Raw genomic sequence first — 144,179 nt, 5'->3', positions numbered from 1 at the left:
TGTTTGACAGTGGGGATGGTGTGTTCAGCTGTGTTGCTTTTACGCCAAACATAACGTTTTGCATTGTTGCCAAAAAGTTCCATTTTGGTTTCATCTGACCAGAGCACCTTCTTCCACATGTTTGGTGTGTCTCCCAGGTGGCTTGTGGCAAACTTTAAACAACACTTTTTATGGATATCTTTAAGAAATGGCTTTCTTCTTGCCACTCTTCCATAAAGGCCAGATTTGTGCAATATACGACTGATTGTTGTCCTATGGACAGAGTCTCCCACCTCAGCTGTAGATCTCTGCAGTTCATCCAGAGTGATCATGGGCCTCTTGGCTGCATCTCTGATCAGTCTTCTCCTTGTATGAGCTGAAAGTTTAGAGGGACGGCCAGGTCTTGGTAGATTTGCAGTGGTCTGATACTCCTTCCATTTCAATATTATCGCTTGCACAGTGCTCCTTGGGATGTTTAAAGCTTGGGAAATCTTTTTGTATCCAAATCCGGCTTTAAACTTCTTCACAGCAGTATCTCGGACCTGCCTGGTGTGTTCCTTGTTCTTCATGATGCTCTCTGCGTTTTTGACGGACCTCTGAGACTATCACAGTGCAGGTGCATTTATACGGAGACTTGATTACACACAGGTGGATTGTATTTATCATCATTAGTCATTTAGGTCAACATTGGATCATTCAGAGATCCTCACTGAACTTCTGGAGAGAGTTTGCTGCACTGAAAGTAAAGGGGGCTGAATAATTTTGCACGCCCAATTTTTCAGTTTTTAATTTGTTAAAAAAGTTTGAAATATCCAATAAATGTCGTTCCACTTCATGATTGTGTCCCACTTGTTGTTGATTCTTCACAAAAAAATACAGTTTTATATCTTTATGTTTGAAGCCTGAAATGTGGCAAAAGGTCGCAAAGTTCAAGGGGGCCGAATACTTTCGCAAGGCACTGTACATACATGCAGACACCTTGTTACGACTTTTATTTCCTCTAGATAGTCAAGTTTGATCGTCTTCTTCAAATAATGGAGTTTGATATGACTGAAAAAGAATGTCTCAGAGATTCATACCTGAACCACACCTTCATTTGCCAAGGAAGAGTACATGATCAGTGAATATATTCAATGTAAAGGCTACAATGTGGGAATCTCATGTGTGGTAATAACTACAGTAGATGTGTATATTGGACTTGCATCCTTGGCACAATAAACTTATTATAATCTACTCTATCCATATGTAACAGTATAGCTTCCGTCCCTCTCCTCGGACCTACCTGGGCTCGAACCAGGGACTCTCTGCGCACATAGACAACAGCCACCCTCGAAGCATCGTTACCCATCGCTCCACAAAAGCCACAGCCCTTGCAGAGCAAGGGGAACAACTGCTTCAAGGTCTCAGAGCGAGTGACGTCACTGATTGAAACGCTATTAGCTCGCACCCAAATCAAATCAAATGTATTTATATAGCCCTTCGTACATCAGCTGATATCTCAAAGTGCTGTACAGAAACCCAGCCTAAAACCCCAAACAGCAAGCAATGCAGGTGTAGAAGCACAGTGGCTAGAAAAAACTCCCTAGAAAGGCCAAAACCTAGGAAGAAACCTAGAGAGGAACCAGGCTATGAGGGGTGGCCAGTCCTCTTCTGGCTGTACCGGGTGGAGATTATAACAGAACATGGCCAAGATGTTCAAAAGTTCATAAATGACCAGCATGGTCAAATAATAATAATCACAGGCAGAACAGTTGAAACTGGAGCAGCAGCACGGCCAGGTGGACTGGGGACAGCAAGGAGTCATCATGCCAGGTAATCCTGAGGCATGGTCCTAGGGCTTAGGTCCTCCGAGAGAGAGAAAGAAAGAGAGAAAGAGAGAATTAGAGAGAGCATACTTAAATTCACACAGGACACCGGATAAGACAGGAGAAGTACTCCAGATATAACACCCCACTAACTATCTAGCTATTTCACATTGACCCCCCTTTTGACCTCCTCCTTTTCCGCAGCAACCAGTGATTCGGGTCAACAGCATCAATGTAACAGTTTCACTTCCGTCCCTCTCCTCGCCCCTATCTGGGCTCAAACAGGGACCCTCTGCACACATCAACAACAGCCAACCTCGAAGCATCATTACCCATCGCTCCACTAAAGCCGTGACATTTGCAGAGCAAGGGGAACAACTACTTCAAGGTCTCAGAGCGAGTGACATCACCGATTGAAACGCTACTAGCACGCACCCCACTAACTAGCTATCCATGTCACACATAGGCTTCATTAATGCCATTCAGACTTGAAGTTGATACAACAACTATGATAGCTGAGGTTCATAAATAGGTTCTGAACTAATATTCATACCAGACGTTTTAGGGTCCATACACAGATCGGCTACATACTGTTGCTAGCTACACATCCATAGGCATACAGTTATTTCTATCCTCCACTACACAATAAGCAAGTAAATAGTTAGGTATGTTACTTCAGCTGCATTGCAAGGCAAGCTTACACAGTTGTACGTTCAATTTGTGGTAAATGCTTTAGCTAGCTAGATTCTTTACATCCACTGTTTCACTAGACGACAGCCTGGTTTGCTGGTTTTCTCAGGAGTCCCCAAAACATTAAACCACACAAATTACAAATTCATTCTCTTAACACTAGCTAGCTGGCTAATGCTAGCTAGTCAAATAACTTGATAGATAGTGATTTTCGTAAATGAACTTTATGACAAAAAAATATGCACAAACGTTTGTCTCTACAATAACTAACATATTCCAGTCAATTGTAATTTTTTTACTTAACATGTTATAACAACTTACATTTGGTTCCACCGTAATGTGTTGTCAGCCATCTTCACCCAGGGATGGGTGGCTCGCGTCAAAATTCATCATTGGAACCACTCGATATGATTGGTCATATAAAAACCTTGGAACCCAAATTTATAATGTGCTCTAACTTCCCCTTGTGGTGGTCTGGAGCAATGAAGCCGTGACGCTGGGTACCTCTAAGTCCCGCGGTGGAAGCTCGCAACTTTTAAAGGAGGATCCACTGAAGACCTATCATTTTCTATACTAGGAATTGCAGGCTATAAATGGGAAAATAATGTGTAGATATTTGTTGATTCCTTAATATGTTGGCTATATTTTCCACACGTATGAAGTAATATTGTGTGCAAGTAATTACTTTATTTAAATGGATGTTGATTGAGCCTGCACAATGCTGGTTGATTGTACTTTTATTTCACCTTTATTTAACCAGGTAGGCTAGTTGAGAACAAGTTCTCATTTACAACAGCGACCTGGCCAAGATAAAGCAAGAGTTGTAATCGATAACACACCTCGTTTATTCTCCTCAGGACACACTGAGGCCCAAGCTTCCGGCAGGGCAAGAGGAGGGGCAGGTTTCGGGTCGAGAGCCAGACCCTGTCCCCCGGTACAAACACGGGGGCCTCACTGCGGTGGCGGTCAGCACTCCTTTTCTGCCGTCCACTAGCTTGTTGGAGGGATTCCTGGACGGCCCTCCAGATCTCTTTGGAGCGCTGCACCCATTCATCCACCGCAGGAGCCTCGGTCTGGCTCGGATGCCATGGTGTCAGGACCGGCTGGTACCCCAACACACACTGAAAGGGGGACACATTAGTAGAGGAGTGGCGTAGTGAGTCCTGGGTCATTTCAGCCCAGGGGATGTATCTCGCCCACTCCCCTGGCCGGTCCTGGCAATACGACCGCAGAAACCTACCCACTTCCTGGTTTACTCTCTCCACCTGCCCATTGCTCTCGGGCTGATAACCGGAGGTCAGGCTGACCAGACCCCCAGACGCTCCATGAACGCCCTCCATACTCGGGACGTGAACTGGGGGCCCCGATCAGAAACGATGTCCTCCGGCACCCCATAGTGCCGAAAGACATGGGTGAATAATGCCTCCGCAGTCTTTAGGGCTGTAGGGATACCGGGCAACGGGAGGAGACGGCAGGACTTAGAGAACCTCACTAATTATAACCAACTCAAAACAGGTGTACTCAATAAACACATAAGGAGGGGGAGAAAACGAGAAGGGGAGCCACCTTCGGTCAGAGTCGTGACAAGTACTCCATAGTAACATTGACAAAAATATCTAAATACACTGAAGCAGCAAACTTTGTGGAAAAAATATTTGTGTCATTCTCAAGACATTTGGCCACGACTGTATACAGGCAACAGCTCCTTCAACGCCAGCTGATGTTCACTGTATGCAGACTCTAATCAGCCTGCTGGACCATGTGCTGGAAAGAAAACACAAGTGACACTCCTGCAATGTCACCACCAGCAGCACTAACTCCTCAGTACTATACAGAACAACTGGAACAGAAAAGCGTGTGAAGTCTGTGGAGCTCCAGACCACTCTACACTGATGCACTGCAGAATAGAGAACCTCTGCCTGTCATGTTTTACTCCAGGCCATTAGAAGAGAGACTGTCAGGGATGCAGACCCAGACAGGTCAGACAGGTCGACAACGTCTAGGGGGTGCCGTCGGGAAATGAGGACACCCACACTTTGAGAGGGGCAGTGTGGAAGTAGGGCCACAATCCCTCAAGGAAGAAGACTTGGAGCTTCTATACATAAACACATATTCAGTAATGCCAGCAGACTGTTGTGTATTTGTTCAGGGGTCAGCAGAGTTGCAAGCTTTTAGTGAGTTGCTTTATGCACAGGTTTTAGTTAGTGACCAAGTTGAACTGAAGGGCATGCTCGATTTAGGCTTGTCTTGCACTCTTAGTGAAAAAGCAGAACAAAAGTTGAGAAGCAGGTGTCCTACCAGAAGAAAAGCAGACCAGATATAGTTGTAGTTGCCTGTGGGGAGAAACAGACCCATCCAAAATGCATGTACGAGCTGAAGCTACAGCTATATGGAGTTAGGTGGGTTGTCCCTACTCTAGTAGTACCAGGTCAGCTTAACCAACTCATCATACTGCAGGTTCCAATGTCCTAAAAAATAGAATGCACCAAATTAAGGAAAATAACCAATTCTGGAGACACATTTCCAAGGAGGAACATCATCCATCCCCTAAACATGAGCAGTTTCTCGACATGATGACTTGCACGACCCGATGGAGGGGGAGAAACACGAACACAAGAGACATCCTCATGGGGAGGATCATCACACCGATGTTGTTACATCTGCCCCTGCCACTCCCTCTACTTCTCATCACGTCTCCCTAACCTGCCTCTCTCTCTCTCTCTGTGGGTGTATCTGATTGTGTGAGTGGAGACAAGTGTGCTGGAGTCAGACCAGATCCCCACCAGCTGCAACCTGTTCCATAATCAAGATCTCTACAAATACTCAGACCTGCCACTTCCATGCTGCCAGATCGTAGACTCTGGTCAGTCAGTCTGCAGTCCCAAGCCATTTGTTCCTTTATAGATCTTGTTATCCTGTGTTGCCTGTTTTTCCTAGCCTGGCATTTTCTCTCCGCTACAATTCAGTCCGCTCTGACTCTGGTCCCTGTCTCCAGTCCCTCGTCTTGTCAGCCCTGCTTCCCAGCCCTGGACCCCCGCTCTACTGTTACCTTGGATTCCGCTCCGGACCTGCTTTCCCTGCCCCAAGTCCCCTTTCCATGGCCGAAGCCTCAGTTTCTGGTTCCCTGCTACCCGTTTGAGCTCCCCCTGGCCTGCACCCCATCTCCCCCCGCTTTTCAATAAATACCTTGGTTACCTTATCCCTGTCTCCTCGTATGAGTCTGTACTTGGGTTCACCTGCTCCACCCCACGTAACAGATGTGGGGAGACAGGTGGATCCGCGTGAAGACTACCAACCCTCTGTCAAAGCCAATCATCCGGAAACGGAACAGCAAATAAGCAGACATGTCTTGCTGTAGAAGACTTCGAAGTTCTTCATGCCAACTTTTCAAATGCAGATGCCAGTCCGCAGCAGCCTCCTCTGATCAACATGACTATCGGAAGAATCCCGGAACATGTTCCAGTCTATGATAGCAAAACAGTCCTGTAGTTTAGCATCTGCTTCATCTGACCATTTTTTAATAGACCGAGTCACCGTTGCTTCCTGCTTTAATTTTTCACCACTGGTCATGGTGTGGAAGAAGGATGGAGGCCTGCAGGTAAGCACGGATTTCAGATGACTGAATGCAGTGAAACTGTAATGACGCCCACCCGCTACCTCATCAGGCCAACTGTCCGCCAGCTCTAGAGGGCAATGCATTCCTCAAAACCATGGACCTCCCTTGTGGGTTTTACAACATTCTCATGTGTGAAAATGACAAGAAGTTCACTGCATTCACAACCCATATGGGACTCTACGAGTACAACAGGATGCCACAGAACTCTGCAATAGGGCTATGGCAGTCATTGGATTTTGTCAGACGGTTATTGTCATGCAAAAGACCGCTGGTCTCACGGTAATTTACTGTTAATGACCATAAACATGTTTAGCATCTCCAGGCCTCCATGCATACAAGCTGTATACAAGCCACATACAAGCAGCTGATGCATTCCATTGTAACATCTACATTTTTAAAAAGTCTAAATCAATTTAATATACACAATCACAATAAATCCATTATTTATTTTAGTCAGGTTTAAAGAAACCTTAGCTGAGAAGATATGCTTATACAGGGCTTGTGAAATTATTCACTCCCCTTGGCATTTTTACTATTTTGTTGTCTTACAACCTACAATTAAAATAGATATTTGGGGGGTTTGTATCATTTGATTTACACAACATGCCTACCACTTTGAAAATGCTAAATATTGTTTATGAAACAAACAAGAAATATGACAAAAAACTTGAGCGTGCATAACTATTCACCCCCCAAAGTCAATACTTTGTAAAGCCACCTTTTGCAGCAATAACAGCTGCAAGTCTCTTGGGGTATGTCTCTATAAGCTTGGCACATCTAGCCACTGGGATTTTTGCCCATTCTTCAATGCAAATCTGCTTCAGCTCCTTCAAGTTGGATGGGTTCCGCTGGTGTACAGCAATCTTTAAGTCACACCACAGATTCGAACACCAAACATGTTTGCTTATTTTTTTCTTTAAGCAATGACTTTTTTTATGGACACTCTTCCATAAAACCCAGCTCTGTGGAGTGTACAGCTTAAAGGCACCGTCAACTTAGTGAATGTAAACTTCTGATCCACTGGATTTGTGATACAGTGACAAGTTAAATAATCTTTCTGTAAACAATTGTTATAAAATATACTTGTGTCATGCACAAAGTAGATGTCCTAACCGACTTGCCAAAACTAGAGTTTGTTGACAAGACATCTGGGGGGGGGGGGGGGGGGTTACTGGAACTGTCTGCTAAGTGGTAAGAAACTGTGGTGAGACTTCAGGAGTTAATCCATGTATGTGCGCTAGTGAGTTGGAAGGAACTTTTGAAGCTGCTTTGTCCTGGTCGGAAAGGAGGAGGGACATTTTAAAACCTATGACGTTATATGTGATATATAAACTGTTGTACATGGTACTATGACCAGAGCTCTTGAAAATAAACCCTACTGATTAATTTTGAGACTGGTCTCTGTCCATTTTATGCAAATAAGTATCTTACAAATTCTTAGAAACGGACAGAGTGTTCTAATTGAATCGGTTAATAACATATAGGAAATAAATTCCTCTAACAAGTGGCCTGATAGGGAGATGACAAATGCATTATGTACCTTTCATCACCAAAGCCATGTTAAACTGTACTGCTGAACTATTCAACCCTTTTGTTAGTGTCAATTCACATACAATATTCAATTCATAAGCATTGACTAATGTCTCTAGGACAAGGGTAGTGAACCCTGGTCCTGGAGTGCCGCAATTAGTAGTTGGTTAGGCCTTCATTCAGTACATAAAAACGTAAAAAAATGTTAAATTGAACAGAAGTGGCGCAGTAGTGAACGACCAGTTGAAAAACTGGGAAGGGTTGGGTTGTGAGTTCAAAATGCACTGCTGCCCTTTAAATACGTCACTCGTTGCTTCAAGCCACACCCCAGCACATCCACTGAATTGAGCAAACGTATCTCAAAGTCTGTTCAAGAACATACAAGAATGTTTTGTTCAGTACAAACTGTTCCACAACGTAGCCGTTCAAGGAAACTGAAGGCACCCCTAGTTCAGAGCCTAGTTGGAACAAAAACAAGGGTGTAATCATTAGTCCAACAGTTGCAAACAAGAGTATCTATTGGACAAATTCAGGTATGTTTGTGTTATTTTAATTTAATTTTGCCAATGTGCTTTCATCAATTGAAAGCCCTTAATCTATTTTATGAGAATTTGTAAGATTTCTTGTTTGCATAAAATAGACGCAGACCAGTCTTTCAATAATAGGTAATATAATTTATTCTCGGAGCGCGCTACCACTTAATCACGTGCAGCAGTTTATATACAGATCATGACGTCATTTCACTGCTTTAACAGAATCCCCTCCTCTCGACCGGGACAAAGTAAGGTGAAAAGTTAATTCTAACTTACTAACACACTCCCAGATAACTTTTGACCCCTCAACATTATCGATCACCACTGAACTGACAGTTTTAATTAACAGAAAACCTAGGAATGCACTCACTGCCTTATCTAAAAAACCCAGAGCTAAGTTTCAGTAGGGTCAACCATAGGCTAACGACCTCATGTGTTTACACAGTCCCCAACCCATTTGTTTCTGCCTAGTTGGAATGGTGTTCATTAACTTTTTATTACTCCTTGTCCGTGTCACACAATCCCTTCTTATGAACTCATATTGTCGATCACTTATAAAACAAAGTATAAGTTTACCTAGTTACAATTCTATTTAAAATGGGGATATTGTTTATTCATTTATCCATAATAAATTCAACAGTTTGTCCCCGTTTTGTTTTTCCACAGATCTTCACAATGAATACACCCCTGATCACACGCAAACACAGTTCACTTTCATACTAGACACATACAAACAGCTTGTTGTATATACAGTGGGGCAAAAAAGTATTTAGTCATCCACCAATTGTGCAAGTTCTCCCACTACAAAAGATTAGAGGCCTGTAATTTTCATCATAGGTACACTTCAACTATGACAGACAAAATGAAGAAAATCACATTGTTTATGAATTTATTTGAATTTATTTGCATATTAAGGTGGAAAATAAGTATCAGCATATGTGGGACCTCCTTCAAGACTGTTGGAAAAGCATTACTCATGAATATGGTTGAGAGAATGCCAAGAGTGTGCAAAGCTGTCATCAATGCAAAGGCTGGCTACTTTGAAGAATCTCAAATAAAAAAATATGTTTTTATTTGTTTAACACTTTTATGGTTACTACATGATTCCAGATGTGTCATCTAGTAGTTTTAATGTCTTCACTATTATTCTAAAATGTATAAAAATTGAATACAAGCGGCGCTGTAGTGAACGACCAGTTGAAAAACGGGGAAGGGTTGGGTTGTCAGTTCAAAATGCATTGCTGCCCTTTAAATACGTCACTCGTTGCTTTAAGCCACAACCCACTGAATGGAGCAAACTTATCTCAAAGTCTGTTCAAGAACATACAAGAATGTTTTAAGAAAACGTGTCGTTCAGTACAAACTGTTCCACAACGTAGTCGATCAAGCAAACTGAAGGCACCCCTGGTTAAGAGCCTAGTTGGAACAAAATCCCAATGTACCTGCGGCACTCAATACTCCTACTCTGAGATTCTCTGAATATCATCAATGCAAAGGATGGCTATTTTGAAGAATCTCAAATAAAAATGTTTTTGGATTTGTTTATCACTTTTATGGTTACTACATTATTCCATATGTGTCATCTAGTAGTTTTAATGTCTTCACTATTATTCTACAATGTAATACAATTGAACAGAAGCGGCGCTGTAGTGAACGGCCAGTTGAAAAACGGGGAAGTCAAATTATAAAGACAAACGGTCACGTTCTGACCTTAGTTCTTTTGTTATGTCTTTGTTTTAGTATGGTCAGGGCATGAGTTGGGTGGGTTGTCTATGTTCCTTTTTCTATGTGGTGTTTTTGTGTTTGGCCTGGAATGGTTCTCAATCAGAGCAGGTGTCGTTAATCGTCTCTGATAGAGAATCATACTTAGGCAGCCTTTTCCCACCTGTGTGGTGTGGGTGATTGTTTTCTGTATTCACCGTACAGGACTGTTTCTTTTCGTTCGTGCTCATTATTTTGTTTTTGTGTTCATGATAATAAATTATCCATATGGACACTTACCACTCTCTGCGCATTGGTCCTCCTCTTCTTCCATCACAGATGAGCGTTACAAAAACACTTGAATGAGTATGTGTCCAAACTTTTGACTGGTACTGTAATTCCTTCTCGCATCTATCTACATGCTCCCCTCCTCTCACCTTTTCCCTTCACTTGTGAACTTCAGTGCACAACACATCAGCTGTCTGTGAGCAGGTGAAAAAACCTTTCCAAGTCAAATCTTCATATCATGACCGCTAACCGCTACAGACAGCCTACATTGTTGTCACCATATTAGCTAATGTCATAGTCAACATAGCTAATAGAACTAACGAGGTAGTAAACTCACTACAATCATGCAGTATAGTGTACAGCAAGCAGTTTAGCAGTTACACCGGCAGACACCGGTGGCAATAAATGTGTAAAACTAAAAGCTTACATTGACTTGGAAAAGTTTCAGTGTTGAATAGCCATAGCCAGCTAGCTAACATAGCATCCCTGTCTGTTTGTGCCAGGTGTTTTAGTAGGCTTAACTAGCTAGCTGCATTTGACACTAGCTAACTAAGTAAAAGTGAAAAAATATATACTACGAAATACAGTTAGCTTTCCCTCTTGCTTCTCCTTAATGTTGGAAGAAATTAATTTGTTGAAAAACCTTTTCAACTATCGTCTTTCTGACTCTGAGTCAACTCCTCACCACATTTGATGCACTGCAATGCTAGCTGTAGCTTATGCTTTTGGTACTAGATTCATTATCTGATCCTTTGATTGGGTGGACTACATGTCAGTTCATGCTGCAAGGGTTCTGATAGGTTGGAGGATGTCCTCCGAAAGTTGTCATAATTACTGTGCAAATTGATGGAACCATAAGCCTCCTAGGTTTTGTATAGAACTCAATGTACCCAGAAGAGGACAGAAGCTAGCTGTCCCCCGGCTACACCAGGCTGCTCGTTATGGCGCACACCTGTCACCAGCGTTACGCACACCTGCGTGTCATCAGACTCACCTGGACTTCATCACTGATTACTACCGTCCCTATATTTGTCACTCCCTTAGGGTCCTTCCCCATACGTAATTATTTCTGCTCCTGTGTCATGTCTGTGCGTTGTTCTTGTTTCTTATTTTGTATTATATTGTGTTTATTTATTAAAACACTCACTCCCTGAACTTGCTTCCGATTCTCAGCGCACATCGTTACACACTGTTTTTATTTTCATGAAATTCACAGAGGAGGATGGTTCTCCCCTTCCCCCTCAGAGGAGCCACCACTGGTTAAAACAGTAACAAAGTTTAATGGCTGTGATAGAAGAAAACTGAGGATGGATCAACAACATTGTAGTTACTCCACAATAATAACCTAATTGACAGAGTGAAAATAAAAACCTGTACAGAATACAAATATTTCAAAACTTGAATCCTTTTTGCAACCAGGCACTAAGGTAATACTGCTACAAATGTGGCAAAGCAATTTACTTTTTGTCCTGATTAAAAAGTCTTATGTTTGGGGCAAATCCAATACAACACATTACTGTGTACTACTCTCCATATTTTCAAGAATAATGGTGGCTGGGTATGATTGTAATTGTTAAGGACTGGGGAGTTTTTTAGGATAAAAAAAAACACAGAGTGGAGCTAAGCACAGGCTAAATCCTAGAGAAAAACCTTGTTCAGTCTTTTTTTCCACCAGACACTGGAAGATTAATTCACCTTTCAGCAGGACAATAACCTTAGAAACCAGGCCAAATCTACACTGGAGTGGCATACCAAGAATACAGTGACTGTTCCAAGTTACAGTTTTTAGTTAAATCTGCTTGAAAATATATGGCAAGACCTGAAAATGGTTGTGTAGCAATGATCGACAACCAATTTGATAGAGCTTGAAGAATTCTGACAAGATAATGGGCAAATGTTGTACAATCCAGGTGAGCAAAGCTCTTATTAATTTACCCAGAAAGACTCATAGCTGTAACCGCTGCCCACAGTGATTTTAACATGAATCACCTCAGGGGAGTGAATACTTATGTAAATTAGATATTGCTGTATTCACATAATTAGCAAAAATTTCTACAAACATGTTTTCACTTTGTCATAGAGTAATTGAAAAAATACATATTTAATCCATTTTGAATTGAGGCTGTAACACAACAAAATGTGGAATAAGTCAAGGGGTATACATTTGGTCCTCCATAGAACCCCCATTCCCCCCCGAGAGAAAGAGTTGAAATAAATATATTATATTATATATTCTCTATATGTAACACCACCATCATAAGAAATTAGGTTGTTTAAGTTTTAACCAGTAAACCAGCAACGAATTGCTAGACAGCGGTGGTAGGCCTGATCACCGACAACAATGAGACAGCCTATAGGGAGGAGGTCAGAGACCTGGTAGTGTGGTGCCAGGACAACAACCTCTCCCTCAACGTGAGCAAGTAAAGGAGATGATCATGGATTACAGGAAAAGGAGGGCCGAACACGCCCCCATTCACAACGATGTGGTTGTAGTGGAGCTGGACGAGAGTTTCAAGTTCCTTGGTGTCCACATCACCAACAAACTATTACGGTCCAAACACATCAAGAAGGTCGTGAAGAGGGAACAACACCTTTTCCCCTAAGGAGACTGAAAAGATTTGGCATGGGTCCCCAGAAAAAAAGTTCTACAGCTGCACCATCGAGAGCATCCTGACCGGTTGCATCCCCGCCTGGTATGGCAACTGCTCGGCATCTGACCGTAAGGCGCTACAGAGGGTAGTGCGTACAGCCCAGAATATCACTGGTACCAAGCTTCCTGCCATCCAGGACCTATATACTAGGCTTTGTTCTTGGAAGGCCCAAAAATTGTCAAAGACTCCAGTCCATAGACTGTTCTCTCTGCTACGGCAAGGCAAGCGGTACCGGAGTGCCAAGTCTAGGTCCAAAAGGCTCCTTTAACAGCTTCTACCCCCAAGCCATAAGACTGCTGAACAATTAATAAAATGGCCACACAGATTATTTACATTGACATACTAGAGATTAGTGGCTAATATGTGTATCTTAAGTAAATAATGAAGTATCACCAGTATATTAATAAGAAAAATGTATCACAAATACAAGACCTGGTGTTTTAGTAAGTGTTTTATAACTTGGTGAGAGGAGGATGTTACAGCACATTAAGGTGTGTGACTGTGAGAGTCTGGTGTCAATTACCTTTCTATTGTCCTGTTAGAAATAAAGAAAAATAAAATATTTTAAACTACTCACCAACTCTGCTCAAATTACTGTCTCCAAAGTTCGTTCGTGCAAGATAAATACACTTGAATTTACTTTTTTTCCACAAAATGCACTAGCTTTTACTTTGTTTTGATTAAATATAATTACCTGTACTTTGCGCCTTTATGTGATCCAACATTAGAATTAAGACATTTTAATCAAAGTTATTTTCTTTTAATCATTAAGAATTAAGGGCTTGATCTAATCCGTAGCACTGAAGAGCTGCGCCACAGCGCAGTAGAAATTTTAAAGGCAATATCCCTGCATTCCTGCATATAGACTGCATTCACGGTTAAACGTTGCATATGTCAGTTCAATCGGAAATTACCTTTACATTTCAATCGCGCTATATTGCTTAACTTCAGCAATACAGATTGAATTGAAAACATTTTGTAACTTCAGGCTGGATGCTCCTAATCCACATTAAATTACATGACAACATAACCCGTTTGTGGAGTTGTTGTGCAGGCTTTGTGTGTCAGCATAAACCAAATACTTCACTTTGTGTCACCTACACAGCACATTATGTCATACATATTTTCAGAGTTTACCTATCTCAAATTCTCAAATAGTACTGGTTGGGCGTGTAGACACTTCTCTATTGTTCCTCTTTAAAATGGAATTCTGGAACAACAACAACAAAGGGACCAATGGCACCCAACATTCCCTCCCAGAATGGTTAGAGCAGGTATCTTGTGACCTGTGGTAAGACATTGAAACAAAGCAGCAATAGGAGGAGGATGTGTGAACCACCTCCAAACACTCCTTCTATAGTGTTCTAGAACGTTTTAACGCTTCCTTTGGTGCGATGCCTTTGTCCCTGCTAGACATTGGAGAGTCTTTAAGCCCAAGGTAGTTAGTTATTCAAGACCAGTTAGGCCAGTACACTAGTACAATCTTACATAAAAAAGGTGTAAGTAAAACCATATACAGTAGGGTTCTTCGGTTTGTCCCCATATTTGATGCTATATTTATAATTATATAAAATATATGCAACAAATTTTCTACCCACAGGTTTCTGTGCCAACGCACCACAACAAATAAGCAAAGAATACTGACTTCGGGTGCTTCCACATTATCTTTGGTTGCTGGAATTATATTTTGGACGAACGTGAGCAGGTAGCCTACAAAATACTTTTGAAGTAACCTAAACAGATAAAAAAAATTGTGGCTGGTTGTGTTTATGCCACACGTAAAAGGTAATAAATAAATAAAAATGTATGACAAATATTTAGCCTATAGGCTATTAATTGGAGAGGAGGCAGAGCTCGCTTTAAGCGTCCCGATTGTGTTGTGTGACAAAACTGCACATTTTAGAGTGGCCTTTTGTTGTCCCCAGTACAAGGTGCACCTGTGTAATGATAATGCTGTTTAATCAGCTTCTTGATATGCCATCTATCAGGTGGATGGATTATCTTGACAAAGGAGTACTTCTCACTAACAGGGATTAAACTAATTTGTGCACAAAATCTGAGAGAAATAACGTTTTTGTGTGTATAGAAAATGTCTGGGATCTTTTAATTCAGCTCATGAAACATGGGACCAATACTTTACATAATGCCTTTACATTTTGGTTCAGTATAGTTTAAGTATTCTCCTTAATCAATTTCCGTTCTGAATGCGGGTTGCGCATGAATAAAAATTCCAACTGTTGGATATCCTAACTCTGTCTGGATTCCAATAGGAATTACACATAACTTTGCAAACCATAATAATGTGACTTGCGGGGCCTGATATGGCCTGTAAACCAGGAGTTTCCTAACACCACTGAGTTAGGTTAAAACTAGGCCAGCAAAATAAGGTCTTATGATATATGTAATGTATTTTGTCAGATCGTTTTAATGATAATATTAGCCTTGGTGAAAGCCACAGGCCTTTTAAAGGAAAGAATTCAACAAGCATGTCTGTGTCACTAACAAATACAGTTGTGGGTGGTAACTCTACAATTCCCTCAAAAAGAAAAGCTACCCTGGGAAACATGAAAATTATACTTTACACCATACACCATTTCATTACATTTCACTCTCATAGAGTGGGTAAAAATAAGAAACACGCAAACTGCTCTTTCTAGTATCACTGCTCTTTATTAAGCTTTACGTATCAACCTCAAGGCCTTTGTCAGAGCTTTTGATCAATGTGTGGATTTCTTATTTTTCCTCATCTTACTCAACTGTTAACATGCACCTGCAACAAAGATAGCTCAGCTGTGCGAGCGCATTTTGATTTTTACTCCACTGTAGAGTGAAATTGTGTGATTTTCACCACAGTAGAGTGAGTGCATTTTATATTTTCTCCAGAATAGAGTGAAATGCCTATTAGTTCACTCCAGTGTATTGTGAATTTCACACAGGCAGTGTTTTTTTCCCTTACTCTGTATGGGTTACAGAAACACTGAAATGTTAACATTTTAACCTTTTGAAAGTGTGAAATTCACTCTATTGATGCATATACACACTGCAAAAGTGTTACAATTAACACTACAACAAGTTATTTTAACACTTCCAATTTTAGTTGTAGTCTAAAGACAAGATTCAATTGACAATAGTCTGATGGGTGACAATATTGTCCATTTCCTGAATGAAGATACTGCAGCGCAGCGTAGTGTGGGTAAATGACAAAGAAGGGCACAGAGCAACCTTTTCAAATTATCCTTCATATAAGTAAGATGTTTTGATTTCATAACCCATTGTTAAGAGCAGGTTCTACGGTTTCTAAAACACATACATTTGCCAAATAACTTAAGTGGGCTCCATTTTCAAAATATCACTGCTGTAAATGTACAGTGATGAGGTAATGTTTTACAGTAAGAAAAACAGAACTGTGAAATATTACAGCATCTCTGCTGTAAAGGAATATTACAGAATTAAGCTGGCAACTCTGGTGCCAGGATAATGCTGTAAATGTACAGTGAAATTCCCACTGAAATCTAAATGTAAGAAAAACAATATATTTGTACATAAAATACATTTATTCAAATTGGTAACAACATTAACAAATTAACAACATAATTGACAATAGAAGTAACAGTTAACACATATGTAACGAAATAAGAGCGTCATTACGACCCAAATGTAAAAACTATATTGTGTGCCTGTGTGTGGGGTGTGTGGGGGAGAGAGTGACAAAGAGAGAAGGGGAGATGGAGTTAAAATTGATATTGTGTACAATCCTAGATCAATGTTTAGGGTTAAATAATTGGGTAAGGGGGTTCAGAGGTGAAAAAACACAACGGAACAGTTGGGCAGGAGAGCATCCAGGAGAGAGAAGTGAGCACAGCATCAGGTGTTCCTCATGGGGCTCCGTAACAATCCTCCTCAGTTCCGATTTTGTTATCTCTACTCACCCCAATAATAGAAAAAGAAAGAATAGAATGAGAGACAGAGACCACCAGCACTGTTACTCTGAGTAAAAAGACAGGTGAAAAGGGACATATCAAGCTCGTGTCCTGTGTGTGTATGTGTGTCTGTGTGTACTTAGTGAAACTCAGTGAGCTCTTGGAAGAATGGGGCATTGTAGGGGTTGAGAACAGCTGGCTCCCTCTGGGCCACTTTGTCATGCACTTTGTCCCATCTTCAGGGTTCATCATCTTGGGTTGATTCAAACCTATAGCATATATCCAATATAGTTTATGAAATCAATTGAAGCATTGAACAAATACAAGTAAGACAGCAAGATAGCTAGGGTTTGAAGTAGTTCTATCTAACTAATAAAACATTGCTATCGCCTACACAATACCACAGTTTCTTTTTACCAGACTCATATTTTCTTTCTGTGACACCAAAGGTTTGCATACTACTGTTAAAAAATTATCAAAGACTCCAAACACCCAAGTCATAGGTCATGTCTACAGTTGACACTTACATGTGACTTCTGCTATCAGAATACGAAGATTGCATTGAAAATCAGGTTTAGATGCACAAAGGTGGTCTGATTGTGTTCAGATCTAGTTGACCACTTCAGGCCTTTGATAAAGTAAGACTGGGTTTTATTTGAGTCTCTTATAAAATGGGTAATAGTAATGTATAGCAACCCAAGGTGTAAATAATAAATAGCGGTTACATCTCAGAGAGTTTTGAATTGTCAAGAGGAGTTAAACAAGGGGGTCATCACTATTCGTTATGGCAATTGAAATGCTAGCTATTAAAATCAGATCAAATAACAACATTAGAGGATTAGAAATCCAAGACTGAAAACTTCTTCAAACCGCCAGAGCAATGGACAACCACGGAGGTCCAGGAGCGGCTAGACGGGTGCCAGAAAGAGCAGAGTACAAACACGGGTCAGACTTTCAGACCCAGTGAAGCACGCAATCAGCCAAGCACAGACTGCAATGTCAGAGGAAGTGGACACAGCAAACGCATCACAGGTGGGTTCCACTCAGTATACAATCGTGGCCAAAAGTTTTGAGAATGACACAAATATTAATTTTCAAAAAGTCTACTGCCTCAGTTTGTATGATGGCAATTTGCATATACTCCAGAATGTTATGAAGAGTGATCAGATGAATTGCAATTCATTGCAACGTCCCTCTTTGCCATGCAAATTAACTGAATCCCCAAAGAACATATCCACTGCATTTCAGCAATGCCACAAAAGGAGCAGCTGACTTCATGTCAGTGATTCTCTTGTTAACACAGGTGTGAGTGTTGATGAGGACAAGGCTGGAGATCACTCTGTCATGCTGATTGAGTTCAAATAACAGACTGGAAGCTTCAAAAGGAGGGTGGTGCTTGGAATCATTGTACTTCCTCTGTCAACCATGGTAACCTCCAAGGAAACACGTGCCATCATCATTGCTTTGCACAAAAAGGGCTTCACAGGCAAGGATATTGCTGCCAGTAAGATTGCACCTAAATCAACCATTTATCGGATCTTAAAGAACTTCAAGTAGAGCGGTTCAATTGTAATGAAGAAGGCTTCAGGGCGCCCAAGAAAGTCCAGCAAGCGCCAGGACCTTCTCCTAAAGTTGATTCAGCTGTGGGATCGGGGCACCACCAGTACAGAGCTTGTTCAGGAATGGCAGCAGGCAGGTGTGAGTGCATCTGCACGCACAGTGAGGCGAAGACTTTTGGAGGATGGCCTGGTGTCAAGAAGGACAGCAAAGAAGCCACTTCCCTCCAGGAAAAACATCAGGGACAGACTGATATTCTGCAAAAGGTACTGCTGAGGACTGGGGTAAAGTAATTTTCTCTGATGAATCCCCTTTCCGATTGTTTGGGGCATCCGGAAAAAAGCTTGTCCGGAGAAGACAAGGTGAGCGCTACCATCAGTCCTGTGTCATGCCAACAGAAAAGCATCCTGAGACCATTCATGTGTGGGGTTTGTTCTCAACCAAGGGAGTAGGCTCACTCACAATTTTGCCTAAGAACACAGCCATGAATAAAGAATGGTACCAACACATCCCCCGAGAGCAACTTACCCCAACCACCCAGGAACAGTTTGGTGGCAATCAATGCCTTTTCCAGCATGATGGAGCACCTTGCCATAAGGCAAAAGTGATAACTAAGTGGCTCGGGGAACAAAACATCAATATTTTGGGTCCATGGCCAGGAAACTCCCCAGACCTTAATGCTATTGAGAACTTGTGGTCAATCCTCAAGAGGCTGGTGGACAAACAAAACACCACAAATTCTGACAAACTCCAAGCATTGATTATGCAAGAATGGGCTGCCATCAGTTAGGATGTGGCGCAGAAGTTAATTGACAGCATGCCAGGGCGGATTGCAGAGGTCTTGAAAAAGAAGGGTCAACACTGCAAATATTGACTCTTTGCATCAACTTCATGTAATTGTCAATAAAAGCCTTTGACACTTATGAAATGCTTGTAATTATACTTCAGTACTCCATAGTAACATTGACAAAAATATCTAAATACACTGAACATTTGTGTCATTCTCAAAACATTTGGCCACGACTGTATACAGGCAACAGCTCCTTCAACGCCAGCTGATGTTCACTGTATGCAGACTCTAATCAGCCTGCTGGACGATGTGCTGGACAGAAGACACAAGTGACACTCCTGCAATGTCACCACCAGCAGCACTAACTCCTCAGTACTATACAGAACAACTGGAACAGAAAAGCGTGTGAAGTCTGTGGAGCTCCAGACCACTCTACACTGATGCACTGCAGGATAGAGAGCCTCTGCCTGTCATGTTTTACTCCAGGCCATTAGAAGAGAGACTGTCAGGGATGCAGACCCAGACAGGTCGACAACGTCTAGGGGGTGCCGTCGGGAAATGAGGACACCCACACTTTGAGAGGGGCAGTGTGGAAGGAGGGCCACAATCCCTCAAGGAAGAAGACTTGGAGCTTCTGTACATAAACACATATTTAGTAATGCCAGCAGACTGTTGTGTATTTGTTCAGGGGTCAGCAGAGTTGCAAGCTTTTAGTGAGTTGCTTTATGCACAGGTTTTAGTTAGTGACCAAGTTGAACTGAAGGGCATGCTCGATTTAGGCTTGTCTTGCACTCTTAGTGAAAAAGCAGAACAAAAGTTGAGAAGCAGGTGTCCTACCAGAAGAAAAGCAGACCAGATATAGTTGTAGTTGACTGTGGGAAGAAACAGACCCATCCAAAATGCATGTACGAGCTGAAGCTACAGCTATATGGAGTTAGGTGGGTTGTCCCTACTCTAGTAGTACCAGGTCAGCTTAACCAACTCATCATACTGTAGGTTCCAATGTCCTAAAAAATAGAATGCACCAGATTAAGGAAAACAACCAATTCTGGAGACGCATTTCCAAGGAGGAACATCATCCATCCCCTAAACATGAGCAGTTTCTCGACATGATGACTTGCATGATGGAGGGGGAGCAAAATGCCAAGCAAGGTGGTCACAGTCAAGCTGACACAGGCAGTCACCCTACTCCCGAAACACGGACACCTGCTGTGGGGAAGGCTAGCTAGCAATGTTCCCATCTCTATAGGCAGCACAGTCATTGTCAAACCATGTTAATTTCAAGCTACGCCAAGAGACATCCTCATGGGGAGGATCATCACACCGACATCTGCCCCTGCCACTCCCTCTACTTCTCATCACATGTCTCCCTAACCTGCCACCACTCCCCCAGTGCTCTCTCCCTCTCTCTCTCTCTCTCTCTGTGTGGGTGTATCTGATTGTGTGAGTGGAGACAAGTGTGCTGGAGTCAGACCAGATCCCCACCAGCTCTGCAAATACTCAGACCTGCCACTTCCATGCTGCCAGATCGTAGACTCTGGTCAGTCAGTCTGCAGTTCAGCCATTTGTTCCTTTATAGATCTTGTTATTCTGTGTTGTCTGTTTTTCCTAGCCTGGCGTTTTCTCTCCGCTACAGTTCCGTCCGCTCTGACTCTGGTCCCTGTCTCCAGTCCCTCGTCTTGTCAGTCCTGCTTCCCAGCCCTGGACCCCGCTCTACTGTTTCCTTGGATTCCGCTCCGGACCAGCTTACCCTGCCCGTACTCCCCTTTCCCTGGCCGAAGCCTCAGTTTCTAGTTCCCTGCTACCTGTCTGAGCTCCCCCTGGCCTGCACCCCATCTCCCCCCGCTTTTCAATAAATACCTTGGTTACCTTATCCCTGTCTCCTCGTCTGAGTCTGTACTTGGGTTCACCTGCTCCACCCCACGTAACAGATGTGGGGAGACAGGTGGATACGCATGAAAACTACCAACCCCCTGTCAAAGCCGATCATCTGGAAACGGAACTGCAAATAAGCAGACATGTCTTGCTGTAGAAGACTTCGATGTCCTTCATGCCAACTTTTCGAATGCAGATGCCAGTCCGCAGCAGCCTCCTCAACATGACTATCGGAAGAATCCCGGAACATGTTCCAGTCTATGATAGCAAAACAGTCCTGTAGTTTAGCATCTGCTTCATCTGACCACTTTTTAATAGACCGAGTCACCGTTGCTTCCTGCTTTAATTTTTCACCACTGGTCATGGTGTGGAAGAAGGATGGAGGCCTGCAGGTAAGCACGGATTTCAGATGACTGAATGCAGTGAAACTGTAATGACGCCCACCCGCTACCTCATCAGGCCAACTGTCCGCCAGCTCTAGAGGGCAATGCATTCCTCAAAACCATGGACCTCCCTTGTGGGTTTTACAACATTCTCATGTGTGAAAATGACAAGAAGTTCACTGCATTCACGACCCATATGGGACTCTACGAGTACAACAGGATGCCACAGAACTCTGCAATAGGGCTATGGCAGTCATTGGATTTTGTCCGACGGTTATTGTCATGCAAAAGACCGCTGGTCTCACGGTAATTTACTGTTAATGACCATAAACATGTTTAGCATCTCCAGGCCTCCATGCATACAAGCTGTATACAAGCCACATACAAGCGGCTGATGCATTCCATTGTAACATCTACATTTTTAAAAAGTCTAAATCAATTTAATATACACAATCACAATAAATCCATTATTTATTTTAGTCAGGTTTAAAGAAACCTTAGCTGAGAAGATATGCTTATACAGGGCTTGTGAAATTATTCACTCCCCTTGGCATTTTTACTATTTTGTTGTCTTACAACCTACAATTAAAATAGATATTTGGGGGGTTTGTATCATTTGATTTACACAACATGCCTACCACTTTGAAAATGCTAAATATTGTTTGTGAAACAAACAAGAAATATGACAAAAAACTTGAGCGTGCATAACTATTCACCCCCCAAAGTCAATACTTTGTAAAGCCACCTTTTGCAGCAATTACAGCTGCAAGTCTCTTCAGGTATGTCTCTATAAGCTTGGCACATCTAGCCACTGGGATTTTTGCCCATTTTTTTATTTATTTTTATTTTTTAACCTTTATTTAACTAGGCAAGTCAGTTAAAAACAAATTCTTATTTTCAATGACCCCCTGTTCGGGGGCAGAACGACAGATGTAACCTTCCGGTTACTAGTCCAACGCTCTAACCACTAGGCCACTCTAACCACTCTAACCCTGCCTCATCCTTCAAGTTGGATGGGTTCCGCTGGTGTACAGCAATCTTTAAGTCATACCACAGATTCGAACACCATGTTTGCTTATTTTTTTTCTTTAAGCAACAATTTTTTTTTATGGCCACTCTTCCATAAAACCCAGCTCTGTGGAGTGTACAGCTTAAAGGCACAGTCAACTTAGTGAATGTCAGCTCGGGGGTTTGAACTTGCAACCTTCCGGTTACTAGTCCAACACTCTAACCACTGGGCTACCCTGCCGCCCTGCCGCATTCTTCAATACAAAACTGCTTCAGCTCCTTCAAGTTGGATGGGTTCCGCTGGTGTACAGCAATCTTTAAGTCATACCACAGATTCGAACACCAAACATGTTTGCTTATTTTTTTTCTTTAAGCAATGACTTTTTTTTATGGCCACTCTTCCATAAAACCCAGCTCTGTGGAGTGTACAGCTTAAAGGCACAGTCAACTTAGTGAATGTAAACTTCTGATCCACTGGAATTGTGATACAGTGACAAGTTAAAAATCTTTCTGTAAACAATTGTTATAAAATATACTTGTGTCATGCACAAAGTAGATGTCCTAACCGACTTGCCAAAACTATAGTTTGTTGACAAGAAATCTGGGGGGGGGGGGTACTGGAACTGTCTGCTAAGTGGTAATAAACTGTGGTGAGACTTCAGGAGTTAATTCATGTATGTGCGCTAGTGAGTTGGAAGGAACTTTTGAAGCTGCTTTGTCCTGGTCGGAAAGGAGGAGGGACATTTTAAAACCTATGACGTCATATGTGATATATAAACTGTTGTACATGGTACTATGACCAGAGCTCTTGAAAATAAACCCTACTGATTAATTTTGAGACTGGTCTCTGTCCATTTTATGCAAATAAGTATCTTACAAATTCTTAGAAACGGACAGAGTGTTCTAATTGAATCGGTTAATAACATATAGGAAATAAATTCCTCTAACAAGTGGCCTGATAGGGAGATGACAAATGCATTATGTACCTTTCATCACCAAAGCCATGTTAAACTGTACTGCTGTATTCAACCCTTTTGTTAGTGTCAATTCACATACAATATTCAGTTCATAAGCATTGACGAATATCTCTAGGACAAGGGTAGTGAACCCTGGTCCTGGAGTGCCGCAATTAGTAGTTGGTTAGGCCTGCATTCAGTACATAAAAACTTAATAAAATGTTAAATTGAACAGAAGTGGCGCAGTAGTGAACGACCAGTTGGAAAACTGGGAAGGGTTGGGTTGTGAGTTCACTGCTGCCCTTTAAATACGTCACTCATTGCTTCAAGCCACACCCCAGCAAACGTATCTCAAAGTCTGTTCAAGAACATACAAGAATGTTTTGTTCAGTACAAACTGTTCCACAACGTAGCCGTTCAAGCAAACTGAAGGCACCCCTAGTTCAGAGCCTAGTTGGAACAAAAACCTGAAGGCCCTGGCCTGTCAGCAATGCCACTCCACCTGAAAAGCAACAAAAACATGAATAAGGATGACCTTTGTCTGTAATGTAATCAAGGTGACAGACAGTGACACATTCAATACAGCCTTGCACACTATTGCCTGCATCTAGCTAATCTAGGGTGTAATCATTAGTTCAACAGTTGCAAACAAGAGTATCAATTGGACAAATTCAGGTATGTTTGTCCCCGTTTCGTTTTTCCACAGAATCTGCACAATGAATACACCCCTGATCACACGCAAACACAGTTCACTTTCATACTAGACACATACAAACAGCTCGTTGTTTATACAGTGGGGCAAAAAAGTATTTAGTCATCCACCAATTGTGCAAGTTCTCCCACTTAAAAAGATGAGAGGCCTGTAATTTTCATCATAGGTACACTTCAACTATGTTGACTAAAAAAATCCAGAAAATCACATTATTGGATTTTTTATGAATTTATTTGCATATTATGGCAATAAATGTGTAAAACTAAAAGCTTACATTGACTTGGAAAAGTTTCAGTGTTGAATAGCCATAGCCAGCTAGCTAACATAGCATCCCTGTCTGTTTGTGCCGGGTTTTTGAGTAGGCTTAACTAGCTAGCTGCATTTGACACTAGCTAACTAGGTAAAAGTGAAAAAATATATACTACAAAATACAGTTAGCTTTCCCTCTCCCTCTTGCTTCTCCTTAATGTTGGAAGAAATTAATTTGTTGAAAAACCTTTTCAACTATCATCTTTCTGACTCTGAGTCAACTCCTCACCACATTTGATGCACTGCAATGCTAGCTGTAGCTTATGCTTTTGGTACTAGATTCATTATCTGATCCTTTGATTGGGTGGACTACATGTCATTTCATGCTGCAAGGGCTCTGATAGGTTGGAGGATGTCCTCCGAAAGTTGTCATAATTACTGTGCAAATTGATGGAACCATAAGCCTCCTAGGTTTTGTATTGAACTCAATGTACCCAGAAGAGGACAGAAAGCTACCCTACAAAGTGCTGTTGTATTGTAGACCATTGCAAAACAGCGTGTTTTAATAAATTATTTGGTCAAGTGAATATATTTATGGCGCGTCATCAGACTCGTCATCTCATGCCTCAGCGGGATCACTAGGCTCCCCTGCCTCAGCCGGTCTGTCAGATTCCCGCGCCCCAGCTGGCGACAGGTTCCTGCGCATCAGCAGGTGTTACCGGTCCGCTCCTGATCCCCGGGATCGTCCCATTGGTTGGCGTCTTGCGGCTGAAGCTGAATAAGCCGGGGAGTGGGTACCGTCACGTATGCTCCCTCTCCAGCACTCTAGGTTGCCATGCTCCCGCGTCTCAGCCGGACTGACAGGTTTCCTGCGCCTCAGTAGAGGTGACTGGCTCCTGATCCCCGGGATCGTCATTTTGGTTGGCGTCCTGCGGCCGGAGCCGCACCTCGTTGAGGGGGTACTGTCACGTGTGCTCCCTCTCCAGCACTCTAGGTTGCCATGCTCCCGCGTCTCAGCCGGACTGACAGGTTTCCTGCGCCTCAGTAGAGGTGACTGGCTCCTGATCCCCGGGATCGTCATTTTGGTCGGCGTCCTGCGGCTGGAGCCGCACCTCGGGGAGGGGGTACTGTCACGTGTGCTCCCTCTCCGGCCTCTAGGTCACCAGGCTGCTCGTTATGGCGCACACCTGTCACCAGCGTTACGCACACCTGCGTGTCATCAGACTCACCTGGACTTCATCACTGATTACTACCGTCCCTATATTTGTCACTTCCTTAGGGTCCTTCCCCAGGCATAATTATTTCTGCTCCTGTGTCATGTCTGTGAATTGTTCTTGTTTCTTATTTTGTATTATGTTGTGTTTATTTATTAAAACACTCACTCCCTGAACTTGCTTCCGACTCTCAGCGCACATCGTTACACACTGTTTTTATTTTCATGAAATTCACTGAGGAGGATGGTTCTCCCCTTCCTCCTCAGAGGAGCCACCACTGGTTAAAACAGTAACAAAGTTTAATGGCAGTGATAGAAGAAAACTGAGGATGGATCAACAACATTGTAGTTACGCCACAATACTAACCTAATTGACAGAGTGAAAATAAGAAAACCTGTACAGAATACAAAACTTGAATCCTTTTTGCAACCAGGCACTAAGGTAATACTGCTAAAAATGTGGCAAAGCAATTTACTTTTTGTCCTGATTACAAAGTCTTATGTTTGGGGCAAATCCAATACAACACATTACTGTGTACTACTCTCCATATTTTCAAGCAGAGTGGGGGCTGGGTATGATTGTAATTGTTAAGGACTGGGGAGTTTTTAGGATAAAAAAAAACAGAGTGTAGCTAAGCACGGGCTAAATCCTAGAGAAAAACCTTGTTCAGTCTTTTTTTCCACCAGACACTGGAAGATTAATTCACCTTTCAGCAGGACAATAACCTTAGAAACCAGGCCAAATCTACACTGGAGTGGCATACCAAGAATACAGTGACTGTTCCAAGTTACAGTTTTTAGTTAAATCTGCTTGAAAATATATGGCAAGACCTGAAAACCAATTTGATAGAGCTTGAAGAATTCTGACAAAATAATGGGCAAATGTTGTACAATCCAGGTGAGCAAAGCTCTTAGGAATTTACCCAGAAAGACTCTGATAGCTGTAACCGCTGCCAACAGTGATTTTAACATGAATCACCCCAGGGGAGTGAATACTTATGTAAATTAGATATTGCTGTATTCACATAATTAGCAAAAATTTCTACAAACATGTTTTCACTTTGTCATAGAGTAATTGAAAAAATACATATTTAATCAATTTTGAATTGAGGCTGTAACACAACAAAATGTGGCATAAGTCAAGGGGTATACATTTGGTCCTCCATAGAACCCCCATTCCCCCCCGAGAGAAAGAGTTGAAATAAATATATTATATTATATATTCTATATACGTAACACCACCATCATAAGAAATTAGGTGGTTGAAGTTTTAACCAGTAAACCAGCAACTAATTGCTAGACAGCGGTGGAAGGCCTGATCACCGACAACAATGAGACAGCCTATAGGGAGGAGGTCAGAGACCTGGTAGTGTGGTGCCAGGACAACAACCTCTCCCTCAACGTGAGCAAGACAAAGGAGATGATCATGGACTACAGGAAAAGGAGGGCCGAACACGCCCCCATTCACATCGATGTGGTTGTAGTGGAGCTGTTGTAGTGGAGTTTCAAGTTTCTTAGTGTCCACATCACCAACAAACTATTACGGTCCAAACACACCAAGAAGGTCGTGAAGAGGGCACAACAACACCTTTTCCCCTCAGGACACTGAAAAGATATGGCATGGGTCCCCAGAAAAAAGTTCTACAGCTTCACCATCGTGAGCATCCTGACCGGTTGCATCCCCGCCTGGTATGGCATCCCCGCCTGGTAACTGCTCGGCATCTGACCGTAAGGCGCTACAGAGGGTAATGCGTACAGCCCAGTACATCACTGGGGCCAAGCGTCCTGCCATCCAGGACCTATATACTAGGCTTTGTTCTTGGAAGGCCCAAAAATTGTCAAAGACTCCAGTCCATAGACTGTTCTCTCTGCTACGGCAAGGCAAGCGGTACCGGAGTGCCAAGTCTAGGTCCAAAAGGCTCCTTTAACAGCTTCTACCCCCAAGCCATAAGACTGCTGAACAATTAATCAAATGGCCACACAGATTATTTACATTGACATACTAGAAATTAGTGGCTAATATGTGTATCTTAAAGTGGTCCTATGGACAGATACTCCAATCTCCGCTGTGGAGCTTTGCAGTTCCTTCAGGGTTATCTTTGGTCTCTTTGTTGCCTCTCTGATTAATTCCCTTTTTGCCTTGTCCATGAGTTTTGGTGAGCGGCCCTCTCTTGGCAGGTTTGTTGTGGTGCCATATTCTTTCCATTTTTTAATAATGGATTTAATGGTGCTCCGTGGGATGTTCAAATTTTCGGATATTTTTTATTACCCAACCCTGATCTGGACTTCTCCACAGCTTCGGCCCTGACCTGTTTTTGAGAGTTCCTTGGTCTTCATGGTGTCGCTTGCTTGGTGGTGTCCCTTGCTAAGTGGTGTTGCAGACTCTGGGGCCTTTCAGAACAGGTGTATGTATATATACTGAGATCATGTGACACTTAGATTGCACACAGGTGGACTTCATTACACTAATTATGTGACTTCTGAAGGTAATGTTTTTTGTTTTTTTGAAACAAGTAATTTTTAAAATTTCACTTCACCAATTTGGACTATTTTCTGCATGTCCATTACATGAAATCCAAATAAAAATCCATTGAAATTACAGATTGAAACACAACACAATAGGAAAAACACCAATGGGGATGAATACTTTTGCAAGGCACTGTAAGTCCCATGCCATTACTTTATATTACATGATTTTATAGTAAGAAGAATATAATTAAAGTTAGCTGAATAAAATAAAGAATATTTTTTCCCATTCTGGAGCGAGTGCGCAAATGAAGTGGCTATGTTGAAAGTGAAAGTGATCACTTGAAGCAGGTCATATATACTTGATTTACTGTAGAGCTACAGTGCATTCGGAAAGTATTCAGACCCCTTGACTTTTTCCACTTTTTGTTACGTTACAGCTTTATTCTAAAACGGATTAAATCATTGAAGCGATTTACAGCTGTAATCGCAGCAAAAGGTGGCGCTACAAAGTATTAGCTTAAGGGGGCTGAATAATTTTGCACGCCCAATTTTTCAGTTTTTGATTTGTTAAAATAGTTTGAAATATCCAATGAATGTCGTTCCACTTCATGATTGTGTCCCACTTGTTGTTGATTCTTCACAAAAAAATACAGTTTTATATCTTTATGTTTGAAGCCTGAAATGTGGCAAAAGGTCGCAAAGTTCAAGGGGGCCGAATACTTTCGCAAGGCACTGTAACCCTAATTGCTCCTGTACGTCCTTCTGGAAAAGATTGTCTGCTAAAATGTTTAGAAATTAAGCTGTTTTCGACTATTGAGATACACCCCAGAGTTCTGTTTTCTAGATTACTCTCCTCTTCGTGGGGGTCAAAGCTGAGCTCTTTGGGTCGTGCAAAAGTGCTGTCCTATCTGCTTTTATAGGTGGGGAATATGGTTTGATATGAATTGGAAAATGTTTGCCCAATGTGCATCCAATTTTTTAAATTTTAATTTCACTCTACATTATAAAATTAATATCATAATAAATGTGGATTACCTCCAGAGGTGGTAAGAAAGATCTGATCACAATGTGTCTTTAAATCATCTACACCTGTCTAAAAATGTGGGCACAATCAGAATGTGGACAAGATCAGGACAAAGAGTCCATGTTAGCACCAATTATAAACAGGGCTACTCCATTGCCCACTAGTGATTGGTAATGTCGACCCAGCAGTGCTCAGTGAACAAATTACATGCAAGTGCTATTTATTTAGTGTAAACGTGACAGCCAGGCTGTTATTGCGAAACAGCAAAGGCTTTAATTACGAAACAGAAATATATAATAGTCTACTACACGTGACGGATCTAGTCACAGCCTCTTTTTCAATAATCCTATACTTGCTTTTCAAAGACGCATCAAGATCAATCGTCTCACGTTATCTAACTTGGCACACATTTATTTATAAACCACCTTTTCTTCTCTTAAGCGCTTGAAGTCCATTGCACATTCTGTGGTGAAATGGGCGTGTTTTGGGGACTGATGCAAATAACACTCAGTTGGTATAAATAGTTTCTCTGCAAGCATTTCCCTCAGGCCAGTGAATACATCTGAACTAAGCTGATCGAAAAGACACACTCAGCACAATGTAAGTAGAAATGATAGGTCATCATTGCATTGATTAGGTTTGTTTGATTTGTTATGGTGTTAAGTAATTAAAGGAAGAGGGATTTGTATAGAAATAGAAATGTGTAATAACATAGTTTCTGTCTTTTAAGGTATTACAATATTGCAAGTTATGTCTGTATGATATATTTTTCATATGATGATGTCACTGCCTGTTTGTGTGTACTTTAGGTTTTTCATGTGACGACAGCACGTGACAAATACATTTGATTTGAAAACCTAAAGTACACAAAACAGTGGTTTTGTGTACTTTAGGTTTTCAAATCAAATGTATTTGTCACATGCGCTGAATACAACATATGTAGTAGACATTACAGTGAAATGCTTACTTCCGAGCCTTTCCCAACAATGCAGAGTCAAAATCTAAGAATAATTTGCAAAATAAAAATGTAAATAGTAACACTAAAATAACTATAACGAGGCTAAATACAAGGAGTACTAGTACAGAGTCATTGTGCAGGGGTAGAATGTTGTTGAGGTAATATGTATATGTAGGTAGGGGTAAAAGTGACTAGGCAATCGGGATAGATAATCAACAGAGTAGCAGCACCATGTGAAGAGTGTGAAAGAGTATGAAAGTGTGTCTATGTGACACTGACTGTTTGTGTGTACTTCAGGGTTTATTTGGCAGGGTTGGTTGGCTTGGTTCTCATCTTGACTGCTGAAGCCAGAGTTGGGTAAGGAAGTTCTAATACACCTCTGTTATTACTTTCCACACATCCTGAAACCACGTGTTTCAGAATAATACTGTTTGTATAATGAATGAACAGTATCCGGGCTAAATCGTATGCTATTGTTCTTTATTGATTTGTTTTCCACTGTTTCCTTTAAGTCTCACTTCTGCACAGAGTCAAAGGAATGTCTGCTCTATGATCTGGTGTGCAAGAATGACGATTATGAGGTCAGTCTTGTGCAGCACAAATTAATGGCACATTGGGGCTACAATATAGGAGTTTGTTTCACCACCTTTTTTGTGACCATTTTTTTAATGTTTAGTTGTTGGTCAGGGTAGCAGATACAAAACAATAGCATTTGCATTAAAATATATAAAATCAACAACATGATGATCATCATTATCATCCCCATTTTGGTTATCGTATTGGGTTTCGGTAATCTGAAAAATATTGTAGATCAGTTCTGCAGGGTTGTTGATCAGTTATGCACGTTTTGCGCAGTCTCATCCTAATCCCGTCCCCAACATCTGCAACTCAAATACACTCTACAGCAGAGGACTATTGAGTGAAGGTTTGTTCCTGTGTTACAGGTGCGCCACTATGACTCAGTGAAATGGGTGTCAACAGATGAGGAAGCATACTTCATGGACAAGGCCACCTACACTGCCTTCAGGAGACTCTTCAACTATATCACCGGATCCAACAAGGCTGGTGTGTGTGTGTGTGTGTGTGTGTATCAATCTATTTGTGTGTGTGTGGATGCACGTGCATGAATCTGTTTCCATGCGTGTGTATACCTGGTAACAAGTGCTTACACAGATCTTTCCTATAGGAGTCAACATTGACATGACAGCTCCGGTGACTGTCAAAATTGAAGAGAAGAAGTGGGGGTCGTCTGTCTTCACGCTCAGCTTCCTCCTGCCGTCTACCCATCAGATGACTCCTCCCCAACCCACTGATGACAAGGTAAAGCCAAATCCTAAATAGAACCTACGCCCTATGCACATGATCTGAGAGGATTTGATTGGTATAAGCAATATGGTGAATCTTCCACTTAGCCTATCAGAGGGCAAAGTGGAGCTATTACCATATTGCTGACACCTGTCAAAAACCTGTAAACCTGACACAATTACATCCACATCGGTAGCCAGGGGTCTGTAGTATTTGTGTGCTTTATTGAGTGGGTTTTTTCAAATACTTAAGCTGAGCTCAATTATGCTTGCCTGGCTCAATAGTGCCAATGGAATAGTCCCAAAAGTAAAAACCTCACCCACATGGCACTTTAGTAAAACTGAATCTAAGTTGAACATAATATGATTGTCTATCAGACCTGGGTTCAATAAGTATCTTTCAAATAGTTAGATATAGCTTTTATAGTGTCAGGTGGGCAGGGTTTGCACTTTTGGGACTGTTCCATGGTGCCATTGAGCCAGGCAAGCTCAATCGAGCGGAGCTTAAGTATTTGAAAAATAACAAATACCATTTGAACCCATGTCAAGTATGTCATGTTTTTTTTTAAAGACCGCTGGTTAACAATGTAGATGTCATTGTGATTTCCCCATACAGGTGTACTTTACTGAGATGCCAGACATGAAAGTGTACGTGAGGGGCTACGGTGGATGGATGATGTCTTTGACATCCAGTGTAAACTCCATGCTGCTGAAAAGGCAGCTAGACAAAGTTCAGGCCACCTACAACAAAGACTACCACTATGCTGTGGGATATGACAGGTGGGAGCACAGATACAAATCCTTCAATATACTCATATCCAACATCAAACCAAATTCCACCACAATACTTTTTTCAAATATACTTTAATATTTTGTGTGTGTCCTTCAGCCCAAAGAAGATTCTGAACAGGCACAACGAGGTGTGGTACATTGTTGAGGGAGAGCCTGTGTGCCCTACCTCCTCCTAAACATCCTCCTCTACTACTGCTGAGTCTGGCATTACTGCTTTGAGGAGGACCAATTGGAGGTGCATGGTAGACTGAGAACAACGATATGAACTAAGAGATGTGTCCTTGATCTAGTGGCACTGTAATCCAAAATCAATATGCCACATGCTATAGAGTGTATACACACTGCATGTCTTAAAATTTTCTCATACTTATTCAGGATTCAATTTGTTAGAGAGGTGACGAGCACCCCCTAGACCTGTGATTCAAACTCTGTACAATCAATGTTGACTAAGATTTGGAACTTTTTCTCAATAAAATATGAATTGTGTCTGTGTTGAGTTTGTTTGCTTAAATATATGCCAAACAAATCCTCTACAGCTCTTTGGTCATACTCAAGTGGTGGTGAATACAGTATGATTATAATGAACATAAAATCTTGGGTACTGGCGTCAGATACCATATTTGTTACATAGTCTGCCCAATGAGAGATTACAATGAACATTACAAATGAACATGTTACATTTTAGTCAGTTAGCAGACCTTCCTCTCTAGAGCGACTTTGTTTCAGTCACTCCTTTCACAAATACAGTGAAGTCGTGTACAGTGAATACTATACACCGTTCGCCATTCAGTGCCGCCGTTAATAATGAGGTCATGTTCATAGAAGAAAAATTCTCAAATAGTTCAGATAAGTAAGAAAACAGATCAAGTATACTCTCAGAAATAAGAGTTCCAAAAGGGTTCTTTGTAGAGGGATAAGGTTTTACCAAAAACTGTTTTGTTCAGAAGAACATTTTTTGGAAGACAAGGGTTCTTTGATGACTCTTTGGAAGGCAATAAGTGTTCTACATAGAATAATACAAAGTTGAAGTCAGAAGTTTACATACAATTAGGTTGGAGTCATTAAAACTCGTTTTTCAACCACTCCACACATTTCTTGTTAACAAACTATAGTTTTGGCAAATCGGTTAGGACATCTACTTTGTGCATGACACAAGTAATTTTTCCAACAATTGTTTACAGACATATTATTTCACTTATAATTCACTGTATCACAATTCCAGTGGGTCAGAAGATGACATACACTAAGTTCACTGTGCCTTTAAACAGCTTGGAAAATTCCAGAAAATGATGTCATGGCTTTAGAAGCTTCCGAAAGGCTAATTGACATCATTTGAGTCAATTGGAGGTGTACATGTGGATGTATTTCAAGGCCTACCTTCAAACTCAGTGCCTCTTTGCTTGACATCATGGGGAAATTGTAGACCTCCACAAGTCTGGTTCATCCTTGGGAGCAATTTCCAAACGCCTGAAGGTACCACATTCATCTGTACAAACAATAGTGCGCAAGTATAAACACCATGGGACCACGCAGACGTTGTACCGTTCAGGAAGGAGACGTGTTCTGTCTCCTAGAGATAAACGTACTTTGGTGCGAAAATTATAAATCAGTCCCAGAACAACAGCAAAGGACCTTGTAAAGATGCTGGAAGAAGCAGGTACAAAAGTATCTATATCCACAGTAAAACGAGTCCTATATCGACACAACCTGAAAGGCCGCTCAGCAAGGAAGAAGTCACTGCTCCAAAAAAGCCATAATAAAGCCAGACTATGGTTTGCAACTGCACATGGCGACAAAGATCATACTTTTTGGCGAAATGTCCTCTGGTCTGATGAAACAAAAATAGAACTGTTTGGCCATAATGCCCATCGTTATGTTTGCAGAAAAAGGGGGAGGCTTGGAAGCCAAAGAATACCATCCCAACCATGAAGCACGGGGGTGGCAGCATCATGTTGTGGGGGTGCTTTGCTGCAGGAGGGACTGGTGCACTTCACAAAATGGATGGATCAATAAGGGAGGAAAATTGTGTGAATATATTGAAGCAACATCTGAAGACTTGGTCGCAAATGAGTCTTCCAAATGGACAATGACCCCAAGCATACTTTCAACGTTGTGGCAAAATTGCTTAAGAACAACAAAATCAAGGTATTGGAGTGGCCATCACAAAGCCCTTACCTCAGTCCTATAGAAAATTTGTGGGCAGAACTGAAAAAGCATGTGCAAGCATGGCCTACAAACCTGACTCAGTTACACCAGCTCTGCCAGGAGGAATTGGCCAAAATTCACCCAACTTATTGTGGGAAACTTGTGGAAGGCTATCCGAAATTGTTGACCCAGGTTAAACATTTTAAAGGCAATACTACCAAATACTAATTGAGTGTATGTAAACTTCTGACCCACTGGGAATGTAATGAAAGAAATTAAAGCTGTAATAAATCATTCTCTCTATTATTATTCTGAGATTTCACATTCTTAAAATAAAGTGGTGATCCTAACTGACCTAAGACAGAGAATTTTTATTAGGATAAAATGTCAGGAATTGTGAAAAACTGAGTTTAAATGTATTTGGCTAAGGTGTATGTAAACTTCCGACTTCAACTGTATAATATTTTCCAGCATGAGCTATTGGAGATTTTCAGAATTATTTGTTTTACTGTTATATCTGGTTTTGCATGTCAATTGATTGGTTGATTAATGTTATGCTACACAAAGATAATGAACACAGTTTTTTTTTAAACGTATCCAATTTGTTTATGGATTTGGATTTATTTCACACATTACTGAGATGGTTGTTCCAGTTTAGATGATTGAGGTAGTATTAGTATTCAATCCTCCCTACCCTGGCAGTCATGGGTGATTAAGGTTACCCTCAGAAATCTTCAGTCTCTTGGCAATTTCTCACATGGAATAGCCTTCATTTCTCAGAACAAGAATAGATTGACGAGTATCAGAAGAATGTTTCTGGCCATTTTGAGCCTATAATCGAACCCACAAATGCTGATGTTCCAGATACTCAACTAGTCTAAAGAAGGCCAGTTTTATTTCTTCTTTAATAAGGACAACAGTTTTCAGCTGTGCTAACATAATGGCAAAAGGGGTTTCTAATGATCAATTAGCCTTTTAAAATGATCAACTTGAATTAGCTAACACAACGTGCCATTGGAACACAGGAGTGATGGTTGCTGATAATGGGCCTCTGTACGCCTATGTAGATATTCCATTAAAAATCAGACGTTTCCAGCTACAATAGTCATTTACATTAACAATGTCTACACTTTATTTCTGATCAATTTGATGTTATTTTAATGAACAAGAAATGTGCTTTTCTAACAGAAACAAGGACATTTCTATGTGACCGCAAACTTTTGAACTGTATAGCTGTGTAGCTGGTGAGATGAGTCAGGAGCAGGACAGCAGATATGAGTAATGAAAGCAATTTTACTCAACAATATAACAATACACATCTTATAAATACAAGGCCACAAATACGGACAGCAATACAATAAACAATTACTCACAAACAAACATGGGGGAACAGAGGGTTAAATAATGAACAAGAAATTGGGGAATAGAAACCAGGTGTGTAAGACAAAGACAAAACAAATGGAAAATGAAAAGTGGATTGGTGATGGCTAGAAGGCCGGTGACGTCGACCGCCGCCCAAACAAGGTTAGGGACCAACTTCGGCAGAAGTCGTGACATGAACGAGAGTATATCTATATATATTACTGTGAATATTTATCACATAGTTTGTGTATTATCTTATATTTTGATAAATTGAATGTTAATACTGTGGACCTATGTTATACATTTTATCCCCTGTTTCAGGAAGTGATGTCACTGAGTACTATATATGTAAGAACTTTCACCCCCCACCTGGGATAAAGGATGCCTGTTGAAGACCTAAGGGTTGAAACATTGTTACAATAAAATCACCTGGGAGCATGAGCAGCAGTGTGCAGAGTTTTCTTTTCTGTTTTCTATTTTTATCTCCAAGGTTTTGGCATCTTCCATAAATTGCAGCTACGAATCCGCCATATAAATAGTTTAGAAAGAATAAGATGAATCTTGGGTAAAACCGATAACTATTGAAAGATAGTTGACATGCGTTTCTTTACATTATAATGGACATTGTGCAGCTAAAAATGTCAACATCGGTATCGGCCCAATGTCTAGTTCAATGCAGATGTGCAAAACCGATGTGCATACCTATATAACGTAGGTACATTACGTAATGACGCCACGTAAAATGTTGCGCTACACGTGCAACACAACATTCCTAACCTAGCCCACAATGTCTGCTGTGTGGATCGAGCAGTAAACAAGTCGAGCAGTCATTTGAAAGAGTAAGAAAATTTCAGCGAGACAATGCAAATGCGTAATCCATTAACACCAAGATAATGGAATTCATTGCCCTTGACAATCAACCGTTCTCTGTCGTGGATGATGTTGGCATTCGCAACTGGTTGAGCACCTGGTTCACACGTTACCAAGTGCGCTATTGTTCAGATGTTGCCCTACCGGAGTTACACAGTAATATTAGCTTCACAACATACTATGGAACGCAGTTTGGGTCTTTCCATGTCAAAAAAGATACACGTCAAATAACACTATTTGACAATGACATTATTTGACACATTAAATAAGCTTTTAATTTGACACATCAAATAACACAGTTCTATTATAGAATGTTGTGTGTTCTGAATTTGCACGTGCAGGCCAAGCGCCACCACTACTAGCAGTAGCACTGTCAAAGCTGTACAAAAAAGTCTGCAAACAAGCAAACACTGGCCAAGAACCAATAAAGCATTATTTGTTTGACCGCCACTTCTGGGATATCGAGCTAGCGTTACAATCAGCACCAATACAATCAGCCTGAAAACAATAACCAGTAGAAACTACAGTCATTTTCACTATTCTTAGCAATGATTTAGGAATTCTTGTGAGTAAGTATTAGCTAGGTCGCCACTTGTTGTTTGCCTATTGAAATTGAACTTCAGTTCATGAAAATAAATAGCTAGCCAGCTACTTAACCTTGTTGTCCAAAGCTAACGTTATAAGCAGCCAGCTAGCTTCATCCGGCTCGTGAGGCTCGACCTGACCGGTTTATGTGTTGTGAAGCTAGCCACAATAAGGATTAGGCACAATTAAATGAAATGGGGTATCAGTCTACTCGGTGACACCCACAGAACACAACTGTGTTTAAGAGTTTAAGCAAATATTAGTGTTGTAGTTCTTATCGCGGGACCATTACTCTGTGAGATCACCTCCCCAGTCAGCCTATTGTGCGTATTGACATTCATATTACACTGTACAGGGATTCATGATAATCTTCTGCAGAAAAAAACAAGTGAAGGTGCAAAAACACAAGTTTGCACCCCCTATTTTTATTTTGCTCCATGGCTCAGGCGGCTAAATGGACTCAATGCTGTTTGGCTCATCTCTGTCACGAAGAGGAATAAATATACAGCTGTTTCTAATTAATAAACAACTGGTGGGTGGTAACATTCAAATAAAAGCCAAGCCCTGAAACGAAACGTAGGCTGAAAAGAATTGGTATGTCATATTGTAACGCAGGTCAACTAATGTTGAATACTAATCATTACTAGTGAAATTCCAGTAACCAATCATATTATACCATATTGCTATCACGTTGTACACCAGTCGGCGCCAACATGCAAAAAAATAACTAAAAAGGAACGCGAAGAGCTACCGCCATTCCATGGAAGGAAAATTAAGTTTCAAATCGTTGAGAAGTTGTATAAAACTGAACTAAAAAAGCGAGAACTGGATATTAACACTCAATTATCTATACAAACGTGCTGTGACTGGATTGAGGTAAAGATTGAAAACTCACCAAATCCTGGCGTCATAAGGAAAACGAGCTGCTAGCGAAGCTGTTTCTAGCATTTTGTGCGTGTTCATACTTAACCAAGCATACGCACAAGCCGTTAACAGTCAGGCTAGCTCAGTTATCGATCAATTAAAATAGCAAACGTTCGTGATCATGCTAATCATGCATGGCGAACTATTTGTTTTCATACTAGTATCAAATGTGATGAACTACTATCATAATCCATTTGGTACACTTACGGTTTAGATTACTTTATAAGAAATTGTGTGTAAGTGTAAGCACTAGTACTTTTCATTTGCCCAGGCTAGTCTATTGTTCAGTCCACGTGAACCTCGTGCTGTAGTTAAAGTGTAAAGCATTTTGACTAAGTTTTATTTTCTTATTTCTGTAAGAGATTACAGCTAAGCACGATATGAATGGTTATATGAAAAGGTACTCATGGTGTATATATTGTGTGATCCTGTTTGTAAAACAGATCAGTTTTTTTGAGTATGGCTTCAGTTCTACCACACCAAGCGAGCCATACTGAATTTGCGCTGTGGTGTGGTAGGATTTTTCTTGCAAGACATCAATTGTATCATTTTAAAAATATATATTTTACCTTTATTTAACAAGGCAAGTCAGTTAATACAATGGAATGGCCCACCCTGTTCTTCATTCACAAGGGGTGATTATGCATCGTTGCTTACCCTCGCTTATCAACTCACCCATTCTACCCCTTTCTCCCCATCGTACTTTACTTAATATTTTTCATCTGTTGTTATATGTGTGAAATTAGTTTAGGTTCAGATTCGAGGAAATTATTGGGGTGTTTATCTGCTGGGCACTACACTTTCAACTGGAAGAAGGAGCGGAGCAGGCCCTACTGTCAGGAGGAGATGGGGAAAAGCAATCAAAAAAGAACATGCCCTCCTAAAACTCCAGTTCTGTTTGTGATATTAAGATTCTAACGCGGAAAGAGTGTTATATAGACTTGTTTAGGAAAAGTCAAGGACTTTGGAGGGTGGAGGGTGGCATGACTTAAAGGGTGGGTGGCATGACTTAAAAAATTACAGAGTAAAAAATAAATATGCAGAATGACTGCTTTAGCAGTTCTAACGTTAAAGGTAGACTCAGCAATATTATGTAGATGCAGAAATAAAACAGCAGTGTGTCAATTTCCACAACAAATAAGAGTGTTGAAGTGCGAGGCTCAACTTCTCTTCTGTTTTGGTGCACATGCACAGAAAGTGTGTGTGACTGTGTGAGAGCGAAGTGTTGCAAATAGCACCATGTTAAAATCTTTGGTGTTGCTCGTGGTAAAGTCATTTCGCTGAGCCTATCTTTAAGAAAGGGCTTTTCATAGCACCATAAAAGTTCAATATAGAACCTTTTGAGCATGTTTTTTATTTGTTTTTATTTAACTAGGCAAGTCAGTGAAGAATAAATTCTTATTTACAATGACGGCATACCCCTGCCAAACCCTTACCCAAAAGACGCTGGTCCAATTGCCCAATGGGACTCCCAATCCCGGCCGGTTGTGATATAGCCTGGAATTGAACCAAGGTCTGTAATCTCTAGCCTTAGACCGCTGCGCCACTCGGTAGCCCTAAATGGTTCTTTATAGAACCTTTAAAAAGGGTTTCAATATAGCATCATTAAGGTTCCGCTATTGTTACTGGCTGAAGAACCCTTTTCTGGTACTACAGTTGAAGTCAGAAGTTTACATACACCTTAGCCAAACACATTTAAACTCAGTTTTTCACAATTCCTGACATTTAATCCTAGTACAAATTCCCTGTTTTACATCAGTTAGGATCACCACTTTATTTTAAGAATGTGAAATGTCAGAGTAATAGTAGAAAGAATGATTTATTTCAACTTTTATTTCTTTCATCACATTCCCAGTGGGTCAGAAGTTTACATGACCTCAATTAGTATTTGGTAGCATTGCCTTTAAATTGTTTAACTTTGGTCAATCGTTTCGGGTAGCCTTCCACAAGCTTCCCACAATACGTTGGGTGAATTTTGGCCCATTCCTCCTGACAGAGCTGGTGTAACCGAGTCAGGTTTGTAGGCCTCCTTGCTCGTACACGCTTTTTCAGTTCTGCCCACAAATTTTCTATGGGATTGAGGTCAGGGCTTTGTGATGGCCACTCCAATACCTTGACTTTTCTGTCCTTTAAGCCATTTTGCCACAACTTTGGAAGTATGCGACCAAGATTTAACTTCCTGACTGATGTCTTGAGATGTTGCTTCAATCTATCCACATAATTCCCCCCCCTCATGATGCCATCTATTTTGTGAAGTGCACCAGTCCCTCCTGCAGCAAAGTACCCCCACAACATGATGCTGCCACCCTCGTGCTTCATGGTTGGGATGGTGTTCTTCGGCTTGCAAGCAGCCCCCTTTTTCCTCCAAACATAACAATTGTCATTATGGCCAAACAGTTCTATTTTTGTTTCATCAGACCAGAATTCTTCTTCCACCAGACCACATTTCTACAAAAAGTACTATCTTCGTCCCCATGTGCAGTTGCAAACTGTAGTCTGGCCTATTTATTGCGGTTTTGGAGCAGTGGCTTCTTCCTTGCTGAGCAGCCTTTCTGTAAACGTTTTTCAAAATGTGATCAGTGTTATTTGCTGATAGTTGCTAGCTGAAAATACAATCTACACAGGACCTTCTAATCAGAAGGTTTTCCATGGGTTGAGTTTTGGCCTGCCTGGTGACATGACCAGGCAGTATAAATTAATAGACCAATATGAAACAGAGTTCCAAACATCTCTGCCAATAACAGCTAGTTTTCAGGTTAGATATCCCTTCAATTAGGTCCTTCACTCAGACCACTCCCAGACAATCCTAGCAAAAGTCATGCTTGAGAAAAGTTGTTTTTGCTAAAAATCAATTTTTGTTTCTTTTTGAATATTTTAATGGCACACATAAGTTACTTAATTGTTACATATAAATGATTTGATATTGAGATAAAAACAGCAGTATTAGGCCTTTTATGTAACGGTTGTCTTGGGTGGAAGAAGGAGAGGACCAAAGCGCAGCGTGGTTAGTGTTCATCTTATTTAATAATAATCAAAACTGAAAACTGAGTACCCCCCAAAGGTGCGGACTCCGGCCGCAAAACCTAAACCTATAGGGGAGGGTCTGGGTTTGTGTCTGTCCGCGGTGGCGGCTCAGGCGCGGGACTTGGACCCCACTCCACCATAGTCATTCTCCGCCTCTCTACCCGCCTCCGTGGCCTCATTAACGTGGCGACCCTCACCACCGACCTCAGACTGAGGACCCAAGCCACGGGTTCCGAATGGTCGGGAGACTCCGGCAGCTCCGGAGTGAAGGCCGATTCCGGCATCGTCGGCGTGAAAGGTGGCTCTGGCAGCTCCTGGCTGACTGGCGGCTCAGGACAGACGGGAGACTCTGGCGGCTCAGGACAGACGGGAGACTCTGGCGGCTCAGGACAGACGGGAGACTCTGGCGGCTCAGGACAGACGGGAGACTCTGGCGGCTCAGGACAGACGGGAGACTCTGGCGGCTCAGGACAGACGGGAGACTCTGGCGGCTCAGGACAGACGGGAGCACCTGTAGGGAGAAGACGGAGAGACAGCCTGGTGCAGGGGGCTGGTGCGTGGAGGTGGCACCGGATGGACAGGACCGTGCAGGCGCACTGTAGCTCTTGAGCACCGAGCCTGCCCAACCTTACCTGGTTGAATGCTCCCCGTAACCAGGCCAGTGCGGTGAGGTGGAATAGCCCGCACTGGGCTGTGCTGGCAAACCGGGAACACCATGCGTAAGGCTGGCGCCATGTACGCCGGCCCGAGGAGACGCACTGGAGACCAGATGCGTAGAGCCGCCTTCATGGCACCTGGCTCGATGCCCACTCTAGCCCGGCCGATACGAGGAGCTGGAATGTACTGCACCGGGCTATGCACACGCATAACACGGTACCTGCCCGGTCCCTCTCGCTCTCCGGTAAGCACGGGGAGTTGGCTCAGGTCCCCTACCTGACTTAGCCACACTCGGGGCTGCCTCTCGGGCTTCCAGCCGCGCTGCCGTGCTGCCTCCTCATACCGGCGCCTCTCCGCTTTCGCTGCCTCCAGCTCTGCTTTAGGGCGGCGATATTCCCCTGCTTGTGCCCAGGGTCCCTTGCCGTCCAAAATCTCCTCCCAAATCCAAGAGTCTTGTGTTTTCGGCCGCTGCTGCTGCTGCCCGTTACCACGCTGCTTGGTCCTCTTGTGGTGGGTGTTTCTGTAACAGATTTCCTCCTCTTCGTCTGAGGAGGAGTAAGGATCGGACCAAAGCGCAGCGTGGTTAGTGTTCATCTTATTTAATAATAATCAAAACTGAACACTGAATAACAAAAACAACAAAGAAACAACCGAAACAGTTCTGTCTGGTGCAGACACACAAAGACTGAAAATAACCACCCACAAAACACAAAGGAAAACAGGCTACCTAAATATGGTTCTCAATCAGTGACAACGATTGACAGCTGCCTCTGATTGAGAACCATATGAGGCCAAACACAGAAATAGAATATCATAGAAAAACAAACATAGACAACCCACCCAACTCACGCCCTGACCATACTAAAAGAAAAGACAAAACAAAAGAACTAAGGTCAGAACATGACATTTTAAGTGTGTAGGTGGCACCTGAGATTCTGATTCCTCTTTAATATCAGTTTCATCTAGTGTCTTTTCAAAATGCAGGCAATTTTTTGCCAGATTTGGCACAGATACACAAACACTTGGTTTACAAACAATGGAGTAAATCAACCACTAACACTTTATTTGGATAGTCCATCTGTAGATGCTCTACAGACTATTAGTAACATTTTAACTAACTAACTACCTACTAACCCTAAGCATTAACCCTTATTATAATCCTAAACTTAACCCTTGCCCTAACCCTTAATGCTTACCCTAATACATATTCTACGTACCCTAATCACAAATTTAGAAGGGGTTGTGTTAAATGCAGAAGACATATTTCAGTTGAATTCATTCAGTTGTACAACTGACTCGGTATCCCCCTTTCACTTTCCCTTTCCAGTTGCTTATGAAAAGATTTGTTGATAGTATTACCATCTGTATAGCATCTACAGATGCAATATCTGTACTATCCAAATAAAGTGTGACCAACTAACCATTATATTTTTGGTTATGATGGGGTTAGACAGTTGTATTAAGCTGATCAGGCATTTCATATTCTTCAAAAATCAATGTGTATATCATGAATTGAAATGACTGTACATTTCAGATTTCACATTACCTGGAGTCCTTTATGAATGCGTCCCATGCCAGCCCAGCTGTAGCGCTTTGCATACTCCTGCAGTGCTGCATACAGCTTCCTGCCACTCGCTGTGGCTTGGGCTGGGAACAGGGCATGGCTCAGCACAGGGGTCAGGTAGCCTATCCCCTGTTCCTCCTCCCCCGTCTCCATGGAGATGCAGGGAGGCCCCGATCTCCAGGGGCCATCTTTGATGTGGCACTGCACTCTGTTCCCGCACAGCTGCCGGCACGGGACAACACAGAGCGCCTGGAGCCGGATTTGTGCTTTCCTGGGATGGCTCGGCCTGGGGCTGGCGGGTCGGAGCCCAACCTGTAACAATACCATAGGAATAGGAGCAGCAGGGTCCACAGGAGCCCACTCAGAGGACGGACCCCTAGCTCAGCACAGGGGGACAATGGGAGCAGAACCATGGGCCAGCACACCCTACAGTGATAAACTGAAATAACAGAGGGGAACTAAAAGAGAAAGAGCAGCAGATAAGTAAGCTATAGAAGGAGGAAGCGAGAGAGATATCAATAGATGCCGGTTTCCCAGACACAAATAAAGCCCTGGACTATAAGGCATGGTCAATGGAAATTGGATTGAAATCACTTTTTAGTCCAGGACCAGGCATAATGAAGAGATGCGCAGCACAACGGAGTAACAGGTAAGAGGTAAGAGAGAAGTAGTTGAGCTGTTTTTCTTGATTTCATCCAGAGAGACATTACTGTTTATGCACAGTGAAAATTCGACATGTATAGTGCATTCGGAAAGTATTCAGAAAGTATGACTTTCTTCACATTTTGAGACGTTACAGCCTTATTCTAAAATGTATGAAATTATTATTATCTACACACAATAGCCCATAATGACAAAGCAAAAACAGTTTTTTAGAAATGTTTGCAAATGTATTACAAATAAAAAACATACATACCTTATTTACATACAGTACCAGTCAAAAGTTTGGATGCCTACTCATTCCAGGGTTTTGCCTTATTTTGACGATTTTCTACATTGTAAAATAATAGTGATAACATCAAAACTATGAAATAACACATATGGAATCATGTAGTAACCAAAAAAATTGTTGAACAAAACTAAATATATTTTATAGCTGAGATTCGTCAAAGTAGCCAACCTTTGCCTTGATGACAGCTTTGCACACTCTTGGCATTCTCTCAACTACCTTCATGAGGAATGCTTTTCCAACAGACTTGGAGTTTCCACATATGCTGAGCACTTGTTGGCTGCTGTTCCTTCACTCTGCGGTCCAACTCATCCCAAACCATCTCAATTGGGTTGAGGCCGGGTGATTGTGGAGGCCAGGTCATCTGATGCAGCACTCCATCACTCTCCTTCTTGGTCAAATATCCCTTATACAGCCTGGAGGTGTGTTTTGGGACATCGTCCTGTTGAAAAACAAATGATTGTCCCACTAAGAGAAAACCAGATGGGGATGGCGTATCGCTGCCGAATGCTGTGGTAGCCATGCTGGTTAAGTGTGTCTTAAATTCTAAATAAATCACTGACAGTGTCACCAGCAAAGCACCATCACACCTCCTCCTCAATGCTTCATGGTGGGAACCAGAACCAGTGCACCTACACTGCGTCCCACAGATGGCGGTTGGAACCAAAAATCTCAAATTTTGACTCATCAGACCAAAGGACAAATGTCCACCGGTCTAATGTCCATTGCTCGTGTTTCTTGGCCCAAGCAAGTCTCTTATTGGTGTCCTTTAGTAGTGGTTTCTTTGCAGCAATCTGACCATGAAGGCCTGATTCACGCAGTCTCCTCTGTACAGTTGATGTTGAGATGGGTCTGTTACTTGAACTCTGTGAAGCACATATTAGGGCTGCAATCAACTCGAATGATCTTATCCTCTGCAGCAAAGGTAACTCTGGATCTTCCTTTCCTGTGGCGGTCCTCATGAGAGCCAGTTTCATCATAGAGCTTGATGGTTTTTGCAACTTGACAAAACTTTCAGGGTTCTTGAAATGTTCCTTATTGACGGACCTTCATGTCTTAAAGTAATGATGGACCGTCATTTCTCTTTGCTTATTTGTTCTTGCCATAATATGGACTTGGTCTTTTACCAAATAGGGCTATCTTCTGTATACCACCCCTACCTTATCACAATACAATTTATTGGTTCAAACGCATTAAAAAGGAAAGAAATTCCACTAATGAACTTTTCACAAGGCACAACTTTTAATTAAAATGTATTCCAGGTCTCATGAAGCTGGTTGAGAGAATGCCAAGAGTGTGCAAAGCGGAGTCGATACAGCCACCTAGATTCTTTGTATGCCACGCCAAAAGGAATAAACCTTTCTCTGGGAAGAGTGGAGGGGGTGTATGTTTAATGACTAACGACTTATAGTGCAATTGTAACAACATACAGGAACTTAAGTCCTTTTGTTCAACTGACCTAGAATTCCTCACAATCAAATGTATTATCTCACAAGAGAATTCTCCTCGGTTATTGTCACAGCCATGTATATATATCCCCCCTCAAGCCGATACCACGACGGCCCTCAAGGAACTTCACTAAACTTTATGAAAACTGGAAATCATATATCCTTAGGCTGCATTTATTGTAGCTGGTGATTTTAACAAAGCAAATTTGAGAACAAGGTTACCTAAATTCTATCAGCATATTTACTGAAGTACTCGCACTGGTAATATTCTGGTTCACTGCTACTCTAACTTCCGCGATGTATACAAGGCCCTTCACCACCCTCCTTTTGGCAAATCTGACCAACTCCATTTTTCTCCTCCCTTCCTAGATGCAGAAACTCAAACAGGATGTAACGGCAGATCTCCTCTTCGTCTGAAGAGGAGTAAGGATCGGAACAAGATGCAGCGTGGTAAGTGTTCATGACGATATTTTAATAAAGACAAAATGAACACTCGAACAAAAACAATAAACGATAACGTGAAATCTACAAAAAACGAAACAGTACCGTGTGGCGACAAACACACACACACGGAAACAAACACCCACAAACCAACAGTGAAACCCAGGCTACCTAAGTATGATTCTCAATCAGAGACAACTAACGACACCTGCCTCTGATTGAGAACCATACTAGGCCGAAACAGAAACAAAACATAAAAAAACAAACAGACTGCCCACCCCAACTCACGCCCTGACCATACTAAATAAAGATAAAAGAAAGGAAATAAAGGTCAGAATGTGACACAGGATGTATCAGTGTTAAGAACTATGCAACGCTGTTCTGACCAATCGGAATCCACGCTTGAAGATTGTTCTGACCACGCGGACTGGGACATGTTCCGGGTATCCTCAGAGATATATTTTGACGTATATGCTGATTCGGTGAGTGAGTTTATAAGGAAGTGCATAGGAGATGTTGTACCCACTGTGACTATTAAAACCTACCCTAACCAGAAACCGTGGATAGGTGGCATTCGCGCAAAACTCACAATTCAATGGCTCAGACACGAGACGTATGTGGCATGGTCTCCAAACAACCACAGACTACAAAAAGAAAACTAGCCATGTCACGGACACCTCCGTCTTGCTTCCAGACAAACTAAACAACTTATTTGCCTGCATTGAGGATAATACCGACGCGGCACGCTACCAAGGACTGTGGGCTCTCCTTCTCCGTTGCCGACGTGAGTAAGACATTTAAACGTGTTAACCCTCGCAAGGCTGCCGGCCCAGACGGATGTTGTCGAGGTGGGTCGCTAGCAGAACGCCTGCGCCAGAAAGGTTAAGCTAGAGCATGGTTTTCAGTCCATCCCTAATTTAACACACCTGATTCTACTAATTAGCTGCTCAACAAGACCTTAACTAGCTGAATCAGATATGCTAAATTAGGGTTGGACTGAAAACCTACAGAACAGTAGATCTCCAGGAAGAGGGTTGGGCAGCCCTGAGCTAGAGCCCCTGGGTCTCAACCCCACCCTGTGCAATTGGGTTCTGGACTTCCTGACGGGCCGCTCACCATGTGGGGAAGGTAGGAAACAACATCTCCACTTCGCTGATCCTCAACACTGGGGCCCCACAAGGGTGCGTACCCAGCCCCCTCCTGTACTCCCTGTTCACCCATGACTACGTGGACATGCACGCCTCCAACTCAATCATCAAGTTTGCAGACGACAAAACAGTAGTAGGCTTGATTACCAACAACGATGAGACAGCCTACAGGGAGGAGGTGAGTGCACTCGGAGTGTGGTGTCAGCAAAACAACCTCTGTGGGAGTGAGGCCTAAGAGGGTTTTATAAATAAGCATCAACCAGTGGGTATTGCGATGGGTATACAGAGATGACCAGTTTACAGAGGAGTATAGAGTGCAGTGATGTGTCCTATAAGGAGCATTGGTGGCAAATCTGATGGCCGAATAGTAAAGAACATCTAGCCGCTCCAGACCACCCTTACCTGCTGATCTATAAATGATGTCTCCGTAATCTAGCATGGGTAGGATGGTCATCTGAATCAGGGTTAGTTTGGCAGCTGGGGTGAAAGAGGAGTGACTAAGATAGAGGAAACCAAGTCTAGATTTAACTTTAGCCTGCAGCTTTGATATGTGCTGAGAGATGGACAGTGTACTGTCTAGCCATACTCCCAAGTACTTGTATGAGGTAAGTACCTCAAGCTCGAAACCCTCAGAGGTAGTAATCCCAGAGGGGCATTTTTCTTACCAAACTACGTGACCTTTGTTTTGAAGGTCTTCAGGACAAGGTTAAGGGCAGTGAAAGCTTGTTGGATACTAAGAAAGCAGAGCGTTTAACACAAAATCCGGGGAGGGGCCAGTTGAGTATAAGACTGTATCATCTGCATATGCATGTATGAGAGAGCTTCCTACTGCCTGAGCTGTGTTTTTGATGTAAATTGAGAAGAGCATGGGGCCTAGGATCGAGCCTTGGGGTACACCCTTGGTGATAGGCTGTGGCTGAGACAGCAGATTTTCTGACTTTTGACACTTTCAGAGAGGTTGTTAGCAAACCAGGCCAAAGACCCCTCAGAGACACGAATACTCCTTAGCCGGCCTACAAGAAGGGAGTGGTCTACCGTATCAAAAGCTTTGGCCATGTCAATAAAAATAGCAGCACAACATTGCTTAGAATCAACGCCAATGGTGACATCATTTAGGACCTTTAAGCTTGCAGTGACACATCCATAACCTGAGCGGAAACCAGATTGCATACCAGATAGAATTCTATAGACATCAAGAAAGCCAGTCATTTGATTATTGACAAGTTTTTCAAACTCTTTTCATAAGGGAAAAATAGACTTTAGCATCTTGCCTATGCCGCTCTGTCATTGCTCATCCTTATATGTATATATTTTTTATTCCATTCCTTTACTTAGATGTGTGTATTAGGTAGTTGTTGTGGAATTGTTAGATTACATGTTAGAAATTGCTGCACTGTCGGGAACTAGAAGCACAAGCATTTCGATACACTTGCAATAACATCTGCTAACCATGTGTATGTGACCAATACAATTTGATTTGAGCTGTCATCAAGGCAAAAGGTAGCTACTTTGAAGAATTGTGTTTTGTTTCACACTTTTTGGTTACTACACAATGTGTAATTTCATAGTTTTGATGTCTTTACTATTATTCTACCATGTAGAAAATAGTTAAATAAAGAAAAACCCTGGAATGAGTAGGTGTCCAAACTTTTAACTGGTACTGTAAAAAAATACATTTTTGCTGCAGCTCTCTGGCCCCCTGAATTGCTGAATCATTAACCCATATTTTTTACCTGACGATTATACTCTCCCCAAGGTTTGGAAGGGGGAGTACATGACCTAAATAATTATCAGCATATTTCTTAACCTTCTTGCCTGGCTAAACTATTAAAATCATTTAATTCTCAGCTAAGATGTTTCTTATCTTTGAAATGTTTTCTAAATGTACATCAGTCAGGTTTTAGACCAGGTCATAACACTATCTCTGCTGCATCCCTAGTTATAAATTATGTGGTTAACTGTATGGATGAAAAGCCACATTGTGCTGCCCTCTTCATTGACCTGTCAAAGGCTTTCAAAACTTTTGATCACTCACTGCTAATTCAGAGGTTTTCCTCAACTGGCCTAGACCAGGCTGCATGTAACTGGTTTGAAAATTACTTGACAGAACTCAATGTACTGATGGTGTAAAATCAGGTTTCCTGGATATTACGAAAGGTTTCCCCCAAGGGGTCGATTCTGGGTACTGTACTGTTTACATGAACAATGTTGATCTGCACTTGTAACCTGCACTTTTATGCCGGTGATACTGATGTGTATGCTATTGCCCCCACTGTTGACCAGACTCTCTTTGAACTATAGTCTGCCTTTATTGTACTACAGAAACGTTATTTACCTGGAATTAGTACTGAATGCAGGTAAAACAAAGTATATGTTCTCTAGAGTGCATAAAAATAAGTTTGATTTAAGCATATGTACTGGTGTCCAAATTGATTGTGTCCATGCTTACAAATATCTGGGCATCTGAATAGATGAAAATCTGTCATTTGAAAAGAATTTTGATGAGTTAAGATGCTGAGAATAAAAATGGGTTTCTTCAATAGAAATAGGTCCTGCCTCTCGCTAAATAGTAGAAAGCAGATTTTTCAGTCAATGTGTGTCGGTCCTCAACTATGGCGACGTCATCTATATGAACACAGCTGCCACTTCATTGAAGCTGGTAGATGCAGGTTATCATAGCGCACTGTGCTTTATTAGGGGCGACAATTTTAGTACTCATCACTGCATTCTCTACCAGAAAGCTGGTTGGCCCTCTTTGATGTCACGTAGGTTGATATATTGCTAGTTTTTCATTCATAAAGCCATTTTACAATAAGTCCCACTGTACCTAACATAATTACTAAACTTTAGACATGAGTTATCACAGGGCTGGTCCTTGCCGTTCTGGCTCCCTAGTCAAGACCAAAAATGTAGGTGAGGGTATTTGATTTGAGAAACCTGCATGATGTAGAAAGTATGTCTCATTACACTGATATTCATTTTATCTCCAGTCTGTAGGCTACAAAAAAGGCCACATACTCTTATCTATCTACCATATCCTATATCTGCTACATGATATATGTTAGGTTACTTTTGGGATGGAAATTTGGTGGAGTGCAGCAGTGATGCATCTCTCCAACAGCACCCTATGGAGACATGCTGGGAATAGACAAGTCAAATATGTTGCGCCCTTGAATTTGACAAGGTGAGCACTGTTTATCACACAGTGGCATTAGCACTCACATAAAAAGTCCATATGCCACTGGTTGAGAGACATTGTCATTGTTTTTGGGCAGAATTATGTGAGTTTTTATGTGTTGTTGGAGGTGCGTCTTGGTTAGTTTAGCTCAGAAAATGTCGCCATCGTCAATCTGCCGCCATAAGTGGGCTGGCCCTACCTGGTCTCAGGGTACTCTGGAAGTTCCTTTGGTCAAGACGGAGTTAGCTAAATCAGCTTTAAGTTTTATTGCACCTTATCTTTAAAATGTTCTTAAATTTGATATTCTGGTGCCTCTAGGGAAATTCAGAAAGCTGATTGAGGACCTTGCTAATGTGTTTGTTTTTTATGACCGTTTTTTTCTTTCTGCTTGCATTTTGTATTTATATTTTGATGTGTTTATTTTCTTGAATTTCTGTAATTCAGGGCTCATCTGTAAAAGAGACCTTGGTCTCCCTGATAAAATAAAGGAGAAAAAAAATAACAGTTGAGGAATCATATTTTAACTTGTCTGATTGAGCTTACCATCTTGCACACATCCAAATACATAGGCCTATTAGATTTACTGTATGAGCAAAGGTCTTTTTTGGTTTACACAAAAAAGCCCAACCTATCTGAAGATAGTCGACATTTAAATATATACGCTATACAAATAGGCTATATTGTGTAGGGTATTCAGTTCTAGACAACCATTAAAAAGGTATCTGGTATGCGTGCATGCATGGTTCCTAATACATTTTAATTGTAGCCTAATGACTCACCACTGTCCCTCTTTTTTTCTGTGCTTCACGGTCTATCTGTCTTGATGGGCTGAGCCGATGCAACTCTATAATATTTGTTCCGCATTTGACGTGTCCGCAAAGCGCCAGAGTATAATATCGTCCTTTACGGAAAATACCGAAGGGTGTGGTCAATTGAAGTGAAATAGATTTGTTGTCTTCTAATTAGATGTGTGTTGCTGTTCCAGCACTGTGTTGGTGTACAGCTCTTCGCCAAGAGAACCAAGTTCATGCAAATCAGCGAACATCCACCAGGGCGCATCTGTGAGCTATTACTCCCGATTTAAATTACCTCACACACACCAACGCTTCAACCATACGCGTAGAAACAGCTACCAGCGTTCTACCCACCCGCTCGCCTGCTTCGGGGCCAAGAAATAAGAGAGAGGCGGGATAGACATGCCATCAAGGACAAAGGGGGAGCGGATTCAATAGACAGCGGGATACCTTTCCACATATTTTGGAAAATCAATGGTAGTGATTACGATATTAGATTGGTGTAGTCACAAAACCCCCTGCATACTCACACAAAGAGCAGGGCCGGGTGGAAGTAAATTATAATTTAAACAAATTTAACGCGCAGCGTCAGCGCTGGTATTTTATATAAGGGACTCGAAGGAACGCAGTAAAAAAGGACATAGCTCAACCAACAATAGCCAGATTTTTTACTAAAACGCGAATACCAGTGTGTAAGAGAAACGGATAATAATAGTGGAGTAGTTCAGGAGGTGATTTTCCAGGTATGTATGTTTCCCTCGCTGTTAACTATTACGCATAGGCCTAATAATAAGCGCATGTCTCTTTTTCTTCTCCATCACCTTGCACAACAAACGCTACCTGCAATGAGATCTTAAACCAAACAAATATACTCTGGTTTTCTCTGACGCAAATACAAATTAGGCCTATTCATGTTTGAATAGTGGTTGTCGGGCAAATATAATGATTTTGTGGATATTTTGAAAACGAAGAGGGATGTAATAGCATTTTCCTCTTATTTTATGTTGTGAGATAGATTTACATGGTCAGATATTGATGGAAGGCAACACTAAAAACACAAATGATAAACAATTACTGCGCTGCTGATAATATCACGTTATGAGCAATTTCACCTAGGCACTTTTATTGTAGATTTAAATATACGAAATGGTATATAGGGATATGCTCAATTACATTGAAATGCTTGATATACCCATGTATATACTTTATACATCTCTTGAGTTTAGCACAACTGTCATAGCATGAGCTTACCCTACCCTATCATAACCTAAAATAATGTTTAATTACCCCATTGTTTACAAATAACAATAGTGTGAACAAATGTAAATACATGTTTTAAACTATCATGTGGATTACACTAATTTGTCTATGAATTTGAGAGGGGTTTGTTTATACATTGGGAATGGATGTGTTGGGGAAATGAACCCTCCCTCATACACATTTTGTAAATTTGAATTTGTTCTTAATTTACTTGCCTGGTTAAATAAAATAAACAACAAACAACAGTTTTAAACATTTTGAAGCTATACCTTGTTTGTTTATTGTTTGTAAAGAATGGAGCAGTACAACCTTGGCTTATGATAGAGTAAGACATTTGGGCTAAGCCCATGTGTATGTTATATTCTTTAGGAATCAAAAATGTAAATGACCATTGAACAGATTCCCAGGTCACAGACTGCACCTTTTAATATCTGTCTCTCTAAAGCAGGGGTGTCAAATGCATTTTGCCCTGGGGACCTCATTCGGTCTTCAATGAGGTCCGGAGGGCTGCACTGAAATTGGTTATATTTCTTGCCTGTTGAAAATAAAGGTTGATTTAAAATATAAAAATTTTTTACATTTGTATTTTTTTTAGTCCACCTCCACTGCGAGCCAGATTGTACCCCCTCCGTATGTTTGACACCCCTGCTCTAAAGCTTAAGCAAACTACATATTTACTGTAGGTTTTTAATGATCAGTGTAGTTGCTGGTGCTGTTGTTCTGATTAAAGTACAATACTGCAGTAAGGCATGCATTGAGAAATGTACTCAGATTTCGAAGCATTTTCCTTTTGCTCTCTTGCTTTACTTTCATACCATCATTTAGGCTGTATCTGTTCTCCCTTCCTTCCTCAAAATCTCTTTCTCTCCCCACTTCTGTTTTCCTCCACTCTCTGTCAGGCTGTTCTGATACTAAGCCATGGTGTCTACAGTTTTTGCTGTGACACTATCTGTCACCATCCTCCACCTAACTACAGGTAACACGTCTGTGTGTGTGTGTGTGTGTGTGTGTGTGTGTGTGTGTGTGTGTGTGTGTGTGTGTGTGTGTGTGTGTGTGTTGGTTAGTGCTGAGTGATGTTGGTTATTTTTTGTTTTTTAAATAACAAATTGACTGAGATCAATTACATTATTTGAATTTCATGTCATTCAGCTTTTTTTCTGTGAGCTCAATGCAATGTGCGCTGTAGTTTCTCTAGAGATAAGTCCGATCCTATGCCCGAACTGTGCTTAGTAGTAGGGAATTGTAGTTTATTACAACAGTCCAAATTTCTTTATACTGTAGTTATCCGCAGAAAATTTGATAATTAACTACAATGATCATAATCCATTGTGCATAGCCAGCAGCTCTATAGAGATGAGATGATGACTTGGAATTACATAAGTTGTCAAATAAAACAAATGTAATATACACAACAACTGAAATATTTTATTAAAGTAAAGTAATGTGAATAACTGATGGTTAATATATGATAAACAGTCATGGGCAGTCACTACTATCATGGGACTTTTATTAATGGATTTATCTGTGTTACAGCATTCAACCCACATATTTAAAACATTTAATGTTTTAAAAAATTATTGAAATTCAACATTTGATATTTTTTTTATAATCGAACCGACCTCAAATAGCTCTAACCGCTCAGCACTAGCGTGTGTGTGGGAGCGATAGAGAAAGAGGCAGCAATGTTTCTTGTGACAGGTGTTTCTTGATTTAGAAAAAATAACGAATTTGCCAATCATAGTTTAAATTCCTCCCTTTGAAGTTTGTTTTCACAAATCATTATATATATATATTTATATATAATCTCTTTCCACTTAGGTGTGAGCTTTGTGACACCTGACCATGACGCTACTCCCACAGCAAGTCCTGGTCCCCATCCATTGGGTGAGCTGATCCATGCAGCCCTTCTGAGTAAGGAGTACCTGGGCCATGCCCCAATCAATACAGGTAGTATAGCTCACCAATAGCAGTTTTACATTATTCTATCAATACTGATATTGATTAATATCAGTCAAATTTTATTAGTCACATGCGCCAAACACAACCTACAGTGAAATGCTTACTTACGAGCCCCTAAACAACAATGCAGTTTTAAAAAATACGGATAAGAATAAGAAATAAAAGTAACAAGTAATTAAAGAACAGCAGTAAAATAACAATAGCGAGACTATATACAGGGGGGTATCGGTACAGAGTCAATGTGTGGGGACACCGGTTAGTTGAGGTAATATGTACATGTAGGTAGAGTTATTAAAGTGACTATGCATAGATGATAACAACAGAGAGTAGGAGTGGTGTTAAAGAGGCGTGTGGGGGGGGGGGGGCATTTCATTAGATGTTCGGGAGTCTTATGGCTTAGGGGTAGAAGCTGTTTAGAAGCCACTTGGACCTAGACATGGCGCTCCGGTACCGCTTGCCGTGCGGTAGCAGAGAGAACAGTCTATGACTAGGGTGGCTGGAGTCTTTGACAACTGTTAGGGCCTTCCTCTGACACCGCCTGGTATAGCTGTCCTGGATTGCAGGAAGCTTGGCCCCAGTGATGTACTGGGCCGTTCGTACTACCCTCTGTAGTGCCTTGCAGTCGAAGGCTGAGTAGTTGCCATACCAGGCAGTGATGCAACCAGTCAGGATGCTGTCGATGGTGCAGCTCCTGAGGGGGAGTAGGTTTTGTTGTGCCCTCTTCACGACTGTCTTGGTGTGCTTGGACCATGTTAGTTTGTTGGTAATGTGGATGTGGACAATATGCTACTACTAATTAATAATAACAACATAAATACTTTTATTTGTAAAGCCCTTTACAAATGAACCAAAACCAACTGCATATATAGAAGGGTAGGCTGGGGCCAAGATGCGGACCAATCAACACACATGACAAAACTTGGCGTGTTTAAAACAGGGATGGGCAACTTTGATGGGGTTGGGGGCCACAATAAATCGTAACTTATCACAGGGGACTGTAGTGGCTTGTGGGTCTGCGTGCCCAAATCCATATCCACACATTCACTCCTTTTAGGGCCCTAAGCGAAATTAAGTTTTACACATAATTTCATGCAATTCTACTCATTTTGCCATAGGGTGTAGAGAAATGTTTGCATTTTTTAATATAATATCTGACAGAGTGACTTGTTATTCACGTGGGCCCCCCATTCGGTATTTCAACCATTATTACTACAAGTTTAGAAAGCTGGCCGCAAGGCTAACTTACAATCTAAAAAATGTTAGCTGACTTCAGCTAATTCAGTGACTTTCAGCAACTGACATCACAAGAGAACTGCTGATGAAAAACCATATTTCAAAATTGCACCTTGTGTATTCTACTATTGTGGGCTCTCCTTCTCCGTGGCCGACGTGAGTAAAACATTTAAACGTGTTAGCCCTCGCAAGACTGCCGGCCCAGACGGCATCCCTAGCCACGTCCTCAGATCATGCGCAAACCAGCTGGCTGGTGTGTTTACGGACATATTCAATTAATCTCTATCCCAGTCTGCCTTCCCCACATGCTTCAAGATGGCCACCATTGTTCCTGTTCCCAAGAAAGCTAAGGTAACTGAACTAAATGACTATCCCCCCATAGCACTCACTTCTATCATCATGAAGTGCTTTGAGAGATTAGTCAAAGATCATATCACCTCCACCCTACCTGGTACCCTAGACCCACTTCAACATGCTTACTGCCCCAATAGGTCCACAGACAATGCAATTGCCATCACACTGCACACTGCCCTATCCAATCTGGACAAGAGGAATACCTGTTCATTGACTACAGCTCAGCATTCAACACCATAGTACCCTTCAAACTCATCATTAAGCTTGAGACCCTGGGTCTCGACCCCACCATGTGCAACTGGGTCCTGGACTTCCTGACGGGCCGCACCCAGGTGGTGAAGGTAGGAAACAACATCTCCACTCCGCTGATCCTCAACACTGGGGCCCCACAAGGGTGCGTTCTCAGCCCTCTCCTGTACTCCCTGTTCACCCATGACTGCGTGGTCACTACAGTGGTAGGCTTGATTACCAACAATGACGAGACAGCCTACAGGGAGGTGGTGAGGGCCCTCGGGATGTGGTGTCAGGAAAATAACCTCTCACTCAACGTCAGCAAAACAATAGAGATGATCATGGACTTCAGGAAACAGCAGAGGGAGCACCCCCCTTATCCACATTGATGGGACAGCAGTGGAGAAGGTGGAAGGTTTTAAGTTCCTCGGTGTACGTATCACCAACAAACTGAAATGGTCCACGCACACAGTAGTGTGGTGAAGAAGGCGCAACAGTGGCTCTTCAACCTCAAGAGGCTGAAACAATTTGGCTTGTCACCGAAAACCCCCACTAACTTTTACAGGTGCACAATTGAGAGCATCTTGTCGGGCTATATCACCGCCTGGTACGGCAACTGCACCCCCCACAACCGCAGGGCTCTCCAGAGGGTGGTGCGGTCTGCATAATGCATCACCGGCGGAAAACTACCTGCCCTCCAAGACACCTACAACACCCGATGTCACTGGAAGGCCAAAAAGATCATCATGGACAATAACCACGCAAGCCACGACCTGTTCACCCCACTTACATCCAGAAGTTAAGTCCAATACAGGTGCATCAAAGCTGGGATAGAAAGATAGAAGCTATTTTTCAATCTCAAGGCCATCAGATTGTTAAACAGCCCCCACTAGCACAGAGAGGCGGCTGCCTACCTACAGACTTGATATCATTGGCAACTTTAATAAATGGAACACTAATCACTTTAATAATGTTTACATATCTCACATTACTATTCTCATATGTACAGTGCCTTGCGAAAGTATTCGGCCCTCTTGAACTTTGCGACCTTTTGCCACATTTCAGGCTTCAAACATAAAGATATAAAACTGTATTTTTTTGTGAAGAATCAACAACAAGTGGGACACAATCATGAAGTGGAACGACATTTATTGGATATTTCAAACTTTTTTAACAAATCAAAAACTGAAAAATTGGGCGTGCAAAATTATTCAGCCCCCTTAAGTTAATACTTTGTAGCGCCACCTTTTCCTGCGATTACAGCTGTAACTCGCTTGGGGTATGTCTCTATCAGTTTTGCACATCGAGAGACTGAAATTTTTTCCCATTCCTCCTTGCAAAACAGCTCCAGCTCAGTGAGGTTGGATGGAGAGCATTTGTGAACAGCAGTTTTCAGTTCTTTCCACAGATTCTCGATTGGATTCAGGTCTGGACTTTGACTTGGCCATTCTAACACCTGGATATGTTTATTTTTGAACCATTCCATTGTAGATTTTGCTTTATGTTTTGGATCATTGTCTTGTTGGAAGACAAATCTCCGTCCCAGTCTCAGGTCTTTTGCAGACTCCATCAGGTTTTCTTCCAGAATGGTCCTGTATTTGGCTCCATCCATCTTCCCATCAATTTTAACCATCTTCCCTGTCCCTGCTGAAGAAAAGCAGGCCCAAACCATGATGCTGCCACCACCATGTTTGACAGTGGGGATGGTGTGTTCAGCTGTGTTGCTTTTACGCCAAACATAACGTTTTGCATTGTTGCCAAAAAGTTCAATTTTGGTTTCATCTGACCAGAGCACCTTCTTCCACATGTTTGGTGTGTCTCCCAGGTGGCTTGTGGCAAACTTTAAACTACACTTTTTATGGATATCTTTAAGAAATGGCTTTCTTCTTGCCACTCTTCCATAAAGGCCAGATTTGTGCAATATACGACTGATTGTTGTCTTATGGACAGAGTCTCCCACCTCAGCTGTAGATCTCTGCAGTTCATCCAGAGTGATCATGGGCCTCTTGGCTGCATCTCTGATCAGTCTTCTCCTTGTATGAGCTGAAAGTTTAGAGGGACGGCCAGGTCTTGGTAGATTTGCAGTGGTCTGATACTCCTTCCATTTCAATATTATCGCTTGCACAGTGCTCCTTGGGATGTTTAAAGCTTGGGAAATCTTTTTGTATCCAAATCCGGCTTTAAACTTCTTCACAACAGTATCTCGGACCTGCCTGGTGTGTTCCTTGTTCTTCATGATGCTCTCTGCGCTTTTAACGGACCTCTGAGACTATCACAGTGCAGGTGCATTTATACGGAGACTTGATTACACACAGGTGGATTGTATTTATCATCATTAGTCATTTAGGTCAACATTGGATCATTCAGAGATCCTCACTGAACTTCTGGAGAGAGTTTGCTGCACTGAAAGTAAAGGGGCTGAATAATTTTGCACGCCCAATTTTTCAGTTTTTGATTTGTTAAAAAAGTTTGAAATATCCAATAAATGTCGTTCCACTTCATGATTGTGTCCCACTAGTTGTTGATTCTTCACAAAAAAATACAGTTTTATATCTTTATGTTTGAAGCCTGAAATGTGTCAAAAGGTCGCAAAGTTCAAGGGGGCCGAATACTTTCGCAAGGCACTGTATATACTGTATACTGTGTCCTTCACTGTCTATTCTTTACTATCTATTGCATCTTAGTCTCTCTGTCACTGCTCATCCGTATATTTTATACTTATGTATTCTCATCCCATTCCTTTACTAGATTGTGTGTATTCGTTTTTCTTGTGGAGTTTGTTAGATATTACCTGTTAGATACTGCGGCACTGTCGGATCTAGAAACATAAGCATTTCGCTACACTCGCGATAACATCTGCTAGCCATGTGTATGTGACCAATAAGATTTGATTTGATATTCTAACTCTCAATAGTAAGTTAAGCTGAAATGAAAAATCCCAGAAATGTTCCAAGCGTATTTCTCCCAAATTTTCTGCACAAATGTGTTTACTTCCCTGTTAGTGAGCATTTCTCCTTTGCCAAGATAATCCATTCACGTGATAGGTGTGGTATATCAAGAAGCTGATTAAAGGAGTTTATCACACAACACAATGCCACAGATGTCTCAAGTTTTGAGGGAGTGTGCAATTGGCATGCTGCTGCAGGAATGTCCGCCAGAGCTGTTGCCAGAGAATATAATGTTAATTTCTCTCATTTCTATGACCAACCTCATTTAGAGAATTTACATACATGTGGTCTGCGGACTCAGAACCGCAGACCACGTGCATGGCGTCGTGTGGGCGAGCGTTTTGCTGATGTCAACATTGTGAACAGAGTGCCCCATGGTGGGGTTTTGGTATGGGCAGGCATAAGCTATGGACAACGAACACAATTGCGTTTTATCGATTGGCAATTTAAATGCATAGAGATACTGTGACGAGATTCTGAGGCCTATTGTTGTGCCATTCATCTGCCGCCATCACCTCATGTTTCAGCATGATAATGCATGGCCCCATCTCGCAAGGATCTGTACATAATACCTGCAAGCTAAACATTTTCCAGTTCTTCCATGGCCTGCATACTCACTAGACATGTCACCCATTAAGCATGTTTGGTATACTATGGGTCGATGTGTACGACAGTGTTCCAGTTCCCGCCAATATCCAACAACTTCAAAAACAGCCATTGAAGATGAAGGGAAAAACATTCTACAGGCCTGACTCAACTATGCGAAGGAGATGTGTCGCACTGCATGAGGCAAATGGTGGTCACATCAAATACTAACTGGTTTTCTGATCTACTCCCCTACCTCCCTACCTTTTCCTCATCAAGCTACACACAATACCCCATAATGACAAAGCAAAAACAGGTTTCAATACATTGTTGCTAATTTATCCCCCCCAAAAAATCTAAAATTTCGCAATTACGTAAGTATTCAGACCCTTTACTCAGTACTTTGTTGAAGCACCGTTTTATTAGATGGTTTTTAGTTTCAGTCAGCCGTTACAACTTTGATTCTTGTGTATGACGCTACAAGCTTGGCACACCTGTATCTGGGGAGTTTCTCCCATTCTTCTCTGCAGATCCTCTCAAGCTCTGTCAGGTTGGATGGGGAGTATTGCTGCACAGCTATTTTTAGATCGGGTTCAAGTCTGGGGTCTGGATGGGTCACTCAAGGACATTGAGAGACTTGTCCCGAAGCCACTCCTGTGTTGTCTTGGCTGTATGCTTAGGGTTGTTGTCCTATTGGAAGGTGAACCTTCGCCCTAGTCTGAGCTCTCTGGAGCAAGTTTTCATCAAGGATCTCTCTGTACTTTGCTCCATTCATCTTTGCCTCTATCCCTACTAGTCTTCCAGTCCCTGCCGCAGAAAAACATCCCCACAGCATCCCCAGTACCCTTCCCCAGATCTGTGGTTCGATACAATTCTGTCCCCGCACTCTACGGACAATTTATTTTAGCCCATGGCTTGGTTTTTGCTTTGATATGCACTGTCAACTGTGGGACCTTATATAGACAGGTGTGTGCCTTTCCAAATAATGTCCAATCATTTGAATTGACCACAGGTGGACTCCAATCATGTTGTAGAAACTTCTCAAGGATGATCAATGGAAACAGGATGCACCTGAGCTCAATTTCGAGTCTCATGGCATACTTATGTAAATATGGTATTTCTAAAAACCTGTTTTTGCTTTGTCATTATGGGTTATTGTGTATAGATTGCTGAGGGGAAAAAAGTGTTTGTATTATTTTATTCAAGTTTTACAAAATGTACACCAATGTCAGTAGAACGATTTTACCATATCCCAACCACCCTTCCTCCCTCCACACAATACTTCCACCCCCCGTCCCTTCCTTACTTCTACGCCCTTCCTCAGTTCACCCACCTCAATTCCCTCACAACCACTCACCCCAACCCCCTCCCAACCACCCACCCCATATAGCCAACCCACCCCACACCCTCCCACAGTTCGGTGCTAGAAACATTCCACAGATATCACAACAAATAAACAAGAATAGAGGAAAAATTTCATTGTCTCACATACAAACAACTCAATACAGATTCAAAATACAAAAAGTGGAGCAACCAAAATAAATTATCAGTAAACAGACAAACTTGCTTGTACTGGATAGCATTATATTGATGACTGCACCTATAATGTAATCATGCATCTCATCATGCATCTCATCATACAGGAAACTCTGCAAGCCATTGAAGTATGATATAAATGGTTGCCATTTACTAACAGAGAATATACGTCGAGCCAATAAGGATGTAAAAGGAACAGTATCAGCATGTTTGGGGTCCAAGGAGAACAAGTCTTCCAGAATACCAAAAACAGCTACCAAAGGTCATGGCTGCAGGTTAATTTCAAGCACCTCAGATAATTTAAAAAATAATAGAATCCCAGTAATTTTGTAGTTTTGAACATTGAATGAACTAAGATCACATGTTGAGACATGACATCTATCACACTCATCATTTACATTTGCAGATATTTCAGACAATCTTGATTTAGAAAAATGCACTCTATATAAAAACCTTCAATTGTATGTGACCAAGACGAGCACAAGATGTAGTGGAGCATACTCTATCAATCGCCTCATCCCACCACTCCTGTGTAAATTCTACACCCATTTCCTGTTCCCATGCAGGGAGGCCAGAACATTGTGAGGAGACACAATGCCTAATTTGAAGGTAACTGAAAAAGTGAGATGGAGGCAAAGAGACCCAATTGAGAAAACTAGAAAAAATTAAATCTACATATAAGTCTTGGAAGGACTTAATACATGTACTAGTCTAGTAAGAGAAATCATTATCTATTAGGGAAGCGGAGAATAAGTGATTATTTCTTATCAATAGGATCCATAGTAGATGCAGAGGAGAAATTAAAATGCAGTCGAAACTGATACCAAATCTTAAGTGTGGAAAGCACTACAGGATTTACAGTATAGCGAGTGGGGGATGCTGGGAGAAAAGAGCAGAGTAAAGTAGGAAGAGAAGCAAAAATACAAGAATGTGCCTCTAGGTGGCACCATGGGGTATCTGGAGCATGTAACCAGAATGGTAATTTCTGAAAGTTGTCTGCCCAGTAATAGTATAAAAAGTTGGGTAGTGCAAGCCCTCCACTAAACTTGCATCTCTGAAGTAAAGATCTACTGACTCCGGGTACCTTTCCTCCCCAGATAAATGTGATAACAGCCCAAATGATTGACTTGGTAAAAACAATGGGAGAGATTGAAATAGATATTGGAATTTGGGTAAACTGTTCATTTTTACAGCATTAATCCTTCCTATAAGTGATATTGGTAAGTTACCCCATCTCTGAAAATCTGATTTCATTTGCGTAAGGAGGGGAGCAAAGTTTGCAGAAAGAAGAGAATGTAATTAACGAGTTACGTTCACTCCAAGATATTTGAAAGCAGAGCAGCTAAGCTGAAAGCCAAGTCTGTCTGCTGGAGTTGTAGCGCTGATTGGGAAGCACTCACTTTTCTGGAGATTCATCTTATAACCGGAGAAGGAGCCAAAGTTCTCCAGAATGTCAGCAGACGACTTGCCCTGTCTCCATGTTCATAGTAGGTACCACGTGAATGCAATAGTAACTGTTCTGCATCTGTAAAATCAGATCAAATTTGATTTATTTGTCACATACACATGGTTAGCAGATGTTAATGCGAGTGTAGCAAAATGCTTGTGCTTCTAGTTCTGACCATGCAGTAATATCTAACAAGTAATCTAACAATTTCACAACAACTACCAAGTGTAAGGGAATTAATACGAATATGTACATACAGATATATGAATGAGCGATGGCCAAATGGCAAAGGCAAGATGCAGTAGATGGTATTAGAGTACAGCAGATACATATGAGATGAGTAATGAAGGGTATGTAAACATTGTATAAAGTAGCATTGTTTAAAGTGGCTAGTGATACATTTATTACATACATTTTTTATTATTAAAGTGGCTAGAGATCAGTCAGTATGTTGGCAGCAGCCACTCAATGTTAGTGATGGCTGTTTAACAGTCTGATGGCCTTGAGATAAATTCTGTTTTTCAGTCTCTCAGTCCCCACTTTGATGCACCTGTACTGACCTCGCCTTCTGGATGATAGCGGGGTGAACAGGCAGTGGCTCAGGTGGTTGTTGTCCTTGATGATCTTTTTGGCCTTCCTGTGACATCGGGTGGTGTAGGTGTCCTAGAGGGCAGGTAGTTTGCCCCCGGTGATGCGTTGTGCAGACCTCACTACTCCCTCTGGAGAGCCTTACGGTTGTGGGCGGACCAGTTGCCATACCAGGCGGTGATACAGCCCGACAGGATGCTCTCGATTGTGCATCTGTAAAAGTTTTTGGTGACAAGCCGAATTTCTTCAGCCTCCTGAGGTTGAAGAGGAGCTGCTGCGCCTTCTTCACCACGCTGTCTGTGTGGGTGGACCATTTCAGTTTGTCCGTGATGTGTACGCCGAGGAACTTAAAAACTTTCCACCTCCTCCACTAATGTCCCGTTGATGTGGATAGGGGGCTGCTCCCTCTGCTGTTTCCTGAAGTCCACGATCATCTCCTTTGTTTTGTTGACGTTGAGTGTGAGGTTATTTTCCTGACACCACACTCAGAGGGCCCTCACCTCCTCTCTGTAGGCTCAGGTCCTCCGAGAGAGAGAAAGAGAGAAGGAGAGAATTAGAGAACGCACACTTAGATTCACACAGGACACCGAATAGGACAGGAGAAGTACTCCAGATATAACAAACTGACCCTAGCCCCCCGACACATAAACTACTGCAGCATAAATACTGGAGGCTGAGACAGGAGGGGCCAGGAGACACTGTGGCCCACTCCGAGGACACCCCCGGACAGGGCCAAACAGGAAGGATATAACCCCACCCACTTTGCCAAAGCACAGCCCCCACACCACTAGAGGGATATCTTCAACCACCAACTTACCATCCTGAGACAAGGCTGAGTATAGCCCACAAAGACCTCCGCCACGGCACAACCCAAGGGGGGGGGGGGGGCAACCCAGACAGGATGACCACATCAGTGACTCAACCCACTCAGGTGACGCACCCCCTCCAGGGACGGCATGAGAGAGCCCCAGTAAAGCCAGTGAGGCAGAGAATCCCAGTGGAAAGAGGGGAACCGGCCAGGCAGAGACAGCAAGGGCGGTTCGTTGCTCCAGAGCCTTTCCGTTCACCCTCCCACTCCTGGGCCAGACTACACTCAATCATATGACCCACTGAAGAGATGAGTCTTCAGTAGAGACTTAAAGGTTGAGACCGAGTTTGCGTCTCTGACATGGGTAGGCAGACCGTTCCATAAAAATGGAGCTCTATAGGAGAAAGCCCTGCCTCCAGCTGTTTAAAAATTCTAGGGACAGTTAGGAGGCCTGCGTCTTGTGACCGTAGCGTACGTGTAGGTATGTACGGCAGGACCAAATCAGAGAGATAGGTAGGAGCAAGCCCATGTCATGCTTTGTAGGTTAGCAGTAAAACCTTGAAATCAGCCCTTGCTTTGACAGGAAGCCAGTGTAGAGAGGCTAGCACTGGAGTAATATGATCAAATTTTTTGGTTCTAGTCAGGATTCTAGCAGCCGTATTTAGCACTAACTGAAGTTTATTTAGTGCTTTATCCGGGTAGCCGGAAAGTAGAGCATTGCAGTAGTCTAACCTGGAAGTGACAAAAGCATGGATAAATTTTTCTGCATCATTTTTGGACAGAAAGTTTCTGATTTTTGCAATGTTACGTAGATGGAAAAAAGCTGTCCTTGAAATGGTCTTGATATGTTCTTCTGACAATTAATCTTAATGGTTGTACAGTCGTCTCAAATAAAACTGTGAAGGACCTCGGCGTTACTCTGGACCCTGAGAGATCAGGGTCCAGAGTAACGCCGAGGTCCTTCACAGTTTTATTTGAGACGACTGTACAACCATTAAGATTAATTGTCAGATTCAACAGAAGATCTCTTTGTTTCTTGGGACCTAGAACAAGCATCTCTGTTTTGTCCGAGTTTAAAAGTAGAAAGTTTGCAGCCATCCACTTCCTTATGTCTGAAACAAATTCTTCTAGCAAGGGCAATTTTGGGGCTTCACCATGTTTAATTGAAATGTACAGCTGTGTGTCATCCGCATAGCAGTGAAAGTTAACATTATGTTTTCGAATAACATCCCCAAGAGGTAAAATATATAGTGAACACAAGTGTCACAGGACTCATCTGAAGTTAACCCGGTACCGGTTAAAACATTTTATGGATGTATGGAGGTAGTTTTGTGACAAAAAACGGGGGTTAAATATGAGTCCAAAAATTAAAATATTCCCTGAACTTTCTTATGTCCTATATATAGGACAGACATTTCAAAACCTTATTCCTTATGAAGTATTTTTTGACTCTCTGTTTTGCAATTTATGAATGTGTTATCCAATGTGTTCTTATGGGCTATAGTAGTAATGGCAAAATTCTATATTTTATCAAATACTAAAACAAATATTTTGATTTTTGTGTGACCATCTTAAAACAATTCCATATGTTAGCTTCCCTACTCCACATTGATATTATGGAGTATTGTGTATATCCCAGTGAAAATCTAAATGTATTCCTTTTTAAATTCATACTATAGCACAGCAAAATGTGGAAAAAGTCAAGGGGTGTGAATACTTTTTGGAAATTGATCCGACTGCAAAAGAGGGGGCCCATGGGCCACCAGTTGCCCATCCCTGGTTTAAACACTCTGCCTTGATTGCAGGCACAACAACCAAACCTATTCAGGCTGTACCACAGCTTGGGCAGACTGAGCCTGCAGCCACTGTAATGCTACCAGGGGTGCTAACCACAGCCCTGACCTCGTCGCCCCCAGCCAGCCAATCAGGAGCAGGAAAAACTGTAACATCACCCACAGAGGAGGAGACGACAACCACTTTGATCACCACCACAACCATCACCACAGTGCATATGCCAGGTAAATGAATGGTGGGATTGCATGCCTAACATTATGTAATGTTAGGATGAATGTAGTGTTTCATAGGCATTACTTCCATAGGGTTGAGATATTTGTGCATTTTCAGTCAAGTATCCTGACATTCTCTCTCCAGTGCAGTGCAACACCAGTCTCTCTGGGATGGAGGGCATTGTGGAGTCTCCAAATCCTCTCTCCTCATCCCCTTACTCTCCTCTGGAGTGCATCTACAGCATCACAGTGTATCCGGGTTATGGAGTGGAAATTCAGGTAAGGCACATCATCAAATAAAATAAAATGTTTCACATGCGCCGAATACAACAGGTGTAAACCTTACAGTCAAATGCTTACTTACAAGCCATTATCCAATAATGCTGTTTTAAGAAAAAAAAAGTGTCAAGTAAAAAAAAGATAAGTTAAAACATATATATTTTTAAGTAACAAGTAATTAAAGAGCAACAGTAAAATAACAATAGCGAGGCTATATACAGGTTAGTCGAGGTAATTGAGATAATATGTTGTTTTCATTTTTTTTTATTGAGACCAAAAGCTCAAGAGAAGTTTCAAGTGTTTATTACCAAGGAGGCTGTCAGCTGAGTGCATACATTTAGAAAGTTCATAACCAAAGGAGGGAAGAGTATAAAATGTGTTATCACCCTCTTGTAACTGTCACCTCCCCAGCTATACATTTTATGACTCCAATGAGTTTCCCTTATCTCCCCTGTGGAATGTCCATGGTCCTCTCTTTGTTCAGCTAGATGTCAGAATCACACCCGTCCATCTCAATTGTCCTGGGCCTGACCATGCTCTCTGATCCTGGGCAATTTCCTCTTATCTGATTAGGTCAACCTTTCCAAATTTGCATACACACAGTTTCATGGTCTAAACTCCATTTAATACTAACAGTAATTATTCACTAAACAGGATTACAAACAAACAAAATACATGTAAAATTTTAACAGAATCCATCAATGTACATGTAGGTAGAGTTAAAGTGACCGTTACTTATGTCACATCATACCACAATTATTTATGTTTTATTATTTGCACACAAGAAAAATACAAAGCAATGGGATGAGAGTTTAAGAAGCAAGTGAAAAGTGGGTCTGGAAAGGCTCCTTGATGTTGTAGGCACAAAGCATCAATAATGAAGGAGGCTGTGCTTTTATACTCATTGGCTCTCTTGTGTCTTTCTCACTCAAACACCCACATGGACAGACACACAAAGCCCCTGAATGCTTCCCCCTTTAATTACAAACGTTGGATGATCAAATCCTAATCTCGATCACCCAGAAGAAAAATTCTCTCACGAAAGTTTGTCATTTCCTGTTTTACTTCTGGGGGGGGATGCCTTTAACAATTGTAACAATAACCTTTAACAATTACCTTTGTACAAAGGAAGGAAGCGAAGTCTCCTCCCTTGAAATGGATACACTCGGCCAAACCCCTCCTTTCTCCTAATTTCACCCGTGTTTATCATGGCCAAAAATCACATTTTTGTTTTCATACATTTTTACGATATAGCCAATTTTGGCTTTGTGGCTGTGGAATCAATTGGAAACCGTTTATCATCCGCACACAGGCTTGAAAATCACTGCACCAATTTAAACGCCACCTTCTCCCAATTATGATTTGTCAAAATAATCCATGAAGAAAACCCAAAACCAGGAACTACTCCAGTGTTGCCAATTTAGCAACTTTGTCAGTTGCTAAAAAAAAAAGTTGGAGACCCCACCAGCAACTTTTATTGGTAAAAGATTCTAGCAACAAATTCAGCTACTTTTCAGGCTGCCTTTGGGGAGTTTTGATACTGAGGGTTTCTATAGTTTTGATAGTATTTAGCTAGTCTTGCTAACACCAGCCTCTCTGTGTCGGCAAGAAGCGACCCTAATGAAGGGACTGTGCCCTCAGACTTCAAAGCGGCATCCTACACTGGTTGGATATCCCAATGTTTTATTTAATCATGATCTATTGTTTTACATAGGATCGCTTCAGCCCTTCCGCTTCCAGGATGAGCAAACAAACACAGTAGCTAGCTAACAAAAACCTTCGGAAGTTCGGACATTGTTGGCCACTATTCTTTATTTATTCAGGGAAAACCCATTGAGACCGTCTCATTCACAAGGGGGCCCTGATAACAACAATATAACAACACAAAACAGCAATCAATACAAAACTCAACATTTATGAAACAGTCACAGTACTACGCTACAATTAACACCCTAAGCCGCAGAGTGACACCAGAACATCTAATTGTAATGAGTTCTCCAAATTGTTCCAGCAGTGAGGTGCATTAAAACTAAAAGCGGATTTACCTAATTCGGTGGAGACCCGAGGAGCCTCAAGTTAACCAACCCTGTGAACATGTTTGGTAACGCATGTTTTTTTTTTCAAAAGTTTTTGAGAGGAATGGAAGATTCGATATAGGCCGATAGTTTTTTATATTTTCTGGGTCAAGGTTCGGCTTTTTCAAGAGAGGCTTTATTACTGCCACTTTCTAGTCAGGACCGAGGGACAGATGAACAGAGCAAAGTACAAAGAGATCCTTGATGAAAACCTGCTCCAGAGCTCTCTGGGCCTCAGACTGGGGTGAAGGTTCACCTTCCAACAGGAAAATTACCCTAAACACACAGCTAAAACAACACAGGAGTGGCTACGGGAAAAGTCTCTGAATGTCCTTGAGTGGCCCAGCCAGAGCCCGGACTTGAACCCAATCAAACATCTCTGGAGAGAGCTGAAAAAAGCTGTGCGACGACGCTCCCCATCCAACCTGACAGAGCTTGAGAGGATCTGCAGAGAAAAATGGGAGAAACCAAGGGATTACAAAAAAAATGTAATTGTAATCCGTTAAATTACCAACAAAAATATTGTAATCTGATTACAGATACTGTTGAAAAACTAAATGATTACTCCTAGGATGACTTATAAATTCAGAGTGATGTTTCTCTGCTTTCTCAAGTACATTCAAATCAGCGTTTTAAAAAGGCACAAGTTTAAGTTTGTTCCACCTGAGCGAGTCTGACCACAAGTCAGAGACCACTATGATGACACACCAATGTGTTTGATGGATCGTGGGAAAAGAGCAGGATTAGGCTTTTTTAGGCTAAAGTCCTAGCTATGTCTTCCAATGGTGTGACTGTTATCCAAAGATTATCCAATTTGAATAAATGCTTGGAGGTAAGGATGATAGCAGTGATGTACTCTATGGCGATACAGATATCACTTATTATTGATATCTACTGTACATAGTTCATTGATGTGAATCACACTTCTGCTCTCTCATTTTTGCCTTACGGATTGTGGTTGTTGTGGATGGCTGTTCACAAATCTAAATGTGTATTTGAACCCAATGATGGTTGAATTCAACAAGTTTAAGCTGCCTATCAATCATTGTTTTTGAATCCAGTGGGCAGCCAGTGAAAAATGTGCTCTTGCAACAGCTGCATAGTGTGGATCCAAGCCTATCGAATAAAAGTGGGGCTTTTATTGCTCAATCTAATAATGGACACATGCTCGAACTTGCACACTTTTGATAGACTTAAAGGGGCAATCTGTAGTTGCAACATCCATTTTTTTATTTATAAATTATATATACAGTATATAAACACTACTGTTCAAAAGTTGAGTCACTTAAAAATGTCCTTGTTTTTGAAAGAAAAGCTAATTGTTTGTCCATTAAAATAACATGAAATGAATCAGGAATACAGTGTAGACATTGTTAATGTGGTAAATAACTATTGTACCTGGAAACGGCTGTTTTTTAATGGAATATCTACAGAGGCCCATTATCAGCAACCATCACTCCTGTGTACCAATGGCACGTTATGTTAGCTAATCCAAGTTGATCATTTTAAAGGACTAATTGATCATTAGAAAACCCTTTTGCAATTATGTTAGCACAGCTGAAAACTGTTGTTCTGCTTAAAGAAGCAATAAATCCGGCCATCTTTATACTAGTTGAGTATCTGGAGCATCAGCATTTGTGTGTTCGATTACAGGCTCAAAATGGCTAGAAACAAAGTACTTTCTTCTGAAACTCATCAGTCTATTTTTGTTCTGAGAAATGAAGGCTATTCCATGCGAGAAATTGCCAAGAAACTGAAGATCTGGTATAAGACTGTGTACTACTTCATTCACATGTCTACACTGTATTTCTGATCATTTGGATGTTATTGTAATGAACAAACATTTAGCTTTTCTTTAAAAAACAAGGACTTTCTAAGTGACCCGAAACTTTTCAACGGTAGTGTATACCCATTGATACTTGAGTAATATAACTTAGATATCACTCATGAGCTTAGTTCAACTGTCACACTGCTGAGAACCTAAAATATAAGCTTGTTTTATTCCAATGTTAGTAAACATTGTAAATGTAAACAAACACTGTATAGCCTCAAAACAAATACATGTGTATCATGGATGGTCAGTCCTTGCATCCATAGCTCTGTCTATTAATCCGAGAATGGTTACATTTCTCCAGGCCTATCCCTCAGCTTTTTTCTAAAACAGAGGCGGAGCTCCCGTTTTGCTATTGTTTCCTCTCTAGATTTGCCCTTTAAACAGCTGCATATTATCAAGATATCAACGTTTCACTAACAAAAAGGTAAACAATAGGCTTACAGCAAATACAGCATATGGCATTCATTTTTTACATGTAAATAGCACTTTCAGTAGTGCTCAAAGCATGCCATTCCATGAAAGCAGTATTTTTTTTCCAACTCGAATCAATAAGCCCAATCAGTCCTCCATGACAACAAAATCATAAACAACAGAGTAGGGCTGGCTAATAAGTCCTTCGTTTTTTTGGTCATGCTCAGGTAAAACAATTTGGCTAATCTATACTTCCATATGTGACCTGATTTAGGAAACTAGGTGTATGTCGCAAGTCACGACTTCACAGGAGAGCCGTTTAAATGTATAACTTTTTTTTTTTTTATCAAAATGCGTTTTTGGGCAGAAATGCCTTCTTGAGCATGTGCACTTTCATGTGCCTTAATAACAAACTTGTATGCCATCTGTAAATACGAATACAATTGTTAAATTACGAGCCTTGTTGGATAAGCCACAGAATAAGCTGGCAACCTTCCCACTAGCCATGATTGGCTGAGATAATGAGTGGGCTGAACATGCCGATAGAGGAGTTTGGATTGGTCTGCCAAAGAAGCTTGTCAGTCTGTGTTAGTAATCCTGTCGAAAGCGGCTTTTTGTATTGTGTAGTGGAGCTGCATAAGTGTGGCTCTCCACTTTTTGGAGGATCAAGTTTTGAAATCAGTGGAATTAGACTATGATGGCTAATGAAATGGATTACGTCTCCGGATTACATCTTCAAACTAAGGGCAACAGTGGCATGGCATTTCTGACACAATAATATATACAGGTAAGATAGCTAGCTACATTTTCAGATATTACACGTTTTCTAATTTTGGCAGAAATTGTTTTCATTTCAAGCTAAAGTGTACTGTTAGCTAGCTAACTAAGGTTAGCTGGCTGGCTCCCTAGCTGATGTTATCATTAATTTCCTAGAGCCATTTGCTGTTCTAGTTAGCTAACATTGAACATGGTTGGTTAGCTCCCAGCACTGTGCCATTGTTGGCACTGTTCATTGTTGTTTAACTAGCTAACATTAGCTGGCTGACTCATTAGCTAACATTATGTGATGTGTGTGAACTTACACTTTGTTTACCTAGCTAGATAACGTAAACTCACCCCATTCCATACAAATGCGCGCATCCGCAACATTCAAACGAGGATACGAAGAAAACTAATGGGACTGTAGCGACTGTGTTGACTTCAAAATCGGGGGGGGGGGGGGGGGGGGGGTGAACTAGGTTTCTATTCAAGTGTTGATCGGCATGGGAATGGCTCTACAGTATTGGGGAAAAGCTGAAAAAACGGACCCTCCGTTACATCGGGACGTGTCATGTCGTAACGTACAGCGCGCATAAAGCAACTATTTCTGTCTTACAATCTTTCTCCACCAGGTGTAGCACTACTCTCATCCTTTAAAAACAAGAAATGGACAGTGACGGGGGTAAGGGGGGGATACCTAGTCATTTTTTTGCGTCAACATTGCATGCGATCATCATTCTCAAAGCCGCTGTTTATTTCTAAGATCACTTTAGCACTGCCCTAAAAACCCGATTCAAATTCGACACAAACCTTCAAATAGGTATGTAATGACACATTATATAAACTCTTTATAGTGTTTTATTTATATTTTAGAGGCGATAAGGTGATCAGTTGGACAGATCGAGTGAAAAAAAGGCGTTTTCCCACACATCTCCTCTCCTTCTCACCATCACGCATTAATTTTGCTTCCCCACCCGCCATTTTTAAAAAAGACCCGACGGGGCTCATTGCCTGCTTGAATTATGCAGAAACGGGCATTGTTTAGGTCATGTAATTGATTTTGTTGGAAAGGGGAGAAATTGTGCTTTACAGTGGTATTGACATTACAGTTGATCTGGATGTATTACGTTTTGGGGCGCTAAAATAAGGGAAATTGTACGGACCAAGGCGATGTACGAGTTTACGTTACATTGTTTACCTAGCAAGCTATATGTCTAATGCTAAAGTGTACTGTTAGCTAGCTAATGTTAGCTGGCTGGCTCCCTAGCTGACGTTATTCATCTTTTCCCAGAGCCGTGTGCTGTTCTAGTTAGAGCCTAATGCTAGCTGGCTAACAATGAACATGGTTGGTTAGCTCCCAGCACTATGTTATTGTTGGCACTGTTCATTGTTTAACTATTTAATGTTGGCTGGCTGGCTCGTTAGCTAACGTTACGTGATGTGTGTACAACACCCGTTGAATATGGCCGGTGTCTGCAAGCGCAATGAAATTGTTGCCATTGGTTAGGGTGTTTTCATTCTATCCAGAGGTAAACAAATCATCGTCCAGAGCGTGCGCTTCGAGAGCGAAATTAGATGGGTGGGGCTAAAGCTTAGGGTGAGGGTGTGAACAATGCTGAATGGGTGTAGACAAAGAGCTCTTCACTAGCTAGTAAAACATTCAAAGGCGATTTTCTCAAAAGTGAGTTTACAAGTTGATCAACTATCAAAGCAGAATTACTTTCCTATTGTTCCTCAAATGCAGTGTATGATATACCATTTTGTAGCTCTGAGTCTCTACTTTTATCTAATGTAAAAAACATTATTTTGGCCTCCTGGGTGGAACAGTGGTCTAGGGCATCGCAGTGCTAGCTGTGCCACCAGAGACTCTGGTGACGCCTAGCGTCGTCCGGGTTAGTGAGGGTTTGGCCGGTAGGGATATCCTTGTCTCATCGTGCAATAGCGACTCCTGTGGCGGGCCGGGCGCAGTGCACGCTAACCAGGTTGCCAGGTGCACGGTGTTTCCTCCGACACATTGGTGCGGCTGGCTTCCGGGTTGGATGCACGCTGTGTTAAGAAGCAGTGCGGTTTGGTTGGGTTGTGTTTCGGAGGACGCATGGCTTTCGACCTTCGTCTCTCCCTAGCCCGTACGGGAGTTGTAGCGATGAGACAAGATAGTAACTACTAACAATTGGATACCGCGAAATTGGGGACAAAAGAGGGCAGAATAAATAAAAATGTAAATACATTTTAAAAATGTTGTTTCATAAGACCGAATCCAGGTGGTGTTTAACATATTTCCAAGTCCTATTCTTGAATATCAAGGGGTATAACATGAAAAAAAGTACTTCCCTGAAAACAGTTGGATGGACTCATTCGTGTAGAGTATCTTCTGTTTCCAGAAGGTGTCAAAGTTATCAATACAAGTGACTCAAGCAGAGCTACAGTAGTCTTTTAGCAAGATGTGAAATGCCATCAGTCTGCTAAATCTTTCACATCCACTTCCAACGATCGTACCGGGCCTGAAATTATTGGCTGTTTTTTGGAGTCTTTTAATGCTAAAATCCGTTCTTTAAAATCAATTTTCAAATGTTCCGAGCTAGCCCTCCTGATGTCGTTTGACCACACATGGACTACAACAGTGTCAGCTCCCGGCATCTGTGGTAGAATAGTCGGAAGCAGTCTTATTATATCCTGTACTTGTGCTCCTGGTAGCAGAGAGTTTTTGGCTCACAGTCTGTGAGTCTGTGGGTTTTTGGTTCACAGTCTGGTGAGACTGGGAGCTCCGAGGATCTGAACCTGAGGTAGAAGCCACCGGAGAGGGAGAGAGAGCCGAGGACAAAGACGCAGTTACCTCCGGATCCGATCTTGATTGTGTAACCACCACGGACGATGTCTCCAGAACCTCTGGATCCAGGGCATAAAAGCTGTTTCTGGTCTGTGTCAGTTCCAGGCTCAACATCTCCATGGAGACCTTTGTTGCCAGAGAATGCCTTCTTCGACTTCCACGGTGAGTGATGTACCTCCATGGCTGGTTGGTTGGGTTGAGATCAGCTTCGTTCTCCAGGGAAGGGGGAGACCCCTTCGGGGATGGAACCCTGCCTAGCGGCGAAACTTCCACCAGACCAGAGTGGCGTCCGGCTACTGGGATGGAAGAAAAATAAAAAGTAGGTGGGCGTGGGTTCCCCAGTAGCTTATGTAGGTTTGCTACTTGCTTGCTAGAAGTGGCTACTTTGCTCCTGTAGTCCTCCGTAAGCAAGCAGTTGCTACATTGACATTCAACACCGTCCACATTGTCCTGGATCAAAGCAAAGTAAACACAGCTCCTGCAACGTTGGAAACGTTCAATGGCGGCCTCCATTTGAGTCCACAGAGCCAGCTAGGCTAGCTAGGCTTTTGCATCTCTCCCCTATATGGAATCTTGCAGGATCCCGGGACAGATAGCAGCACTCACAGCAATTTAGCCCAACAGAGCCACAGGATTCAAAATAAAATAAAAAATATATGAAAACACTGTCAGCTTTTAAACCGAGGTGTTTAGTTCAGGTTTCAGCATTCGACAGGTTTCAGTTTTGGTCGTACGACCAACAATACAACTTTCCCGAATTGGATCCTTTGTTTGTACCCCCCAGGGCAATTTCCCTTATCCAGAGTCTGCTCCAAAACATCACAGAAGAGGTATTCGCAGTGGACTTCTAGTCCAATTTAAGGCGTGAACACCATCCACCGCTGAGTATATTATTCGGTAATGTTCAGAGATGCAACAGGTTTTAACCTACCAGTGAAAATAGAGGGCGCCAAATTCAAACCACAGAAATCTCATAATTACAATTCCTAAAACATACGTGTCTTACATCATTTTAAAGCTTTTCTTCGTTGTTAATCCCACCAAAGTGTCCGATTTCAAATATGCTTTTCAGCGAAAGCACTACAAACTATTATGTTAGGTCTCCACCAAACCACAATAAGCACAGCCATTTTCCAGCAAAATTTAGCCTTCACAAAAACCAGAAATAAACATAAAAATGAATCACTAACCTTGAATTATCTTCATCAGATGACACTCATAGGACTTCATGTTACACAATACATGCATGTTTTGTTTGATTAAGTTCATATTTATATTTTAAAAATCCGAGTTTACATTGGCGAGTTAGATTCACTAGTTCCAAAAACTTCAAGTGATTTTGCATAGCCCCATCATTCAACAGAAATACTCATCATAAATGTAGATGATAATACAAGTTATACACATGGAATTATAGATATACCTCTCCTTAATGCAACCGCTGTGTCAGATTTCAAAAAAACTTTACGGAAAAAGAAAAGCATGCAATAATCTGAGACGGCGCTCAAAGTAAAAATACCACAGCTGCAACGATTGCATCAACATAAACAAGAAATTACATGATAAATATTCCCTTACCTTTGATCATCTACATCAGAAAGCACTCCAGGAATCCCAGGTCCACAATAAATGTTTGTTTTGTTCGAAAATGTCCAAATACCTTCTTTTGTTAGGCGTTTGGTCTACTCATCCAAACGTTAATTCTGGTCAGCGTTATATCGGACGAACACTTCAAAAAGTGATATTACCGGTCGAAGAAACATTTCAAACTAAGTACAGAACCAATCATTAGGATGTTTTTAACATTTAGCTTCAATAAAGTTCCAACCGGAGTATTCCTTCTTGTCTACGTGAGCAATGGAACGCAACTGACTACCATGAGGGGAAAGTGCATCACAAAATGGCTGCTTGATGGACATCTGATATATTCTGCTCTCATTCACTCCCACAACAACATAGAAGCCTGATTATAATTTCTATTGATGGTTGACTTCTAGCAGAACTCCTAGGCAGTGCAACATCATTGGGGGATTTCATTGAGGGACTGAATACATACAAGCTCAGATTTCTGACTTCTTGTTTTGATTTCAACTCAGGATTTTGCGGTTACTAGTCCAACACTCTAACCACTAGGCTATCCTGCCACCCCAATGAGTTCTGTTATACTCACAGACATCATTCAAACAGTTTTAGAAACTTCAGAGTGTTTTCTACCCACTAATAATAATATGCAAATATTATTAATATTATATGCAACTATTGAGGAGCAGGCCGTTTGATATGGGCACCTTTCATCCAAGCTACTCAATACTGCTCCTGCAGCCATAAGAAGTTAACAATATGTTTATCTTTCATTTGCTGTATTGGACTTGTTAATGTGTGAAAGTTACATATTTCAAAAAAATATTTTGGAATTTTGCGCGCTGCCTTTTCAGTGGAATGTTCTCGAAGAAAGGTTAAAGCTGGGAGCAAGATTAAAAAACAGCTTCTATCTTAAGGCCATCAGACTGTTAAATAGCCATCACTCGTCGGCTTCCACCCGGTTAAGCAATCCTGCACCTTAGAGGTTGCTGCACTATATACATAGACTTGGAATCACTGGCCACTTTAATAATGCAACACTCGTCACTTTAATAATGTTTACATACTGCTTGACTCATGTCATATGTATATACTGTATTCTATTCTACTGTATTTTAGTCAATGCCACTCCAACATTGCATGATCTAATAGTTATATATTTCTTAATTAGATTATTTTACTTTTAGATGTGTGTTTTGTTGGACTCGTTTTTAGATACTACTGTACTGTTAGATACTACCAGACAAGAATTTTGCCACACCCGCAATAACATTTGCTAAATATGTGTATGTGACCAATACAATTGTATTTGATTTGATAGCAGTGGGTGTAAAGCCATTATACAAAGGTTTTTCCATGAACAGACTATGATCGATAATGTCAAAGCCGCATTGCAGTCTAACAAAACAGCTCCCACAATCTTTTTATAATCAATTTCTCTCAGCCTATTATCAGCCATTTGTGTAAGTGCTGTGCTTGTTGAATGTCCTTCCCTATGAGCGTGCTGAAAGTCTGTTGTCAAATTTTTTACAGTAAAATTGCATTGTATTTGGTCAAATATTTTTTTTCTCCAAACCTGTACTAATGGGTTACAGGCTGATTGGTCAGCTATTTGAGCCATTAAAGGGGTTTTTACTCTTCTTGGGTAGCGGAATTACTTCTGCTTCCCTCCAGGCCTGAGGGAACCCACTTTCTAGTAGGCTTAGATTGAAGATATGGCAAATACAAGTGGCAATATCGTCCGCTATTATCTTCAGTCATTTTCCAAGTTGTCTTACAAGTCTTACAAGCGTCTTACAAGACCCCAATAATTTTTCACCTCTTCCACACTAACTTAAGAGAATTCAAAATTACAAGGCTTGTCTTTTGTAATTTGATCAGTTATACTTGTCAGCATTTGTTGCTAGCATGCCATGCCTAAGTTTTAAAAAAAAATTATTGGAAAGATTAGTAAAGTAAATGGCAATATCAATGTCTGTTGTGATGAGTTTGCCTTTTTTCCCATAACGTCTTTATATAATTTATCTTTGTTTCATACTATAATTTCTTATTTTTATTCCGTTTAGTCACATGATTTCTCAATTTGCAGTATGTTTGCCAATCGGTTGTGCATCCAGACTTATTTTCTATACCTTTTGCCTCATCCCTCTCAACCATAACATTTTTAAATTCCTCATGAATCCACAGGAATTTAACAGTCATACAGTAATTTTCTTAATGGGTGCATGCTTATTAGTAACTGGAATAAGCTATTTCATAAATGTGTTAAGTGCAGCATCTGGTTGCTCCTCATTACACACCACATACCATAAAATATTCTTTACATCGTCAACATAGGAATCACTACAAAACTTCTTGTATGACCTCTTATAAGCTATATTAGGCCCAGCCTTTAAAACTTTGGTTTTCCTACTATATTGTGACCATTACATCCAATGTTGTTGGGTACTGCTTTAAATGTCTGCAGCATTAGTAAAGATGTGACCAACACATGTTTATGATTTCATTCCCATGCTGATTGTAACTACCCTGGTATGTTGACTGATAACCTGAAACAGGTTGCATGCACTGGTTACAGTTTGAAGCTTTTTCCTGAGTGGACAACTTGATAAAAGCCAGTTAATATTTAAATCACCCAAAAAATATAACTCTGTTGATATCACATACATTATCAAGCATTTCACACATATTATCCAGATACTGACTGTTAGCACTTGGTGGTCTATAGCAGCTTCCCATAAGAATGGGCTTTAGGTGAATCTGTCATGTATTGTCATATTATGTCTTCTTCCTGTTCTTTCTCTTCACTCCGTCTCCCTCTGCTGGTCGTATTAGGTTACCTTCTCTCCCTCTCCTTCCCCCAGCTGCTCCTCATCTTCTCTAACTACCTCGTTCACCCTTTTCCCACCTGTTCCCTTTTTTCCCTCTGATTAGGTCTCTATTTCTCTCTCTGTTCCTGCTTCTGTCTTTGTCAGATTCTCGTTTGAGTTTCTCATGCCAGAACCAAACTATCGTCTTGTTTGCTTCAACCTTGTCCTGTCCTGTCGGAATATGCCTGTTCATCTGAGGCTACGTGTGATCAGGTACCTCTGTCCTCTACAACCCAGCTATTCTCCTCTGCTGCTAGAAGGGGACTCTAACCCAGCTATTCTCCTCTGCTGCTAGAAGGGGAACTCGTCTGTGATATTCAGAAGGACTTTATGTTTCATTTGTCGCCCTCTCTGCGGGTTGTTTATTTTGCCATCGTAGTGGATTTGAAGAGGATCTATGTCTTACCTGTGTTTTGACATTAAAGGACTCTGTTTTTGGGTCCTCACTCACGTGCACAACAGAAGAATCTGACCAAGAATGGACCCAGCGACTTCGGATCCTCTCCACTCAGCCGTCGAGATCCAGGGAGCGATGCTAGGCAGACACGAGCAGGAATTGTCTGCTGCTCGACATGCCGTTGAGACCCTGGCCGCCCAAGTCTCCAACCTCACAGAACAGATTCACCATCTCCGCCTCGATCCACCGGCCACTTCCAGGGCTTTCGAATCTCCGGAGCCCAGAATCAATAACCCGCCGTGTTACTCTGGGGAGCCCACTGAATGCCGCTCGTTCCTCACCCAGTGTGATATTGTGTTTTCTCTCCAGCCCAACACTTACTCCAGGAGCACAGCTCGTATCGCCTACGTCATATCTCTCCTTACTGGACGGGCTCGTGAGTGGGGCACGGCAATCTGGGAGGCGAGGGCTGAGTGTACTAACCAGTATCAGGACTTTAAGGAGGAGATGATACGGGTTTTTGATCGTTCTGTTTTTGGAGAGGAAGCTTCCAGGGTCCTGTCTTCCCTATGTCAAGGTAATCGATCCATAACAGATTACTCTATTGAGTTTCGCACTCTTGCTGCCTCCAGTGACTGGAACGAGCCGGCTTTGCTCGCTCGTTTTCTGGAGGGTCTCCGCGCGGAGGTAAAGGATGAGATTCTCTCCCGGGAGGTTCCTTCCAGCGTGGATTCCTTGATTGAACTCGCTATTCGCATAGAGCGACGGGTTGATCTTCGTCACCGAGCTCGTGGAAAGGAGCTCGCGTTCTCCGTTGCCCCCCTCTCCGCATCACTACCATCTTCCTCCGCCGGCTCGGGTGCTGAGCCTATGCAGCTGGGGGGTATCCGCATCTCGACTAAGGAGAGGGAACGGAGAATCACCAACCGCCTCTGTCTCTATTGCTGTTCCGCTGGTCATTTTGTCACTTCATGTCCAGTAAAAGCCAGAGCTCATCAGTAAGCGGAGGGCTACTGGTGAGCGCTGCTACTCTGGTCTCTCCTTCAAGATCCTGCACTACCTTGTCGGTCCATCTACGCTGGACCGGTTCGTCAGCTTCCTGCAGTGCCTTGATAGACTCTGGGGCGGAGGGCTGTTTTATGGACGAGACCTGGGCTCGGGAACATGACATTCCTCTCAGACAGTTAAGGGAGCCCACGGCCTTGTTCGCTTTGGATGGTAGTCCTCTCCCCAGGATTCAGCGTGAGACGCTACCTTTAACCCTCACTGTCTCTGGTAATCATAGTGAAACCCTTTCTTTTTTAATTTTTCGTTCACCTTTTACACCTGTTGTTTTGGGCCATCCCTGGCTAGTTTGTCATAATCCTTCTATTAATTGGTCTAGTAATTCTATCCTCTCCTGGAACGTCTCTTGTCATGTGAAATGTTTAATGTCTGCTATCCCTCCTGTTTCCTCTGTCTCTTCTTCACAGGAGGAGCCTGGTGATTTGACAGGGGTGCCGGAGGAATATCACGATCTGCGCACGGTGTTCAGTCTGTCCAGGGCCACCTCTCTTCCTCCACACCGGTCATATGATTGTAGTATTGATCTCCTTCCGGGAACCACTCCCCCCCGGGGTAGACTATACTCTCTGTCGGCTCCCGAACGTATGGCTCTCGAAGATTATTTGTCTGTAGCTCTTGACGCCGGTACCATAGTCCCCTCCTCCTCTCCCGCCGGAGCAGGGTTTTTTTTTGTTAAGAAGAAGGACGGGTCCCTGCGCCCCTGCATAGATTATCGAGGGCTGAATGACATAACAGTGAAGAATCGTTATCCGCTTCCTCTTATGTCTTCAGCCTTCGAGATCCTGCAGGGAGCCAGGTTTTTCACTAAGTTGGACCTTCGTAACGCTTACCATCTCGTGCGCATCAGGGAGGGGGAGGAGTGGAAGACGGCGTTTAACACTCCGTTAGGGCACTTTGAATACCGGGTTCTTCCTTTCGGCCTCGTTAACGCTCCAGCTGTCTTTCAGGCATTAGTCAATGACGTCCTGAGAGACATGCTGAACATCTTTGTTTTCGTTTACCTTGAAGATATCCTGATTTTTTTCACCGTCACTCCAGATTCATGTTCAGCACGTTCGACGTGTCCTCCAGCGCCTTTTAGAGAATTGTCTTTTTGTGAAGGCTGAGAAGTGCACTTTTCATGCCTCCTCCGTCACATTTCTCGGTTCTGTTATTTCCGCTGAAGGCATTAAGATGGATCCCGCTAAGGTCCAAGCTGTCATTGATTGGCCCGTCCCTAAGTCACGCGTCGAGCTGCAGCGCTTTCTCGGCTTCGCGAATTTCGATCGTCGTTTCATCCGTAATTTCGGTCAGGTGGCAGCTCCTCTCACAGCCCTTACTTCTGTCAAGACGTGCTTTAAGTGGTCCGTTTCCGCCCAGGGAGCTTTTGATCTCCTCAAGAATCGTTTTACATCCGCACCTATCCTTGTTACACCTGACGTCTCTAGACAGTTCATTGTCGAGGTTGACGCGTCAGAGGTGGGCGTGGGAGCCATTCTTTCTCAGCGCTCCCTCTCTGACGACAAGGTTCACCCTTGCGCGTATTTTTCTCATCGCCTGTCGCCGTCGGAACGTAACTATGATGTGGGAAACCGCGAACTGCTCGCCATCCGCTTAGCCCTAGGCGAATGGCGACAGTGGTTGGAGGGGGCGACCGTTCCTTTTGTCGTTTGGACTGACCATAGGAACCTTGAGTACATCCGTTCTGCCAAACGACTTAATGCGCGTCAGGCTCGTTGGGCGCTGTTTTTCGCTCGTTTCGAGTTCGTGATTTCTTATCGTCCGGGCTCTAAGAACACCAAGCCTGATGCTTTATCTCGTCTCTTCAGTTCTTCAGTAGCCTCCACTGACCCCGAGGGGATTCTCCCTGAGGGGCGTGTTGTCGGGTTGACTGTCTGGGGAATTGAGAGGCAGGTAAAGCAAGCACTCACTCACACTCCGTCGCCGCGCGCTTGTCCTAGGAACCTTCTTTTCGTTCCCGTTCCTACTCGTCTGGCTGTTCTTCAGTGGGCTCACTCTGCCAAGTTAGCCGGCCACCCCGGCGTTCGGGGTACGCTTGCTTCCATTCGCCAGCGTTTTTGGTGGCCCACCCGGGAGCATGACACGCGTCGTTTCGTGGCTGCTTGTTCGGTCTGCGCGCAGATTAAGTCCGGTAACTCCCCTCCTGCCGGCCGTCTCAGACCGCTTCCCATTCCCTCTCGACCGTGGTCTCACATCGCCTTAGATTTTATCACCGGACTGCCTTCGTCAGCGGGGAAGACTGTTATTCTTACGGTTGTCGATAGGTTCTCTAAGGCGGCTCATTTTATTCCCTTTGCTAAGCTCCCTTCTGCTAAAGAAACGGCACAAATCATCATCGAGAATGTTTTCAGAATTCATGGCCTTCCGTCAGACGTCGTTTCGGACAGGGGTCCGCAATTCACGTCTCAATTTTGGAGGGAGTTTTGCCGTTTGATTGGGGCTTCCGTCAGTCTCTCTTCCGGCTTTCACCCCCAGTCTAACGGTCAAGCAGAACGGGCCAATCAGACTATTGGTCGCATCTTACGCAGTCTTTCTTTTCGTAACCCTGCGTCTTGGTCAGAACAGCTCCCCTGGGCAGAATACGCCCACAACTCGCTTCCTTCGTCTGCGACCGGGCTATCTCCTTTTCAGAGTAGCCTCGGGTACCAGCCTCCGCTGTTCTCGTCTCAGTTCGCCGAGTCCAGCGTCCCCTCCACTCAGGCTTTTGTCCAACGTTGCGAGCGCACCTGGAAGAGGGTCAGGTCTGCACTTTGCCGTTATAGGGCGCAGACTGTGAGAGCCGCTAATAAGCGTAGAACTAAGAGTCCTAGATATTGTCGCGGTCAGAGAGTTTGGCTCTCCACTCAGAACCTTCCCCTTAAGACAGCTTCTCGCAAGTTGACCCCGCGGTTCATTGGTCCGTTCCGTATTTCTCAGATCATTAATCCTGTCGCAGTGCGACTTCTTCTTCCGCGATATCTTCGTCGCGTCCACCCGGTCTTCCATGTCTCCTGTGTTAAGCCCGTTCTTCGCGCCCCCGCTCGTCTCCCCCCCCCCCCCCCCCCCCCATCCTTGTCGAGGGCGCACCTATCTACAGGGTCCGTAAGATTTTGGACATGCGTCCTCGGGGCCGTGGTCATCAGTACCTAGTGGATTGGGAGGGGTACGGTCCTGAGGAAAGGAGTTGGGTTCCCTCTCGGGACGTGCTGGACCGTTCGCTGATCGATGATTTCCTCCGTTGCCACCAGGTTTCCTCCTCGAGTGCGCCAGGAGGCGCTCGGTGAGTGGGGGGGTACTGTCATGTATTGTCATATTATGTCTTGTTCCTGTTCTTTCTCTTCACTCCGTCTCCCTCTGCTGGTCGTATTAGGTTACCTTCTCTCCCTCTCCTTCCCCCAGCTGCTCCTCATCTTCTCTAACTACCTCGTTCACCCTTTTCCCACCTGTTCCCTTTTTTCCCTCTGATTAGGTCTCTATTTCTCTCTCTGTTCCTGCTTCTGTCTTTGTCAGATTCTCGTTTGAGTTTCACATGCCAGAACCAAACTATCGTCTTGTTTGCTTCAACCTTGTCCTGTCCTGTCGGAATCTGCCTGTTCATCTGAGGCTACGTGTGATCAGGTACCTCTGTCCTCTACAACCCAGCTATTCTCCTCTGCTGCTAGAAGGGGACTCTAACCCAGCTATTCTCCTCTGCTGCTAGAAGGGGAACTCGTCTGTGATATTCAGAAGGACTTTGTTTCATTTGTCGCCCTCTCTGCGGGTTGTTTATTTTGCCATCGTAGTGGATTTGAAGAGGATCTATGTCTTACCTGTGTTTTGACATTAAAGGACTCTGTTTTTGTTAAACCGCTTTTGGGTCCTCACTCACGTGCACAACAGAATCAGATGAACCTGTAGCCATATTACTGCAACAGTGCTTAACATGAGATCCTCTCTAAGCTTTACAGGAATGTGATTCTGAATATAAACAGCAACACCTCCACCATTGGCATAAGTTTTTTTCTGTTCATTTTATAACCATGTATTGCTGCCACTGTATCAAAGGTATTATCTAGGTGAGTTTCAGAGAATATGAATATGAATGCCGTCTTATAAGCAAGTTAATGATTTCATGAACTTCTTAGGCTACATATGTTAATAAGGGCTATTTTTTCACATTTTTCTGGGGTTCGTGATTGTTTTCAATGCTTAGCAGAAATAGACATGCTCATGTTATTTATGTTTGAGCTGATAGTGCAGGGTGAGCTGCACACAATGGATTTCCTACTAGGGCAACTGTGTCAATGCTAACAGTTTAACTCTGGTTCATGTTACTGCATACAATAGCTGTAGGCTTAACAGAGGCATTCAGGGCCGTTAGAGGGACATAATTATGTTACTTACATTGTGTCTGCCAACGCCCCTGGGATAATGTACATTTGCTGCAGCTTTATGATAACTCAGAGACACAATGGTAGGGATTAACTGAGCTGGGCTTGGGTCACTGAGTCCAGGAGTAAATATGATTCAGATGGACTTCATCATTTCTACAGGAAATGTAGAAAGTTTCCAGAAGGTGTCAAAGTTATCTATAGAGCTACAGCACTATTTTAGCCAGGTGTGTAATGCCAGTATTCAGCTGAATCTTTCACACCCGCTACCCTATGATGGTACCGGACCTGAATAATTTGGCGCTTTTTCAGTTCGTTAAAATACATTTTGAGAATTTCCGAGCTAGCCCTCCTAATGTCATTTGACCCCACATGGAATACGACAGCGTCAGCTCCCGGCAACTGTTGTAGAAATGTCGAAAGCAGCCTTGTAATGTCCTGTACTCATAATCCAGGATAGCACAGAGTTTTTGCCCTGGGAACTATGATTTATTTTTACCATAAAACTGGCAATGACGACAGCTGGTGCAATAGCTGAGGAGGAACGTCTGTTCTTTCGCCTCAACTGATTTCGCAAACCCCTCGAGGACCGAAGGGCCCGATGGACCGGAGCCAGCTGTAGTATCCATTGTGGATGATGAATGGACTGGAGTCTCAGACAGCCTCACAGTGGATCTGAACCCGAGGTAGAAGCCACCGGAGAGGGAGACCAGACAGAGGCGCAGGTACCTCTGGATCCGATCTCGAATTGGAAGCCCCCAGGGAAGAAGGTGCCGAAACCTCTGGATGCAGGGCGGCGAAGCTGTTTCTAGTCTGTGTCCGGTCCAGGCTTAACATCTCCAAGAAGGCCCCCGTTGCCAGAGGACCCTGCTTTCGAGTTCCACTGCAAGTGTTATATCTCCATGGCTGGTTGGTAGGATTGAGAACAGGAAAATCCACCAAGTCATCCAGGAGCATCCCACCAACTCCATTCTCCAGGGAAGGGGGAGACCCTTTCTGAGAGGGATCGCTGCAGAGTACCAGCCATTCAGCTGTGGGGAGCAGACACTTCCACCAGGCTAGAGCGGTGTCCGGCTATTGGGGTAGAAGAGAAAGAAAAAGTAGGCAGGTGTGGATTCCCCAGCTACCTGTTTGCTAAGAGTACCTACTTCACCCCTGTAGTCCTCTGCAAGCAAACAGTTGCAGTTTACATCATGTGAAATCCATTTGACATTGTGTAGAACCAGTTTTGAATAATGTATACATGTTGGTTAGGCATTTTTACTCCTCAATGATTCCCAGTGAATCACTAGATGTCCACCATCTCCCCTCTCCCCAGGTGAAGAAAGTAAACCTATCCAAGGACGAGTCCCTGACTATCCTTGGCTATGGCGGGACGGGACCAGAACTCTTAGCCAATGAGACCCTGATGCGTGAGGGTCAGGTGATTCGAAGCTCAACCAATCAGGTGCAGATTTACTACCGCAGTCTCCGGCAGACTGATCATGGTGTGTTCAGCCTACACTATCAAGGTAAATTCAGAGTGGCGTCTTTTCTTTTTCCAAGAAAACATGTTTGAGTCAATACAATGGTTTTATAAGGGTGCTGTCCACAACAAGGAGGGGAAGCACACCAAACTTGAGGTGATTATTTTAGTTTAATAAAAATAAAAAAGTGAAACGACTACTCAAATTTCGCATGAATACATTATCAAGATGTATCACATCCGGCCGTGTTTTAGAGTCCCAGGTTTGGTCAGGGTAGGCCGTTATTGTAAATAAGGATTTGTTCTTAGCTGACTTGCCGAGTTAAAATAAAGGTTAAATATATATTTTGTAATAAAATAAGTTATTCCACCCCAGTGAGCGCTTTGAGTGTGATGGTTTGTTCACATGTCATCCTGCCTTGTTTTGTACAATTGATCTGTAGCACTCTCTCTTTCTTCTATCTTTCTCACTCCCTTAATCTGTCCTACATGCAACAGCCTTCCTCCTCTCCTGCATGTTCCCTCTTTCTCCTGATGGAGGGGGTGTGACAGTAACGGACATCCACCCCGGAGGCCATGCCCACTTCCACTGTGACCCTGGCTTCCAGGTCAGGGGCCACGAGGTAGCCACCTGCTTGAACATGACTCAACCCCATTGGAGCTCTCCTGAACCTCAGTGTGTGGGTTAGTGTTCGCTATCTTCTGACTGTAGAATCTTTGACCATGTCAATAGGATACAATAATTGTCTGGCCTGCACAGAAAATGTGTTTCCTGAAACGCACAATGCAACTTTGTTTTGGCCAGTATGGGTACTGTGAGCTCATTGGAAATTGTTTTTCCACAGAAGGCCCCACATCTCACACAGTTGAGGGAAGTTTCTGTGGCTGGCCCCAACGCTAGTGTCCACACACAGTGTACATAACTGATGACACTTGTTCTTCCCAACTGTTAGCTGTGTCATGTGGAGGGTGGATCCGAAACGCGACCGTGGGTAGAATCTTCTCGCCGCCTCCTCCATCTACGAGTAACCATAGCAACGGCAATAATCTGAGCTGCCATTGGCTACTGGAGGCCAAGGAGGGACACAGGCTTCACCTCCACTTTGAGAGGGTTGCGCTGGACGAGGACAATGATAAGTAAGTTAAGATGTTAAAGGGGCAATCTGCAATTGCTACATCCATTGTTTTACTTTTAAATTATATATATATACCCTTTGATCCTTAAGGAATGTAACTTATAAATGCCTCATGAGCTTAGTTCAACTGTCTTACCCCATCATTACCCAAAATATAACCTTGTTTTTACTTCTATCTAATTGTAAACAAACACTGTATAAAGTCCAAACATGTTCAAGTCATATGGATGGTCAGTCTATGAATTTGAGAGTGGTTACATGTCTCCAGCCCCATCCCTCAGCTATTTACCAAATCAGTGGTGTGGTAAAAGCTGAGTTATTGTTCAAACTGCAGATTCAGCTGCTCAATTCCACATGAATAATGTAAAACCGATCTTAGTACAATTCTATTTTCTAACCCAGTACTGTGTATTGGTTGGATAATAACTTACTTCTCATGGACTTTGAAAAAGTGAAGTTGCAAAAGTACAGCAATAATTTGGCTGCATTGTATTGTGAGTTCAGCATAGACCATCATAGGCTGATCCAGTATAAATGCTGGTTTTGCTGGTGACCAGCCTTCACTGTGTTTTTGCTGGTGACCTGCCTTCGCTGTGTTTTGGACACTAGTATTAGTTTTCACTCTGTTTGTCATAACCTAACAGACAACTAGTCAAAGCTCAAACCAAGTTTTTACCCGACTTGTCTAGTTAAATAAAGGTTACATTTAAAAAACAACTGGCGGCAACCGCAGCACAGTCAATAGGAGGTAAACAGTGGCTGGTGCGGAAAATAGTTAACTTGTTATGCAAGTATTGCACAGAAAACCTTCACCAGTCGAGCAATTCATTTTTACAATAATCTTCATTTTAATTAGACTTTACAAACAACAAGAGGGCTTAATTGGAGTCTATTTCTTCGGAGCCTAGACCAATATGAAATAAATTAACTGGCTGAGGTAGGCTATGCAGCCTAATAGAAGTAGTATTTTTTTTTTATTAGGCCTACTTACAATTGCAACTGGTCAAAAAATGTAGCATCCTACATAAAACATTAATTTAAAGAAAAAAAGTCTGCACGTTCGAACTAAAACGATGTAACTAATAATGAAAAGTGCACATTTGTAAATCCCAAACTCTAAAAGTAATTGGAAAGGTAGGTACAAATTATGTGTGACATTGTGGTTACAATAAAGAATGTAAACAAGATGCTGTGTTTATTTACAGTAGCGATGGACAATTGGAGGCATTTTGAAAACACTTGTTTTTCACAAATATAGTAGTACTGTAGGAGGTGTAGCCCATAATGCAAATGTTTCCTATTAGCCCGGCTACTGTTGTGAAAATCCCTCAACTTGCAATGTATTCGATGCTTCGATGCTTATGTATTCTAAAGTGTTACATTTCTTACTCAAAACAGCAGTAACGAGCAGCCTGGTGACCTATAGGCTGGAGAGGGAGCACACGTGACAGTCAGACTGCACAAAGTGCCTAATAAACAAATGCAGGTGTCTTATATCTTCACAATGCTTTAAATGCTTTATTATCCAAATGTTTAACTTGTTATGGCTGCAATGCCGGTAACGGGATCGATATGACAACTACCAGTGAAAATAGAGGGCTCCAAATTCAAACCACAGATATCTCATAATTACAATTCCTAAAACATACATGTGTCTCATATCATTTTAAAGTTAATCTTGTTGTTAATCCCACCAAAGTGTCCGATTTCAAATAGGCTTTTCAGCGAAGCACTACAAGTGATTATGTTAGGTCTCCACCAAACCACAATAAGCACAGCCATTTTCCAGCAAAATATAGCATTCACAAAAAGCAGAAATAGAGATAAAATGAATCACTAACCTTGAATTATCTTCATCAGATGACACTCATAGGACTTCATATTACACAATACATGTAAGTTTTGTTTGATAAAGTTAATATTTAAATAAAAAAATCTGAGTTTACATTGGCGTATTAGATTCACTAGTTCCAAAAACATCAAGTGATTTTGCATAGCCACATCGTTTCAACAGAAATACTCATCATAAATGTAGATGATAATACAAGTTATACACATGGAATTATAGATAAACCTCTCCTCAATGCAACTGCTGTGTCAGATTTCAAAAAAAGTTTATGGAAAAAACAACACATGCAATAATCTGAGACGGCGCTCAGAACAGAAGCCAAATTAGCCGCCATGTTGGAGTCAACAGAAACCAGAAAATACATGATAAATGTTTCCTTACCTTTGATGAACTTCATCAGAATTCAGTCCTAGGAATCCCAGGTCCACAATAAATGCTTGATTTGTTCGAAAATGTCCGTTATTTATGTCCAATTAGCTACTTTGGTTCGCGCGTTTGGTAAACAATTCCAAAATCCACTATAACGTGACGAAATGTCCAAAAGTTCCGTAACAGTCAGTAGAAACATGTCAAACGATGTACTGAATCAATCTTTAGAATGTTTTTTACATATATCTTGAATAACGTTCCAACCGGAGAATTAGAATGACTTCAGATGACCGGTGGAACGCAGGTCCTTCACCTGTGAACGTGCATGGTGAAAGAATGGTCAACTCGTGGCACTGGTGACTATTTCCTGTCTCATTCGACTCCCCTTCACATTAGAGTCATCAGACAAAGTTCTATTGACTGCTGATTTCTAATGGAAGGCGTAGGAAGTGAAAACTCATCCATTTCTCGCTGTCATTTCAATGAGAGCTTGTTTGAAAATCTGCCACCCCCAGAAATTATACAAACAGGAAGTGGAATTTCTCAGGTTTTTGCCTGCAATATGAGTTCTATTATACTCACAGACATAATTCAAACCGTTTTAGAAACTGCAGAGTGTTTTCTATCCAATACTAATAATAATATGCATATATTAGCATCTGGGACAGAGTAGGTTCAATCTGGGCAGGCTATTCATCCAAAAGTGAAAATGCTGCCCCATATCCCAAAAAGGTTAAGGAGAAGTCTTGTGTCACTGGCAGCTTTCAGCTGTGCTTCCCTTTGCAGTCTGTAATAGTTTGCAAGCCCTTCCACATCCGACTAGCTTTGGAGCCGCTGTAGTACGATTCGGTGTAGTTTGATTCGATCTTAATCCTGTATTGACGCTTTGCCTGTTTGATGGTTCGTCGGAGGGAATAGCAGGATTTCTTATATGCTTCCGGATTAAAGACCCGCTCCTTGAAAGTGGCAGCTCTACCCTTTAGCTCAATGCAAATGTTTTCTGTAATCTATGGCTTCTGGTTGGGGTATGTAAATACAGTCACTGTGGGGATGATGTCCTCGATGCACTTATTGATAAAACCAGTGGCTGATGTGGTGTACTCCTCAACGCCATCGGAAGAATCCCGGAACATATTCCAGTCTGTGCTAAACTACAGGACTGCTTTGTTAGCATCTGCTTCATCTGACCACTTTTTTAAAGACCGAGTCAATGGTGATTCCTGCTTTAATTGTTGCTTGTAAGCAGGAATCGGGAGTATAGGTTTTCGCCTGCCATATGAGTTCTGTTATACTCACAGACATCATTCAAACAGTTTTAGAAACGTCAGAGTGTTTTCTATCCAATACTAATAATAATATGCATATATTAGCATCTGGGACAGAGTAGGTTCACTCTGGGCAGGCTATTCATCCAAAAGTGAAAATGCTGCCCCATATCCCAAAAAGGTTAAGGAGAAGTCTATCTTTAAATCGGACACGATGGGTAGATTAACAAGATGTTTATCTTTCATTTGCTGTATTGGACTTGTTAATGTGTGAAAGTTACATATGTCTAAAATGTTGAATTTCGCCTTTTCAGCGGAATATTGTCGATGTGTTCCGCTAGCGGAACCCCTGCGCTAGAAAGGTAAACAAAGCTTCCAGGACTTCTTTATCAGTGAATTCCCGAAAAGAAAACTCCTGACCAGCATTTTTAGTATCATTCGATAGATTTTCACCATCTACATCCAAACTACTCTATTCAAGAGCTGGCTTTGAAATACATTCAAATATTAAGCCTGCAGATATAAAATGGTGATTAAATTAATTAATTATATCAATTTTGTCAGTAATAGGGCCAGAATCTAAATTATTTAATTTGGGGAGAGAAGAGGAGACACAACCCTTCAGTGATTTAACAGCTTTCCAGAATTTTGCTGGGTTCCCTGTACATTCAGATAGTGTATAACATAATAATCTGATTTAGCTTTTTTAACTAGTTTTACACACAGATTTCTCAATCGCCTAAAATACTGCCAGTCTGGGCCGGAGTCTGTGAGTCTAGCTTTGGCCCAGGCAGCATCTCTGTTGTGCATGACTTCAGATAGCTCTGGACTGAACCAAGGGCAAGACCGATTTTTAATTCTCCATTTTTAAAGGGAGCATGTTTATCTACAATACAATTGAAAACATTTGTGAAGGGGTTCAGAGCCACCTCTGGGTCAGGTATAGATGCAATACAATCAAAATCCCAAAAATAAAGGTCACAAAAAAAGGCTTGTTAATTTAAATGTTTTAAATTCCTCTTGTTGATAAAGAGGATTGGAACGAGGCATCCGTATATCCCTGACACATATAATGGGACAGTGGTCACTAATATCCTAAGCAAATACCCCACTCCCAGCACATTTCTCTGGAGTTTTTGTAAATATGAGGTCAATCAAATTCGATTTCGTAGGGTCCTTTAAGTTTTGTACTAATCTAATTTTGACTGCTGATTACAAAGCCCACTTGTCCAAAGTTGTTTAAACAGTCAGCATCCTGCGTTCCCCATGCAAGATTAAAATCTCTGGCGATCAACACCTCTGGGGTAGTAAAAATGGTAATTAAATCAGTAAGTTTGTTTAGTCCACACTTCCTGGCAGAGGGTGGACGATAGATTCTTATAACTGTTATTTTTGACTTTGAACCCAACTGAAGACTTAAAGCCAACAATTAAAATAGTTTAGGACTGGAGGTAGCCATTAACCTTTCTGATCTCCCCATCCCGGATCCGGGATCGTGAATGACTCAAGCTCATTACCATAACGCAACGTTAACTATTCATGAAAATCGCAAATGAAATGAAATAAATATGCTAGCTCTCAAGCTTAGCCTTTTGTTAACAACACTGTCATCTCAGATTTTCAAAATATGCTTCTAAACCATTGCAAAACAAGCATTTGTGCAACAGTATTGATGGCTAACGTAGCATTTAGCGTAGCATTTAGCATTAGCATTCAGCTGGCAACATTTACACAAAAAAACAGAAAAGCATTCAAATAAAATCATTTACCTTTGAAGAACTTCAGATGTTTTCAATGAGGAGACTCTCAGATAGCAAATGTTCAGTTTTTCCTGAAAGATTATTTGTTTAGGACAAATCGCTCCGTTTTCTGCGTCACGTTTAGCTATGAAAAAACCCCTGTATCCAGGATTGTGTAAATCTATCAGCAAGCTCATTAGCATAACACAACGTTAACTATTCATGAAAATCGCAAATGAAATGAAATAAAAATGCCATCTCTCAAGCTTAGCCTTTTGTAAACAACACTGTCATCTCAGATTTTCAAAATACGCTTCTCAACCATAGGAAAACAATAATTTGTGTAAAAGTAGCTAGCTAGCGTAGCATTTAGCGTTAGCATTAGCGTTAGCATCCAGCAAGCAACATTTCAACAAAAACATAAAATCCTTAAAATAAAATCATTTACCTTTGAAGAACTTCGGATGTTTTCAATGAGGAGACTCTCAGTTAGATAGCAAATGCTCAGTTTTTTCCAAAAAGATTCTTTGTGTATTAGAAATAGCTCCATTTTGTACATCACATTTGGCTACAAAAAAACCCAGAAAATTCAGTCCTCAAAACGCGAACTTTTTTCCAAATTAACTCCATAATATCGACTGAAAACATGGCAAACGTGGTTTAGAATCAATCCTCAAGGTGTTTTTCACATATCTCTTCGATGATATATCGTTCGTGGAAGCATGGTTTCTCCTCTCAATCAAATGGAAAAATACTTGCAGCTGGCTTTGCGCACCAATTTCGACGCAGGACACCAGGCGGACACTTGGAAAATGTAGTCTCTTATGGTCAATCTTCCAATGATATGCCTACAAATGCGTCACAATGCTGCCGACATCTTGGGGAAACGGCAGAAGGTCTAAGCTTATTCCTGTCGCATTCACAGCCATATAAGGAGACATTAGAAAACAGAGCTTCAGAAATTCTGCTCATTTCCTGTTTGACGTTTCATCTTGGTTTCGCCTGTAGAATGAGTTCTGGGGCACTTACAGACAATATCTTTGCAGATTCTGAAACTTCAGAGTGTTTTCTTTCAAAAACTGTCAAGAATATGCATAGTCGAGCATCTTTTCGTGACAAAATATCGCGCTTAAAACGGGAACGTTTTTTATCCAAAAATGAAATAGCGCCCCTAGAGATCCAACAGAGACACAGAAAGAATATGCCTTGTGTAAATAGCAACACCACCACCTTTGACTTTCTTATCAGCCCTAAACACATTGTAACCATCCATAGAAACCTCAGTGCAGGGTTTTATCAGTTAACCAGGTCTCAGATACAATACAAATATCAGGGTCTGCCTGAGAGGCCCAGATCTTGACATGATCCACTTTAGGTAATAAACTATGAATATTAAGATGTAAAAATGTCAAACCTTTTCTGCATTAAAATCATACAGAGTTTCAATACAAGTCAGATTACTTTGAGATTTCAGAACAACAGGAGACTCAAAGATTGGATTAAACCAATTTTTTATTTTTTTTATTTTTTAGAGGGTGGATCAGATTAATATTGCGGAAAGAATGTTGCTTCCAATGTAATTGTCTGCATCATTTCCAATCCCCCATATTTTTGGGGAAAATATATATATATCCATACACGCATGCATACTGTCTACACATATATACATACACATACCTATATAGACATACATACTTTTTTAAAGAATATACCTTTATTATTATTCCACGCAAACCCTTCCACGGATCTCCCAAATGGAGCAAACTGATAAACACTTCTGCTTCTACCTTCAATCCATACATTTTATACACATTCTACAGACACAGTCTACTTTACAATAGTTCTCTCTTGTTTGTTCTTAGTCCTTCCTCTATTTCTGATGTCCATCCAGTTTGATTTCTATTTGTAACTATGCTATTTCACAAAAGTTCCGAACCTATATACATTTTACAGATCCCGTATGCTTTACATTGTTTATCTTGTTATTAGTCCCACCCTTCAGCTCCATTCAACCCCTCCCATCTGTCTCTCAACATCATCCATTTCGGATTTCTACTTGTCATACATTTTTCAACTGTGCTGTGATGCTTCACAAAGGAATTGAACCTTCCTATTCTCATAGCTTCTACAGATTGTAAATTAAAAATAAAACTATGGCTTTTCAAACCACCCAGTATTGCTATCTGTAGTGTTAGTTCTAGGCAAATGTTGCAATTCTTCAGCCATTCCTGGACCTGTGACCAAAAATGAGCTACATGTGGACAATACCAAAATAAATTATCTAATGACTCTGCCTCCTCACAGCAGAATCTGCAGAGCTGGAAAGATTGTATCCCCCATATTTATAACATTCTATTAGTTGCAAGAATTTTGTATAGTAATTTATAAATTATATATGAATGGATCATTCAGAGATCCTCACTGAACTTCTGGAGAGATTTCGCTGCACTGAGAGTAAAGGGGCTGAATAATTTTGCACGCCCAATTTTTCAGTTTTTGATTTGTTAAAAAAGTTTGAAATATCCAATAAATGTCGTTCCACTTCATGATTGTGTCCCACTTGTTGTTGATTCTTCACAAAAAAATACAGTTTTATATCTTTATGTTTGAAGCCTGAAATGTGGCAAAAGGTCGCAAAGATCAAGGGGGCCGAATACTTTCGCAAGGCACTGTATATGCCAATTATGTGATGATCCGACTGCATTATGTCCCGTATCAACACTTTTTAAACTTTTGGTGCCAGAGAGAATGGTATATGAAAGTAGTCAAGGCGACTAGCTTGATTAAGCCTCCGCCATGTATATCTCACTAGGTCAGTGTATTTAAGTCTCCATATATCCACTAATTGCAATATATCCATGACATTCATGATTTCCTTAAGTGCCTGAGGGTGATAGTTTGTAGTTTGTAGTGTGATTTCCTTTCCAGTCCATAGAGGTATTTAAGACCGTATTAAAATCTCCCACCATAATAATAGAGTCTAGTGTTGCTTGTAGAGTTGATAGATTCTTATATATATTTTAAAAGAAGCTTGGATCATCATTATTCGGACCGTATAGGTTAATAAGCCATATCTGTTTATTGTCCAGTAATCCATCTACCCTGAGGATCTGTTTGGACAATTTGCACATTTGGATCGAAATTATTGTTAATTAAAACCATCACATCTTTTGAATTTCTTTGCCCATGGGAGAAATATATTTCGCCCCCCCCCCAGTTCTTTTTCCACAAAACTTCATCTAAAACTGTTGAATGTGTTTCCTGTAAACAATATATATTATATTCCTTCTCTTTTAGCCAGGTAAATACTGATTGTATTTTCTTATTATCTGCTAGGCCATTACAATTGTAACTGGTTATATTTATTTCACCACCTATCATAATGAGACACAACTTTCAATTATTTTTATCAAAATATATGTTTGTAAACGTACCATTAAAAACTCATCCCGAGTTGGTTTGTCATCCCAATGCCCGGGAAACCACCCTCGACCTACTGTATCCCATAACCCATAACCGACTGGGATACATCCTTTGAAAAGAGCACACAGTGCCATTTACCGAATTGAAGTAGATTAACTGCCAAATGCATTTCCATCGTCCTCACCTCGATTTGTGTTATATATATAGCTGTGGATCATCCTCTATTGTCCCTAACATCTTTTACTTCTTCGCAACAGTTGTGGGATACACACATACACCCACACACACTCAACCAATACCCCCACACAACTCACTAACTCAACAATTTCACCACCCCAGAGCCTAACTCAAGATAGTTCTTGATTTACAAATGTACCTGCAGTTGCAGCTGCACGAGAAAGCTTGCAAGACCGCACAAAAAAATAGGCAAAAATTAAGAGATTTTATTTACCATTGTCACATCCTAGATGATGGAGGTCAAATGTACACCTTTTCCCTGAAACACCCACAATACGGTCACCCGTATTGACCATATTCCCAAGCATCTCCATGCAGTCCAACTTTAATTCTGTGCCACTAGGGTCACAATAATATACCCCCTCTCTGAATGTTCGAGTGTGACCCCCTCCCCATGGGTTACTGCAGCTAGTGTTGCCAGCACTGCCACTGCCTGGGTGGGGGCAACCCACCGTAATCCCCACCAGCTAGGTACAAGGTCATCAAGGTTCTCATTAGCAGCTTTGAGAATTTCCTTGTGTAGTATGCTCTCCCTTTAGGGGGCTTTGGCTTTGCAGGACCAACCCTGCCAAGCAGGCTCAGAATATTGAGGGGCAGTGCTGCTCTTGGTCTCTGACCATCATTTGGCTGCATACAGACCACTTACAGCATGCACATAAAACAGTTAGGGACTTCTCCTGAGTCTCTAGGTCATTCAGGTGGGTGTCTAGGGTATAGGGTCATGGACCGTACCATTAAAATAGGATCATAAATAAATAATTGGATATCATTTATTTTTAAAATATAGTTCCCCATGATAGGACAATAACAAATCAAATGTATCTTCTATTTTAAAACTGTTCCACCACGATAGGACAAGAAATAAATAAGATGTATAATTCATTATAAAAGTATATCCATCATCTGAACAACATTGAAGCCCTCTCATACCCCGGCCCACACTAATACATTGGCTCTGGGATATGCAACCATTTCATTACTCACTCACTCAACTTACAAACATAACAAATCAAAATAAACATACACCACGCCATCCACACATACTGTGCTTTCTGTTTACTTAGTTTTTATCTTCACTATGTTGAATTAGTGCTTGTGTGTTCAATTAGTTATATGTGAAGATATATAGAAAAGCTACATTTTTTATTGTATTGTTACAATCCATAACCGGGCTAGAATTGTGTTTATTTTCCTCATCTATGAGAACTTTGCAGTTAAAAAAAAAACATGGAGTAGTCTTTGTGTCTCTGAACAACTGGTTATCAATATATAGTTTATCAACGACGAGAGCTACTCGTTTAGCTTTTAATCTATTTTCTTTGAAAATTGGATACAGAACTTTGCGCCGTTCTGCAATTTTCTTTGGAAACTGATAATTCATGCAAATTTTGGTCCCAGCAAGTCTTTTACCCAGGCTTTTAACCATTATTTTATCTTTAAATGAAGCAAATTTGGCAACGATTGGGCGGTCATACCTTTGGCCTCTCTGTCCGAAGCCTTCAACTCTTTTATATCCTTACTAACTAATTCAAGTTTCGACCTTTACCATTCCCGGTGGTGACATTATTAAATCGTCTGTGTCTGTGGAAGAGTCACGTTTCCGTTTTGAAATCGGTTCCCCTGTCTTACTCTCCGTCATGTTTGGGTGTTGCTTGTTTTCGTAAAATATTTGTTGATAAATGTCTCTAGTCTTAAGATTTGTTTTGTGTTATTATCCAGGTTGAAGGTTATCACCCACCAGATTATGTAGTACTAATATTTGTCTAACTTGCCAATATTGAATATTACGTTTTATCTTGAGGTGTCCTACATAACTTTGTTCAGTCCGCCATTACCTTTACGTCCGCCATGCCCCTGAAACAGCTAAAAACTATCGGCTATCTCCCTCAAACCAGTGGGCTGGTTTGAATAAGCAGCAGGTGTTGGATCAATATCCACCCTTATACCTATTAGGGGAAAAAAAACAAAGTAGGAATAGCAATTACATTTCTCCGGTTAGCACCATTTGGCATGTCATCACTTTCAGATACAACATGTGGAACTCTCAAAGAGACCAAAGTGGAGATGGTATAAACTGACTAACATGTTATGCTAATATTGTCCTCATATCAATTTAGTTGGCCAATAACCTTTCCAATGTTTGATGATAACACCTGGGAGCCATTTTCACCCAGGTGAATTCCGTCTTCCACAAAGTAGCCAGGCCTATTCCAGAAGGACATGCCCAAGTCCTTGGTCAGACATATTAACCACTGGTGAAGAGACCGAAGATGGCCAAACACTCACAACGGCGAGATGGAATTGGGCCTGAGACAATTATATGTCCTGCTAATTTCTGAGCATTCTCCAAGAGATGTAAGAAATTGTCTCTTAGCTTTACAGATTTCACACACATAATATCATTAGACCCAATATGGAACACAACAGTTTGAGCAGGAATCTGTTTCTTGATGGTGGGCATGATTTCTAATAAATCCAATATCTTAGCTCCAGGAAAACAAAGTGTATGGTTATTTCAGACTTCCACTCATGCTTCCCATAATAATAGTTGATGGCTGTTGTCCATTTAGAGCCGGAGCCCTCAGGCCAAACCCTAGCCCCATCAGGGGCTTCTCTAACTCGCCCCCCACAAATGATAGGAATAGTACACTACAGTGAAGCAGTACCTACCTTATTCCCCGGCGATCCCATGAAAATGTTGGCCGATACCAAAGGAACCTCCGACGCTTCATGAGAAGATGCAGCTGTTATCATTAACTTCTAGTGTAGCAAGTATTTCAAGCTAGAATCCAATACTGGTAACCAGCATATCAAGTCATATCATGCTGGCTTGCAAAGTGATGTTTAATTCACAGTAGAATCCAGCCAGGGTGGGGATATCCAACAATTGGAACTTTTCTTCACCCCCAATCTGCATTCAGAAGGACTGCCAGGATTGAAAAGAAGATTGAATGAGACTACCTAAACCATCTAAACTTCAGTTATGAGTGCAAGAAGTCAATCTAACATATTGGATTAGTTTAGAAAAAGGTATGTTATTTATCTTTGTGTAAAATAAGATGAATTAATCAAATGCAAAAACAAACAAAACTAAAATGATATTGAAACAAAACCATTTTAAAACTCAACTGCAATAGAGCATGCTGGAAAATATGATAATGATGGGTGTGGTCAGGCCAGTTTGACCAACTTAACCAGGTTGGACCTGCATAGAACAGCATGGACCAGCTTGGTCACCACCATACCACTGTCCAAAACACAGTGAATGTTGGTCACCAGTGTCCAAAACACAGTGAAGGCTGGTCACCAGCTTCACCAGCTAGACCACACAACAAAAATATTTTGAAATGTGGTTGTTCTCTTGTTATGTCAGTCACTGACAGTCACTCAATTAGCAATGTCAGACAACAGTTTTTTGATTGGTAAGTTAGTCTAGCCAGCTATCTAAACATGTCGAATACCGACCAGGCAAGCAGGACACGTGCCCATGGGCCCTGACCTTTGGGGGCCCACATTGATTGTATTAGTCACTCTAATTCAGATATCATATATCATATTAACATGGCATGAGTCATGGAAAAATGTGTAGAATTGCAGAAAATATGCGTTAAAACGGCAACATTTCTCTATGCCCCATGGCAAAATGTGTAGAATTGCCGGAAATGTACATTTTCTATCCGCCATGGGGGCCCTCTTGCTTAGGGCCCCCAAAAAGCTAGGGCCGGCCCTTGCTACTGCTATAATGCATTTAGTTAAGAGAGTTAAGTAGTCTATCTGCACAAATAGATTGATCGCACAAATCAGTTGACTTCATGTGTGGGTATAGCTCTGGGTACGCCACTTTGTTTTGTGGCCCCCACATCAAAGTTGCCCATCGCTGAGTTAGACCAGCTTGACCAGCTAGACCATGCTGGTCAGACCAGCTTGACCAGCCTCTGAACAGTACTGACCAGTTATAGACTTTCATGGACCAGCATAAAACAGCATGGACCAGCTTGAAATGTGTGCTGTTTTTTCTCAGTAGGGATGTTATTTTATACATCGGTGCAAGATGTATAAAATACGTTCAAATACCCTGTGTAAATAAGCTCTATTAGAGTTGCTGTCTCGTGGACAAACTAACTACGTACCATAGAGCTGTCATGATACCACAAGATGAGTGAGATAATGAGCAGCATTAGTTACAGTAGTTTGGACATGTCTGTAACTTGCAAAGAGTGAGGGTGGAGCTCTTCTTTCCAGTTCCAAACCTCATTCTATCTCTTCTCTTAACATGTATGGAACCAGAACTTAATCGAGCATCTGACCAAGACTTTAGTTCTGGGTTAATAACCAAGATTATATTCAAGTTAACACTGCAACTATGAGAATGCCACAGTGTATTTAGTGATCTTTGTTGACTGGTGTTTTGGCTCACTGCCAAAACTGCTTGTTTCTACAGCACCAACTTGCGAGTTGGTCATCTCCCGCTCGTACAGTGTATGTGCAGCCAGGATCTATAGAGAGAGTAAGGCCTCTGCTTTCTCTCTGTTTGCCGTACTGGTGTGTGCTTGTGTGTTTGCCATTTCACTGGCTGTGCTTGTTTCGGGAGGCGGGGTTAGGGCTGTATTTGCGAACCCACTGAAGCTCATAGCAAACTGTTAGTAAATTATTTTCAAGAAGAGAGACACAGAAGCCCAGCTAGCCTGTAGTTTCAAATAGAGGTTGCGAACACATTTTTTCAACGCTGCAGGAGCTGTGTTGGTGGGAGTGTTGCTGCTCTGTCGTCTCTCCGCAGCCAACTAGCTGGTGCCCTGCAGGGATTCCTCCCTGAAGGGGTCTCCACATTCCCTGGATAATGGAGTTAGTAGGATGCTTCAGGATGACTTAGTGGATGTTCCTATTCTTCACCCTACCAAGCAACTATGTAGGCATGTCACTCGCCGTGGAGGTTGAAAGCAGCAGCCTTCTGGCAATAAGGGCCCCCTTGGCTGTGGTAAGCCTGGATCGGATACATACTTCAAACAACTTTGCCGCCCTAGATCCAGAGGTTCCGACACCTTCATCCCTGGGGGCTTCCACTTCGAGATCAGATCTGGAGGTACCTGCGTCTTCGTCCCATGTTCTGTCTCCCTCTCTGGTGGCTTCTACCTCAGGTTCAGATCTTCAGAGCTCCCCCCTTCGTTGGACCATGAGGGTGTCTGGGCGAAAGAAAGTCCAGACCTCCACAGATATTTCACCAGCTGTCATCATCGACAGCTCTATGGTGAGAAACATCTCGGTTCCTGGGGCAAAAACTCTGTGCTATCATGAGTACAGGACATTGCAAGCATGAGCATGAGTACAGGACATTACAAGACTGCTTCCTACCATTCTCCGACAGCTGTCGGGGGCTGACGTTGTCGTAGTCCATGTTGGATCAAATGACACATATTAGGAGGGCTAGCTCGGAACGGCTGAAAATGGATTTTGAAGAACTGATTCTAGCTCTGAAAGATTCCAAAAAGCGGCCAATTATTCCAAGCCCGGTAACACCGCTGGGCCACGGCTGTGAAAGATTCAGGAGGCTACTGGCATTTACACACCTGGCTAAAATACTACTGTAGATCTGTTGCCATAACTTTTATAGATAACTTTGACACCTTTTGGAAACAGAAGATGCTCTACAGGAATGACTCTATCCTAATCATCTTGCCTCCTGGACCCTGTCCAAGCATTTCAAGGCTGCGTTGAGACAATGACGTATCAGTGACCCAAGCCCTGCTCAGATAATCCCTACCATTGTGTCGTTGAGTTGTTGTAGTGATGCTGCAAATGTGCATTGTCCCAGGGGTGTTGGCAGTCATAAGAGAGTAACCTGATTTATGTCCCTCTAACTCCCCTCAATGCCTCTGTCAATCCTATGGCTATGCAGTCCTATGCAGTATTAATGCACCTATGAACCTGAGATATACTGTTAGCACTGAGGAGGTTTGCCCTAGTAGGAAGTCCACAGTGCATTATCAGCTCAAACATATCACCGTCATGTCTACCTCTGATAAGTCTCCCAGTAAAGCAATAAAACAATCAAGAATTCCAGAAAAGTGCTAAAAATAGCCCACATTAAACTGGTCCCCGGCTACCTTCAGACTAGTCTTGTGAGGGTTATGGGCATCCTAGAGCATAACAACCGACAGGTACGTGTGTGTTAAAGACTCTCCTTTTCATAGAGAGGTCATATTAGTGTTTGGACGCTACAGACAGATTGGCAGATTGGCTGTACCGACGTCAAACGAGTCCTGTGACGCTTGTGGGGGTCGTAGAGCAAAACTGAGAACAATATCATGTTCATGACAGTCTCATGAGTGTCATCTCTCCATAGATGGGGTTGTTGGCCAAGTAGTTTGGACGCTACATCAATTTTTTACTATGCAAATTAGTATTCCGCTACCCAAGAATAGCAAAGGATCCTTTACTGGCTCAAACAGCCAACCAATCAGCCTGTTAATCACCCTTAGTAAACATTTGGGGAACAAATGCTATTTCACAGTAAACAAATTAACAACAGCATGTTTATAGGGGAGGGGCATTCAATATGTATGGCACTTACACAAATCACTGATGATTGGCTGAGAGAAATTGATAATAAAAAGTTTGTGGGATCTGTTTTGTTATACTTCAGTGCAGCTTTTGATTATCGATCATAATCTGTAGCTGGAAAAGCATATGTGTTATGGCTTTACATCCCCTGCTGTATTGTGGATCGAGTGTTACCTGTCTAACAGAATACAGAGGGTGTTCTTTAATGGAAGCCAATCCAACATAATCCAGTTAGTCAGGCATTCCCCAGGGCAGCGGTCTAGGTTTCAGAATATGTGGCAAGAATTAAGTTAGTCCTAAATATTTCAAAAATGTTAAGCATTGTATTTGGAACACATCATTCACTAAACGCTAAACCTTGTTGAAAAATATTGATGCAACAGTAGCTAAAATGGGGAGAGTCCATAATCTGTCCAAAATAATGCGCTGCTCTGACTTATTAAGAACACTATCAACAAGGCAGGTCCTACAGGCCCTAGTTTTGTTGCACCTGGATTACTGTCCAGTCGTGTAGTCAGGCACCACGGGAATTAGGAAAATTACAATTGGCCCAGAACAGGGCAGCACGGCTGGCCCTTAAATGTACACAGAGAGCTAACATTAATAATATGTCAATCTCTCCTGGTTCAAAGTAGAGGAGAGATTGTCTTCATCACTACTTTGTGAGAGGTATGACATGTGAGAGGTATTGTGAGAGGTTGTTAAATGCACTGAGCTGTCTTTTCAAACTACTAGCACACAGCTCAGACACCCATGCATATCCCACAAGACATGCCACCAGAGGTCTCTCACAGTCTCACAGGTCTCTCACAGTCCCCAAGTCCAGAACAGCTGCACCATCGAGCGAATGCTGACTGGTTGCATCACTGCCTCGGAGGCCAAGCAGTTGCCATACGATCGCAAGGCACTACAGAGGGTAGTGCGCATGGCCCAGTACATCACTGGGGCCAAGCTTCCTGCTATCCAGGACCTCTATACTTGGCGGTGTCAGAGGAAGGCCATAAAAATTGTCAAAGACTCCAGTCACCCTAATATTGGACTGTTCTCTCTGCTACACAGCATGGCAAGCGGTTCCGGAGCGCCAAGTCTAGGTCCAAGAGGCTTCTAAACAGCTTCTACCCACAACGCATAAGACTCCTGAACATGTAATCAAATGGCTACTCAGACTATTTGCCTTGCCCCTCCCCCTTTACACTGCTGCTACTCTCTGTTATTTTAGTCACCTTAAAAACCTCTTAGCTGTCACAACTTCCACTGAAGTCGGGTCCTCTACTTGTTCGGGCGGTGCTCGGCGGTCGGCGTCGCCGGTCTTCTAGCCATCATCGATCCACTTTTCATTTTCCATGTGTTTTGTCTTCTTTTTCCTGGTTTCAATTCCCTCAATCATTTGTTGTATATGTAACCATCTGTTTCCCCCATGTCTTTGTGTGGGATTGTTTATTGTAAGTGCTTGTGCATGTCTTGTTTGGTGCGCGACGGGTTTTTGTACCCAATTATTATTGTTATTTTTATGCTGTGGGTTTTGCTTTTAAACTGTTCCGGCTATTACCAAGTTCTGCTCTCCTGCGTCTGACTTCCCTGCCACCGATTACATTAGGGCACGGATCCCGCTAGCGGGATCAAATTCGACACATCCGGTGAAATTGCAGAGCGCCAAATTCAAAATATATTTTTTTAATATTAAACATTCATGGAATAGAAGTGTCTTACATCATTCAAAAGCTTAGAATCTTGGTAATCGAACTGCGTTGTCAGATTTCAAAAAGGCTTTATGTCGAAAGCATAGCATTCGATTATCTGAGGACAGTGTCCCACGTCAACATATTTTTCAAACCAGCACAGGCATCACAAAATCACAAATGGCGATAAAATAAATCACTTATCTTTGAAGATCTTCCTCTGTTTGCAATCCCAAGGGTCCCAGCTACACAATGAATGGTTGGTTTGTTCGATAAAGTCCTTCTTTATATCCAATAAAGTCTGTTTAGTTGGCGCCATTGATTTCAGTAATCCACTCGTTCAACATGCATACAAAGGAATCCAAAAAGTTACTGGTAATGTTTGTCCAAACAAGTCAAACAATGTTTCTAATTAATCCTCAGGTACTCTAATATCGAAATAAACAATAATATTTAATACAGAGATTAGTATGTTCAATAGGGAAGATAAATAACTAAGAGCGTGCCACAAGTTTACTTTCCTAATGAGGGACACCTTGGATACACTACAACTACTGGTTCGTTTTTCAAGAAACAAGCCAGAAACCTTGTATAAAGACTGTTGACATCTAGTGGAAGCCATAGGTACTGCAAGAAATTCTGGATGTATTTTCCTATGATATTTGCTTGCCATATCAGTTCTGTTATACTCACAGACATTATTTTAACAGTTTTAGAACCTTCAGGGTGTTTTTTATCCAATTCTACCAGTTATATGCATATCCAAGCTTCTGAGCCTGACAGGCCTGTTTACTTTGGGCAGGTCAGACAGGTGGATATTCAGGAAAATAGACCATGCGCTAACCCTACCTATAAAGTACATATTACCTCAATTACCTCGACTAACCGGTGTCCCCGCACATTGACTCTGTACCGATACCACCAGTATATAGCCTCGCTATTGTTATTTTACTGCTGCTATTAATTATTTGTTACTTTGATTTCTTTTTCTTCTCATTATTTTTTGGGGTGGTGTTCAAAAAATAATAATATACATTTTAAACTGCATTGTTGGTTAGGGCTTGTATAAATAAGCGTTTCAGTCTCGTATTTGAAGCATGTGACAAATACAATTTTATTTGAGACTATGGGATGAGCACAGTACTACATAGAGCCATGACCACATGGAACTCTATTCCACATCAAGTAACTCATGCAAGCAGTAAAATCTGATTTGAAAACAGATAGATATACACCTTATGGAACAGCGGGGACTGTGAAGAGACACTCACACAGGCACAGACACATGCATTCACACACACACATGATAACATACGCACAACACACACATGGATTTTCTGTTGTAGATATGTGGTAGTAGAGTAGCGGCCTTGGCAGCAGCTAATGAGAATCCATAATAAAATCAAATACCATGGTTAAACGTCTTGACGGAATAACCTCTCTCCCTTCACTCTTCTTTTCTCCCTTCTTTCCTTCCTTTCATCTTTCCTTCCTTTCTACCATCCTTCCTTCCTACCTGCTATTCTTCCTCCATCTGCACCCCCTTTCTCCCCACCTGCATACAAAGCTCTCCCCCGCCCTCCATTTGGCAAATCTGACCATAATTCTATCCTCCTGATTCCTGCTTACAAGCGAAAACTAAAGCACCAGTGACTTGCTCAATACGGAAATGGTCAGATGGCGCGAATGCTACACTACAGGACTGTTTTGCTATTACAGACTGGAATATGTTCCGGGATTCATGCAATGGCATTGAGGAGTACACCACCTCAGTCATCGTCCCCACAGTGACTGTACATACATATCCCAACCAGAAGCCAAGGATTACAGGCAACATCCACATTGAGCTAAAGGCTAGAGCTGCCACTTTCAAGGAGCAGGAGACTAATCCAGACACTTATAAGAAATCCCGCTATGCCCTCAGACGAACCATTAAGCAAGCAAAGCGTCAATACAGGATTCAGATTGAATCCTACCACGTGGACTACAGGAAAAAGTGGGCCGAACAGGCCCCATTACCATTGACGTGGCTGTAGTGGAGGGGGTTCGAGAGTTTCAAGTTCCTTGCTGTCCACATCACCAAGGAACTATCATGGTCCAAACATACCAAGACAGTTGTGAAAAGGGCAAGACAACACCTTTCCCCCTCAGGAGACTGAAAAGATTTGGCATGGGTCCCCAGAACCTCAAAAGGTTCAACAGCTGCACCATCAAAATCATCCTGACCGGTTGCATCACCGCCTAGTATGGCAACTGCTTGGCATCTGACCGTAAGGCTCTAAAGAGGGTAATGCAAATGGCCCAGTACATCACTGGGGCCAAGCTTTCTGCCATCCAGGTCCTACATAATAGGCGGTGTCAGAGGAAAGCCCATAAAATTGTCAGAGACTCCAGTCACCCCATTTATAGACTGTTTTCTCTGCTACCGCATGGCAAGCGGCACCGGAGCGCCAAGTCTAGGACCAAGAGTCTCCTCAACAGCTTCTACACCCAAGCCATAAGACTGCTGAACAATTAGTAAAATTGCCACCGGACAATTTACATTGACCCTCCCCCTCCCTTTTGTACACTGCTGCTACTCGCTGTTTATTATCTATGCATAGTCACTTCACCCCCACCTACATGTTCAAATGACCTCAAATAACCTGTACCCCTGCACACTGAATCGGTACCGGTGCCCCCTGTATATAACCTCATTATTGTTATTCTTATTGTGTTACTTTTTTATTATTACTTTTTATTTTAGTCTACTTGGTAAATATTTTCTTAACTCTTCTTGAACAGTACTGTCGGTTACGGGCTTGTAAGTAAGCATTTCTCGGTAAAGTCTACACTTGTTGTATTCTGCGCATGTGACAAATGAAGTTTGATTTGATTTCCGCCTCTCTACTCTTCTTTCTTCCCCTCCATCCTTTATTCTCCCTCTTTGTCAGGCTGATTGTGCGAAGCGGAAACAACTCCATGGCTCCGTTGCTGTTTGACTCAGACCTGGACGATGTTCCAGAGCGTGGTATCGTGAGTGAGGGCTTCATACTCTATCTGGAGCTCACGGCCGACTCCTCTTTCATCCCGCTACTGCTAGCTCTGCGCTATGAAGGTAAGACCTTAAAATGCTCCCAGCATCAGTACACAGTTCTCTTGTCTCTTTCTCACTCTTAATTGTTAATTGACTGTGCAGTACAGTCACTGCTGCTTGCTTTAGTTTAGGGCTGTTGTCACGTTCTGACCTCTATTTCCTTTGTTTTGTATGTAGTTAGTATGGTCAGGGCGTGAGTTGGGTGGGCAGTCTATGTTTGTTTTTCTATGATTTGGGTATTTCTATGTTTCGGCCTAGTATGGTTCTCAATCAGAGGCAGGTGTCATTAGTTGTCTCTGATTGAGAATCATACTTAGGTAGCCTGGGTTTCACTGTGTGTTTGTGGGTGATTGTTCCTGTCACTGTGTTTGTTGTCACAGGATAGGACTGTTTTGCGTTTGCACATTTCTTGTTTTTGTTAGTTTGTTCATGTGTAGGGATTTATTAAAACATGAATAACCACCACGCTGCGCTTTGGTCCGCCTCTACTCCACAACAAGAGAACCGTTACAGAATCACCCACCACAACAGGACCAAGCGGTGTGGTAATGGGCAACGGAAAAAGCAGCAGCAGGAGCAGCGCGAGGAGGTATGGACATGGGAGGAGGAATTAGACGGAAGAGGACCCTGGGCTCAGCCAGGAGAATATCGCCGTCCCAAAGAAGAACTGGAGGCGGCGAAAGCGGAGAGGCGCTGGTATGAGGAGGCAGCGCGGCGTCGTGGATGGAGGCCCGGGAGTCAGCCCCAAAAATTTCTTGGGGGGGGGCTAACAGGGAGTATGGCTACGCCAGGTAGGAGACCTGAGCCAACTTCCTGTGGTTACCGGGGGGCTGGAGAGACCGGGCAGGCACCGTGTTATGCTGTGGAGCGCACGGTGTCCCCAGTGCGGGTGCACAGCCCGGTGCGGTACATTCCAGCTCCGCGTATCGGCCGGGCTAGAGTGGGCATCGAGCCAAGTGCCATGAAGCCGGCTCTACGCATCTGGTCTCCAGTGCGTCTCCTTGGGCCGGCTTACATGGCACCAGCCTTGCGCACGGTGTCCCCGGTTCGCCTGCATAGCCCAGTGCGGGCTATTCCACCTCGCCGCACTGGCAGGGCGACCGGGACCATTCAACCGGGTAAGGTTGGGCAGGCTCGGTGCTCAAGAGCTCCAGTGCGCCTGCACGGCCCGGTCTATCCGTCACCACCTCCACACCCCAGCCCTCCGGTGGCAGCTCCCCGTACCAGGCTGTCTCTCCGGCCCATCCGTCCAGAGCCTTCCTCCTCTCCAGCCGTGCCGGAGCCTCCCGCCTGTCCGGCGCCTCTGCCGGAGCCTCCCGCCTGTCCGGCGCCTCTGCCGGAGCCTCCCGCCTGTCCGGCGCCTCTGCCGGAGCCTCCCGCCTGTCCGGCGCCTCTGCCGGAGCCTCCCGCCTGTCCGGCGCCTCTGCCGGAGCCTCCCGCCTGTCCGGCGCCTCTGCCGGAGCCTCCCGCCTGTCCGGCGCCTCTGCCGGAGCCTCCCGCCTGTCCGGCGCCTCTGCCGGAGCTTCCCGTCTGCCCGGCGCCTCTGCCGGAGCTTCGCGTCTGCCCGGCGCCATCGGAGCTTCCCGTCTGCCCAGCGCCGCCAGCGCCGCCCGTCTGCCCAGCGCCGCCAGCGCCGCCCGTCTGCCCAGCGCCGCCAGTGCCGCCCGTCTGCCCAGCGCCGCCAGTGCCGCCCGTCTGCCCAGCGCCGCCAATGCCGCCCGTCTGCCAGGGGCCGCCAGTGCCGCCAGTCAGCCAGGGGCCGCCAGTGCCGCCAGTCAGCCAGGGGCCGCCAGTGCCGCCAGTCAACCAGGGGCCGCCAGTGCCGCCAGTCAGCCCAGCGCCAGCGCCGCCAGTCAACCAGGGGCCGCCAGTGCCGCCAGTCAGCCAGGGGCCGCCAGTCAGCCAGGGGCCGCCAGTGCCGCCAGTCAGCCAGGGGCCGCTAGAGCCCCTCCGCCCGGAGCAGCTGTCCCTCTGTCCCGAGCAGCTGTCCCTCTGTCCCGAGCAGCTGTCCCTCTGTCCCGAGCAGCTGTCCCTCTGTCCCGAGCAGCTGTCCCTCTGTCCCGAGCAGCTGTCCCTCTGTCCCGAGCAGCTGTCCCTCTGTCCCGAGCAGCTGTCCCTCTGTCCCGAGAAGCTGCCCCTCTGTCCCAAGCAGCCCCTCTGTCCAGTGGGGTCATTGAGAGGGGTGGGCATGGTGAGAAGGCCACAGAGGCGGACAATAAGGCGGACTAAGACAATGGTGAAGTGGGGTCCGCGTCCCGCGCCAGAGCCGCCACCGCGGACAGACGCCCACCCAGACCCTCCCCTATAGGTCAAGGTTTTGCGGCCGGAGTCCGCACCTTTGGGGGGGGGTACTGTCACGTTCTGACCTCTATTTCCTTTGTTTTGTATGTAGTTAGTATGGTCAGGGCGTGAGTTGGGTGGGCAGTCTATGTTTGTTTTTCTATGATTTGGGTATTTCTATGTTTCGGCCTAGTATGGTTCTCAATCAGAGGCAGGTGTCATTAGTTGTCTCTGATTGAGAATCATACTTAGGTAGCCTGGGTTTCACTGTGTGTTTGTGGGTGATTGTTCCTGTCACTGTGTTTGTTGTCACAGGATAGGACTGTTTTGCGTTTGCACATTTCTTGTTTTTGTTAGTTTGTTCATGTGTAGGGATTTATTAAAACATGAATAACCACCACGCTGCGCTTTGGTCCGCTTCTCTTCCTCCTACAGACGAACGCCCTTACAGCTGTCCCCGTCAAAATAAAATCTTGGTTGACCGAGAGTCGTCTTGTTCTTAAGACCAATCGATTGGTCGAAACTTTTAAACGTATTTTTCAATATGTGCTTGAATAAAACCAACTACATATGCACTGAGCTTCTCTGATGGTTTAAGCATACTGTTTGAGTCATTTGTGTGTCTTAATTATTTAATCAAAGGTGTTAAAAACATGACAGCAAGTGCCTGTGTGACTGGCGCACATTGTCTCGCTCTCATCGCATGCATATAACCAAGAGGGCCTGACCTATAGCTTATCATAATCACATCAATACATTTGTTATAACAAACTCCAAACACAGTAAGGTTGACAGCAAAATGGATGAGGAAGACGTGAAAAACGCGAAACGGGCGAATGTTTACTGGAAAATGGGTGAGAGCCTGCTACTATGAGACTTGAATTTGACATCACATGCTTCTTGTTTCCATTGATCATCCTTGAGATGTTTCTACAGCTTGATTGGAATCGACCTGAAGTAAATTAAATTGATTGGACATGATTTGGAAAGGCACACACCTGTCTATATAAGGTCTCACAGTTAACAGTGCATGTCAGAGCAAAAACCAAGCCATGAGTCCGAAGGAATTGTCCGTAGAGCTCCGAGACAGGATTGTGTCGAGGCACATATCTGGGGAAGGGTACCAAAACATTTCTGCAGCATTGAAGTTCCCCAAGAACACAGTGGCCTCCATCATTATTAAATGGAAGAAGTTTGGAACCACCAAGACTTTTTCTAGAGCTGGCCACCCAGCCAAACTGAGCAATCAGGGAGAAGGGCCTTGGTCAGGGAGGTAACCAAGTTCCTCTGTGGAGATGGGAGAACCTTCCATCTCTGCAGCACTCCACCAATCAAGTCTTTATTGTAGAGTGATCAGACAGAAGGCACTCCTCAGTAAAAGGCCTGTGTCAGCCTGCTTGGTGTTTGCCAAATGGCACCTAAAGGACTCTCAGACTATGAGAAACAAGCTTAAACTTTTGGGCCTGAAACCTGGCTCAGGGCCTCAGACTGGTGCAAAGGTTTACCTTCCAAGAGGACAACAACCCCAATCCCATGGTGAATCATGGTGGTGGCAGCATCATGCTGTTTTATTGTTTTTCAGCGGCAGGGACTGGGAGACTAGGCAGGGTTGAGGCAAAGATGAGCAGAGCAAAGTACAGAGAGATCCTTGATGAAAACCTGCCCCAGAGTGCTCAGGGCCTCAGACTGGTGCAAAGGTTTACCTTCCAAGAGGACAACAACCCCAATCCCACAGCCAAGACAAGGCAGGAGTGGCTTCGGGACAAGTCTCTGAATGTCCTTGAGAGAGCCCGGACTTGAACCCAATCAAACATCTCTGGAGAGAAAATAGCTGTGTAGCGACGCTCCCCATCCAACCTGACAGCACTTGAGAGGAACTACAGAGAAGAATGGGAGAAACTCCCCAAATACAGGTAATCTTGTAGCATTATACCCAAGAAGACTCAAGGCTGTAATCGCTGCTAAAGGTGCTTCAATAAAGTACTGAGGAAAGGGTCTGAATACTTATGTAAATGTAATATTTCCCTTTTTCTTAAATATACATTTGCACAAAAAAAATGTTTTTGCTTAGTCATTATGGGGTATTGTGTGTAGATTGATGAGGTGGGATAAAATGTTTTAATTAATTTTAGAATAAAGCTGTAACATAACAAAATGTGGAAAAAGTCAAGGGGTCTGAATACTTCTTGATGGTAAATACTAGGCTATGCGCAGCACTTCGTTCAATTTATTGAATCAGTCATTGTTTTCTTGCTCAAACCGTGAGCAACACCTGTCAAACTCAGATATTTCTCTCAAAACACAGGGACTGGTATTATCAGAGGACCCTGGAGTTTGCCAAAAAGCAGTTGGTTATTCTGGCTGAAATTACTCTCCTGCCATGTACAAGTTACTGACATGGCAGATTCGGACGGGACAAAAATTACAGATATGGTTTTGTGCTTGTGCACATAATTACATTACCCGACCACCCCCTTCTGAATAGGGCAAGGGCTGTTTCCTCGTCTCTGCTGCTGCTGCTGCCTCTGCCGCATTGTTCTTTTTTCTATTATGCACATATTTTAATACACTAATAACATTAGCTTTATTCTTTTTTACATTATTCTTTTTTACATAATATAACCATAAATACAATTTCAGTATCACATGTCTTAAAGTGATGGACTGTGCCATTGCCGTGGCCTCCGCAATGGATTAGTCCAATGATACAGGCGGGAATCAAACAGGTGTCTTGTGCACCATAAAAAAAGAAATCTCGGTCGACCAACAGTCGATAGACCAAACAATCGACTAGTCGACTAAATGGGGTCAGCCCTACTTTGGTTCATCTTATATTATGCTTTATCCTACTTCTCTCTCTTTCTCTCCTCATATTCACATGTGCACACTATTTTATCTCTCTCTCTCGTTCTCTCTCGCTTTCTCTCAGCCTTTGACGGGGAACACTGTTATGAGCCCTACTTGCCCCATGGGAATTTCAGCAGCAGTGACATCACCTTTCCGTTGGGCACCACAGTCATCTTCTCCTGCTCCCCAGGCTTTGTCATGGAGCAGGGCTCCGGGGTCATTGAGTGTGTAGACCCAAGTGATCCACACTGGAATGAGAGTGAGCCTGTGTGTAAAGGTAATACTATTGAATACTGCCATTTCATTATGATAATGTGTTTGTAAAGCCCCTTTCATTCACTAAACAAAAAAAAAGATAATAATACAGTTAATGTTACAATAACTTTTTCACCCCCCCTTCCCTATCTTGCTTTCTATCTTCCGCCCCTAACTCCCACTCTCTCTCTCAGCTTTGTGTGGGGGAGAGTTGACCGATCCCTCCAGCACTGTTCTGTCCCCTGATTGGCCACAGAGCTACTCCAAGGGGCAGGACTGTGTGTGGCAGATCCATGGTAATGAGGAGAAGCGCATCGAACTGGACATCCAGATGTGAGTTTGGCCTCTCCAACACCCAAAAGGCATTATTTTGGTCTTTGAAGCTGTGGTTGGAGCATTGGGAGAGGGAATTGCCTCTGAAACCTCTGAATTGCCTCTTTTGCCTCTGAAACCTCACTGCATAACATGGGCGCTCCCTTTGCATAGTTGTTTTTTTACCACTACACCGGAGGCATATGATGGAGATAGAACTCAAAATAAGAATGTTTGTGCATGTTTTGAAAGGAATATACTTAAAGCATAAAAAAAAGGTTGAACAATGTGAACCTTGCATTTCGTCGCTTCACTGATGACTGCTTCCGTGGCTGGTGTAGTGAGTCTCATTGATTATAATGGGTGCGCTTCAACTGTGACTGACATACATAAAACAAAATATGTGATGCTTCCAGTGAAGTTTTTATTGTAAGGATTAGAAATGACAATGATTGTGAGAATATTTATTTTATGATTCCATTTGAAGAGACATTGTGAAAGCTGTTTTCCTCTCTTCATGTATTTTGTCTCCCTCAAAGTTTGAATATCCGCCACAATGACGTTCTCACCATATTCGATGGTCACGACCTCATGTCCCATGTGATTGGCCAGTACCTGGGGTCACGAGAGCGTTTCCAGGTCGTGTCAGGTGGTTCTGAGGTCACTATTCAGTTCCAGAGTGACCCTGACGATTCCTCCTTTATTCTAAGCCAGGGGTTCCTTATTCACTACCGTGGTACGTACACATACAGGACTTTTACATACAGGACATTACATTCACATAAAGGACATGATATGCAGAACATTGATTGCCCATACATAACATCACACAAATACAATATTTACATTTTCCTGGTGTGTATTCAGTGAGGCAATATGTTAATAACTTTGTAGACATAATATTAACAGACAAGACGTTTACGTATTCTACCTCAATTGTGTGTTCTACACGATTATTTTTCAATCTGAATGTTCTGAACAATCACTTGGTTTATCCTACATCTAATGACATCAACTTCTTTCACATCCAGAGGTAGAGCCTAACGACACCTGCCCTGCCCTCTCTCAAATCGAATTTGGCTGGATTAGCTCCTCCCACACCTCTCCTGTGAGGGGAAGTGTGTTGACCTATCAGTGTCAGCCGGGGTATGACATCAGTGGCTCTGACATCATCACTTGCCAATGGGATCTTTCCTGGAGCAACAGCCCACCCACCTGCATCAAAGGTGAGCTAAAGTGCGTTCCTGCCCGACGACATTACTGACTCATGCCAGATCATATGTTATAGCAATCTGGTGCCCGACGGCACAGTCAATGTGGTATGCAACAATTGGTTGATGCAACGCAACACCTGAGCAGGGGAACACAACCCGAACTTCCAACATTTTGCTCCGTTGCAGATCACTGACTGAGCATACATCTTAGAGGTTGAGTAAGGCTTAGATTCAATCAGATCTACCGTTAACTGGCGATAGCCGACACCCGCAATAGCTGTTTTGGTGGTGTTGGAGGTGGAACTGCATTGGCGTTTTCAAATTGGTGAGCAGCTGCACTTGATAATTGTCATGAAGTCAGATCTGTCCCACTCGCGTTCGATGTTCAGAAAGAGAAAGTGTAAGCTACATAGAAATAAAGACACTCAAATTAAACAAAATCATAAGAATGTTATATATTATTCCAGTGTTCGAACTTGTAAGCAAGGCTATATGGGATTACTCTTAATGCGACTCTGAGCAGCCAATGGCAATGTCTGCGTTAGGTATACGGCCAGGAGACGTTTGTAGATTTGACAGCTCTAACACAGTTCCACCTCCGACGCCGCCCAAACAACCACTTTGCAGATGGTAGCTAAATTGAATAGAGCCTTAGGTCCTTTCAGACACTGAAAGTGAAGATTGCAGAAATAGGTTGCTGGTAAACATTCTGATCATGTTTCCAATTAAAAGTCCCAATATGACATATCACTTTACATTTGTATTTTGGGAGAAATTTACATTTATCCGAATTTGACATGTCATGTTGGAAAAGTGATGTCAAGAGAATAACACACGAGTAAATACACAGCAGGAGTGAGCCACTGTCCACATAAGACGGTAAAGACCCACATCATACCGAGTCCTCATTGGCACTGAATAAACCAACTTATCATCTGACCATATCCTGTGATTTCTTTATTCTGTATCAGCAAAAAATGTATCACTTATACGGTGTGTAGGCTTTTAGCATAGTCCTGCTAACCACTAGCAGCCTTGAAACACATCACTTATTAGCAGTTCAGCACATCTGCATTTCTCGTTCTGTTGCACAAAATCAAGACTTTTACCATCATAGTAGACATTGAACATCGATAACAAAAAAACTCTGTTGTTGGGCAATAGTATAGTGGTTCTTCCTTTAAAAGTTGCGTCATACTACAGCACAGCTTGCAGAGTGCTGCATAAATGTAAGGCACATTAGAGTGCATGAAGTCATATTATTTTACTGTCAGCCATTGTTGTCATTAATGCTACTTTGACCACCAGAGGGCATCTTTGAGAAGTGAAGTTATTGAAATGACATGGGGCTCTAGGCCTAAATCCTGTTTACTGTGGCTGTTTTAGCTTAACTTATTTATTGGCATAATGGCCTACTTCAATATACAGTATATCAATCATTCAATCATTCATTCATTTGTGCATGTCATCACACAACATGCAAGTCATCCAAGTCTTAAAATACAGTCAAGCATTTTAGTTATAAAACCAAATAATTAAACAATAAATGAACAGCATTTGACTGTTTTTTATTATTTTTATTTTATTTATTTCACCTTTATTTAACCAGGTAGGCTAGTTGAGAACAGGTTCTCATTTACAACTGCGACCTGGCCAAGATAAGGCATAGCAGTGTGAACAGACAACACAGAGTTACGCATGGAGTAAACAATAAACAAGCCAATAATACAGTAGGAAAAAACATAGTCTATATACATTGTGTGCAAACGGCATGAGGAGGTAGGCGAATAATTACAATTTAGCAGATTAACACTGGAGTGATAAATGGTCAGATGGTCATGTGCAGGTAGAGATACTGGTGTGCAAAAGAGCAGAAAAGTAAATAAATATAAACAGTATGGGGATGAGGTAGGTAAATTGGGTGGGCTATTTACCGATGGACTATGTACAGCTGCAGCGATCGGTTAGCTGCTCAGATAGCAGATGTTTAAAGTTGGTGAGGGAGATAAAAGTCTCCAACTTCAACGATCGGTGCTAAAGTAGTTGACCACACGCAGATAGGATATTACTTCAAATCCTATTATAACAATTGGATGACTTTGGGTGTTTCAGTAAGCAACAATTTGTTGCCTTCATTAGCCTACTTTATTCCAATATTTATGTCATTCAGGGATATTTATTCCCATAGTAATTCGTTATGGATCAATACAGATGTGGTTAGAAAACAGTGCATTTGGTTGGCTATGCAAAGAGATGGAAGAAGTGATATGCCTCGCAAACATCCATTAATACCGTTAAAGTCTCAATGAATAAAACGCAACATGTCGGCTAACACGAAACCCAAACCGGCTGCGCGCGTGCACTATTGTGCATGAATTTATTTTGCCTCCCCCACAACAAACGCGATCACAACACGCAGGTTAAAATATCAAAACAAACTCTGAACCAATGCCATTAATTTGGGGACAGGTCGACAACAATTAAACACGTATGGCAATTTAGCTAGTTAGCTTGCACTTGCTAGCTAACGTTAATTAGCTAGCCGAATCGTTTCTAGTCATCGCTCCTCCTTCCAGGCTTTTTCATCTTTGAACTTATATGGTGATTGGCATCTAACTTACACGTTTACCACGACCGGCAAAACATTTTGTCTTTCAATCACTCACGTGGGTATAACCAATGAGGAGATGGCACGTGGGTACCTGCTTCTATAAACCAATGAGGAGATGGGAGAGGCAGGACTTTCAGCGTGATCTGCGTCAGAAATAGGAATGACTTATATTTTAGCCCTTGGCAACGCAGACACTCATTGGCGCACGCGAGCAGTGTGTGTGCAGTAATTGAATAACATGGATTTCTAAATGTATTTTGCGGTGCTCACGCACGCGACGTGTCCGGTCTGGTCAGCATGTTAAGCGATTGAATTCACGAATGCATTTGACTTTTTTAAATAGTGGCTGTACTTGTCACACCCTGATCTGTTGCAATTGTCTTTGTGCTTGTCTCTACCCCCCTCCAGGTGTTGCCCATCTTCCCCATTATCCCTAGTGCATTTATACCTGTGTCCTCTGTTTGCCTGTTGCCAGTTCATTTTGTTCGTCAAGCCTACCAGCGGTTTTCCCCTTGCTCCTGTGTGTTTCTAGTTCCTGTTTTCTAGTTTTCCCGGTTTTTACCATTCTGCAAGCCCCGACCCTGAGCCTGCCTGCAGTTCTGTACCTTTTGGCCTCTTATCTGGATTTACTGACCTTTGCCTGCCCTTGATCTGTCGTTTTGTGTGCCCCCTGTTCTAGTAATAAACTTTTGTTACTTCAACACTGTCTGCATCTGGGACTTCCCTAAATCGTGATAATACAAACTGGCTATGACTGATCCAGCAGACTCAGACCCGCTCCCCAATGCTGTCTCCCTGCTAGAAGCCACCACTGGAAGACACGAAGAGTTACTTCAATGTCTTATGGAGGGACTCCATACCCTGGCAGAGCGCCATGATCAGGCGTACGATACATTGCTGGAGCAATTCTGCACTGAGCAGCGGGTCACACCCGTAATCTCCCAGCCTACGCCAGTGTGCAGAGAACCCCACTTACCTCCACCGGAGCGCCCCGCTGGAGATTCCGGAACCTGCCAGGCTTTTTTCTCCCAGTGCGCCCTCATTTTCGAGCTGCAGCCTTCTCCCTGCAGCCTTGTTCCTCAGACATTCACACCTCCATTACTTTACGAAAATATAGTCAATTTGTGCCACCGTTCAGACTACCAATAGATCCGTGTTCTAACTCCCCCTTGTGATAGGCCCAAAAATGCTATTTTACAGTAAACAAATTGACAAGATAATGTCAGCATGCTTATAGGGAAGGACACTCAACAAGCACAGCACTTACACAAATGACTGATGATTGGCTGAGAGAAATTGATGATAAAATGAACGTGAGGGCTGTCCTGTTAGCTGTCTTGTTAGACTTCAGTGCAGCTTTTGACATTATCTATCATAGTCTGCTGCTGGAAAAACATATATGTTATGACTTTACTCCCCCTGCTATAATGTGGATAAAGAGTTACTTGTTTAACAGAACACAGAGAGTGTTCTTTAATGGAAGCCTCTCAAACATAATCCAGGTAGAAGCAGGAATTCCCCAGGGTAGCTCTTTAGGCCCATTGCTATACTAACAACATGCCACTGGCTTTGAGCAAGGCCAGTGTGTTTATGTATGTGGATCACTCAACACGTCAGCTACTACAGTGAATGAAATGACTGCAACACTTAGCAAAGAGCTGCAGTTTCGGAATGACTAGCAAGGAATAAGTTAGTCCTAAATATTTCCAAAACTAAAAGCATTGTATTTGGGACAATTACTAAACCGTAAACCTCAACTACATCTTGTAATGAATAATGTGGAAATCGAGCAAGTTGAGGTGACTAAACTGCTTGGAATTACCCTGGATTGTAAACTGTCATGGTCAAAACATATCGATACCACAGTAGCTAAGATGGGGAGAAGTCTGTCCATAATAAAGCACTGCTCTGCATTCTTAACACTATCAACAAGGCAGGTCCTACAGGCCCTGATTTTGTTGCATATGGACTACTGTTAAGTCGTGTGGTCAGGTGCCACAAAGAGAAACTTGGGAAAATTGCAATTGGCCCCGAACAGGGCAGCACGGATGACCCTTGGATGTACACAGAGAGCTAATATTGATAATATGCATGTCAATCTCTCCTGGCTGAAAGTGGAGGAGAGATTGACTTCATGAATACTTTTATTTATGAGAGGTTGAATGTTGAATGCACCGAGCTCTCTGTCTAAGCTACTGGCACACAGCTCAGACACCCATGCATATCCGACAATACATGCCACAAGAGGTCTCTTCACAGTCCTCAAGTCCAGAACAGACTGTAGGAGGCACACAGTACTACATAGAGCATTTAGTACTGTAGATATGTGGTAGTGGTGGAGTAGGGGCCTCAATTGTATAAACTGCCTCAATTTTGCTGGACCCCAGGAAGAGTAGCTGCTACTTTGGCATAATAAATACATAATACAAATGCACCATCCAAAGTTCAAATGCTTAAATCATCAGTTATTTTTTATGCAGTCTATAGATCAACCTGTACTTAGTTTTAGAAATACCTTATTTACATAAGTATTCATAAGTATTCAGACCATTGAAATTGAGCTCAGGTGCATCCTGTTTCCTTTGATCATCCTTGAGATGTTTCTACAACTTGATTGGAGTCCACCTGTGGTAAATTCAATTGATTGAACATGATTTGGAAATGCACACACCTGTCTATATAAGGTCCCACAGTTGACAGTGCATGTCAGAGCAAAAACCAAGCCATGAGGTCGAAGCAATTGTCCGTAGAGCTCTGAGACAGGATTGTGTCGAGGCACAGATCTGGGGAAGGCTACCAAAAAATGTCTGCAGCATTGAAGTTCCCCGCGAACACAGTTTTCTCCATCATTCTTAAATGGAAGAAGTTTGGAACCACCAAGACTCTTCCTGGAGCTGGCCGCCCAGCCAAACTGAGGATTCGGGGGAGAAGGGCCTTAGTCAGGGAAGTGACCAAGATGGTCACTCTGACAGAGCTCCAGAGTGCTTCTGTGGAGATGGGAGAACCTTCCAGAAGGACAACCATCTCTGCAGATCTCCACCAGTCAGGCCTTTTTGGTAGAGTGGCCAGAAAGAAGCCTCAGTAAAAGGCACATGACAGCCCGCTTGGAGTTTGCCAAAAGGCACCTAAAGGACCCTCAGACCATGAGAAACAAGATTCTCTGGTCTGATGAAACCAAGATTGACCTTTTGGCCTGATAGCCATGTCTAACGCTCATCACCTGGCCAATACCATCCTTTCGGTGAAGCATTCTGGTGGTAGCATCATGCTGTGGGTTTGTTTTTCAGCGGCAGTCAAGGGAAAGATGAACAGAGAAAAGTACAGAGACATCCTTGATGAAAACCTGCTCAAGAGCGCTCAGGACCTCAGACTGGGGCAAATGTTCATACCCAAGAAGACTCAAAGCTGTAATCGCTGCCAAAGGTGTTTCAACAATGTACTGAATAAAGGGTCTTAATACTCACGTACGTAAATGTGATATTTCAGCTTTTTATTTTCAAAAAACCTCTTTTTGCTTTGTCGTGATGGGATATTGTGTGTAGATTGATGATTGGAAAAACGATTTAATCCATTTTAGAATAAGGCTGTAACGTAACAAAATGTGGAAAAAGTCAAGGTTGTCTGAATACTTTCCGAATGCACTGTATTGTGCAACCTTCCATTTAAGGATCATTACTTACTGTACAAACAACAGCTGCAAATCCCAATAAAATGGTATTGCATTTTGAAGTTTAATTTCCTTGCTTTGTCCAACAACACTATTGTCTAGCAAATACATTTTGTGGTTCAGAGTGCACTATTTATTTCGTTTCATAGTGCAACAGTTTGCTAGCAAGTTTCTCAAACTGGCTTTAGCCATGAGTGGAGCAGGGTGGTTGACATGGGTTCAAATACTCTATATGAAAAATTAAAAAATATGTTTTTGGCCATTGGTCTGAAACCGAAAAAGAAAGTCAAGTCAAGAGCACTACAATGCTAGCTCTACCAAGATTTTCCAGCACACAGCTTTGACCTACTATTATACTTTAAACAATGAATAGGCATGTTGCTTAGGATTTAAACCTCACCAAACCTGGCAGTGCCGTCTGGAGATTATAAGAGTACCTGGCCATTAAGGCGAGATCGTTCTTCAAGATGATCAAATGTTCATAGATGACCAACAGGGTCAAATAATAATCAGTGGTTGTAGAGGGTGCAACAGGTCAGCACCTCAGGAGTAAATGTCAGTTGGCTTTTCATAGCTGAGCATTCAGAGGTGGAGAAAGCAGGTGCGGTAGAGAGAGCGAGGGGGAGGGAGAGAGAGAGGGTCAAAAACAACAGGTGAGGTACAAGGTAACAGGTCAGGGTTCCATAGCCGCAGGCAGAACAGTTGAAACTGGAGCAGCAGCACGACAAGGTAGCACGTCTGGTGAACAGGTCAGGGTTCCATAGCCACAGGCAAAACAGCAGAAACTGGATCAGCAGTACGATCAGGTGGACTAGGGACAGCCAGGAGTCATCAGGCCAGGTAGTCCTGAGGAATATACCTAGGGCTCAGGTCCTGAGAGAGGGGGCGAGAGGGAGAGATATGCCTTCAGAAAGTATTAACAGCTCTTGCTAACGAAGAAAAGAGCACAGACTGAATATTTCCCAAATAAATTATATTTATTTAATATTTTTATGAAGCTACAACATTTACACGAGATAAATGTGAACACAGTGGTGCTGTTGACCTTAGGGTGTTTTAAAACCCTCTAGAGTCGATTGACACACCCAGTGACATCATTTTGCTCCTTGTGTGTTTATGCTCGACTTACCGTTTCTTAACATGGGTCTTGTGAAAGTGTCCTTTTTCTACACACGATAGGATCTGGACAAGAAATCACCAATATCGAAAGGGGAGACTCATGAACAAGAAGGGTTGTTCTGCTTTACAACGCACACAAGCTTCAGGGGAAGCGTCTGTAGGTAACCCAGTACCGGGCTGTAAAAATAGTTCAAAGGTAATGGGGGGTAAACTGTTTCACGAATAACGTGACCAATTTTGTTTGATTTTTTCTATCTCATCTATAGGAGAGACACTTCAAAACCTTGTTATTTATTATGGGCTCTAGCAGTTTCTATGGGCTCGATGTTTTGTCAAATAAAAAATATATATAATTTTTGTATACCTACAGGCGTCCTAAAATTCCAAATCAAATGGCTAAATGATGAAACATTGCTAGCTTAGTAGATATTGCGGTCTTATTGCTAATTTACATGAGCCAAGTGATAACTGACAGAGTTGTGGACTCAAGTCACATTGGTTTGTTTTTTACCCTTATTTTACCAGTTAAGTTGACTGAGAACACATTCTCATTTACAGCAACGACCTGCTGTAAAGGGGAGAGGGGGGGGGGGGGGGTGAATGAGCCAATTGTAAGCTGGGAATGATTAGGTGACCATGATTTAGCCATGAAACTGGGGTTAACACCCCTACTCTTACAATAAGTGCCATGGGTCCTTTTGTGACCACAGAGTCAGGACACCAATTTAACATCCCATCCAAAAGATGGCAACTTACACAGGGCAATGTCCCCAATCACTGCCCTGGAGCATTTTTAAGACCAGAGGAAAAGGGGGCCTCCTACTGGCCGAGTCTAACTCGAGTCACAAATTTTAAGATTTGAGATTCAACTTCACATAAAATAAAATTACTTGACTTGGACTTGAAATTATCTGGCTAGGTTTTGTAATGTTTTGTCACTAATTTTGTGGCACAGAGACTACATAAGAGGTGTCACGCTCACTCTAACCGCAGCCAGAGACAGTAGCCGAAGCAGCGCCCATGCAAAAAAACCTGCAGCAGATTGGCTAGTGAAATGCACACTCGGCTCGATGATTTGACCAGCAAACTGTCAATCATCACAGAGCTAGCGAACCAGGTGAGCAGAACAGATTGCTGATTTGCTGTAGGATCTGGTGCAGAGCAAATGTCAAATTATAGGAAGAGAGGATTGCCATAATAAATACATATGCAGCTCCAAAAATTGTTTGGTGATCAAGAATATTAACTGTTTGTTTTGCAAGCTCATCAGCAATGGGGGCAACAATTACTAGCATAGGCAGACTGGTATTTTGGTATGTAACAATTGCTTGAAATTGATCATTTACATATGAAGCTTGCATTTGGAATTTGTTTAAAATGTATTCTTATTGTGGCAGCATAGGCACGGCTCTTCAGTTGTGCTCTCCAAACTACCGCCAATGGAGAATGTTTAATTTCTCTTGTTTAAATCTAATACAGCAATAATTGCAAACTTTTCTTCTTCATTCCATCCCCATACCGTTTATTGCAAATAAATCTACACACTGAGCACGTCAACCTGCCTTGCCTTCTGCTGATTTCATGCCCTTACTACTGCTACATGGTCACAATTACATAGGCTAATCAAAATGTGTAAACAAATACATGTAAATGTAGACAAACTAATGAAAGGGGCTGTCTGGTGGCCTCAATAAATAGACAAAGATTTGTAGTTGAACAAGTCGTTGCATGTTTAGATTTATTTTTTACTTGACTTGAGACTTGACTTGAAAACTTGTGACTCGACTAGACTTGACTTGGTCTTAGAATGCACAGCTTGGACTTCACTCGAGTCTTGACCCATTCTTCTTGGGACTCGACTTGAGACTTGCTTGTGACTCGAACAATAGTAACTTGGTCCCACCTCTGATAACTGAGCAATGAATTTTAAACTAATGGATGTTTAAAAGAGAATGAACAAAATTGAAAAAATGTCAACAACAAAAACCAAATAAAACCCCAGCTCAGAGCTATTGCCTTTTTAAGTGAACTTTGGAGATGGTGGCCCTGTATTTGTATTTATTAAGGATCCCCATTAGCTGCTGCGAAGGCAGCAGCTACTCTTCCTGGGGTCCGGCAACAATAAGGCAGTTATGTACAATAAAAAATATTACATTACAAAACGTTACATTTCATAACACATTAAGTGTGTGCCCTCAGGCCACTATACTACCACATATCTACAATACAAAACCCATGTGTATGTGTGTGTGTAGAGTGCGAGTGTTAGCATGTGTATGTGTATTTGTATGCCTGTGTCTGTGTCTGTGCAGTCCCTGATGTTCCATAAGGTGTATTTATATCTGTTTTTTTTTATCTGATTCTACAGCTTGCATTAGTTAGCTGAAGTGGAATAGAGTTCAATGCAGCCATGGCTCTATGCAGTACTGTGCACCTCCCATAGTGTGTTCCAGACTTGTGAAAATACCTGTTGTGGCCTATCTTGTGGGGTATGCAGACAGCTTGCTGCATTCAACATGTCAAGTCCCTCTTAGGGAGACTTCTTAGCTACTGTTTAGTCACATGAACTTGCTCAATTTCCACATTAATCATCAAATCAAATTTCAAATCAAATGTATTTATATAGCCCTTCTTACATCAGCTGATATATCTGATATATCTGCTGATATATATAGCACGGTGGCTAGGAAAAACTCCCTAGTAAGGCCAAAACCTAGTAAGAAACCTAGAGAGGAACCAGGCTATGAGGGGTGGCCTCCTCTTCTGGCTGTGCTTGGTGTAGATTATAACAGAACATGGCCAAGATGTTCAAATGTTCATAAATTACCAGCATGGTCAAATAATAGTAATCACAGTGAACAGGTCAGTGTTCCATAGCCGCAGGCAGAACAGTTGAAACTGGAGCAGCAGCATGGCCAGGTGGACTGGGGACAACAAGGAGTCATCATGCCAGGTAATCCTGAGGGCTCAGGTCCTCCGAGTGAGAGTTAGAAAGAGAGAGAGCATTAGAGAGAGCATACTTAAATTCACACATGACACTGGATAAGACAGGAGAAATACTCCAGATATAACAGACTGATCCTAGCCCCCCGAGACATAAACTACTGCAACATAAATACTGGCGGCTGAGACAGGAGGGGTCAGGAGACACTGTGGACCCATCCGATGATACCCCAGGACAGGGCCAAACAGGCAGGATATAACCCCACCCACTTTGCGAAAGAACAGCCCCCACACCACTAGAGGGATATCTTCAACCACCAATTTACCATCCTGAGATAAGGCAGAGTATAGCCCACAAAGATCTCCGCCACGGCACAACCCAAGGGGGGGCGCCAACCCAGACAGGAAGACCACGTCAGTGACTCAGCCCACTCAAGTGACGCACCCCTTCAAGGGACGGCATGGAAGAGCACCAGTAAGCCAGTGACTCAGCCCCTGTAATAGGGTTAGAGGTAGAGAATCCCAGTGGAGAGAGAGGAACCGGCCAGGCAGAGACAGCAAGGGCGGTTCGTTGCTCCAGTGTCTTTCCGTTCACCTTCACACACCTGGGCCAGACTACATTCAATCATAGGACCTATTGAAGAGATGAGTCTTCAATAAAGACTTAAAGGTTGAGACCGAGTCTGCGTCTCTCACATGGGTAGGCAGACCATTCCATAGAAATTGAGCTCTATAGGAGAAAGCCCTGCCTCCAGCTGTTTGCTTAGAAATTCCAGGGACAATTAGGAAGCCTGCGTCTTGTGACCATAGCGTACATGTAGGTATGTACGGCTGGACCAATTCAGAGAGATAGGTAGGAGCAAGCCAATGTAATGCTTTGTAGGTTAGCAGTAAAACCTTGAAATCAGCCATTGCCTTAACAGGAAGCCAGTGTAGGGAGGCTAGCACTGGAGTAATATGATCACATTTTTGGTTCTAGTCAGGATTCTAGCAGCCGTATTTAGCACAAACTTAAGTTTATTTAGTGCTAAACCCGGGTAGCCGGAAAGTAGAGTATTGCAGTAGTCTAATCTAGAAGTAACATAAGCATGGATACATTTTTCTGCATCATTTTTGGACAGAAAATTTCTGATTTTTGCAATGTTACGTAAATGGAAAAAAGCTGTCTGAAACAGTCTTGATATGTTCGTCAAAAGAGAGATCAGGGTCCATCAGGGTCATCACAAGATTTAGTTGAGGTTTAGGGTTTAGTGAATGATTTGTCCCAAATACAATGCTTTTAGTTTTTGATCTATTAAGCCTAACTATTCCTTGTCAGCCGTGCTGAAACTAACTGCAGCTCTTTGTTAAATGTTGCAGTCATTTCAGTCGCTGTAGTAGCTGACACGTGTAGTGTTGAGTCATCCGCATACATAGCCACACAGGCTTTACTCAAGGCCAGTGGTATGTCGATATTAGAGATTGAAAAAAGTAAGAGGCCTACTAGACAGCTGCCCTAGGGAATTCCTGATTCTACCTGGCTTATGTTGGAGGCATCTCTGTATTCTGTTAGACAGGTAACTCTTTATATAACGTCAAAAGCTGCGCTGAAGTCTAACAAAACAGACCCCACAATCCTTTTATCGTCAATTTCTCTCAGCCAATCAGTCATTTGTGTAAGTGCTGTGCTTGATGAGTGTCCTTCTCTATAAGCTTGCTGAAAGTCTGTTGCCAATTTGTTTTCTGTAAAATAGCATTGTATCTGGTGAAACACATTTTTTCCCAAAAGTTTACTACTGGTTGGCAACAGGCTGATTGGTCAGCTATTTGAGGCAGTAAATGGGACTTTACTATTCTTAGGTAGCAGAATGACTTTTGCTCCCTCCAGGCCTGATGGCACAAACTTTCTAGTAGTCTTACATTGAAGATATGGCAAATAGGAGTGGCAATATCGACCGGTATTATACTCAATAAGTTTCCATCCAAGCTGTCAGATCCCGGCGTCTTGTCATTGTTGATAGACAATAATAATATTTTCACCTCATCCACACTCACTTTATGGAATTCAAAAGTACAATGCTTGTCTTTCATAATTTGGTAAGATTGAAGTTGAAGTCAGAAGTTTATGTACACTTAGGTTGGAGTCATTAAAACTCCTTTTTCAACCACTCCACAAATGTCTTGTTAAGAAACTATAGTTTTGGCAAGTCTGTTAGGACACCAACTTTATGCATGACACAAGTAATTTTTCCAACAATTGTTTACAAACAGATTATTTCACTTATAATTCACTGTATCACAATTCCAGTGGGTCAAAAGTTTACATATACTAAGTTGACTGTGCCTTTAAACAGCTTGGAAAATTCCAGAAAATGATGTCATGGCTTTAGAAGCTTCTGATAGGCTAATTGCCATCATTTGAGTCAATTGGAGGTGTACCTGTGGATGTATTTCAAGGCCTACCTTCAATCTCAGTGCCACTTTTCTTGACATCATGGGAAAATCTAAAGAAATCAGCCAAGACCTCTTGTAGACCTCCACAAGTCTGATTCATCCTTGGGAGCAATTTCCAAACGCCTGAAGGTACCACGTTCTTCTGTACAAACAATAGTAAACAGGTACAAAAGTATCTATATCCACAGTAAAACTAGTCCTATAACGAAATAACCTGAAAGGCTGCTCAGCAAGGAAGAAGCCACTGCTCCAAAACCACCATAAAAAAAGCCAGACTATGGTTGCAACTGCACATGGGCACAAAGATTGTACTTTTTGGAGAAATGTCCTCTGGTCTGAAAATAGAACTGTTTGGCCATTAGGACCATCATTATGTTTGGAGGAAAAGAGGAGAGGCTTGCAAGCCAAAGAACACCATCCCAACCGTGAAGCACGGGGGTGTCAGCATCGTGTTGTGGGGGTGTTTTGCTGCAGGAGGGACTGGTGCACTTCACATAATAGATGGCATCTTGAGGAGGAAAATCGTGTGGATATATTGAAGCAACATCTCAATACATCACTCAGGAAGTTGAAGCTTGGTCGCAAATGGTTCTTCCAAATGGACAATAACCCAAGGCAAACTTCCAAAGTTCTGCCAAAAGGACAACAAAGTCAAGGTATTGGAGTGGCCATCACAAAGCCCTGACCTCAGTCCTATAGACAATTTATGTGCAGAACTGAAAAAGCGAAGAAAAAGTGAAGAATGAGCCATCTGATTCAATGAATGACAGAGCTGAGTTTGCCTTTTTGCCCAAAATTTCATTTAAAGTGTTCAAAGCTTTTTACTATCATTCTTTATATAATTTTATAACTTTGTTTCATAGTATAGTTTCTTCTTTATTTAAATTCAGTTTAGTCACATGATTTCTCAATTTGCAGTATGTTTGCCAAACGATTGTTTTGCCAGACTTACTTGCCATACCTTTTGCCTCATCCATCTCAACCATCTCAACCATTTTTCAATTCCTCATCAATCCAAGGGGATTTAACAGTTTTCACAGTCCGTTTTCTTAATGGGTGCATGCTTGTTAGTAACTGGAATAAGCAATTTTATAAATGTTTCAAATGCAGCGTCTGATTCGTCCTCATTACCCACCACAGACCAGCAAATATTCATTACATCATCAACATAGGAATCACTACAAAACGTATTGTATGAGCTCTTATACACTGTATTAAGCCCAGCCTTTGAAACTTTGGTTTTCTTAGATATGGCTACTCAATTGTGATCACGACATCCGATGGATTTGGATACTGCAAATTTCTGCACCATTAGCAAAGATGTGATCAATACATGATGATGATGATGAACAATATATGCAGGATATGAGTCCCTGGCGGCGTAGTGTGTTACTGATGGTAGGCTTTGTTACTTTGGTCCCAGCTCTCTGCAGGTCCTTCACTAGGTCCCCCCGTGTGGTTCTGGGATTTTTGCTCACCGTTCTTGTGATCATTTTGACCCCACGGGGTGAGATCTTGCGTGGAGCCCCAGATCGAGGTAGATTATCAGTGGTCTTGTATGTCTTCCATTTCCTAATAATTGCTCCCACAGTTGATTTCTTCAAACCAAGCTGCTTACCTATTGCAGATTCAGTCTTCCCAGCCTGGTGCAGGTCTACAATTTTGTTTCTGGTGTCCTTTGACAGCTCTTTGGTCATGGCCATAGTGGAGTTTGGAGTGTGTGGACAGGTGTCTTTTATATTGATAACAAGTTCAAACAGGTGCCATTAATACAGGTAACGAGTGGAGGACAGAGGAGCCTCTTAAAGAAGTGAGAGCCAGAAATCTTGCTTGTTTGTAGGTGACCAAATACTTATGTCCCACCATAATTTGCAAATAAATTCATTAAAAATCCTACAATGTGATTTTCTGGATTTTTTTTCTAATTTTGTCTGTCATAGTTGAAGTGTACCTATGATGAAAATTACAGGCCTCTCTTATCTTTTTAAGTGGGAGAACTTGCACAATTGGTGGCTGACTAAATACTTTTTTGCTCCACTGTATTCTTATTCCATCCCTTTAGATTTGAGTGTATTAGGTAGTTGTTGTGGAATGGTTAGATTACTTGTTAGATATTACTGCACTGTCGGAACTAGATGTACAAGCATTTCGATACACTCGCATTAACATCTGCTAACCATGTGTATGTGACCAATAAAATTTGATTTGATGTCATTCCTGTACTGTTTGTAAATGCCCTGATAAGTTGACCAGTAACCTGAACCAGGTTGCAGGCACTGGTTACAGTTCGAAGCGTTTTCTTGAGTGGGCAGCTTTCTGAAAGTCAGTCAATATACAGTCAGAAAATATACAGTCTATATACAAAAGTATGTGGACATCGATTCAAATTAGAGGATTCGGCTATTTCAGCCATACCCATTGCTGACAGGTGTATGAAATCGAGCACACTGCCATGCTATCTCCATACACAAACATTGGCAGTAGAATGGCCTTACTGAAGAACTCCGTGACTTTCAACATGGCACCGTCATAAGATGCCAACTTTGGAAGAACTTGACTGGCCAACACAGAGCCCTGACCTCAACCCCATCGAACACCTTTGGGATGAATGAGAACGCAGACTGTGAGCCAGGCCTAATCGGCCAACATCACTGCCCGACCTCACTAATCCTCTTGTGGTTGAATGGAAGCAAGTCCCTCAGCAATGTTCCAGTATCTAGTGGAAAGCCTTCCCAGAAGAGTGGAGGCTGTTATAGCAGCAAAGGGGAGACCAAATCCATATTAATGCCCATGATTTTGGAATGAGATGTTCGATGAGCAGGTGTCCACATACTTTCTTTCATGTAGTGTATTTTAAATCAATGTTATGATAAATAAAATGGCATTATCCATGAGAAAGATTTTTGTGCTGACAGCTGATCTTCTCATGCAGCTGAAGAAAATTCTAAACTGTAACAGGTGCTATGTTATTTGGAGGTGGACTGGGGGCGAGCCTCGGGAACATTTAAAATTGTGATTGACAGCTCAAGAGTGCCATGAATGTCCTGTGAGGATCACAATGGGTCAGATCAACTTGGCAATGGTTGACAATAACCAGACCTCCTCTCACCCGCAGAGGGAGGAGGGAACTGGTGTGAGAGTTTTGACACCTCCGCACCCTGTTATAAATTGGGTAAAATAAGACTCTCTCCCCTTTATCTTCAATTGTACATAGGAATGTGCCTTTGTTTCATTGACTTTTCCCACCAAAACTCTAACATGGTCAAACATGAATAATGGAACAATAATTCTAACATAAGAATGTGGGTAATGGTCAGTGGGGAGCAATGGAAAACAAATGTAATATTGCTTTTCTTTTGGTATGTCACTATAAACTGGATGGACGAAATAACGTAACTTGGAAAGTATATCTGTCAAGTTTCCATCCAATGCGTTGTGCATACAATATGAAAAATGATGAGTGCATTTTTGTTAATTAAGATATGATTGTGGTTTAGGAGGTGTAACTGAATTTTTATCCTATTAACTGTGCATAAGTAAGTAGCCACACCCCGAGTGAGGTCGGAGAACGTGTCAGACTGACGGAACAATCCCCTTTTGACCAGAGTGCATAAAAAGCATTGCCAATGAAATTAACATTAGACCTGAGGCGGGAGCTGAAATGGTTGGAACTTTGAACGTCAACACGAGCTGAATAAATAAATTCACCTTCCTTTAGACCAGAGAGACGGCGAGCTGCAGCTCATGTCCATCATCGTCCGAATCCTGAATACCCTACACGAGGAAGATGAGGACAGAAGCTCACCTCTCAGACAATCACTGAGACAGCTGTGTGGAATCAGATACCTAGAAAAGCTAATATAAGTGAGACTCTCCTACTACGCTCATCACCAATGGGAACCATCGACATGGCTGGCTAGTTATCTTCGAGGGTGAACAACAGTAGAAGACGGGAAAGGGGAGACCCCTATCGGACAATCAGAGCCATACAGCTTACCGCTGAAAGGCCAACAACCTTCCTAAGGAGACTGGTTCTGACCAAACAAAGGCACTCACACGTAAATACATTCATGATTTCTTATTCCAAACAGGCGGCGGTTTGTGTGCAAACTATATGATTAACGTTACTGTGAGAATAATTCTGAAATCTATCAACGATAAGTGTCTTTTCCCTCCCTCCCTCTCTCTCTCTCTCTCTCTCTCTCTCTCTCTCTCTCTGTCTCTCTCCATGTCGTTGCGTAAAAATCTAATATTGTCTCATGTAGTAAGTGTGTATGTTTATTCTGTGTTATTATTTAGTTAGCTAGTAAATAAATAATTAAACCAATTTGTGTAGTACTGAATCAAAATCAAATAAAACATATTTGTCACATACACATGGTTAGCAGATGTTAATGCGAGTGTAGCGAAATGCTTGTGCTTCTAGTTCCGACAATGCAGTAATAACCAGCGAGTAATCTAACCTAACAATTCCACAACTACTATACACCAGGGCCCTCACTTCCTCCCTGTAGGCCGTCTCGTCGTTGTTGGTAATCAAGCCTACCACTGTAGTGTCGTCCGCAAACTTGATGATTGAGTTGGAGGCGTGCATGGCCACGCAGTCGTGGGTGAAAAGGGAGTACAGGAGAGGGCTCATGAGTAAGGTTGGGTTTTTTGCTGATCCAAGGTTACGACTGTTCAGAATGATGATATGATAAGAGGTAATGATTAATAAGATTACTGTTTATCGATGTAATAGATATATATCTTATAGAGTTTAATTCTGGAAATGGTAACTCTTTAAACAACCTCTTCTGTGGTGCCCCAAATTCCTAATGAGTTAGTTGTTACATGATTAATTTAATCGAGTAACAATTAAACATAGTCAGTGGATGAAATAAATAACAGTCATCAGATTAATAGAAGTAAAGTCACAACAGGAGTTTCATGTGTCTCTTTTCAAAATAAGCAAAGCTAATCGTACTATGGTTCATAAGTGGCAGGTTGCCTCAATAGCTGCAGAATTTATTTTCAACTTTTGCATGCAAACCCCACTTTGGGAACGTAATGCCAAGGTACCAGAGGACAATAGACTCAACATTACAATTCAGCATGATACATGTGTCACCAAAATATATTTAATTAACATATTCTTTTTTATGTTATGATTTGCTCAAGCTATATATTTCATAAATATATTCTGGAAATAGAGTATATGTAAATATATATATTTTCCCCCTCATATACTGTATGTACATACACTGAGTGTACAAAACATTAGGAACACCTTCCTAATATTGAGTTGCACCCCTTTTGGCCCTCAGAACAGCATCAGTTCGTCGGGGCATGGACTCTACAAGGTGTCGAAAGCGTTCCACAGGGATGCTGGCCCATGTTGGCCCCAATGCTTCCCACCACAGGAGGCTGTGGAGGGGAGGACGGCTCATAATAATGTCTGGAATGGAGCAAATGGAATAACGTCAAACACATGAAAACCATGTGTTTGATGTATTTGATACCATTACACTCATTCCGCTTCAGCCGTTACCACAAGTCCGCCCTCCCCAATTAAGGTGCCACCAACCTCCTGTGCTTCCCACAGTTGTGTCAAGTTGGCTGGATGTCCTTTGGGTGGAGGACAATTATTCCAAGCAGCGTCAAAGTTCTTGATACACTCAAACCGGTGCGTCTAGTTGATACCCCGTTCAAAGGCACTTAAATCTTTTGTCTTGCACATATGGCACACATACACAATCCATGTCTCAATTGTTTTAACTGGTGACATCAGTAAGGGATCATGACTGGTCATGGAAAGAGCAGGTGTTCCTAATGTTTTTTATACTCAGTGTATATTATAATGCATTAGTTTTCTGTTTGCGTTTATTCTGGGACAATGGACAATCATCTACATATCAGAAAATAAGTGTGCCGGAGTTCACTCATTTAGCTCTGTTTCATCTGTAGTACCAGGGTAGATAAAACAATATATACAAATATTAGATCATGTCTTGTATACCCTTATCGTTCGCAGTCCAGCAGTGTCCTGATCCGGGGGAGGTGGTGAACGGAGCACGTTCGGTACGCCCAGAGTCTGGATTTGCTGTTGGAACAGTGGTGCGCTTCTCCTGTAACCAGGGTTACCAGCTGGAGGGCCCTGGTCAGATCTCCTGCCATGGACGGGATACAGGCACCCCCAAGTGGAGTGACCGCAGCCCCAAATGTGTCTGTGAGTCACTCCCCTGGGTATTTGTCTGTGTGTGTTGAGATGGATGTCAAACTGTAATCCTATGGGATTATACAGTGCCTTCAGAAAGTATTCACACCCCTTGACTTTTACAAGGTGGATTAAAATAGATGTAATTGTCTTTTTTTGTCAATGACCAACACATAATACTGTAATGTCAAAATGGAAGAAAAATTCTAACATTTGTAAAATATATATATATATGAAAAATAAAACACTAATATATTGTATCTGGATTAGATAAATATTCAACCCCCTGAGTTGAATCAGCTTTGGCAGTGATTACAGCTGAGTCTTTCTGGGTGAGTTTCTAAAAGCTTCCCACACCTTGGCTGTGCAACATTTGCCCATTTATTATTTTCAAAATTCTTCAAGCTCAGTCAAATTGGTTGTTGATCAATACTAGACAACTATTTTCAGGTCTTGCCATAGATTTTCAAGCAGATTTAACTCGGCCACTCAGGAACATTCACTGTCTTGGTAATCAATTCCAGTGTAGATTTGGCCTTGTGTTTTAGGTTATCCTGTCCTGCTGAAATGTGAATTAATCTCCCAGTGTCTGTTTTAAAGTCACCTTCGGCCTCATGGTGAAATTTCTGAGCGGTTTCCTTCCTCTCCAACAAGTGAGTTAGGAAGGACGCCTGTATCTTTGTAGTGACTAGGTGTATTGATACACCATCCAAAGTGTAATTTATAACTTAACCTTGCTCAAAGTAATATTCAATGTCTGCTTTTACATTTTTTACCCATCTACCAATATATCTTTGTGGTTCAATCTGTGTTTGAAAATCACTGCTCGCTTGAGTGACCTTACAGGTAGTTGTCTCTGTACCCCACAGATACAAGGTAGTCATTGAAAAAATCATGTTAAAAACGTTTATTGCACACAGAGTGAGTCCATGCAATTTATGTGACTTGTTAAGCACATTTTTACTCCTGAATTTATATAGGCTTCCCATAACAAAGGGGTTGAATACTTATTGACTCAATACATTTTAGCTTTTCATTTGTAATTCATTTGCAAACATTTCGAAAAAATATAATTCTACTTTCACATTATCCGGTATTGTGAGTAGGCCAGGGAAAAATAATCTCAGTTTAATCCATCTTTAATTATACAACAAAATGTGGAAAAAGGGGCTGTTAATACTTTCTGAAGGCATTGCTCTTTCTCTCTCTCTCTCTCTCCATCTTTATTTCCTTTCCCAAAACAGTGAAGTATGACCCATGCCCAAACCCAGGTGTGCCAGACAATGGTTACCAGACATTGTACAAGCATAGCTACCAGGCAGGAGAGACGCTACGTTTTTTCTGCTATGAGGGCTATGAACTCATTGGGGAGGTTATCATCAACTGTGTCCCGGGCCACCCATCTCAATGGAACAGTCCACCACCCTTCTGCAAAGGTGACAATCTACATTGGACTGCTGGAAATGAGGATGAGGGGTTAGAGGGGTTTCCAGAAATTCTGCATGAGAATTGAAACACTTGAACATATTGTAAAGAGTGAATGAGGAATGATGATCTTATAATAATAATAATCTGCATTTCTCTATCTATCAGTGGCATACGAGGAGCTGTTGGATGATCATAAATTAGAAGGTGATTTTTTGTCTCACTCTACATCTTCTTTAGGGGAATTTCGACACTTTTCAACCTCATATTCATTCTCTATGGTGACATTCATAGTGACACAGGGAGAAGGAAAATGCCTCCCCCTGGCTAGAAACTCATAGTAGGTTTTTTATTTGTATTTTGTTTTTACTTTTTTTAAGCTTTTAATGCAACTTGATGATGTCATGACATTTCTTCTTATCTCTAACTACAGAACATTGAAACGTCATGGTAACCAATTTTCAACATAGACAAACCTTGTATGATGAATTTGTACTTTTGAAACAATGTCATATCTTCACTTTATCTCCACTATGAGATATTTTTTAATCCAGTTTACCAACAAGTTAATACTTGTTATGTTGGATTCACGTCTCCATCTCAACCAAAAATCATCATTGAAGAATAATGCAGGGATTCAATCTGATCACGGGTTGTGGAAAATGTGGATTTTAAGGTTAATGTTCCTGCGTTCATGGAGATCAGCTTCATGATAAATGCTCCAGATTCCGGCTCAATCATGGGAACACATTGGGAATTCTACAAACTTTTGGCTGTCTTTTTGAGTGGGTGAATATAGGTTGTAATCTTATTGATCAATGTCTCAACCAAAAATTACCCCATTGCCCACGTTAAAATTATGTGGTGTGCTCAGTGGGATAGTGCTGGAAATAATGAAAATGAGGTTGAAATTTGGTGGAATTCCCCTTTAATCGTCTTGATTTAACTTCTTCTTTCATTTATTATTTTTGATTATTTCCCTAGTATCCCAGTCATTGGAGCCCTCCCACCAGATGCTAAGTGAGAACATTGCCTTGGCAATCATCCTGCCAATCATCCTGGTCATCCTTCTGATTGGTGGAATCTACATGTATTACACAAAGTACGTTCAGCAGTCACAATTAAAATGCATTCTTCTTACTTTCACCAAATATTGGCATGGTACTGAGCCATTGTATAGATCAGATATCAGAAGTTGACTGTATGCTTTATTCTCTCCCTTTAACATTTATTTCCCTCTCCCTCAGTGTATGTAGACTGCAGTGGAAGCCACTTTTCTGGAAGTCTCTCTCTCACACCCACTCATACAGCCCAATTACTGTGGAGTCTGACTTCAACAACCCTCTATACGAGGCAGGGGTGAGTATTTTCTCTATTTTTGCCTAATGTAAGTATTGCTCAAGCGCTCTCACTTTGGGGCTAGATTCTATCAGATCCGCGCTAGCCAGCATAGCGGTTGTTTTGGAAGTCTCTGAGGTGGAACTCCGTTAGAGCTGTCAAATCCACAAGTGGTTGCATTGCCCTAACACAGACTCTGCCATTGGATGCAACAAAACCACACCCAACTTTATACCCGACAAGTCATGCAGCCGCATGACACGTTCAAACACTCTAATGTGTGATGTTCTATTGTCTACAACTCGATTAAACTGATAGGCTAAAAATCCCCCCATCCAAATTAACTTGAAAACCTGCATTAGCCTGTCATTATTTTTTATCATGGATAGCCCTGTCTGTGTAACCAACTGGGAATCAAACCCAGGTTATTGGTATAACTAAACCACCAAGTAAAATTGTTCTATCTATGTCACTAAGCTAGAGTTTAATGTAGAGCTCATGTACAGGTATATTGTATCAACTTTAATAAATTGACAATTATTTTTTCAACTTTTCACCTTTTGGCTAGTATTTAGGAAAATATTCTCTGTAACTTTACTTTTTATTTGTCTGGAAGTTGAAATGCTATTGACTGTAGGTTAGCAAGAAGTGAATAGTCTAGTCCATTGTTTATGAATCCTGGAGGTTGCATGTCCTAAACTGCTGAGGATATTTTGCTGTAGCATTTAAAACCAACTATTTTCTTCTTCAAATTAATTGTTATTTGGGTCTGTTGTATTGCTACCTGGTTCCTAGGACACACGGGAGTATGAGGTGTCCATTTGAAGAAGAAACGTCTTGAGAAGAAGTAAAACCCACAGATAGAGAGATCTGGAGGAAGAGGAACAACTTTCTTTTTCTTTCAGATGACTTCTTTCACTCCCCTCATCTCCCATCTCGCTATTTCCTCTTCCCTGCCTCTCTCTTTCATTCTCTCTCTTTATCTTTGAGTTTGTGTCTTTACACCTCACTTTTCTTTTGTGTGTGTCTCTAATTTCCCAGTCGCTCTTTCTGTCAGTGATTGTAGGTTTGCGTCTCCTTGGGCCAGATTCAATCCGATCGTGTTTAAGCAGCTAAGCACATTTTAAAGGCAATGTTCCAGCGCTAGTGGAGACGGCATTCACGGTAAATGCTGCATATGTCGGTTCAATTAGAAATTTCCTTTAAATGTCAATCGCACTTTAACGTGGATTTTTCATGGCCCAGATTGAATCTAGGCCCTTGTCTTCATCTGTTCATAGTGTGCAGCGATGACTGTCTCCCAGTGGTGTGCTGTTTTCCACAGTCCAACTTTTTGTCTAAAATTAGGATTGGTGCCTTACAGAGGTTAAGTGGTGGATAATTTGGAAGGAGAGACATAAAGAGGGAGAGACATAAAGAGGGAGAGCCAGAGAGGGAGAAAGAGGGAGTGCCGAGATATATTTATGAGGTAAATAATGAAAAGGGAAAGACAGGAAAGCAGACACACTCTCTCTCATGCTCAGTTGCACACAGTATACACACACAGACACACCGAGAGAGAGAGAGAGAGAGAGAGAGAGAGAGAGAGAGAGAGAGAGAGAGAGAGAGAGAGAGAGAGCGAGAAAGAGAGAGAGAGAGCGAGCGAGCGAGATGCATACACACATTGAATGTACATATTTGGTGGAATATTGAGGCTCATATATACAGAAAATTCAGTGGCAAAATATGACATTGCTTAATGTATCTTCATGTTTCAACTCTCGTTGCCATAGTAAAATGTAAAATTACAAAGCCAGCGTTTCATATTGTTCTTTGCCATTTTTGAAGTGTATTTCCACTTGATGTTGAATGACATTGAGAAAAAGGTGAGGACCTGAATTGTTGTCACGCTTATAGCACGCAATGATTGTATATTTTACCGCTTCTGCTGAATCATATTATTATGATTATCAACGATTATCATTGTTATCAGTGCAAATTTGAAGTTGTTGTATATGCACAATGTTGAAGAAAATAAGCTAACTTGGCTGCTTGCTGTGATGCAGTATTTAACTGATATGTTTTTTGAATTTCTTACCAGTTTATTGTCTGAACAGTAAATCTACTTTAATTCATTGTGCCAATATGGGGGTCCAGGGGACTCTTTTGCATTGTAAAGGTATTATTTGCATTATATTTTGTCATGAAGGCATTATTTATTTGCTGAAATCTAAGATTAAATCAAAGTCTGAATGGTGAAAAGAGGTCTTGTCTTCATTAAATACCAAATGTTTGTAGTTCTTGTGTGGCTCAGTTGGTAGAGCATGGTCCTTGCAATGCCAAGGTTGTAGGTTTGATTCCCATGGGGGACCAGTATGAAAATGTATGCACTCACTACTGTAAACCGCTCTGTATAAAAGCATCTGCTATATTCTTTCAAAAATTGTTATAGCTTTTAAAGTCTATTGTGCATGTACAGAAGACTGAATTCCCAAGACAAAATATCAGATGTGTACATTGTTTAAGTTTGATCTGTTATACTCTATGGAGGAACTGCTCTTTGGAGGAACAATCACACCAATTTAATCTGTTAATTAGATTGAGGAACAAATTGAGTTGACCAACCCTTTAAGCCTGTCAACCATATTTAATGACACAGGAGATAAGGGTGACAGCACATACTAATTGACACAAAAACACCAATCAAACACAGAGTGGGAAGGAAAAATGCAGTGACACATAAATACGGTGAGGAATGGGTCACACAGCAAAATAAACCCAAAACAGTGTTGTGGTTCTGTAAGTCACCAAATAACAGTAAACGAGCAATTCTAGCATGTGACGTCTGTGCAAATTGGTATCACTTTCATTGTGTTGGCCTATTTACAGATAGTCAAAAGGATGTGGATTCACAATCATGTCGAGTTCATGTACAGCAATTGCTAAATGGATTTAGTCTTAAAGGGGACTGTGACACATTTACTGTATACATGCATTGCTAGTGACAACAAGGTGAAATTAAACAAAATAGTTCAAACAGAGAATGTAAATGAGGCTATGGTTCAAAACCTATTGCCCGTGGAGTGTTTAAAAGAGGGAATGTCAACTGCTCAGAGAAGACCCTCAGACTGCCAGCATTTCTGTACCCCCGTCCCCCTATATTGTTCTCTCTTGCCTGACCTTCAGCTATCGAGGTATGTTGTCCTTGGCTCTGCAATTTTTCAATCTAAAATCGTGGTGCCCGAGAGCTGTGACTGCGCCAAGAGCTAACATTTTGTGCGTTGTCTCTTCGTGCGCAGGGCAAATAAAAATCCAACAAGCAGACCTCCAGTTGTGGCAGTGTCCTCATTAAATTACACAACGCAGAACGAACCACGCTACACAGACAATAGATTTTACAAATGACATGCCTTTAAAAACATTAACATGTAGTGTGCGTACGTGCAGCTCAATCAAATCTCAGACACCCAAGATATTGGGAATTAATACTTCCACTTAGAGACAGAAAGTTGTGGTAGAGGTTTATCAGATGAGGAAATCATAAGCTTTATGAAAACTGAATCAGATGAACAGCGTGTAACTGGAGATGTTGACGTCGAAATAAGCGAGGATACACTGAAATTGGTTTTGTCAGATGAGGCACATTTTGGAGGTTTCGGCATATTTTTGTTTAACTAGGCAAGTCGGTTAAGAACAAATTCTTATTTTCAATGACGGCCTAGGAACAGTGGGTTAACTGTCTTGTTCAGGGGCAGAAAGACAGATTTGTACCTTGTCAGCTCGGGGATTCAAACTTGCAACCTTTCAGTTACTAGCCCAACGCTAACTACTAGGCTAGCCCTGAAGGGTTCAGGAATTTGGAGGGTTCAGGCACCTCTGTTGCTATAAATGTGTATTTTCCTTAATATGTTTTGTAATTTTGCATGTGTTTGATGTATTTATGCAGGGCTCATATGTAAAAGAGGCAGTAGTCTCAGACTTATTAAAAATTTAAAAAATACCACTCCAAATAATGGTGTGTTTACATTGACTCATGATGAATGGGAGATTCATCACGAGTGCATTGAGGACATCGTCCCCACAGTGACTTTACGTACATACCCCAACCAGAAGCCATGGATTACAGGCAACATTCGCACTGAGCTAAAGGGTAGAGCTGCCGCTTTCAAGGTGCGGGACTCTAACCCGGAAGCTTACAAGAAATCCAGCTATGCCCTGCAACGAACCATCAAACAGGCAAAGCGTCAATACAGGGCCAAGATTGAATCATACTACACCGGCTCCGACGCTCGTCGAATGTGGCAGGGCTTGCAAACTATTACAGACTACAAAGGGAAGCACAGCCAAGAGCTGCCCAGTAACACGAGCCTACCAGACAAGCTAAATCACTTCTATGCTTGCTTCGAGGCAAGCAACACTGAGGCATGCATGAGAGCATCAGCTGTTCCGGACGACTGTGTGATAGCCGACGTGAGTAAGACCTTTAAACAGGTCAACATACACACGGATGCGGGGCCAGACGGATTACCAGGACGTGTGCTCCGGGCATGTGCTGACCAACTGGCAGGTGTCTTTACTGACATTTTCCTGATTGTGTCTATAATACCAACATGCTTCAAGCAGACCACCATAGTCCCTGTGCCCAAAAACACAAGGGCAACCTGCCTAAATGACTACAGACCCGTAGCACTCACGTCCGTAGCCATGAAGTGCTTTGAAAGGCTGGTAATGGCTCACATCAACACCATTATCCCAGAAACCCTGGACCCACTCCAATCTGCATACCGCCCAAACAGATCCACAGATGACGCAATCTCTATTGCACTCCACACTGCCCTTTCCCACCTGGACAAAAGGAACACCTATGTGAGAATGCTGTTCATTGACTACAGCTCAGCGTTCAACACCATAGTGCCCTCAAAGCTCATCACCAAGCTAAGGATCCTGGGACTAAACACCTCCCTCTGCAACTGGATCCTGGACTTCCTGACAGGGCGCCCCTAGGTGGTGAGGGTAGGTAGCAACACATCTGCCACGCTGATCCTCAACACTGGAGCTCTCTAAGGGTGTGTGCTCAGTCCCCTCCTGTACTCCCTGTTCACCCACAACTGCATGGCCAGGCACGACTCCAACACCATCATTAAGTTTGCTGACGACACAACAGTGGTAGGCCTGATCACCGACAACGATGAGACAGCCTATAGGGATGAGGTCAGAGACCTGGCCGGGTGATGCCAGAATAACAACCTATCCCTCAACATAACCAAGACTAAGGAGATGATTGTGGACTACAGGAAAAGGAGCACCGAGCACGTCCCCATTCTTATTGACGGGGCTGTAGCGGAGCAGGTTGAGAACTTCAAATTCCTTGGTGTCCACATCAACAAAAAACTAGATTGGTCCAAGCACACCAAGACAGTTGTGAATAGGGCACGACAAAGCCTATTCCCCTTCAGGAAACTAAAAAGATTTGGCATAGGTCCTGAGATCCTCAAAAGGATAATTATACAGCTGCAACATCGAGAGCATCCTGACCTGCCTGGTACGGCAATTGCTCGGCCTCCGACCGCAAGGCACTTCAGAGGGTAGTGCGTACGGCCCAGTCCATCACTGGGGCAAAGCTGCCTGCCATCTAGGACCTCTACACCAGGCGGTGTCAGATGGTTACCCGGACTATTTGCATTGTGTGCCCCCCCTCAAACCTTATTTTACGCTGCTGCTACTCTCTGTTTATCTTATATGCTTAGTCACTTTAACTATACATTCATGTACATACTACCTAAATTGGCCCGACCAACCAGTGCTCCCGCACATTGGCTAACCGGGCTATCTGCACTGTGTCCCACCACCCGCCAATCCCTCTTTTTACGCTTCTGCTACTCTCTGTTCACCATAAATGCACATTCACTTTATGTACTTACATGTACAGTGCTTTGCGAAAGTATTCGGCCCCCTTGAACTTTGCGACCTTTTGCCACATTTCAGCCTTCAAACATAAAGATATAAAACTGTATTTTTTTGTGAAGAATCAACAACAAGTGGGACACAATCATGAAGTGGAACGACATTTATTGGATATTTCAAACTTTTTTAACAAATCAAAAACTGAAAAATTGGGCGTGCAAAATTATTCAGCCCCCTTAAGTTAATACTTTGTAGCGCCACCTATTGCTGCGTAAGTCGCTTGGGGTATGTCTCTATCAGTTTTGCACATCGAGAGACTGACATTTTTTTCCATTCCTCCTTGCAAAACAGCTCAAGCTCAGTGAGGTTGGATGGAGAGCATTTGTGAACAGCAGTTTTCAGTTCTTTCCACAGATTCTCGATTGGATTCAGGTCTGGACTTTGACTTGGCCATTCTAACACCTTGATATGTTTATTTTTGAAACATTCCATTGTAGATTTTGCTTTATGTTTTGGATCATTGTCTTGTTGGAAGACAAATCTCCGTCCCAGTCTCAGGTCTTTTGCAGACTTCATCAGGTTTTCTTCCAGAATGGTCCTGTATTTGGCTCCATCCATCTTCCCATCAATTTTAACCATCTTCCCTGTCCCTGCTGAAGAAAAGCAGGCCCAAACCATGATGCTGCCACCACCATGTTTGACAGTGGGGATGGTGTGTTCAGCTGTGTTGCTTTTACGCCAAACATAACGTTTTGCATTGTTGCCAAAAAGTTCCATTTTGGTTTCATCTGACCAGAGCACCTTCTTCCACATGTTTGGTGTGTCTCCCAGGTGGCTTGTGGCAAACTTTAAACGACACTTTTTATGGATGTCTTTAAGAAATGGCTTTCTTCTTGCCACTCTTCCATAAAGGCCAGATTTGTGCAATATACGACTGATTGTTGTCCTATGGACAGAGTCTCCCACCTCAGCTGTAGATCTCTGCAGTTCATCCAGAGTGATCATGGGCCTCTTGGCTGCATCTCTGATCAGTCTTCTCCTTGTATGAGCTGAAAGTTTAGAGGGACGGCCAGGTCTTGGTAGATTTGCAGTGGTCTGATACTCCATTTCAATATTATCGCTTGCACAGTGCTCCTTGGGAGGTTTAAAGCTTGGGAAATCTTTTTGTATCCAAATCCGGCTTTAAACTTCTCACAACAGTATCTCGGACCTGCCTGGTGTGTTCCTTGTTCTTCATGATGCTCTCTGCGCTTTTAACGGACCTCTGAGACTATCACAGTGCAGGTGCATTTATACGGAGACTTGATTACACACAGGTGGATTGTATTTATCATCATTAGTCATTTAGGTCAACATTGGATCATTCAGAGATCCTCACTGAACTTCTGGAGAGAGTTTGCTGCACTGAAAGTAAAGGGGCTGAATAATTTTACACGCCCAATTTTTCAGTTTTTGATTTGTTAAAAAAGTTTGAAATATCCAATAAATGTCGTTCCACTTCATGATTGTGTCCCACTTGTTGTTGATTCTTCACAAAAAAATACAGTTTTATATCTTTATGTTTGAAGCCTGAAATGTGGCAAAAGGTCGCAAAGTTCAAGGGGGCCGAATACTTTCGCAAGGCAATGTACATACTACCTCAGTAAGCCTGACTAACAGGTATATAGCCTTGCTACTCTTTTTTCAAATGTCTTTCTACTTTCTACTTACATTTTAGATACAGTTGAAGTCGGACATTTACATACACTTAGGTTGGAGTCATTAAAACTTATTTTTCAAGCACTCCACATGTTTCTTGTTAACAAACTATAGTTTTGGCAAGTTGGTTATGACATCTACTTTGTGCATGACAAGTAATTTTTCCAATAATTGTTTACAGATGTTTCAATTAATCACAATTCCAGTGGGTCAGAAGTTTACATACACTAAGTTGACTGACTGTGCCTTTAAACAGCTTGGAAAATTCCAGAAAATTATGCCATGGCTTTAGAAGCTTCTGATAGGCTAATTGCCATCATTCTAGTCAATTGGAGGTGTACCTGTGGATGTATTTCAAGGCCTACCTTCAAACTCAGTGCCTCTTTGCTTAACATCATGGCAAAATCAAAGGAAATCAGCCAAGACCCCAGAAAATAAATTGTAGACCTCCACAAGCCTGGTTCATCTTTGGGAGCAATTTCCAAATGCCTGAAGGTACCACGTTCATCTGTACAAACAATAGTATGCAAGTATAAACACCATGGGACCACGCAGCCGTCATACCGCTCAGGAAGAAGACGCATTCTGTCTCCTAGAGATGAACGTAAAAGTGAAAATCAATCCCAGAACAACAGCAAACGACCTTGTGAAGATGCTGGAGGAAACCG

General features: G+C 42.3%; 2 protein-coding genes across 5 annotated transcripts; both read left to right on the top strand.

Moving 5' to 3' along the window:
- The first annotated feature begins 29,448 nt into the window (after nucleotides 1-29,448).
- Nucleotides 29,449-32,483, top strand: LOC110520959 (heme-binding protein 2). Its single transcript, XM_021598410.2, has 7 exons — nucleotides 29,449-29,549; nucleotides 30,205-30,267; nucleotides 30,410-30,488; nucleotides 30,852-30,972; nucleotides 31,094-31,227; nucleotides 31,828-31,991; nucleotides 32,101-32,483. Coding segments are annotated over exons 1-7 (642 nt in total). The 5' UTR covers nucleotides 29,449-29,547; the 3' UTR covers nucleotides 32,180-32,483.
- An 18,914-nt stretch (nucleotides 32,484-51,397) lies between these two features.
- LOC110521927 (seizure protein 6 homolog) lies at nucleotides 51,398-138,171 on the top strand. 4 transcript variants are annotated; one of them, XM_021599900.2, is made up of 19 exons: nucleotides 51,399-51,835; nucleotides 53,252-53,328; nucleotides 54,171-54,236; nucleotides 65,847-66,059; nucleotides 66,193-66,326; nucleotides 85,813-86,005; nucleotides 86,458-86,643; nucleotides 86,913-87,096; nucleotides 107,148-107,311; nucleotides 112,500-112,694; nucleotides 112,867-113,005; nucleotides 113,524-113,720; nucleotides 114,016-114,210; nucleotides 132,985-133,179; nucleotides 134,412-134,603; nucleotides 134,761-134,799; nucleotides 135,577-135,694; nucleotides 135,840-135,951; nucleotides 136,726-138,171. In XM_021599900.2, exons 2-19 carry the CDS (start codon nucleotides 53,271-53,273, stop codon nucleotides 136,753-136,755), a joined length of 2,610 nt encoding a protein of 869 aa, XP_021455575.1. In that variant the 5' UTR covers nucleotides 51,399-51,835; nucleotides 53,252-53,270; the 3' UTR covers nucleotides 136,756-138,171. The 4 variants fall into 4 exon arrangements, with proteins under 4 accessions (XP_021455576.1, XP_036824745.1, XP_021455575.1 ...); XM_021599899.2 differs by having other exon boundaries at nucleotides 54,171-54,299; XM_021599901.2 differs by lacking the exon at nucleotides 132,985-133,179 and having other exon boundaries at nucleotides 51,398-51,835; nucleotides 54,171-54,299.
- Nucleotides 138,172-144,179: the final 6,008 nt, after the last annotated feature.

Source organism: Oncorhynchus mykiss, chromosome 30, assembly GCF_013265735.2.
Source record: "Oncorhynchus mykiss isolate Arlee chromosome 30, USDA_OmykA_1.1, whole genome shotgun sequence".
NCBI lineage: Eukaryota > Metazoa > Chordata > Actinopteri > Salmoniformes > Salmonidae > Oncorhynchus > Oncorhynchus mykiss.
The sequence above is the reverse complement of the archived record's forward strand: the minus strand, read 5'-3'. Positions and strand labels throughout refer to the sequence as shown.

Coding starts and splice junctions, on each gene's coding strand:
- LOC110520959 (XM_021598410.2), top strand. Junction 30,489..30,851: donor GCAAGAATGACGATTATGAG/GTCAGTCTTGTG, acceptor CCTGTGTTACAG/GTGCGCCACTATGACTCAGT. Junction 31,992..32,100: donor TATGCTGTGGGATATGACAG/GTGGGAGCACAG, acceptor TGTGTCCTTCAG/CCCAAAGAAGATTCTGAACA.
- LOC110521927 (XM_021599899.2), top strand. CDS start 53,271: ATGGTGTCTACAGTTTTTGCTGTGACACTATCTGTCACCATCCTCCAC. Junction 112,695..112,866: donor GAGTGAGCCTGTGTGTAAAG/GTAATACTATTG, acceptor TCTCTCTCTCAG/CTTTGTGTGGGGGAGAGTTG. Junction 135,952..136,725: donor ACCCTCTATACGAGGCAGGG/GTGAGTATTTTC, acceptor CCTGGTTCCTAG/GACACACGGGAGTATGAGGT.